Consider the following 144,179-nt stretch of genomic DNA (forward strand, 5'->3'; position numbering starts at 1 on the left):
CCGCGACTGCGACTCTTCAACACGGCTAGGAGGAGACTTCAAAAAGCCCCCGGGTACGGACTTTTCCACACGGGTGGGGGATCACAAGACGCCGCCGGGGTACGGAGTTAGGAAAAAATGACAACAAAAAGTTTGAATCAAGTGTAACGCACTTAACAAAGAGTTTTGAAAAACCAAAAAGGAGCATTTTTTTAAAAGGCCATTTGGGAGGAAGCTATTTTTATGCAAAGTGAGTTTTTTTAATTCATTTTTAGCCAGTTTAGGTTTTAAAATTGTAAATTTGGGTTTGCTAATTTTAAGGTCTTTTTATTTGTGAAATGAAGTAAATTTAAAGGGGTAGCACTTTTTTCCTTTGATGTATGCTAATATTGAAGTTAATTTTAAAGGGGTTATTTTTTCCTTACACAGTTGAGGTTTTTTTTTTGTTTTTTAAACCCTTTAGAAAAATTTAGACTTGCTGAATATTCACAAGTTTTTAATGTAAATTAACTCAAAAATTACTACGCGTGACATTAAAAAAATGTCAGACAAAAGACGAGCCCTGCCGAAAAAATACACATACATGCCCCCTGAGTTACAGACAGATTTAAGGGGAAGTGGAAAGAATACAAAGGGTGAAAAAACCCCAAACTCAACAGGAAAGGGGAAAAAAAATGAAGAAGAAAGGCTAAAAAAGGTTCAGGTCGGTACAAAATCATCCAGGGAAAAATGGAAGTTATGCAAGAATCGGCAAAAGGATATTGACGTGCGGCCTTGAGGAAGAAAAGGAATGTTGAGAATATAAAAGGAAATGTTCTGATTAAGGCCTTTTTGAAGAGTACGTCGAATGAAATCCTGACCCCAAGTCTGCGACGCGAGTTGACCTTGCCTACGTTTTTCGGGAATTCATCATTAAAAGGGGCAGAAAAAAATTTTAAAGGGAAAAATGAGATGGGAGGGAACCTTTGGCCTGTTCGGTTTTGATTTGTAAAACAGGTTCCTATCAAAGCCCCCCCTTTGTCATTAAAAAGTATTTCTACTGCTCTAGATCAACAGTAAAAAGAAAGGAGGCTGCAGTGAACTGCTGAAACCCCAAGGGAAGTTTTGCAGTTTTGGAGAAAAAGAAAGGGAAGAGACGAACTTCAAAGGTAGAGAGAAGGTAAAAGTTTGGGCAAAATTTTGAATCCAAAACCTAGCGAAAAAAGGCGATGCAAGAAAAAGGTAGAAAACTTGAAGCCTGGAAGAAAAAAAAAAGAATCTGCAAGGGCTCGTTTAAAAGGTGTACGACAAGTCGAAGAAAAAGCTTTGACCAATGACTTCTGCATAAAGGGTTTGAACCGAGGAAATTCAATTTTCAACCCTCTTTTTCGCATTTTTCCTCAACCACTGCCAGAAAGACACAACCCCTCCACGCCAAAAGCCCCCCTTCTTTCCTCAAACATGGTAAAACCCAAAGGCCCGTTCTCAAAGCCCGTTTTTGAACCCCAACCCCTCCAATTAAGTCAATGTCACAAAACAGAAAGCTCTGATTAGTCAACAGCTAGCGAACCCATTTTTCCAATAACCCCCACACCAGACCCTGCAGATTCATGGAGCCTTGAAATTCAAAGAGGGGCCCCTACCTTTGAGACATAATAGCGGAAAAAAATTTCCAAAAAAATAAAAAAATGTTTTCCCAAGAAAGTACTAGGGGGTGCGTATGAAAGGTAAAGGATTTTTCCTCCTGGGTAGGTGCAGCATTGACCCCCCTGGCGCTTTTGGAAAAAGTTTGGAGACCCATAAAAGGGGGAAGTCCTTCAGAGAAAAGCTGCTGGAGGGCCAAAAAAAAACCCCAAAGAAGGTTGTGAGCAAAGGTTTTGCAGACTTTCCAGGATGCAAAGCGCAACCCGACATCAAGTCCTGGAGTTTTTAAAACCATGCAGGGGTAAAAAAATTCGGAATTTCCCGGATTGGCGGTATCCATTTGGAAAATCGCAAAGCCATGGAAGCCAGACAAACAACTTCTGGTACCCCCCTTCAAATATTTGTGACTTCATCGAAGGAAGCCGATCCGTTGTGACCCTATTTCGTCAATACAAGCTCAAGAGATGGAAACAGAAAAACAAAGAGTCGCAAAGTAAAACCCATTCAAGAAAAAACATTCAAAAACAAAACCACAGAGAAACACCATGCGTTCTTCTGAAAAAGAACGGGAAAACGCCCTCGCAAAATGCGGGAAAGTTTATGAAAGGACATTTCAAAAATCGTTTTAAATTGGTGCAAGGAAAAACTTTTTTTTGGTGTTGGGGACGGCCTTACCAAAAAGTGGTTAAAAAGGAAATGGAAATTCAGAAGAGCTAAACCCTGTTGCACGCGAAAATTTAAAGCAAAGGTAAAACCCTCTAAGTAGAGACGAAACTCAAAGGAGGGGAACAGTGCTAAGAAATAGCGAAACAGAATAAACCCGGTCGTACAAAAAGGCCTAAAACCAAAAGCCCCCTTTTTGTCCAGTGGGTTTTCATCCATTAAACACCCGGATCAAGAAGTTTAGTTACGCGCCCTTAGACACGCAGAGCGAAAAAACCTTTCTAGACGAAGGGCCTGAGTCAACACAAAAAAAGGAAAGTGTCAGCTTGCGTCTGTCCCGATGTCTTCAAGAACAGTCATACCTGCCATAAATGACAAGTTACAAGTGAGAGGGGTGCAACTTAGAGAAAAAGGGTCCCCCTGCACCACTTTTACCAAGAGTTTATTCCTGCAGGGGGGATCGCTATTCACACTGAAACAGCTCAAAATTTCCCCACGAAGGAATTAGCGGACAAAAAATTCCCCCACCAATGGACTGTGGGAAATAGGTTGTGTAGGCTAAATTGCACAAACCTTTTCCAAAAGAGATTCGTGTGGTGAAGAAAAAATTCCATAGCCAGAGAACGATCTCGGCGGAGCATTGTGGGGTTTGAATCCAGCAAGTGACTACAGGAGCAATAGGACTCAGTCACGAAAACATAGGCGCAAGTGCACCGCGTGCAAAAAACCGTGGGATGAAGAAAAAAGTACATTTGTCTGTAAACCCCAGCAAAAGATCAATCAACAGACAATCAAGGGCCTTTAATGACTTTCCCGATCACATACAGATGATAACCCCGTTTTCAGGGAAAACTTCCTTTGAAGGGAAAGAAGGCATAAGGCGAAAGGGAAAACGGCCCTTTTTGAGCTCCCGTTCCTTTTAAGAAACAAAAACCCAAATTTCCGCAATAAAAATGTGCGGTCATAGGATTCTTAAAAGGGACGAGGGAAAAATAAACGTAATGAGGGTTTTGTCGTTTTTGAACGACATTTTAAAAAGAGGAGGCGGGAGGGTCCCCCAAAACCCAAACTCAAAAAACCAAACCGTGGTACTTCACACCACGGAGTTTACCCCCCCACCCAAAACCAGGGAAGATTTGTGTGGTTTTCGACTGTTCGCCGTACCCAAAAAATTCCCTAAACGATACTCTGAGGGCCCGCTGACTAACAAATTGGGTTTGGGTTTATGGCGTTAGAAAAAGGTCCAGTTTCCATAAGTGTGAGTGAGAAATGTTTCACCAGTTAATTTTCAAAAAAGGAACATCAAGACTACTACGGTTTTCTGGGGGGGGCAAAAGGGGACGGACTCCAATCCGTCAGGTACGAAGAGAGGCACCGTTTGGGGCAGGTCTTCCCTGGTGTCCAACTCGGACTTAAATCTGCACGCAGGGGTGGAAAATCGCGAAGAGTCCATTAAGTTCATCCAGAAAGTTTTTCGCGATGATGGCCTAAAAAAGTGGGGGTTGGGCTCTGCGAAGCAAACCCGGTGGAGGAGTCAAAAGCCTTTTCAGAAAAAAGGGAAACCCGGTAAAGTTTGTGTAATGAAAAAAAGTTTGCGCAATACCCCCAGAACGTGCCCCAAACCCAAAAATCTAGAATGGACTAGGGGGTTTTAATTGAGCGAGCACCGGAGTTCAGTGGTGCGTTTAAGCTGATAAATTCCCAAATTTTGGGTCATAGTCAAAAAACCGACAAAGGGGGGGGTTCTCGCTACGTCGCCTCAGTCTATGCCCCTTGGGGTTTTTGGTCCTTTATACAGGGCAAAAAGATCCTTCAAAATTTTTGCAGAGACAAAAGGCGGGGGTGAAGATCTCCAAACCCCATTTTTCCCGAGGGGTCATGGCCCGGATTGCTCACCTGAGCTCTAAAAATTCCAAGAAGCTAATTTATCCAGCTTTGGCAAGGTTAAGCAATATGAGGCCACCTTCAGATGCAAGCTCAAAGGGGGTATGGTGCATGCTCATATCTTCGAGCCCCTAAGGAAAAGGAAAATTAGTGTTCATCGTTGTGGGGAAGGCAAGAGTAGCCCCCACCAAGCAAAAAAACATCCCCAAGGGCTTTAATTTTGTAGCGTGACTTCGGGCCCAAAAGGGACCTCGCCAAAAGGGGGGCTGAGATGAAAACCCCGCAAGGGTTACTGGACAGACCCAAGGGGGTCCCGGGTATGTGAAACGACGCCCAAAAGATTTCACACTTTTGTAGCAAACCGGTCCACGTAAAACAAGCCAAATCCTGAACAAAGGGACAGTCAGTTTTGAAAATAACCCCCGCGACGGCCCAAGAGGAGGGCAGTTTAGCTGAAGAGTTAAGGCTGAAGGACCCCAATTTTTTTTGGAGAAAGTTTCCCGTGAAAGGGAAAGGGGGGGGAAGTAGAAGCAACTTGCAAAAACCCCCGTAACACAGTAGGACGGAAGAAAAAAGTCAATAGCAAACACTTCAATAAGTTTTTCGATGGTCAAGGCGTGAGAGCTGTCGCCAGGTCCGAGATTTGTCAGGATTTAAAGGGGCTTCAGCAAGAACAAAAAGAAGAACCAGTCTTGAAGAAAAAAAAAGCGGAAATCTTTATTATCGGCTGGTGCAAAAAGAAAAAATTTTCCCAAGACCTTCACAAAATCAAAAACCAGAAAGTATCCCCCCTGAACAAGCGCAAAAGTTGACAATTAAAAAACCCTTTTTGGGGAAAAAAAAGCTAGGGGGGGGAGGACGGGCTTCCAATAGCTTAATAGACATAAAACATCCGCAAACTTTCCCAAAAAAATTTCAATGTGTGCACTGCTTGTCAAACATCATCACGACGGTTTGCACAAAGGAAAAGGGGAGAATGACGAGTGCGTGCAAAAAGGAATAGGATCGGGTGTGGAAAAGTTTCACACATTAAAGTGTGGCAAAGTGGGGGATCAGAGAACTACAGAATTTCAACAAATGGAGACTGCCAGAAGAGAGAAAGAGACTACCCCTTACTTATGTGGTCTTTACTGTTTCGGCCCCCTTTTTGTAAAAAAAGGGGAAAGGATTTAACGATAGGATTTTTGTTTACCGCTTTGTTCTAGAGCGTAATATTGAGACACTGGGGATTGAAAAGAAGCCTTTAAAAGCACTTCGAACACTTGTGGGTAAGAGGCCTGTACGCCAATTTAGATTGTAGGGGAAAAATTCGTGGGTGCCCAAAAGGTTTTTTGAGTTTTTAAGGAGATGGATCAAAAACGCAACAGAATCGGTTGTGAATTGGATGAACGTCCCCTCAGCAAGTAATGGGGGAGTGTGGGAGCGCCAAAAAACAAAAATCCGAAGCTTCGCTACCATGCTCGAAAGTCCGAAGCAGACTTTTACCCACAACTAAGGACATTCCTTTTCGAAAAAGGCCATTATAAAAAGCAGGCACAAGTGGAACATCTTAAGTCCTTCCGGTCCCGACCCCCATCCCAACCACTAAACCATGAAAACATCAAACATCCCCCCCGCCGGGACAGTTTAGCAAAAAAGACCTATATCTATGTAAAAGGTGGAAAAGAGTGCAGTTCCTAGCCAATGAATTCTGGCGAAGATGGAAACAGGAATACCTGCTAAACCTACAACAACGCCAGAAATGGCAAAGAACATCACGAAACTCACAAGTAGATGACATTGTGATTCTACAAGATGACAGCTCACCAAGAAACGAGTGGAAGCTTGCCAGGGTTGTGGAAACTTACCCCAGTGCAGACGGCTTGGTGCGAAAGTTAAAGCTGCTTATCAGTGACACTACATTTGAAAAGGGAAAACCACACACTAGATCAGTTTACCTTGAAAGACCTATCCACAAGGTAGTTACCTTACTAGAGGCTAACTAAAGTCACATACATATAGTCACATGTATTCAGACTGAAACATTTTTGATTATTTTCATAATTTTGGAAGAGGAAATCCCACGTTTTAAGTTAATAAGTGATTTGGTGGGAGTGTAAGTGCTGTTGAAACATGTGATGTTTTATAATGCATTATTAATGCACAACTCATAGTAAATTTAATTTATGTTTATGGTTTCATGCACTTAATAAATAAGAAATGTCTTTAATGTAAAAGTACTGTAGAGGTAATAGTAATAGATTTGGTCTATTGTGTGTGTCAGGATGTCTCAATCATGACTTGGCTGGGGGGGTGTGTGTGGTTGATTGTGTTTTGTTTCTCTCTGGTAATTGGGTAGGGCAGGCTCACTCTCCTGACTGATTAGCACACCTGATTCATATCAGCTCTCTCTGTGTGGCTTTATATAGACCTGCAGTTCTCCTCAGTCTTTGCCGGATTGTTACGTCGTATTCATGTGGAGAGGTCGTTGTTTTTTTTGTTACTTTACCTGCCTGCTTCTACTGCCTGATGTCTAGCCTGCCACCCAGTTGTATTACTGGTCCTGACTACACTGCAATAAACTTGGTAAAAATACCTTCCGTCATTGTCTGCTTCTGGGTCCTGTTGAACCATATCTGACAGTACAATCCGGCCAAGTATGGACCCAGCGGACTTAGACGCAGTCAAACATGCAGTGTCAGTGCAAGAATACACTCTCGGACAACACAGTCAGTCTCTCAGGGAGATTATGGATGGGCTGCGACAACTTACCGCTGACGTCACGGGGCTGCGTACTCAGCTATCCGCTACTGCAGCAACACCACCGGATCCCACACTGCCGGATCCCACGCCACCCGTCACACTGCCAGGTCGGGAACCGTGGGTTCCCACGCCGGAACGGTATGAGGGAGTTTTGGGACATTGTCGATCATTTTTGATGCAGTGTGATTTGGTTTTTGAACAACAGCCCCGCACCTACGTCTTGGACAGATCCAGGATTGCTTTTGTTATTGGGCTGTTGAAAGGGGATGCTCTTCAGTGGGCCTCCGCTGTATGGGAGAAGCAGTCCACTCCTACCTCGTCCTACGCCACCTTCTGCTCTGAGCTATGCAAGGTTTTCGACCATCCGGCAAGTGGTCCTGACTCTTCCACGAGGTTGCTTTCTCTTCGCCAGGGGCTCCGGAGTGTAGCTGAGTTCGCCGTGGAGTTCCGCACGCTGGCCGAGGGGAGCGGCTGGAACGCGGTGGCTCTCCAAGCGGCTTTTTCCAGGGGTCTGAGTGAGGTCATAAAAGATGAATTAATCTCTTATCCCGAACCCGTGGATTTGGATGCACTAGTCTCTATCTCTATTCGTATTGACAATCGCCTGCGGGAGCGGAGGAGGTCTCGTAACCCGCGACAAGGGAGTGACGTCAACCCGCACCGACGCTTCCGTTTTCCGGAGACTGCTCGCCCAGGGACCACCAACTCTGACTACCGCCGTGCTTCTCCTTCTAGAGAGGAGCCTATGCAGCTTGGTCGCCAGCGTCTGGACCCAGTGGAGCGCCAGCGCCGCATCTCTAATCAGTGTTGTCTGTATTGTGGCCAGTTTGGACACTTCCTGGTATCCTGCCCCGACAATCCTTCAAACAGGCAAGCTCGCTAGATGGGAGGAGAATCCTAGCGAGTAGAGCAGCTATCCCTCTATCTCCTCGTCCACGCACCCAACTTCACGCCACCCTCACTTACCAAGGTCAGTCTAGTAGCCTGTTAGCACTTATTGATTCTGGAGCAGATGAGAGTTTTCTTGATGAAGTGTTAGCAGAGCAGTTAAAGATCCCCACTGTACTACTGGATAAGCCTATTGACGCTAATGCCCTTGATGGTAGGTTATTGGCCCGAGTGGTTGCCCGCACTTGCCCAGTTAGGTTACAATTATCAGGTAACCACATCGAACAAATAAGTTTTTTGTTATTAGTTCTCCCTTGTGCCATAGTCCTGGGCCATCCCTGGTTGGTTCACCATAACCTAACATTGACTGGTCCACCTCGAGGATCATTAGTTGGAGTACTGCGTGTCATGCAAGCTGTTTAACCTCTGCCACACCCCAGTCCGTTTCCAGTCAGGTGACGGGCACTGTAGAACCAGACTTATCTAATGTTCCTCTTGATTATCATGACCTTCAGTTGGTCTTCAGCAAACAACAAGCCCTCTCTTTACCGCCTCACCGCCCTACGACTGCTCTATTGAGTTATGCCTGGTTCTCCGTTCCCGGGGAGTCGCCTCTACAACCTATCCAAGCCTGAACGCATGACTATGGAGACCTACATCAAGGAGTCGCTAGCAGCTGGCGTTATTCGTCCTCCTCATCCCCACTGGAGCAGGTTTCTTCTTTGTGGGGAAAAAAGATGGCACCCTCAGGCCCTGCATTGATTTCAGAGGCTCAATAAACATTACGGTAAAGAACAAGTACCCATGCCTCTCATGACCTCTGCTTTTGACTCTCTACAGGGATCGGTCATTTCTCTAAGCTGGACCTACGCAATGCCTATCACCTGGTTCGCATTAAGAGGGAGACGAATGGAAGACTGCCTTTAATACGCCACTTGGACACTTTGAGTATCTGGTGATGCCGTTTGGGCTTACCAACGCCCCTGCGGTCTTCCAGAGCATGGTTAATGATATCCTCAGGGACATGCTCAACAGATTTGTGTTCGTGTATCTTGATGATATTTGATCTTTCCAGGGATTCAGCGGAGCACATCCACCACGTTCGTCAGGTGCTACAACGCCTTTTGAGAATCGTCTTTACGTAAAGGCCGAGAAGTGTGAATTCCATACACCTACTATCACGTTTTGGGCAATATAATCTCTCAAGGTGAGATAAGGATGGATCCATGCAAGGTGAAAGCAGTGGTAGAGTGGCCTGAACCAGGGAACAGGAAGCAGTTGCAGAGGTTTTTGGGATTTGCTAACTTTTACCGGAGGTTTATTCGCAATTACAGCCGAGTAGCTGCCCCCCTGACGTGTCTCACCTCTACCTCTCGAACCTTCCAGTGGTCGCCTACGGCTAGTGAGGCTTTTTCAGACTTAAAGAAGTGGTTCACTACAGCGCCCATTCTGGTCCAGCCTGACTCCACTAAACAGTTGTTGTTGAAGTTGATGCTTCTGACGTCGGCGTTGGTGCTGTTCTGTCTCAGCGGCTGCTGATGACAAGATGCATCCTTGTGCTTTTTTTCCCCGTCGTCTCTCTCCCCCAGAAAGGAACTATGACGTGGGTGACCGGGAGCTGTTGGCAGTCAAACTGGCGCTGGAGGAGTGGAGGCACTGGTTGGAGGGGGCTGAGCATCCATTCGTGGTGTGGACCGACCACAAGAATTTAGAGTATATCCGTTCCGCCAAGCGACTGAATTCCGACAGGCCAGGTGGGCGTTGTTTTTTGGTCGTTTCCAGTTCACACTGACGTACAGACCTGGTTCGCGCAACGTCAAACCTGATGCGCTGTCTCGTGCATTCAGCAAGTGTGACTATGATTCTGCCACTCTGGACACCATGATTCCCAGCGCCTGTGTGGTCGGAGCGATCACCTGGAGGATTGAGGAGGAGGTCAGGGCTGCGCTACGTGAACACCCTGGTCCAGGTAACGGCCTCCGGGTTGTCTTTTGTGCCCTTTTTCCATGAGATCTGCGGTTTGCTATGGGCTCATTCATCTAGACTCACGGGCCATCCTGGAGTCTCTCGTTCTCTGGTGTTTCTTCGCAGAAGGTTCTGGTGGCCCACCATGGAGGCGGATACACGGACGTTTGTGGCTGCTTGCCTGTGTGTGCCCGGAACAAGGGGTCTAACAGGCCCGCCGCCGGTCTCCTGCGACCCCTATCCATCCTCGCCGTCCTTGGTCGCACCTGGCTTTGGATTTTGTGACTGGATTTCCTCCGTCTGAGGGTAAGACGACCATCCTCACGGGGCGACAGATTCAGCAAGTTTGTGCATCTAATCCCTCTTCCGAAATTACCTTCTGCCCAAAGGGGATGGCGGAGGTTCTTGTCCGGGAGGTGTTCCGGATTCACGGGCTTCCGTTGGATATTGTGTCTGACCGTGGTCCACAGTTCATCTCTGCGGTCTGGAAGGGGTTTTGCTCTGCTCTGGGGGCTTCTGTCAGTTTATCTTCCGGTTATCACCCTCAAACCAATGGCCAAGCTGAGCGTGCCAATCAGAAGATGGAGGCTACTCTTCGCTGCATGGTTTCCGATAATCCCACCAAATGGGCTTCTCAAGTTTCGTGGGTCGAGTACGCTCACAACACTCTGCCGACTGCTGCTACAGGTATGTCGCCGTTCCAGTGTCTTTATGGATATCAGCCTCCTCTGTTTCCTTCCCAGGAGAAGGACATTTCTGTTCCCTCAGTCCAGGCTCATGTCCGGCGGTGCCACCGGACGTGGCATCGGGCCCGCTCCAAGCTGTTGAGGTCCTCGGCTCAGTACCAGCACCAAGCCAATCGCCGTCGTATCCCTGCTCCCAAGTACTCTAAGGGGGATAAGGTATGGCTGTCCGCCAAGGACTTGCCTTTGAAGACTGTTTCTCGCAAGCTCTCTCCTAGGTTCCTCGGGCCTTTTGTGGTGGAGAGGATTATTAACCCTGTGGTGGTCCGGCTGAAGTTGCCCTGCTCCATGAGGGTGCACCCCTCCTTCCATGTGTCCCGCCTCAAGCCTGTTGCCCTCAGCCCGCTGCTCCCTCCGCCGCCTCCGGCTCCTCCGCCCCGGTTCGTCGATGGGGAGCGGGTGTACACAGTCCGCCGCCTGCTAGACTCCCGCCGTCGCGGCCGTGGTTCTCAATACCTGGTGGACTGGGAGGGGTACGGTCCGGAGGAGAGGTGCTGGGTTCCTCGCTCGCAGATCCTGGACGCTGCTCTGGTCAGGGACTTCCATCGTCGGTTCCCTGGGAAGCCCGGTGGACCGCCTGGAGGCGGCCGTCGGGGGGGGGGTACTGTCAGGATGTCTCAATCATGACTTGGCTGGGGGGGTGTGTGTGGTTGATTGTGTTTTGTTTCTCTCTGGTAATTGGGTAGGGCAGGCTCACTCTCCTGACTGATTAGCACACCTGATTCATATCAGCTCTCTCTGTGTGGCTTTATATAGACCTGCAGTTCTCCTCAGTCTTTGCCGGATTGTTACGTCGTATTCATGTGGAGAGGTCGTTGTTTTTTTTGTTACTTTACCTGCCTGCTTCTACTGCCTGATGTCTAGCCTGCCACCCAGTTGTATTACTGGTCCTGACTACACTGCAATAAACTTGGTAAAAATACCTTCCGTCATTGTCTGCTTCTGGGTCCTGTTGAACCATATCTGACAGTGTGTTTTGTTTACTCGGAACTTAAGTGTAGTTGTGGTTTCCGCTAAGACGGAATTTGTTGATGGACCTAGCAAAGTCTAGCTTTAGCGCATGTTACACTGCTCGGAAAAGTTAAGTTTGAGTTACATTGGTTAAGGCGAACTATAAGGCACTTTGAGGACTTACAGAACTCTTTTCAGGACAAGCAGCCAACGAGGTATTTTGTCTTACATGTGCACTTCTATATTTGCTGCAAGCGCAATTTGTACCTTTTGTTTAACTATGTAATGTTTAATTTATTTTACGCGCTTACTATGTTCATTCATATAGTTCTCACGGCGTGACGTGGATGCATTGCCCAAAAGGAAAGAAGCAAGCAATAAACGCCCGTTCAAAAAGAACCAACCTGTGTCTGTGTTGTCGTGAAGAGAGCTACAGTGATGCATATAAATAGTGTGGCTCAGTGGTAGAGCAGTTGCCTGCCAATTGGAAAGTTGGTGGTTCAATCAACCCTGGCCCTGCAGTCCCATGTCGAAGTGTCCTTGGGCAAGACACTGAACCCAGAGTTGCCCCCAATGCTGCCCATTGGAGTGTAAATGTGTGTGAGTGTTTATCTGATGAGCAGGTGGCACCTTGTGCGGCAGCATTGGCCACAGTGTATGAATGTGTGAATGGTGAATGGTTCCTGTACCATGAAAAAGCGCTTTGAGTAGTCGTTAAGACTAGAAAAGCGCTAAAAATATAAATAATATAAATTACAGCACATATGTTGGACTCTGAAATGTCAAAAGACTTTAGGTACTGACTTTTAAATCATACTACTTATTAGAAACAACCAAAGATTTAAAACATTGTACATGCACTAGACTGAGTGCTTACTGTGGCGCTCAGAACTTTAAAGCGTCCAACTTTGGGTGACTTTGGCCATATCCAGCCTGTCAGTGTGACTTGAAGAACCGAGAGGTTTGAGTGGAGTCGGAAGGAGTTTGGCAGGTTCTCTAATCCCAGTTTATCACCGAGTTACGACCAGCTGTCAGTGGAGTTTGGACTGACTGGGACATTTTGAAAATTACAAAACACATTCCACATCATATGACAATGTATGATAAATTACACTGTTTGGACTTAACAATTCATTGATGCTTGGCTGACAAAAAACACAGACCCTTCGATTCCGACCAGCTGCCCATTGCTACATGTCATTACCCCCCCTCCCCCCGCCCATGTTCTATTACAATAATTAGCCTATATTTAACAAGGATCTTTGTTTAATTTATTTGGTTAAGCCTCCTCATGTCGTTGCTGTGTAGGGCAGGTGAGTATTTGCCACAACATACTAACCCAGATCCCTGGCCTGCCGCTCCTTCTGGCCAAAAGTTGCGGTCCATGTTAGGAAACAGTAGGAGTCTGGATGAGTAGTTCCACTGAGCCGATGTGCTCAGCTGAAATGTCCAGAGTGCTGATGAAACTGGGGAGTTGCCATGGTTGGAACAGGTGGAGTTGAAGAAGGTTAACTGTATGAGTTACTTGAGATGAGATGTGGAGCTCTGCCCGATGGGCTAGATTACTATCAAACAGACTGGTGCCAGGAAGTAGCTTGACAGAGAAAATAAAAATATTGCAGTGAAAAGGTGCTACTGTATCAATTAACCAAACAACCAACATAGCCATCCATTTAGCCATGCCGTCGAGCAATTAAAATTAAATGAGATGTCTGTAGTCTTCTCCTCTTCCTGCAAGGCCAAATTATACAGATGTTTGGGATTGAATTGGTTTATATTGTAGAGGTGTTGATTTTAATGTGTCCCCTCTAGGTATAAGACTCTGGCAACATGGAGATGAAGATTAACTGACAATGTTAAGTATTAGTTCATGCATCATCTTAAATTGAGTAGCTTGAATCCCAGCAGTAGCCAGCCAAATGAACTGGGTGTTGCAGTTATCCACTTTGCTAGCTGGTGCTCGGGGACATCAGCTGGTAATCCCCTGACCATCTCTTCATCACTCTGACTTTACTACATTAGTTTGATGTCAGTCATTCATCTTTAACAACCGTTAGCGAAAATGACAGCAAGCGTACGGGTAATTCAGAGGTAGTGACCAAAAAGATTAAAGTCATTAAAACAATTGGCAGTGTGAGTTGTCCGTTTACCAGCCAAATACTGATATCATGAAACTTTTCATGGTTTAACAAAGCATTACTACAGATAAGTAAAGTTTAAGCTTAAGATCAAGAGCTGTCATTGTCAAGACAAAACCAAATCATTGAGAGATCCTGTGTTAGGGCAAACCCTGTTCATTGTCTTTCCATGCATAAAAGCAACCTTTCAGCACCTTCAAAATGCCTTGCTTACATTCTTTATTACTTAATAACAATTATTTATATTATTAATTGTATTTAATGTCAAATCAAAACAGAAGTTATCTCAGGACACAGATTGAGTAGGTGTGGACCACAATTTAATTTACAGAGACCTAGCAATTCCCCCAAAGAGTAACCATTTGGTGCGACTGTGGCCAGGTTTAACTCATAGATTCTGTGTAATATAGTTCTGTGTCACAATAGAAAATGGAGAAGTAATATATTATTCAGCTGCGCCGCATGGAAAATGGAGTTTTGTAATGGAGTCGGTAACCCACAGACTTAACATCTGACTTTATCTGGATTGCATTATCCATTCAGGATACAAAGGAGGTTTCTCCATCAGCAAAATAGACAGTTTTACTGTATAGCTTAGTGCTTCAGATTTTTTGTGATTTTACAGGTCTTGGCATGTCAGATGTTACCGAAGCCTATAAATGCAAGGCATTTCTCTGCTGCTCCGTACATTATTCATACAGTAGCTTCTCTTTTTAGTACACTTATCTTTTTTAGCACAACTGTGAGTTTACCGTTATCTTCTCATGTACATCAACATGTGACACTGGGGAGTTATTAGTTGATTGCATTAGTTTTCTATCATGAAACAACAACAAAAAAAACAACGAGGTATTTGTATTCGGATAAATACTTACATTTTTACACTTTTGGCTTAACATTCAAGTGTATATAAAAACTTCTTTGTTCACCGTTATTCCAACACCAGCCATTACATGTAGGACATCGCAGGAAAGAGTTATAGTTTTGACATTTGTGTTACTTCATGAAGGCCAATGAGTCAGATTGAAATATTTAATAGTCCTTTTTATGAACAGTGAATTGAATCCAATTCAACTTTGAAGAGCCACCGAATGAAAAATAGAAAGGTCAGGCTGGTGTGTTTCTCTGTTGAATGCAAGGATGTTACCCACAGTGACAAAAAACAGGCATTAATGGAGAAAAGGACAGGATCAGTCACTTTTCGTTTTTCAGCTTGACGACAGCTGCTCTTCACTGTAGCATGACTGATCAAGCCACTGCAGTGAATTAGAATTAGGTACTTTTGTGACTTTTAAAGCTTTATTGTGTAACGTTTTGATATTAATGAACGTCCATTACATTCAAGCCATTACCGAATGAGTTGCTACAAAGATAATCCAGCTCCACACAACTTTCTCTGTATGTCTCAGTATGGCTATACATATATATATAGATTGTGGCGTCTGAAGAAACTAGCGTGAAGCTAATTAACTCTTCTGAAGAGTCCATCATGTCCTCCTTGGCTACTAGCAACTGCGTGGAGGAGGGGTGGGTCACTTGAAATTCCTCATGAGGGCAACAGAAACTACGCACTAAATCTTTTACATAAAACTAATCAAGCACATAATTCTTCTATTATTATGCCCTGCTTTTTAAAACAGCCTTGAAATAACATTTAACTAATATCTTAATATTATCTCACTGAGGATTTAGCAAAATGATGTAGATAGCACCCAATTACAAACAGACCCATATTGATGCTATACTGTACAGTGTGCAAATGTTCACCTTTAGCGCTGAATTATTTACTTGTTCAATGTCTCTTTGATATCTTGTCCCCCTCTTGACATACCACTACAAAAGTATCAATTATGTTGCTGCAGCTATTGGCTCCCATCCCCAACCAACACTAGAAAGATATAGCACCGCCAATGTTAGGATCATCTAACCAATCTTTCACTGAAGAAAAAAGGTCAGAAATCAAGAAGTTCTATTGGAATCAATCTCTAGCCTGTTGTGCAGCCCAGGAGCTGCAGTTGCTGTGACGCTCAAATTCCATCAGTCTCCGGTGGAATGGAAAAAGGGCCACATGTTGTTAAAGAAATGGACTAAGACGGGGCTGTCAGCCGTCCTGAGGAGGGAGTCACTCTTCTTATTACCCAGGTAGGAGGGCTTGGCCCATCTGGCAGGAGACCTAACTTTTAGCCAACGCAGCTTTTCCACGTCCTCTCTGTGCTTTCTATCACAGTGACTGCTCCCTCTTTCTCCCTCTCCGTCCCTTCTCTCGTTCACTACTGTCTTTTTCCATCTCTACCATGGCAATTGATCTTCTTCTCTTGTCTATTTTCCCTGCAGCTGCCACTGCCCTACCATGAGGGCATGTTTAATTAGAACGCGTGATGAATGGTCTCCTGTACTGACTCAGAAAAGAAGCATACGGTCAGAAGTGAGACAGAGAGCTGCATAGGGAGATGGCAGAACATTCAGCAGAGAGGAAAGGATTTGAAATTATTTTAATACAAGCAGTGGATGTGTGATGTTTTTGAACACCCTTAATTTGATAGTTTTCAATGCTGAAAATCCTCAGAAACAGCTTTATTTTTTAAGATAATGTTTTCAGGTCATAGCAGTAGTAACACATACTTTAGTATACTATGTATAAAGCTTTCACATGCAGTACATTTGCAAGTAGATGGACTGTTCAACTGGAACGGCACAGGGTGTCTAGATGATTATCGATGTGTAGATGCTTATCAATCCACTCATCCAAAATGTTTCATTTTCTCTAACTGGGGGGCAGGGGGGGGGGGGGGGGTCCAGTCACATCTTAAAGACAACCAGTTTGAAAGAGAAGTGGAAAAGGCCATCTATGTCGATCCGGAACAACCAAACCAACCATCTGACTGTAATTGCTGTCAACGCAGCTGCAAGCTGTTTGACACACATTTCTATGGCAAGAAACAATACATGTTGACTGGTGGCATGCTGTGCCCAACTGGTTAGCTGTGTCACAGCGTCAAGTTTTTGTTGGGTGCTTTGATTTCTAACCATAGTGTCTTTTTTTAATGAGTCCCACATTTATTAATCTGGCTAATCTGGAGGCTAACACACTCTGCTTGCTCACATTTGAACCAGGGTCATCCAATCTGATTGCCTGCTGTTTCATCAAATAAATACATCCATGACAAAAGAACACAGTTTTACTTTTTTACAGAAAAGGTTCATTTTATTTTTGTAATTCATATGAGCCTTCATTATAAACACATTCTGTGGCGGGGTTTAAGAGTTTGTTCTATAGCCTATAATTCCACCCTTTCCATTTTTGGGAACTGATGCAAATATTTGTTAAAATAATAAACATGTAAGTGAAGACAACATTAACAATGAGCTCGACAGTTGAATTCTAAGTTCCTAGAGCCATGGTAAACATAGAAAGCCTATTCTCACAAATAGTAACACATCCGCTCATACTGTAGATCACCTAAAATGTTTGGTCTTTCCCACTTACTGTTTGACAGCTGGTAGTGTGAGAAAGGAAGCCAAAATCAACAGCAACAAAAATAAGCAATCATTTTACGCAGCTTTGCAAAGTGTTTTTAAATTGCTTCAATATTTAGGTTTAGATTTTCATGTAGCTGCGCAGCTGTCAACGGTCAGCTTTGTTTTGGGTACTGTCCGTACATTTCAACATTGCTGTTATTTGAGGTTAAAAAAGTTTTAAGTTTTACCTTGCTTCACCCTGTTACTGTATACACACACTCATTAGAGCCAATCAATCGCTCACTCTTGTATAGACACCCACATATAGACTACACCTCAAACGCTTTGCTTTGATTGCTAAGATATCAATAACAATCACCACTCATTACATCTTTTTGTTGAAATTAATGAAAGGTAGAGGACATGCACCAGGACTAACCATTCACCATCTTCCCCTCTGCATTTGACCAAACAATTTATTCCCTTTCAATCCAGGAACCCAACTTCAACTACGGTGAAGCAGTGTGACCCTTGACAATTCTACTGACACTGAAATAAAACTATCAGGTATGTTGTATATCATGCCAGGACCTGTGACCAAACTTGCGTAACACTTAATCTTGAAAAGTGGAGAAAAATGACTCAAAAATGATTTTAATTTGTTCTCTTCACCTTAATGCTTTACACACAACCTCTAAGATAGTAGAGTGGCTCCAGCCACATTTCGATCCAATGAATAATGATGACGTTTGTAAGCTTCAGATGATTGGAAAGTGTGGCGTCATGTCAGTGTCATGTAACAGCTGCTGATATCTAGAAGTAGTTTATCCCTCGTTATCTGCTCAAGGCATCTCATCCCCCATTCAACACATCTCTCAGTTTGCACAGTACGTGGCCACACTAATTCCGCTCGAACCAACATGCACACAGATCTGCACAAACCTCTCTCCTGGGGTGATTGAAAAAGGGTCAAGCCTGGGAGCATTAGAGAACAGGTCTGAAAGAGTAACATTCGCTCTAGCTGCCATGATACTTTGCCTCTCTCTGCATCTTCCAGTGCTATGGTTATGAAGGCAGGATGAGAGAAGGCCTTTTTTTCATCTCTCTCCCATCAGCAGTGTTGCCTCCAGCTTTTCCCGCTGCCATAAAGCCCGCCTCTGGGTTCCACTGCTAGGCTTGACTGCTGACTACTGATTTATTCACAATCTAAGCTGTTGCACCATTGAATTGCATTGATATGCAGTGTACTACAGCATGTGTGATATGGCATTTATTGGAAAATCAAAGCCTGGAGCAGCCATAGATTAGCTATGCACCTTTGACCTGAAAATTTGCTCATTATTCATCATAATATACAGCATATATACCCAGCCTTTCATCTTGGGACAATCTTAACATGTATTTAACAAAAATAATTGTGTCATGGTAAATACTTCATGTGATCTATTTAAAGTCTTTATATTCCTGAGGTATGTCAAGACTTGTATTTTCAGTTTTTACATACACACCCTAAGACATACATTTTCACACTGGGAGGTGTACATTTTTCTATAAATAAACTTTCATATGTACGTAGTTTTCTTCTATAATGCAACAAGGAAAAAGTTAAGAGGTGAAATCATGAAAGTGCCTAAATAAAGACATTTTGTCATACTGTCATGCATTTATCCATGCTGCATGATGCATAAAAATATGAGGTGGGACTGTCCAAAGTTGTGGTGCACCTGACAGCAGTATTGGCGGGTCAACCCAGCTTCCTTGGTTGTCCTACTCATTGACAGGGAGGTTATTTAGGATGCATTGCTGGAGTCTGACAGCTGTCTGCTCCCTGACACCTTTCAGCATGCTGCTCACCCAGAGGTACCTGGAGGTGCCAAGGATGTACACTGCACGTCTGTCTATCAGGGAACATGGAGCGGATGGAACAGGCACCAGGCCAGCATCAAAGGGAGCTGAAGTGATGGACGGACATACAGGTGTATGACAGAGGAGGTGTGCAAGGCTTCGTTGGCTGTTGTAATGTGACAACTTCACAGACCGGAATAAGGTGATTTTCACATTTCAAAGGCACACTACACAGAATTGTTTCAGTAGGATATAATAATTTTATAGTATGTATTGCAATGGTTAAGTTCAAAGTGACAGAATGTGATGATTTGGGGCGATGAGGATGTGACCCCGCTATTTGAAAAAATATGAATTGGTGGTCTTCGGGGATGTCAGTGGTGCTGAATAACATTTCAAATGAAATCAGGGTCCATTAATGCTCCTGGATATATGTAGTTGGTTAAGTTAATATACCTGTAATATATTGTATAAGTCCATTAGTGTCATATTTCATATATCTATGATGGGCCTTTTAATTCATGTAGCATGTGATGTCAAAAGTGCTGACTCATTTCCAGATTGGACATTAATAGCTTTTCATGGTGGATTACTAAATCTCATTTGATTTGATACGCTACATTGCCATACTTTTCCAAATGCAGTTGTGTAATATAGTATGTTCTGCATTGATGAACATGACAATGATGTCAATAAGACAGTAAAACCGCAAGTATGCCATTTCCTACATGTGCGTTGTATCACTGGAGCATTCGGGAGGTGTGAGTGAGCATCTACAAGTTGAGACCAGCCTGTCAAAGCTGTAACAACTTGTCTTACTTGTCACCAGCATTTGTTAGTGTGTTGTGGAGTGTATTGAAAGAAGTATGATTTTGCTGTTAAAAGACTGGCTTGCCTAAGCCCCCTTTAGATCATTTAAATGCTGCGGAAAGACATGTTGCTCGGGCATTCTATTAGTAATTGGTTGTTTTGAGGATTGAATGACGATGCGGCTGTGGAACACATCTGAGCCGTTTGTTGCTCAACTGTCCTAGCAGTCAGACTTTGTAGTACCAGAGCTTTAACAGTTGAGCTATCATTCTTACTCCTCCAGAGTGACATGTTCACTCAAAACAGAGACTCTTAAATTCGTAGCAGGTAAGGTAAATGGGTGAAAACAAACCAGAAAGCATTTGATAGACAGCGTTGTTCAGCCTATTTGTATGACATGCAAATTCAATATTAATCCAATTGAGTTAAAAACAAATTCTACCAACAAAATTACAAGCGAACACGCACAAATTCAACATGTTCCTTAGGCTTTTGTTGTTATTGAAAATAAGGGATCTTTTAATTTACAGATTACTATGAGCAATATTGTGCCTTCAGTAAGATATGGCTCTTTCTTGCCCAGGGAAGAAATATATTGCTGTTTGTTTATTCACTTATGTTTAGGTTAAGCTGACAATCCACCTGATGTGGCTGTGTGAACAATGGCTGCACTCTCTCAGGTGGAAGTAGATGCCCTCCTTCCTGTATGACTTCCACCTGTATGACTATGACAGAATGATCTTTTCTAACCTTTCCAGAATCAGAATCAGAATCAGCTTTATTCGCCAGGTATGAAGACACATACAAGGAATTTGACTTAGGTTGGAGCAAGTTATCATATGGCATGTGAACACTTTTTTAAGACAAATCCAACCAAACCCCTTAACTACAGTATAGAGGTAGGTCACATTGGGAATTGCCATTTGGGTAATTTTGAAAATGTCTGGCAAATAACTTGTTTGTCATTTACGTTTGAGGACATATGACCTATATATGTGTAGTATAGAGTATCTAGCTAATGATTCAAAGTTCTACAAACACCACTGTGTACAAATGTAAGTAAGTGCTGGCCCACTGCATGAGTTAGCAGTTAGAGCTAAAGTTAACTAGCAAGATTCACAGTTTTTTCTATACTTGTGAGTCCCAATTCCTTCATTGTTGTCTTTACTTTTGCAAAGAGACATTAATATATTACTTATTGGACCTGTGAACCATATAGCAATTAATAAATTGCAAACTGCAAAGTGGTGTAACTAGGTAAAACCTAACTATCCTTCAGTGTGAGAGTGAAGACTAAATGCTTTGTGAAGAGATTCTCATGAACTATTTTTAGCCCATAACAGTAAAGATTTTTATTCTGTTTTACTTAACTTGAAATGTAGCAAATTGCCAGTCAGCAAGGCCTCTCTAAAACTAACCTGGCTCTGAACAGGCTCAGCTTATATACATCTGATTTCGATTATGGCCTGTGAAACTTGGGCAGTGTTTTAAAGGGGGATTTGTGGGGCTCTAAGCAACTCATCACCCTGAGAAGGCCAATAATCCATGTTGTTTATCCAAAGAAGACTTTTGGCAAACCTCTCACAGGGTTGTAAAGCTAATGCAAGAGCTGGAGCATTATTCTGTAGGTTGATGTGTTTCATTCTTTTATTTTTTCCCCCCTATGGTGTATATAACACAATTATGCTAATCGGTGCACCTTTGGAAGCATACATTGTTGGCTCAACATGAGAGGAAGGAGAGAGCCTCTATTTCTGAGGCTGCCACATACATTATCCCTCAAAATTGAAAGCCCACTTTTGTTCACCCACACTCTGCCTAGATGCACATAACAAACTCCATTCATATACCGTAAAGTCATCTAAAAGCTTTACCATACATTGCGTAAAGACAAGAACCATAACTTAACCCTGTATTAATTATTTTAAATTGAAGATTTGATAAATTAACACATTGTGTGTATAATTGTTTTACTTTTAGTGAGGCTAGCAATGTAGTGTCATAATGTTATATTTGCTTTGGACAAGAAGTACTGAGTGAGGTGATCACACATGGATTTCCCCTGCATTATAGTATATTAGTCACTTTAAATAATACATAGTATCTGTATTGAAATTGTGATTTTAGACTTGGAATTAGGCCTAATTAGTATTAGATGCAAACTAAATTTAGTGCTATCCCTGGCAAAAACACACAATTACATTTACGTCCATTGCCAAGTCTGTTGTCCTGGTGCAAGCTGGGAGGCATCCCCACACACTATCTCTGGGATGCTGCGATATTTAGTATGTCAGCAAATTTCATTTGTTGGCTCCTAGGATCCTTGTGTGAGGGAGGAATAATATGTAGCCCTATAATGACATTCATTTATGAATATTCAAGTCAGTGAAAGTGCACATTTCCATACTTTTCCTGTCTTTTATACTTGAGTAAGAAACCTTCCTTAGTTCTTCGTTAGTCTGTTTATCTGCCAGTTCCTCTATGCTTGCTCAGTGCTTCTCAGCAGACATTAGTTTTGAGTGCAATCACTGCAATATTTAGAGTTTTGTTGAGGCCCTGGAGTGTATACGCTGTGCCAAGAAAATAAGCCAGGGGACAAAGTGGCATTAAATGTGCGAAGGTCAGCTTGTTAACCAAAGTAATTGGATTTTTCAACCCTCTCTAGTTGATGTGAGCCTTTAGCCTGCTGTTGCCGCACAATCTTTCCCTGACTCCAATTTTGGTATTGATTTGTCTTTCATTTGGATTCAGAGTGAAGACAACAGTGTCAGAAAGCACTCCGACATCTTGAATAATCAACATTTATTGAAGATTGATATGAAAAATCAAATAACATCTTTGTCAACCATGGAATTCAATCCTGGATCATTTTTGGTAACTGTACCAATATACATCATTACACAACTGAGTAATTCCTCAGTTGGTTTTACAAAAATATTAGATACTATAACATAAGTCATCATAAATGGAAGTGTATTTATGAAGATATCTTTCTTAACTTTTCACTTTTTTAAAGTTGACTGAAAGGCAGACTTAATCTGTTGCAGGCAGAAAGGAAAGTGATGGAATGGCTGGAAAGGAAATATCAATAATTCAAAATGCTGAAATGTGAAAAGTTATAGCCATGGCCTGCAACAGAGAGAGAAAGAGAGAGAGAGGAAGTCAATGTTGCTCTTGGCTGTTTTGAGCAACTTTAGATAATTACTCATCAACCAACTACACTGAGCTACAATAAAGACTTAAGAAATAACAGTTTGAACTTTGGGTCAAAAATGTGTCTGCTGTCATCATCATACTGTAATCTGAATTGGTATACATGTGTAAAGACCCATGTTGAAATTTAAAAAGAAAACCTTCTTTTGTTAATATCCATTTGTTATGTTGGGTAAACTGTTGGGTATGTTTTGAGGTGCATAAAGTACAGTTTGTTGTTGTCATTACATTAAAGACGGTTAGGCATAGCACAGGTATTTTTAACTGAAGACCGTGGTAAAATCATAAAGGGTGCATACCTCTTCCAATGCTGCATAGCTTACAGTAAATGTGTTATTCTAATACTACATTAATTTGGCTCTTGTCAAAATACTTCAATTTTTACCCACATACACACATTGGGAGACATTTGGGGTTCAGTGTCAACACTACAATGAATGGCTAATCAACTGAGCTACAGCCTCATGGAGCTGTATTAAAATGGTTAATGTTAATAAAACATTTAAACAGTTATTTTTCTCATACTGGCTGTGTAAATATACCTGTATTCCCCCACTTGTCTCTTTAATCCCCCCTCCCAAAAAGCCCAGGCTACTATTCTGATTGTCTTGTAAGAAAATGATGGTGCACATTTGCAAAGGTAGTTCTTAAGCCGCGGTGGAGGTACTCAGATGGGAGACGGTATATTCCTATGAGCCTGCATGTGACCTAACAAGGGGAGACAAATCTAAATGGATTGTTGAATCCTATATTTTGTGATTTAATCAACCCACAAAAAAAAAACTGACTGGGTTGCGTCATTTCACAGTTTGAGGGTTGGGGCCTTTGGGGCCCCGGAGGTCTTGGGAACCTCGGGCAGCTGCCCGCTTTGAACAATAGATAGAATAACAAGAATAAGATGAATAGTAATAGAAATCGGGCCTACCCAAACCACTACATTTTCAGAGATGTTACAATAATGTGCTTATGGAACTAGTTCTCTTTCAAAGTTCAGATAAGGCAATTAAACAATGACTGCCATCTAGGTTTGAAAGGCTCACTCAGATTGTGTGCGCATGTCTTTAAATAAAGGTGCATTTCCACAGTGCCTTAAAAAAAATCATCTCAGTTTATGTGAATTAAATAGGCCATGCCTACAAGAAACCACAAAGAAAAAGGAATTTAGTCTTTACTGCCTCACAGTTCAGGAGTTAAGGATCCCCAAATAATAAAGTGTTCTTGAGTCTTGTGATAATAAATCTCCCTAATGCATCTTGTACTGTTCTACTGCCTGCAGTAACATTATACGGCAAACTGCAGTTACATGTAACAAGTAGAAGAAAAATATAACTCTTGCTCTGCTGTTAGGATGAGAAAGAGGCTACGCCTTGGATGTGGATGTCATGATTTCAAAATTGCCATAGTGGGAATGTTGACATGTGTTTCCATTCTTTTAACAATAACATCTTTGTATTTTTGGCAGTTCCTATTTACTTAACTGTTGTGCAGTGAGATTAATACAATAAATGTAATCAAAGTCTTATTCTAACCCCACTCCCAGGCTCTAAACCTTCAAGCCCAAGCTCTCCTTCACAAACCTCTGTTAAACCCCAGGCTTTGACACAGTCGTCTGCAAATAAAAAAGAAGAAGCATCTGTCTGAGGCAAGCAAGAAATGGAAAGTTACAGAGAGAGGTTCAGAAACTGTAGTCTGCAAAGTTTGCAATGCTCTTTTTAACAATGTTCCAACTACAAAATAATTATATAAATGACCCTTACGTTACTATAAAGCCATGTGTGTGTTTGTGGTAGTTAATAATGTATTTGGTTAATCTGCCTAGAAATAAGTGACCTATTTTGCACGTTATATGGAAAACTAAAGCAAGTCTTACTAGAATTGTGACCACATCATGTATTCTAACATCAGTTTGTTAATGATAACGATAAAACAGTGCAACTGTTGGATGCTCTGCCGTCTTTGTAGGTAAATTGTTGCTTTTGAAGAGTGAAAATAGATTTCAGTTTAGAACATAAACTCTCGGTAGAACTATGTGCCTGAAAGAAAGTCTGGCTCACTCCCCACCGACAGACCTGTTCATTTTGGCCAATACAAGCCAAAACTTACTATACCCAATCCAACAAATCCAAGCAAAATGTATAAACACTTTAAATGTTTCTAATTCCAAAAAATCCTTTTTCAAAAAATTGTCAAATCAGGCCGATGCTAATTTGAAGAAATTATCACCTTCATAGTACAATTCAGAAACAACTGCATCAAAAACAAAACCTATTTTGGCCTCAACAAAGTAACTACCATGAATAATAGACATTGTGTGTCCCCAGAGGTCAGAATATTCTACTTTCAGTCCAGGCATCTATTTATACCCCAAAAAATAATTAAAGATTCATACAAACTCTTTAGAGAATGCTAGAAAAAGCTTACATTTTCAACCAAAAGAAATACTAACCCTTAAAGGTACTCTAAGCGGCGTCACCCATGTTTTCGGTTACATTTGTTGTCACATACAGCAAACATCTTCTCGCTATGCGCGAGCTGCCTGTCCCAAGAACACACTGTGAAAACGCGGTCTCTGTAGACACCCCAGGGTCTACAAACAGCAACAAAATCAAACTGTCTCCACCTGCACCACCAAGCATACACAAACAGTGTTCCAGCGTTCCAGGCAATAACCGACAAGAAGGACTTAGGGGTGGGGGTTGGGGGGGGTTAGTGCACGGAAGCACAGAAGGGAGGGGGAGGGGACGGGATGAGGAGGAGGGAGGGGCAAGCTAGTCTCGTTTTGTTTGTTGGTTCTCAGTGAGCACAATACAACTTTTTTCTGCCACATGGCATTGTTTTGTCATTGATTACATACCACTTTGCAACAAAGTTATACAGATACATATAGTGATATTGAATGATTTCAATAGATTGATCCAACACCAAAGATTAATTTGTACCTTAAAATAATGTTTCCAAAATTGTTTCAGTGGTTTATTAACTCGTTGGAATGAGACGTAAGAATAATGGTAACAGTTCCGCCAAAGAGGAACAGTGCTTTGGTGCCTACATTCAAGGTGCTGGTTGACAAGTAGCTAATGTTAATGACACCAATTCTTGGTGGGTAACAAAAGATTATGACACCGTTCAACATGCTCTTCTGTTTTTAGTATGATTGTTTTGACCACGGTTAACAACTCTGGGTTACCGCAAATTCATCAGTTACGTTAACTGTATAGATAGACGACTAATCTAATGGTAATTTAGCTAGCGAGCACACCCCTGTCTTCTGACTCAGTCTCCCGGCGCTGCGAGGCTTCAGTCGGGATGAGAGCTGACAACACATCCATTCCACAGTCAGCCCTCAGTCAGCTAGCAGCCATTCACTTTCACTACAACCCCTGCTGGGGGAGACAGCCACAGTCATAGATAGATAGATAGATAGATAGATAGATAGATAGATAGATAGATAGATAGATAGATAGATAGATAGATAGAAAATGTTTTGGAATTGTGATGCTACTATTGTGATTATCAAATAAAGGGCAGTCCCGTCTAGTACTCAGAGAACTCCTCCCTGCATTGCAGAGCCTTAAGCGGGCCAAACAGCTACAGCCCATGGTTCTGACTAGAAGAGAGGAGGAGGCACTTTGCCAAACGCACTCAGGCTGGTATAAAATGCTATGGATAGTATATAGTGATCTACAGGTCTTAGTGAAAAAGGAGTGTTTTTGGCAAGTTCACACTCCTTGCTGTAGAGGATTTTGTACATTTTGTTTCTTTAAATGCTTATTAGATGACAGGGTTAAAGCAGATAGTAGCACATGCACATAAATATAGTATTGAATAATACGTGTCATGCACCAAAGGGTGCCCAGCTCACATAGTCCTGACATGATCTAAATTGCAGAAGCATACTCAGGCAGGAGAAAAACGGAAAGTCAGCAAGCATTTGTACCCATATGTGTCAAAACATAGTATACAGCATTATGAGCTAAGTCAAACATCTTATACAGTATACTGTAAAGCATACTATTTCACAGCCAAAGGGAGAATGCCTGATCACAACTGAGCACAAACAGACCTTAATGCTTTGGTTGGGTCAAGGGTGACATATTGCTCTGGATGGTGAAATGTGCTTGCAGTTATGAGAATGAGAATATGTTCCCATAATTGGTTTGCTTGATAATTCCTCTGACCATTTGTATTACACTTAATCATTCAACTAGATGAAAAAATACTAACACTAAAGTTAATGTGTATCTTGCTAATAGGTAATTGTTTAAACAATTCCAGAATAAGATTTAAATTGGTAGATCAATCGTGTTAATGAACTTTTTATTGTTTTAACTGCATAGCTACTGCAGGTTTTGTGGTTATATAATGACCACCAAAAAGCAACAACTACAAGAACACTTATGTGCATGTACAAGGGCTGTATGTTACAGACATTGTAGTCTATATTATGACAAAATGAGGTGAAGTGAAGAGTAAGAAAGCATAGGCTAATATAAACACATTCTGAGAAAGGGCATATGGTCCAAAACTTTTAAATCAGTGTGTCCAATCTCTTATCAATTATTGCACTTGTTAGAAAACATATTTCACTAAAAGTGCATTTTGTTAAATAATTAATTTCTGTTTCGGTGGTGCTCTACTTTTTAGAAATAAAATTCCCATAATACTTGGGGGATGTAAACAGGACGTACAATGATGCTATGGATTTGGTGAGTTGGCTACAATTTGAACTTTTTTTGCCTTCTAACATTTGGGAAAAATGGCACAAACATATGCCGAATTACCTATTAGCAGGTATCGTTTGCAAGGAGTACACACATGTTCAGAAAACTTTCACTGGTTTACTTTTGTTCTGAAGAAAACTTAATGTGATGATTCTGAAGCCAGTTGGGGAGTTAAAAAGAATGTCTTGTTTCTATGATATCTAAACGGATTAATAGGTGATTATTTGCAATAGACATTGGAAATAATCTCTTGTCCACAGAAAGGGTAAGTTACAATGAATTTAAACATATGAGTATTATGTCTGTGTGTTTGGACTTGATTGACAAAATGAGGTTATGAGAGGGAGTGTGATTGTTGATGCAAATTGACGCAAATGGTTGCTAAGGGGTTTAAGCTGCTGACCTTGTTTGTGAGCTATCAGCCAAACCACAATAACTAACCTCCAGTTGTTTTTAGAACACCAGCATGCATTTGTCCCTTTCACATTTTTCCTCACAGTTTGAAAAGATCTGCTTCACAATATCAGGACTCTTTCCAGTCATTGTTTAATTCATTTTTTAGCCTAATGCTTCAGTCTACTACTATTGTGGCTTTTCACACGCTAATACTTTTCTCGCTCCTTTCACACATTATTTAGAAATGTGGATTTCGAAATACAGTAATTATGCCAAACAATAATGTGAATAATTAACCTGTTGTGAATTTAAACTATCCATATCTGAATTCTAACTACCCCTATAAAACAAAAACAAAACAGTGGGTTTGAGACCTTTAAGTAGTCTTCAAAGAAGAGATTGAATATTGTATTGCAATATGCATGCTCTAAATAAATTGCTCAATGCTCATGCCAATAACATGGAAGGGATTAGAAAACACTGCTGAAAAGGACGAAACGGCTTTGAAGCAAACGATCAATCAAATCAAAAAGAATCATCTAGGCTATGCTGTCCAGTTTTATTGCAAAGGAACTATGACTTATTATGTTTTATAGTAGTTTTCCCCCTATGGCATATAATATGTTGCATCTCTGTAGCCATGTCTTAAAAGTGTGGGAGATTTCGTCATGACACAGTGAACACTCCACAGCTGAAGAAATATTCCACAGCGCTTAACATAACACACTTGTCAGACTGTATACGATTGTGACACGCTCACAACAAACAATCCACGCATTGCATTTTGTTTGGTTTAGTGTCATTTTGATCTGACTCCCCCAAACGCCATCTGCATGCCGCCGCTTAATTAATGTCTTTATTCCTGTAGAGATTGTTTGCTTTAAATGCAGGGTCACAGCATGCATATCACACAAAGCTGGGTTTTATGAACAATGGAGGATAAGGGTAATATCAGCCTGTGTGGCATTTCATCTGTCATATATTGTTGGTGTCTATGACTTTTACAAGAATGGATACTGAGTTAAATTACAAGCAAATCTTATTGCAAATCTTAATAATCACAATCTCCAAGTAAGGAAAACAACAGGTATGGCGATGTTGCTCCTTGTTTATCATTTAGAGAGATGTTAGAGATCTTTTCCAGCCATTAGTCTTAAGTGTTAAACAGCTTCACAATAAGCTTTTTCAATTTAGGAGCATTATCTCTCACTCACAGAGGGGATGAATGTGTCAATTTCCACTGTTGAGTGTGCAGAGAGAGGATTATTATTTAGTTAAATATGGACTTAGCAACATTTTTATAGAAATACATTGTTTAACAGCTTAAAAGAAAAGCCGGGCTACAATAGGGAAAACTAACTAATGCGCTGTCAATTCACCTTATTTCCCCAAATAGGTACCCTGCTGAGTTTTCCTTTTAAACCACCATAGTTTTGTTTACACACCATATATACTGACAATTAATGTGTGGCATTTGCAGCCCTTTTAAATGTTTTGAACTGCATGTTTACATCAAGTTTTGATCTTATTTTCCTTTTTTATTGGTGCATTGCTACCTTTTAAGAGACCATTACTGCCACCAGCTGTTGATATGCATCAATGCCCTATGTAGTCAGCACATACTCAGTATCTCATCATCCCTGTGCAAGCTGAAACGACCAATGTTAATCTCTTCCTTCTCTCATTCCTTTGGTTAAGCATCAGTAAGAGGCCACATCAGTAAACACGAGTGCTTTGGTCAGTTTCACTGCAGTTTAATCACTACACTATCAGTCCCTAAAGTTATAGGGAAAACGTTTGGCTACAACATTAGTAGCAAATCCTGTCTATCTGTGTTTTGTTGGCGCACAAGTGTACACCCCCTCTAAAATGCCTTGTCTGAATAACCTTAGCATTGAATAGCATTTTGCTACTTTTACGGTTCACTGTTTTGTTAATTAATACTGGGATGATAGATGTCCATACATGTTCAGTCTGAACATGGCAAAAAAAGAGAAAAACATATGCATATATGAGATTAATTGCTTTTTTTAGGAAATAGACTTATTAAGAGAGGCTTTTAATCATTTTATATATTATATATGATATGAAGAGATCTTACTTGCTTCTCTCGTCAAATGTAAAGTAGGACAGACATTCATAAATTATGGAGAACAGATTTGAAAAGAAGACTCAAATGTGATTTAAATGATGCTTAAAATCAAAAGTAGTTTATATCTGTGCTGTCTCAGAAAGGCTTTCCACACAACACTTTAAATGCCATTCATAATGCACTTTATCTCTGAGCTCAGCCATAATAAACTACTGGCTTACCAACAGAGACATGGGATTAAATGTTTCAATCTAAATCCCAAAGGAGTTCTCACTCACAGGGGGTAAAAGATCCCCATGCCCATGGTTGACCATGTGAGGTTATTGGTAAAGTTGAGCTAAACAAACAAAAATGCAGATGCAACACTTGCAGGGAGACAACAGGAATTCATTTATGATCAGTACATCCTAGTAAATGTGTTTTGCTATGCATTGACTTGCAGCAGTTGGTCTTTTTGTTCCTTAATAAATTTAACATGATAGAAGTGGATGGAGAGAAAGAGGTGGATTGAAAGAGAAAATTTCACAACAGGCAGAAAAGCATCTTGAAGCTAATTGGCACAAATAATGAAGCTGAATGCAGCCATAGAACTTATGTGGAGGAGAGTGCACCCAGACAAGTAATTGTCACTTCTATAATGAACCCCAAAGGCACTAACCTTAGCATAAATTAACATGAGAACTGTGCAGAGAAAGAACAGAAAAAAATATAGAAATTATGTTAATATATTACAAATTTGTTTTGCCAATTATGCTATGTGGGGAACATCAAAGTGTACATGGAAACATTAGCACTTATGTTCCATGGCTGTCAGCTAAAAGTTAGTTTCCAAAAACCTAGAGGTCATCTCTTACTTCCAGATCAACTTTAAAAATAAATAGTTGCACACACAAACAAGCACAATGACTTCAAACAATTTGATACACAGTACGATGTTAAACATTTCCTTTCTCACTATTACTGGCATTTTAACAATTCTTCTATTAACATAATTAGGTATTTCCACTCACTTTATACAGTTCTATATTATAGTTTGTAAAGCCTAGTCATGTATTTATGTGTTTGCTTCCTACAAGTATTTCCTGCACTTACTGTATGGTGCATGATTTAGTGTCTTGTTAAAGAGAGCTAAAGATAGAATAATGCTTTTGCAGCGATAAGCATGCATGGCTATGCAAACCTACACAGAGAAGGTTGTTATGGGTAACCATAGGTTGCAAAGGCTCACAGAGGAGCAAGTTTACACAGAGGAAAGAGGAAGTCAGGAGATTATCAAAGTCAGTTGGGTTTACTCTATAGCCTACACAAGTTGTATGTTACACAGCTTGCAAGTACAAAAGAAACAGCCAATGTCTCCTTGAGTCTTCTTGATTTAACAGGCCAATCAGAACCAGTCAACAGAATAGAATTGTTGAAAACACTTACATATGAAAGCATAAAGCCTAAGTCAAACTGACCCACAAAAATCATCATATGGAAGTTTGGTGACTACTCCCATGTTCATTTTACACCTAAGGTGATCACCCAAAATGAGGAAAAGCTTTATTACATTTACTTTCAAATTTCGCTGCAACATTACTGATTTAGACTAACATATTACAATGGTTCTAGCTTCGTAACACTGGCTTCTAATTAAATTACACATTTTAATAAATTATAATAAAAAAAATTCCATTCCAATTACATTTAAGACACATTAAGTGACCAATAGTTTCTGCTAATTTGGTTACCAGGTTATGGAACGGTTTCTGGGGGCCAGGCTAACAACCAATATCAAGTATTTAAAATCTCATCTTAAGACATTTTTTTCCACAAAGGCAATTTGTTGATGCTTCTTTAGTTTTTTTTATATGCTACTGTTACATACAGTACTTATGTGCTTATGTTATGTAAATATAGGCTATTGTCACATACTGTAAACTTTCTTAGCATGTACTGTAGATTGCAAAAAACATCACTGACAAATGAAGAAGACTCAACTTATTGACTCTTGAACTGCATCCAAGCAAGAAGCAATTTCTGAAATGGAAATCTTATTCCTCATCCGTTACTTTAATTTTCCCTTTCTCTATTGGGCTCCATCTGTGGCTGTGAATGGGCTCCCAGTCTGTTCAATTGGAGCCATTGTGCTCATGTTTCCTGGTCACATCTGCCAAGCAAGCCTTGTCAGCTGCCACTCGGACCTATCCAATTAATTTCCTATTCGAAGGCAGAGGAATAGATGGAACGAAACACATATGGATTGACAGCCTGGATGGATCTAAAAATGAAACACGTTATAGACATTATAGTTGCATGAGAATGATTAGTTCCAACCACATTTGAAGGTGGAGACTATAATTCATCAATAAAATGGTAATTTAAGAGGCAAGTATTGAGAAGAGTAGATTCAAACTCTGTTCAAGCTCAATCTCTCCAACTCAGTGGCAGTCATATTATCACCCCTTACCCTACAGCATGTAACATATGGTGTAGTAGTAACTGACTGCTAGATAAGTAAATGTGGCTCATCCTAACCATAAATCTGGGGATTAGGCTTGGGTACATGCAAGGACCACCTCCTTGCATTGCCTCATCCCCAGATTTATGGAGGCCAAAGCACTCAGTCTCCAAGACACACATTCACTTTCACAGTCTTTGTCATCAATCACATTGCAACACCAAGGACATCCTGTTTTCTCTGACATCTGCCATTTGGCAAACTTAAATTGACTAACACAGCAAAAAGGTTTATTACTTTATACTGCTTTGTGTGTTCTTTGGTGGATATACTGAGGAATATGAAAACAAGACCATTGTGTTGGAATTTCATTTGTTATAGTATGTTAGCGACAGAATCCAACCAATCTTTGCGTTCATGATGCTCTTCTTCATTAGAGTGCCAAACAATCTTTGTATGAAAAGCCAAGCAGACACATCCAATGCACAATTTAATATTTTTCAAGGATGAATTTCCATCGTTAGGAAAGACAGCGCTCATTTGTTTTGATGCTATTCCAATGCCAGAATGGTAGCTATTACTGTCCGTTATGTTTCCCTTTCTACTAGTCATCACCTTACATTTGATTCTTCTCTTAAGACTTAAGATTAAATGTCCTAGTGATGTACTGTAAGTTCATTGACATTTACATTTATGTGGTATCCTATTGTACTGTGAAACATACAGTAGCTCAATTAGGAATTTAGAGCCATGAACACAAAAAACTAGCATATACAACAAAGTAACAGATGGATACACAGCTGGTGTAGTCTGGTTTAAGCAGTGTGGTTTGGTTTGTTTCCAATTAGCCAGGGACACGTTGGATTTAGCTTGCTTTTTGTTTTCTACCCATCGAAGATTTGGATGAATCTTTGACTTTTTTTCATGGTGGGCTCCCACAGCTCATAAAGGGAATACTGGGTTATCTGTACCAACACTGACGCTTCTGATGGGCCAGGACAGCTGGCGGGTGACATTTAAACAAAGGAAGGCAGATGAATTGAAAGATTGCTTGTGCAAATAGATATAAATATGTGATTCATCAAACAATGGAGTAAGTAATTTATGAATCACTCGCAGTGTGTGCTGCCGAGGTATTTTGTTGTTACTGTTGTTTCGGATTCACTCATTCTGTTTGGATTCACTAATATTTGCAGTCTTTTCCCAGAACGGCTTGTGTGTGCAACATGTGGGTAACGATATGTAGAAACCTTGTGTGCGTGCGTGTGTGTGCTTCTAGTGAAAACTGCTTGGCTCTATCATGTTTCCAGTTGGCAGGACTTAAAAATACTTTGGGACATGCAGGAGTTCATCAATAACCATTGGCCTCATTAAAAGTTAATTCATTCAGGGCTTGAGAACAGACACTATTTTTCCTGTTGCGATCATGGTGATGTAAGGAATCCTTTAAAATCATCCATTCACTGTTGCCTTGTCACTGAAAAATAGGTGTTTTAGCTCTGTTCTTTCAATGTGCATGTGTGCGTAAAAGAGAAAGAGAGACATTAATCAGGCAATAATGTTTTGCTTTCAGTTAAACTATCTAACAGGAAGCATCACGGCATTTGTGTGTGGTTTTAACATCAGCACTAAGAGAATAGTTTAAAATCTTTAGGCTTGGATGCATAGAGTTTTCTAAGTGTTAAAAACCTAAGGCAACTCATGTAAAATACCCAAAGGCTACATCATTTTCAGGTATCACGGCAATGAATAAAACATCAATAAATGTGATGATTATGAGGAAGGAATGATGTGCCTCTATGCTCAGTGAAGTTCACGCCTAATGATAAACAAGGACCTGGGTGGTCCAAAGAAAGTTTGATAGATGATATTTGATATTATAAAGTCTGCTTCTCTGGAAAGCTAGAATTCCCCATCATGCGGTAGATAGTGAGCTGGTTGGTCACTAATTTGCCATCAACCTCCCAGCAGCATACAAATTGCGCTACTACAAAACATACTTTGCACTGCACTCAAGAGTGCAAAATTAGAACGTTTTGCACGTTTTGTTGACTTAAATACGAGAATGTTTCTTTCTTTCTTTAGCTTTCAGAAAATACAATAAATGATATGTTAATCAATAATTTGAAAGATAACTAAATGATTTCCCTTCCCAGTTCTATTAGACTGGACACAGACTGGAGTGACAAATTAATTAAAGCAGGTTACTCTTCACACTGGATGAGTGTACTGAGTTGGTACACTTCTCTCTGTCCCATGAATATGACCCTTAATTAGATTTGGCTTTACTCTTCTGCCTATAACATTACATTGCTTTCTTGTGTATAATGTATTTCTTTTCATGTTTTTGCTGTCAAGAGGACCTAGTTGCTGTTCACCCCTTCCGCACCACCTGCACTATTGTGGCCTATGAAAGGGCCATGATCAGGCTGCCTCTTATAGCCTACAATTAAATAAATGCATGAGTCAGTGGTTGAATGACCACTATACAGTATGCCATCGTACACTACTTTTTTTTATACAAACCTGTTTTCTGTTCAGGAAGATGGTATAGCAAAACTGTCAACAAATGCAGGGTAACTCAATATACCAATACACTACTATATTGCTATGCTTGTCCATGGTGGATTTGGCTGATTGCTGGGATGAAAGCTGCACTTTCCATATTCTTTCTCATATGAGAAAGTGACACTCCAATCCTCTGATCTTGGCAGTTTTGAATTCAGACCATGATGCCTTCCCTCAGACCACAAGGGAAATTAATAAATGATTAAAGTCTAGTGGAGTCAAGGGAAAGAATGGTAAGGAGGGATAATGGTGTATTGCTGAATGATGCTGTCTCACTGCACTCAGGGTTTTGTCTCTATCTACTAGTGTGTGCTTAAGAGGAGGCAATGCCTTGAAGTTGTTTGGTTGACAGGTGTCCTAAGTGATAAACGGACCATTTTTGAGCAACATGATTACATTATAAATCTCTTAGGTCACATTTAAACCTTAAAATTGTAGAAAAATGTGAATGGTACTCTCTATCACAAAGCCAGCTGCACTGGTTAGTCTTTGGATTACCTGGCTTTTGTCAACTAAACTTTGATGACCTCATAAACAACATTGTGATGGTGGTTATCAACTGGGTCAGCCAACCTTAGGTCAACTAATTCAGCTGGGAGTCCACTTATATAAAAGAGGAATGATTCACTGGCCAAATGCATGCAACATCAGAACCTGTAGGTCCAATGCAACATTTTTAATATAAGGTATACAGTCATTTGAATTTTAATCCATGTGTGGGGAAAAACAAGCACTTCTTTGAAGGTAAATAGCTGAACAATTGCCCTATTAACTTACATAGTAGCTTAATGCTGTACTCCATTGTACAGATTGTACTCCATTAAAAGTACCTTACATTTGTATTGAAGTATGGCATATATTACTTTCCACGGCTGATACAATGCAGTGATATTTACGTGTAGCAAGCCTAAACATTTATTCATGTTAATTCATTACTACATGTTTCTATCTGTCAGCAGCTCGGGGACACTGCTGTCCGTGCTGACGTACCTGTTGGGACAGATGTTGTCACTACTGTCTCTGGTCCTGGCTCTGCCCACAGGAACAGTGACGGGAGAGCTCGCTTCAACACAGCAAAATAACTCCAGAAAATAATGTCCATCTCGCAAATGTTTCTGCACTGCAGTCACCTCAACCATCGAATACATTTTTTTTCCTGTGAAGAAATGTTTTGCGGTGTTGGACAATTCTTGAAAAACAAAACAACAACATGTGTTGTAACTTGTGTTAAAGTGCGTTGTAACTTGCGTTAAAGTGCGTTGTAACTTGCGTTACTGCGATTGAAATGGGTATAATGTTACCGAAATTGAATAGTAATGCAATATATTACAGGGTTACAGCAAAACTGTGTACCAGCCAGGTAGCCACAATCCTGATTATCTAATGCACCCCGCAGCCTTGATGGTCCAGCCTCTGATCCTGCCTGCTTGTCTTTGTTTGAGTACCACTTTCCTGTTGGACTTTTGCCTGTCTGCCTTTTCTCCTTGGACTTGTTTCCCTATCCTCACTGCCTACCTGCTGGTGATTGTAAGCCTGCCTAATGACTACATGTCATTTTGACCCTTTTCAACCTAACATGTGGGACTGCTTTCATAATCCAAATCTCACAGGATGCAATTCCAAAGTCTTCATTTTCAGAAAAGGGAAGCCCCGTCTGGTTTGTTTCTGAAAGGACAGATATGTCCAGGAATCAGGTTCCCACTCTTCACACTAGCCTATCTGGACTTAGTGACCTGGCTGATCTATTAGTGATCTTGTTTTAGTTGTGTAAAGATAGTTTTTTATTTTTTTACCAATCTTTTTTTTTCCAATGGAATGAGTGGTAGCACTGATAACTTGCTCAGCTCTCTCCTCATTCAGTGTTTGGGGGCCAGTGAGAGCCTTTTATCACATAGGAGGATCTTACACATGCTTTCTCAGCCATGCAAAGATCAATAATGCTATTTATCTGTCAGGCCAATCCATTAGCCACTGTTGCACTGAGGAAAGCCTTGTGCAGCATCAGGGATATTGTTCAAATCCTCAAAATAGATGCTGATGGCCAAAAGCCAAAGTTTACATTATAATTAGCCTTCCAATAAAGGTTGGACCAAAGTGTGTATTCTTAACTAACAAACCTTAATAAGTAGGGGTGGGAATCTCTGGGCACCTCACGATCAATTAGTGATGTATCTTGATGCAACAATTGTTTTTATGTGCATTTCCATGTATGATTTAAAAAAATATGCATATAAGTTTGAGTTTGTTAGATTTTGACATATGCACTATTTGTCAAACACAAGTTTTAACGAAATCTTTTGTCCACTGAGGTTTTTATTGTGTAGTCAACTTGCTTGGGAAAGTCACCTTCTCTCACAGTAATCTTCCATGTCAGAGGCTCAGTCATGTTCAAAGGTAGAGAATTGGCTTCTTAGAACATAAAACATGAGGTGGTCACACGTAATGTGATAAAGTAGATGAACAGCCTTTTTGTGTTTTGCCTAATTATTTTATGTATGTCTTATTAGATTATGTGTGTGTACTTATCAGAATCAAATCGTTCTAGAGAGAATCGTGATGCATCTAAGAATCGATTATTTTCCCCACCCCTATTAATAAGTAATGTATGCTACATCAGGTGTAAACATTGTTAGAAGTGTTCTTCTTAATTCAAATATGTACCCCTATTTTAACACGTTTAAACAATATTAAAGAGAGAGAAATTAAAGTTGGTTTAATGATTTGTTTATTTTGTATAAGGTTGTTTTAAAAGCTCAGCTGAAAATTATGACCTGGGCTCGGCGACTGAAGGAAAATACGATGTGACACCATAGGCGAGCTGTGCCTCACTTCAAAACAGCAGCAAGTCTTCTGGGAGGGCTGGGGCTTTGATGCGAAGGCCGGCACACTTCACAGCTAGAAAAGCCTTTTATCAGTCACTCAGGCTGCCTTTGAGAACGGGCATTTTGTGTAGACTCTTTTAGGCCTGAAACACACTGGAAGTTAGCATAAGGTACTATGCACTAGAATAGAATGCACACTAGTGCAGATACATTAAGGCCATTCACTGGATGCACCACCCTTGAGAGAATTTAATTTAGACCTGCTTTGAAACCTTCGCACTATGGGACCGGGTTCTGTGGCTAAATAAAGTGTTTTCCACAATTTCAATAGAAGGATAATTGATTAATAATAAACACAACAACTAGAAATCTAAAAAAGACTGGACTAGGTCTGCACGATATGTGGAAAATATCTAATTGTGATATTTTTGACTGATATTACGATTGTGATATGATTCACAATATTGGAGGGAAGGATACTTTATCAAATGTCATTCTCATTTTCATTGAAAGATTTGCGAGGATCTGTACCAAACAAAGATGTTTTCTTTAGACTGTAGGATACGATTTGTAGGCCGGGACATCTCTGCAGCACCACTTTATTTTAAGTTAATATTTTGACTTAACAAATTTTTGCCCCCCCATTTAATGCAAGTATATTGCACCTTGATAAGATTGGATTATAATAATTATATAATTGCGTATTTTGATAAAATTGGATTGATAAAATAATAATTGTAGTGACAGTTGTGATTGTATTTAGATATAAAGTCGAATAGATTAGTCCATTGGTAAAAAAAATCAATGTGAATTCTGACTTTATTCTCAGAATTCTGACTTTAATATATATATATATATATATATATATATATATATATATATATTTTTGCAGCCCTAGATTAAAAATTATCAGACTTGATTCAAACTAACATGACATGACATTTTGAATTGCTCCAGGATCACTTTCTCACCTGAAAACACTGCATTTTGTTAAAACACTCTGCCAAGCCAGTGGCACCTCTGCAGTGATGAGTGGTGGAAAGTGTTTTCCTTCATGCCAACCAGGTGTCCAAATCTCTGTGATTATGTGTAAAACACATGGATTGGATTTAACTCTGTAAAATTATGCCACATTGTAACACAAATAAGGGTACAGGAACCTGCACAGTGACATGTAGACAGGTCAACTACGTCCATTCTGAAGATCTTTTTCTACAGAGGAAAGATACAATCAAATTTTTTTCAAAAAAGAAGAAGAAAAACATCTCTAACATTCCCTCTGAATAATAAAAAGTATCATCATGCTAATTGATTCAACTACAAAGGTACCAGTGACACCGCTATGGACATGCAAATGTAACCAATCCCAGTTGTCTATCTGAATGCAAATTTTTTCATTACTACCACTTGCATATTGGCAGAAATTCATTTAAAAACAAATGTATTTAATGACACTGTGGAGAGGATCATCTTTCAGATTATGTTGACAATGTAAGTTTTCAAACTGGTGTGTTCAACATTTTACCTTCATCTCTGTGTGCAGCAGAACCATTCTACTTCTCCTGAACCATCATCTGTTGTCATGGAATTACCAAAGCTCCGGGAATTTAACTCAAGGTTATACTTGACAGAAAAAAAAGTTGGTCTTGAGTTATTTTTGGGGCCAACACTACAAAAAAGTAAGCTCTGATTTTTTATTTAAATCTTTAATTAAATTTAGCGAGTGTATAGAGATTGTGTACAAAGTGTATGCAAAGTGAACTTGGAGAAATTCTTAATTCATGAATTTGACATTGTAGTTATAGGTTTATAAATGAAACATAATGCAGAAAATAGTGTGGCTCACCCAGACACCTGACCTTGTTAAATTTGAATTGGAAAGGATTTTGGCTTTCAGTGACCTGGTGATCTCTTATTCATAAAGGAATGATTCAACCAGAGTTAAGGCTGTCCCTTTTAAGGCCTTTATAGCAGATGATAAACTTTGGATGAACTTCTTTCAATGTACGTTTATGTCTCAATGTCATTATGAAAATAGAGAATTTTTGGATTGCTGAGACCCAGTTGTGGTTCTACATTGAATTACACCCAGGGCAAGATCCCCTTTCGAGCGCCCCCTGTCCCCTCCCCCCAACAAAAAACAAACACACAAAATGGCAGAATTTTGTGGATTTACTAGTGTATATTTATTTAAAGTTCTGATAACTTATACTTTCATATTTTGTGCAGCATTGTGTTCATTGTCTTTTGAAAATGTTGGAGGTTGGGATTGTGCACCTTGAAAAGTGTTTCCAGTTGTAATTGTTATAGTTAAATAACTGGATTCTCTTGTGTGTATTTTCAAATGTTCTAATGAAGGATTTGTGCAATTGAGAAATTTAAATTTTCTCCATCACTTATGTTGAAAAATATATACAGTGTTATACATAATGTGCCAAAAATATATAATCGGATAGATAAAAAATTTAACAAGCGCAGAGAGCAACAATATAAAATATGAAGAATACTGTGCAAATAAAATATAGACTAAATATGTTAAATTGCACAAATCCTTCATCACACAAATGTGAAAACACACTAAAGAGAATTATTATTACACTATTGCACTAAGAACAGAAAACAAAAACTAAATCTAAAACCTGACCTTTCTGGCCTCCCTTGATGCAAAATCATCAATGATGTTATTGTATGAAATCTGCTCCCCTATTGAGTGATTCATATTGATAAAAAGGCCAGTGACTGGCCTTTTTATCAATATGAATGGACTTGACTTGATCAACTTTAAATTTGAAAAGCTCCTCGCTGCTCAAGTCACAGTGACTGGCAGAATAAGTGCAATCTGGGAGCAGTCCAAAAGTTGGTGTAGATCTCCGATGGATCCTTATCATGCATAAAACTGATAAGCTCATGGAGGCACATGGTCCCCCGTTCCCCCCCTTGTCCGGACCGTTCCATTTGGGAGACCAAACATAGGCACCGATTTATGTTTTGATTTATGTTTTTTTTTTAAGGGCACAAGCCAAAAGTAGTCAAAAAATGTTTGCATTTCAGACGGCCGACACAAACACACACGCCTATCAACTCAATAATAAGACTCAGACTCAGATCTTTAAACTCAGGATAGGATTGGAGATCAAAAGTTTAACTGACATAACCGCGATCAGCTTTGTGGGTGCTCAGTATTAGCGGAGCACCCAGGTTGTGCTTTTTAGGTTTTTGTGTGTTGCTTGCATAGTTTAAGACTTCATATGTAGACATTTGAAAAAAACATTTGTTCAAGTTGTGGTCCAAAAAGGTTTCGCTTTATTATAGTCCAAGACATTCTACACAGCACTATACTAGCTATGTTATCAAAACTAAATAACCATTTACTTTATTCAGACATTGTTTGGGCTTACCACCTTCTGGCAAGGAAAAGGGGGCAGTTTGTTGCCTTAAACAATTAGTAGTGACTGAAACACCTGTGTCATATCTGAGCAGGTAACTTTACATTATTCACAACAATTGATTAAAATAGGCCAAATTGACTTATTGTTGACTTACAACAACCTGGCACCATTTTATGGATGTGGCTGAGTACCTAGGAAGATGAAACCATGCTTTGCTGCAGAATAAATGATATTCCCTTTCAAAGAGCTTAAACACTACAGTTTCATACTTGGGATCTGATTATCTGCTATGCATGACAGTACAAGACTATTCTCTTTCAATTGTTTGAGTTAAACAAAAGTTTGAAATAATGATATTACATAAACATAAAATAGAATTCACTAGCTCTAAGCTCCACCCCTCTGAAGATGTCATTATGGTAGAATGGAATTCTTCTTAGTATATAACTACAGATTGTATTCCACACAGTCAATCATTCAAAGTCTTGGACTGAGTATGATTTGTCTTAGTGAAATGCACTGTCAGTTATCAGCTACAGTTAATTACTTTTCCACACCTGCCGATCTTCTACTGATATATATGTAGAAGAGTCACAAAAAGCAAACAAAGATATCAGCCATACAAGCCAGAAGAAATGGTTTTCCGCTCAGATGGGCAGGAGCAGAGATGGGCTCTAAGTGGGAGGGAGCATAAAATACTGACCTGGCCACAGGAAACGCAGAACTGAGACGTCAGCTTAATCATTAGAGGGAAAAAATACACTTCCTCTCCAAAATCAGGTGCGGGCTACCAACAGTGTCCTCGCTGACTCGAGGGAGATAGGAGAAAATAGTCTCAGGGGTAACTTTTTAGAGGAAAAACAACACTCTGAAGCTCAAAGAACAAGATACCGCAAGACAGTGGCCAGGCTGAAGTCCAAGCTTCAAGAGACTGAAGAGGACTTTGAGGAGGAGGTTAGGAAGCTGAAGATCAAGCAAAAGGAGAGACAGATCCCCAAAGTCACACAGCAGCACCAACAGACTGTGGACTAACTGAAACAGAGAAAGGAGAGCAACAACTAATCTAATGATAATTTAGCTAGCTAGCACACCCATGTATTCTGCCTCAGACTCTTAGCGCTGCAAGGCTTCAGTCGGGATAAGAGCAGCCCCGGGAAACATCCACAGTCAGCCCCCATCCAGCTAGCAACCATCCCGGTCAGCACTTATCTCCGCTGTTGAGGACGCTAACGACAGTTTACTGAACTGTCAGGAAACAGACCCAGGCACCCGAGTAAGAACAGCGGGCATTCGTACCGTTACACCTCCGTTACTGTTACCTGTTGGTTCATATCACTTTAATTATATTACTGCAAAATGGGATTTTCAATCAGACAAACTGACCAACACATATATGATAAAAGATCTATACTTGGCGCCTGTGTATCGATAAAGTATTGCCACTGAAAATGTTGCGATACTATGCTGTATTGATTTTTTTTCCCCCACCCCTAATGTCTTGAATCAAAAAAGGAAGAGAAGGAGAAGAGGTCGGTGAAGAGGAAGATGGAGGTGGATGATGATGAGGTTGGTGGCCCAAACAACACTGCAACAGGGTGTCCTAAATGTCCTTTTTCCTCTCCTTACTCTGCCACACCCTTCTCCACCCCCCCTTTCCCCTCTCTCATTTTTCAACCCTACCCCTTTTTCACGCTTCTACTCGATTCCGATACGATTCCGCATCAGATGATTTACGTCCAGCGTAGAAAGGAAAGACCAAAACACACCGCCGCTGAACGATGCGTCAAAACAGCCGTTGCTATTATTTTCTATGCACAAACCCCACTCCGGCGATGGCTAGGTTTCACCTCTGTATTAAACAGATGGGTAACAAATTAAAGGAGAAAGAAACAGCTTGAAGTTTCTTGGTATCATGATCAGCTTCAAAACGTTAGGGCGGCGCATACAAAACTCGAGGCCGCGTCATTTTGTTTGACGTGTGTTTGGGTCATAGTTTTGACAAATATGGATTTATTTCTTGTTAAATAAATGTTTTATACACATGTCTAATGTTTATTTTGTGACTTGCCTGAACCTGAGCGTTCACAATACCTTAAGAAACTAAGCATGATCGCCGCCATCTCCCCTCCGTCTTCGTCCCTATCAGTGGATCAAGTGACCCAACACGGTGGCCGCATACTGCTCATTTGAAAATACATATCAATTAAATACATTTTTAAATTTGGGTTCGTCTGAAATTTAATGACCTTTAACTCAAAAAACTAAGTTTTATTTTTGGGGAAAAAACGTTTTAGCGCAAAACCCTTACACCCTTTCCCAAACTTTACCTATAAAATTACCCCAATAGAAAAATGTCACCAGAAATCATTTACCACCCTTTGTTGAGAATTTACTATCTTATGAGCCTCAAAAATCATGTGAGAGTTTAAATTAAACCCCCGGGGTCCCCAAAAACACTTTTTGGCTTTTTTCCTGTTTTGCTTTGATGGGGAAGCACGAGTCGGTCTCTCATAGGGACCTCTGCAATCCCTGGTCTTGTCTATAGCAGGGAGCCAAACCCCTTTCTATCGGGGTCTATTTTAGGACATTTGGGAAGAGGATAAATCAAAGCCGGGTTTTTGGATAATTGTTGGTCCAACAAAAAACCCCGCAACTTCACCGGGTATTTAATTTAAATTTTAAAACGGTTTTCTTTAAAGTAAAAGTTTGGGTGATTTTTATTTTTTTCTGTTTTTACCCCTGTTGTCATCAAGGGGAATGCGGGGGTTTTTTTCCCCCCGAAAGGGGCTTTGGGGATAGAAAATTTTTTTCAGATGACCCCCTACTGCGGCCCCCCCCCGTTTTAGGGCATTTAGATTTTCCGGGGCACACCCGTTCCAAAAAATTTTGGGGTTTTTCTTTTTGAAAACTCCCTAAAAGGGGCTTTTGGGGTTTAATTGAAAGGGAAATTCCAAAAAAACGGGTGATTTAAAGGACCCGGACAAAATTGCCTGCTTTGGGCCGCCAAATTTTAAAAATATTCATTCCCCCCCTTTAAATTTTGGAAAATTTTTTAAATTTCCAAAAAAAAAAAGAGAAAAATAATTCCCGGCTACTGCAGGGCAACACAGATCTTTTGGTTTTTTGGAAAAATTTGTTGCAAGCCCGTGTATCAGAACATATTTTTTAAAAATGCAGATGGGCACTCTAAAAAGACCCGTTTAAAATTTATTATGTAAAAAAAATTCCCTTTGGACTGTAAAAATAAAAAAATAAGATTTTCCCCCCGAACCTTTGGGGGTGTCTGGAGATTTTCCTGTCCTCTGCCTTGCTGTGCTTCCTTCTTCCGCTGTGATTTAAGAGGATAAATCAAGTACATGAATGAGGTGAAATCCAACATCTTTGCCTTTTAAGACAAATTTCACAGTTCTAATTTCACTCAATGTTTTTTTTAAAACCCGCGTGAAAACAGAACCCGAAACCCCCGCACTTTGTCCTCGGGTCGGTCCCATTTGGGCAAACTATGTGACAAGGGGTTTCCCCAGGGAAATAATTTTACTGAATTTAAATTTTACTTTAAGGGAAAACCCTAATAAATTAAAATTTTAAACAGCTTTGAACAATACCAAATTTAATTTTTCTTTAAATGGATCCCCTAAATAACTTTAGGACTGGGGAAAAGATTCATTTAGTGTGGGGTAAAACCCCGGGCATTGGGATTTCGAACATTAGTTTAAACCAAAAAATTTTTTTTTTGCAGGTGGGAGGGGTGAAAAGGTTTTGCAAACTGTCCAGGGGCATACTCCGCATTGCCTTTGGCCCAAATGGGAAAAGTTTCCCTGTCCAACACCCTACAGTGCAGCTTGCACAAACAACAGACGTAAAGCCTGAGACAAATACCCAAATTTTTAAAAACCCGTTTTATTTTGGGTGCCCATATAGCACAAAAGTATGTTCACCCCCGTGGCCCAGCTTCAGCAAATTTAAAAGACACCCGGGGGTATGAAAAACAATAATTTAAATTTGGGGGCCTTTTTTTTTGGTTTTTTTGAAATTTTTAAAAAAGCTTTAATTAAATGAGTTAAAATGTGATATGGAAAGATTCGTACACAACTTTTGTCATCCTAGAATTTTAACGTGGTTACAAATAACTGCAATTTTGCAACCTGTACTTTAGGATGTCATGCTAAATTATCAGTTGCTTTCATATTCAGCGCCACAAAAAACAACTAGGGAATTGCATCCTTCTATTAACCAGTACTGTCACGGCACAGATGGTACTAGTCAAATGATTTGTTTTTAGATCTAGGGGATTTCATTTTCAATAAGCCATACTAGCTTTCAACCGGGAACAACACACACTGCATGCCTTCTGTTGTCGACCACAAGGAAGAAAGCGGGGCTTATTTGAACCTTGCTGAGCTTGACCTGTTCTTTGCAGTCACTCCGCTCAACCATCCATTTGCCTCATGGTTGGGGCCTGCCCACTCCAATCCTCTTCTAGTGTTGTCTAGTCGGACCACAACGAATGCAGCTTTATCACTCTACCAACAGTGATGAACCTAAACACGCACCTGTCCTGATACTTTAGGACTGCACTGCAATTCAGTCATAATGCACTTAAGTAATAATAATAGAAGCCCGTTATTGATAAGTAGCTATGATTAACTGAGTAAGATATGTGTTTGAGGGTTCTCTAAACTACAGAGAACCCCCCCTCATTTTACTCTATTAACCATTGGTATGTGTATTTTTAGTTCTGTACCCTTTTTTGTGCCAAAGTAACACTGTTCATTCATGACAACAGTCTAAGAACAATTGAAAGACTACATTTCTTAAGAGTGCAGTTATTTATCCACACCCTGACCCACCAGAATCTCTTTCTCTTGCACAAAAGAAGCCACCTTTCCTATAAAAGATTCAGACACAGTCACTTGATTTCTCCTGGTGTCTGTGAGGAGTTCTGGAGAAATGGCTTTGCTTTATGACCAGACATCTCTAATTGACAGCAGCACAGTCTGAATGCTCTGAAAATTCCTCAGATATGGAAGCCATTCAGCGCTGCTAATGAAGGTGTTGATCATTGTCAGCTTAATGGCACTCCATAAATGGACTGTATTTCCACCTGAATTGACAATGTTTTGGGGCTCTCTGAGTTATTATTTAAAAGTGAAAAAACACATGCATACTGTCATTTTAACTGAGGACTAACTTCCATAAATCACAGAACTACAAATGCCTGTGACTGTACAGACTTTGCAGTTTATTCAGGTCCAAGTAGAAACAAAAAAATATGAATGTGACAATAATAACCAAGTATATTAATCATGCCTTCATTAGGAAGATCAATTGATTTAAACCTCACTGGGCCGAGATGAAAAGTCCACAAACTGCATAATTTTTGCAATATTAAGTACCTAGAACTACCTGATTTTTAAAGGCCAATATACCTCTGAGTCTGCCTTCAGATCATCAAATTACTATATCAGTGATTTAGTTTATTTATAAATCTGCACCACAGGTGGGCAAAATACCTCAAGGCATTGCCATGAGGGTAGTGTTTGAGTCATTTTAAAAGATAAGCTTGTAACTGTCAACGAAAGATGCTCCCACTATTGAATTTGTACAGTATCAAAGTAACTTCAGTCATCGTTATTCAAAATACTGTACTGTATGCCTTTAAAACAGGAAGTAACAGCTGGTCCTTAGAATTAAAATTCAGTTTCTAGTTAAGCGTTACATAGTGTAATTATTGTTGTTGGCTAATCCATGGAGAAAATTAGTAGAAAACATCACAGATACTAAATGACTCAAAAAATGTTCCACCGTGAAAGCTCTGCACAAAAAAAATGCATTTTTTACGAAGATTTCCAGGGAGCTTTGTAACACATCTTAAATGGCAATGCCACGTCATGCCTACCATTATGCAGCGAAAGGAGGTTTTAGACATTATATTATTCCAAAGGTTTTTTTTTGTAAACTGTTGTACGAGACTGTGGTTATGGTAGGTTATGGGATGTTAAAGACACACATTGTGACTGAAATGTTGTGCAGACATTCAAATATCTCCTCATGATGAATGCTACAGGCTTTGGTGGGTCACTGACTTTTCTTGTAGTGGGATTGACGGTTGTTTATGAATGAAATATTTGATAACTATAGATTGCTATATACATTCAAGGTCAGTAGAAAAAACACTCTAATGACTTTGAGGATCCCCTGACTTTTCATCATCATCATCAGGGCAACATTTTTCCAATAGTTTGTTTTATGACAAAATGGCTGCAAAACTAATGATATTTCCATCAACCTCACCTGTACGTTATGCTAATGTAGTGAATGTAAGCATGATTTCATTTTAAACATTCAAGAGCTGGTTTTTGAGAAGGGAACAAACATTCTGTTGAAAACAGCACATAGACAATTATGATTGTGACAATGGTAAACATTATCTCTGCATGCTAGCATTGTCATTGTGTGTTACATTAGCATGCTAACCTTAGCATTTAACTGAAAGCCCCTGTCCCGATACAACCTCACAAAGCAACTTGCATTGGTGCAGACTGTTAGTCTTGTTATTCCTTAAGGGCAATTCACGTTCATTTTAATCATCTACATTTTTATTTTGTCGCTACATTTAATTTTATTTTCAATGTTGTTGCATGCCGTCATATCAACATATATGCTTCATACATAGCTACTATATCTGCTTAAACATTTGGCCAAAAAGTATCAGCATCACGGTTTCTGAGGAAAACAGAATATGGTTGGTTCAAAGATGCCACTCGGGAGCGTGCTATTCAACATGTTCAATCCTTTAGGCATTCAGAGTGAAGAGTTTCTGGGCATGAATATAAGTCAATTTGTTCTGGATATGAGATATTGTAAAGCCACCACTAGCCTGTAGCTACTTTTTATACCACTGTGTAAAATAGTTAATGAGTGAATAGCAGTGTGAAGGCAGGAGGGAGAGAGTAAATGAGTATATCGATGCCAGAGCATTAGGGAGGTTATGAATCAGTGAATGTGTCGCTCTGAATGATAAAGAAAAAAACATTTGATGGATTTAGGGTGGAATTGAGTAACTCGGAGTGCAAAGGAGACATTAAATGAGTGATTGAGTGAGTGAGTGAATAAGTGCGGAAGATAGACTGGGCAAATAAATGTACGTGAGAGACATAAGTTGAAATTAAGTCTGGCTGACTCATTGCCTAACCTCGATGGACCGCTGAATGACTCAGGCCACATGTAGGTCTCTATTTCTATTTCTGCCTCCTAGCTCCAGGATGAACATTGATTGGTTCAGTCTCATTTACAAGGAGTCAAACTAATTTTGTCAAAATATTTTTCTAAGTAAACTAAGAGTATGACAGCTACAAATAAGGTATAGCAGGGATTTGTGGGTAACGACAGTGTCCAGCTGTCCAGGCATGGCTGCCAATATCATTTTAATGCAACTGGAGCCACATAAATGACTGGGACAATAAAAGCTTATATGGATATAGGTGACAGAATACTTAATGATGGCAAAGCATCACCAGGAGAGATGGCCTTTTACTAGATTTGGCCAAGGGGGGAATTTATACAGAGCCATTAAATGGTATTTCAGGGTTGGAGGAAAAAGCAAGCATTTGGTATTGATTTAAAGTGGGAGAATGGTAGGGAATGTTAAGGGACATTTCTTTCTCTGTGATGTGCTATATATTGCTTTAACTAAACATTTTACATTGGCTGTTGCTGCAACAAAATGTTTCGTTTGAAACACATAACCCGATATCTTTGGCATGGGGGGCATTTAATTAGATACAAAATATATGTAGCTTGCATGTAATGTGAATGCACTTAAAGACATTACATTCCATTAAGGGTAGTTTGCTGAAACTTCTCAAGTGAGGTGAATGTGCTTGAATAAAGTCTTCTCTTCTTGCACACAATTATTACCTTTATTGCAGGCATAGCAAGAATGTGCCCCTAGCAGCAGAATTTTAAGTAGTATAAACCTTTTAATGTATTGATTTCACAAAAAAACATGAAATCCACAAATTGTCAAGTGTTGTACAACGTGACAGGTTACGTGTATGTTGACAGTAAAACGTAATTCAACCTACAAACATTACCAACTCCTGATGAGACTGGTTCGACTTGTTCCCACTCAGCTCTATTATGAGACTTCAAATATTAAACCCCTGTCCTCCACAGTCTCCTTGGAGACCAAAAAGGGAAGCAGTGTCAGCTGAACATTCATCATGATCAAAGTGAAACCTATGTATCCTTAGAATACCCTTTCTTTGAATCACAGCTTCAAGATTCCTTCTGTTCATCTGCACCCAATCCCACACTTTGTCCTATCTTACAGAGTGCAACCTCAGAGGCAAAGCACACAAGGCAATGATGGATGTCAATTGCAATTAACCCCAAAGAGCATCCAACACTTTACTTTCCCCTTTAATCTCTCTTCACAAGGAGATTTCAACAAGGCTTTCTCATACTAACTAACTGTCAGCCCCTTCTATATATATATATATATATACACTCTGTGTGTGTGTGTATGCACATATATATATATATATATATATATATATATATATAATATATATATATATATATATATATATATATATATATGTATATATTACACATCCTTCTGCGTCCTTGGTTTAGGAGATATTTGATCACTTCTTGGTTTGGTTAAGGTGGAGGCATAGCCACTAAATAGTAATGTGCCAGGTTGTACGGTGCAGCCTATGCAAAATAAAAGGTGGTATTCTCAAATATGGCACATTACTCCAAATAGCAAGGTTTAAACAGCTTCAGCAAAAGGTGCAACGGCAAGGACTTGAGACATTCAAAATACCAATGGTCTCACACAATCGGGCCATTCTAACTTTGGCTAAACAACTTGATTGTATCCACATATGTTACTACTGTGTAAGATTAAAAAAGCCCAATTGGATGTTTTTCCTCCTACAGGATTCATTATAAACGTACTGTAGCTGTCCATTTATAAACTGCATGAGTAATTAGTGAGAGATAGGGTGGGAGGGGACGGGGGATGCAAAGGGCTTCAGAATAAGAAAAAGAAAGCAGCTGGGGAGACTAAATGAAGTTTGGCTACATCTGCTGAGTTAAGAGGGGGCTAATGAGGAGCATCTGGCTGGCTGGTTGGCTAACAAAAGGTGGATATGCTAATTAAAGAGACTTTAGTTAAAGTACATCTTAAAATAACTAATTGTACTTTCACTAATTTCTGATTAAAGTTGCTAGACTTTGTAGGAGCCTACATTTATGTTGTTCCATCACAATCACAACAATGTTCCCTCTGTATTTAACCATTGGTTGGTTGCTCAAATGTTTCTTGGGGTGGTATATTTCTTTATTTCATGTGTAAGATGATATGGAGAAGACAACTGAATATCAGGGGTGGGAATCAACAGACGCCTCCCGATACGATATCATCACAATACGATATTATTGCGATTTAAACATATTGCAATATTCTACAACAAATTGTAATTTATAACCTTTTTTCCAACTTCTAATTTTTCCCAATTTCAAATGATGTCCCCAAAAGGAAACTTTGTCAACATCTCTTTTATCAAAAAATGTATATTTCTGACCAACTGACCAACACATATAATAAAAGATCGATACTTGCCGCCTGTGTTTCATACAGTATTGCCACTGAAAATATCGCAATCCTATGCTGTATCGATTTTTTAGACCAACCCTACTGAATATCAATGTCAGATCAGTAAAGCCGGCCAACATGAGGCTGAAAAATCTGAATTAATCAGAGACAGAAAAAACATCACGTATGTGTTTTTCATTGTTAGGAAGATAGAATTTCTTTGTGAGCTCAGCAGATGCAAACAAAAAAGACATAAAGACTAGAGGATGACACATTGCTTGAAATGATGAAGATAAACCCCGTCTCAATTGTCCAATAAATGAGGATTATGGTCCTGGGTCTAGCCACAGATGTGTGGATTTGTTTTGGTTACTAATAAAGGCTAGCCTATTGGCTGTAGCTTGTTGACTAGCTGAATAGGAAGCTAAATCACCGATTGGTTGGTTGGTTGGCTGGCTGGCTGGATAATTATTTAGGTAACTCTAACACTATGGTAAATAACCAACTATTTGGATTGCCAGATACAGGTCCTGTTTAGAAGGTTATTGTGCTTGCTGGTCACATGCTTGTTTGAGTGGTTTGCAGGCTGCAATGGTCCAAGCCAACATGGCTTTTTGGCTAGCTACCAGGAAGGTGGGGCTGGATGTTCAGTTGGCTGCCTATCCAGGATGATGGATTATGTGTTTAAATTCTGACTGAATAACTGTCTGGTTGACTGGCTGAAAGAGTGACGAGCTACTCTAGAGATTGTCTATTTGGCTCGCTGGTGAATCAGGCGACTTCACCGGGGATGAGAATGCGGTTTGTTTTAATAATTGCTTTGCTGGCTAATTATTACTCTGCAGTTTTACATAGAAAAAGCAGTGGTTGGAGTCCAAAGTAACAATACCAAAAGAGCTTTTGGTGTGATATGACACCAAAGGGTAATTAATGTAGTTTTTAACAATAATGTAATTACTCTCTTGCCAGTCAGCTTTTCTTCTTGTACTCTTTGAAGCACTCACTCCCCTTTGAGATATTTTCAATCATTAGACAGGGATTTCCCTGTCGGCACAGTTAACAGAAAAAGGTGTTACATTTTACTACCAAACCAGCTTTGCTGCTGCTGAATCATGCACAGATCCCCCAATAACCTCCTGAAATATAAAGATGGGAGCTAATCACAGCTAAATTAGACCTAGTTTTTTTTTAATGCACAAAAAAGATAAATGCATATCCTAGAGAGGTCAAATGATTAAATGATATGACCAAGACCTACAGCTTTGTGCTGCCCAATGCTTGAATAGCATAGTTAATGTTGGAAAAACATTGAATTAGAAAATTACCACAAGACCTTTTTATTTTTTTATGAAGTGTTATCACAAGGAATGTCCACATAAAATATTAGCACAGGCACATTTGAGTTAGAGTATTCAAACCTTTAAAAGCAACCATTTTAAAATGACTGACAGCCAACATTCCAGTTCTTTACTTTAAAGCCTTTAGTTTTAATTACTGAACTGGAAGTTTTTTTCTTCCAAATGACAAACAAAAAGGGTAGAAAAGCAATATATGTTATGTACATGCTAAAAAATGTTCTTGTAATGTAATGTCCTCTAATGTCTCAACTGATTCTGCTTAAAGTCCATAGGCCCATGGATAGTTTCAGTGAGGAGCATATCCTTTTGGGTTAATGTCAGAGATCTGCCGTTATTTTAAGAATGTACTCAGCATTTGAGAGAAAACACCAGCGATTTCCTTCTATAGCACTGACGTTACTTTTATTGTTACAGCAGTACAATGCCATTTAGGGTACTAACTTAATAATCTTTCATATTTTGTGCAAAATACCACAGGTTGTGCTTAAATATAACATACTAGGTGTGTTCTGTCAAGGACACTGAGCACTATCTGCATTGACACAGACACGATAATTCATATTGTCATTTTCACCTCTAAATTTACAAAGTAGTTCCCACCAACATTTGATTTAAAATAAATCATTAATCTAAAATCACAAGCTTTGCTATTAGTGTGAACTGGAAAAATGTTTAGGCCTGCTCAAACATATTCAGAGATGTGTGGCAAGTTAGAAAGAGTAAAACTAACATCTAAAGCTCTTTTTAAATGTCAATGTAGCTGACCACAAAGCTGCCGTTGTTATCATTAACCTGGTTGTTTAATTCATCACACCACTTTCCCATTATATAATTAAGTATATGATACTTGATTTGATTGATGTGCAGCAACCAGAAAACAAACATGTGAATGTGACCACACTCTGCTTACCTTTGATTTTGTTTTCCCTGCCTACTGTAGCTCTGTATTACCATGGGGACACTGCAAAGCTTGTGGGGAAACCGGGTGTCCTTAATCAATTGTTGTAGATGTAGTTTACATGTTCACAACAAAAAGGTAGAAGATATTTTGATTTGGATGAATGCCTGTGGGTATTATGCTTCACTAAGCACTGAACAAAAATATCGTAAATCAACTTAAATTGATGATAAAAATCCACTTGAGTGGGGTTGGATTGAAAGATTTAAAGAGATGTAAATGGATCTGTATCTTGAGATAATTGAGGGATTGAAAACACTCCAGAAGTTCTGATGGTGCATTTAGTCTTTTGGCCCTTATTTATACCAGCATGTCATCTTGACACAGAAATATTGGACATGTTCAGGGGGCTGAATGACAAATTGTTCTTTCTTTCTTGCTGATGATTACTATCAGCATGCATTATCTTTGCAAAGACTGTCCTTTACTAATGTGCAGCATTTGCTATTTAAATGAAATCTAACAGACCCAGAAAACATGTCTGGATGAATTTCTATGGTGCCATGAGAAACACTGTGTTCACGGCATACTGCATCATGTGTTGTCATGCACAAAACTCAACACCAGCTATAAATGTACCAAGTCCACAGTCTAAATGGATGTGTTGGTGTTTTCACATTGTCATCCCAGCCACAACCTCCTGGCAGTCTTACCAAAAACGGAATATTAAAAGCTTAAAGAAACACGCCAACTTGTTGGGTCTTTAGCTTATTCACTGTTACCCTCAGAGATATACAAGTTGGTACATACCCTTCGGATCTCTGTGCGTGCTGTTACTCTGTCTGACGCCCCCAGCATTAGATTAGCTTAGCAAAGATACTGGAGGTAACAGGCTCCAACTACCCTACTGCTCCCAAAAAGTGATAAAATAACGCCAAAATGTTCCACTTTACATGTTGTGATTTGTATAGTCACAAGGTGTAAAAATAACAAGGTCACACAAGACACAGCCATCTTCTAACGGCATACTACCTGGGAACTATATTCTCAGAAAGGCGAAGCACTGCTACTTGGGCGGAGTGATTACATCGACAGTTAAAGAAATAGTGATTAACGCACCGCAGTAACTTCCGTCAACAAAATCAATCTGAATAGCTAGCTAGTAGTGAACAACACTGGTAATCATGGCTGACTTTGACTTTGAGGATTTTTACTTGGTATCAAACTGAGATCCAGAAAATATGTATTTGTGAGCCAGAATACACAAACGAGGAGTTACAAATTTTGGAAGCTGATAAACAAAATGCCAAATAGACTGAGGTTGAGGGGAGAATCAAAACAAACACATACTGGTCACATTAGCAAGGTGAAGGCTACAGTATAGTCATGACCGTTAGCTCTAGCATTGCTCATTTTATTCTGGGGTGGAGAAGCGCATTTGTGACAGCACAGTCATTACAGGGGATAAACGTAGCCCGAGAACAACTGCAATAATAGTGACCACACTACTCATGTAATAGCATTACTAACGTTACCCCTGTTACAATAGTTAGTCCTCTGAAAACATAACGGAACACTTATCGTAGCTGCAGGGGATCCACTTTGTCTGTTCTGTACTAGTGATGAGATGGCCATATCCTTCAGCACACGTTTCTAAAAAATGTTCATAATAATCATCCTCAGTGAATTGTTCAGAGCAAACACAATGGTTCTTGAAGGTGGCTACAGGTGTATTTGGATTCATATCCAGAGCAAGTATAGCCACAGATTCAGCGGTCAGCGTTTTTGGTTGGAATTTTATAAAAAAATCATGGTATTACCTGGTCTCTCCTGTTAATTGTCGCAGTGAACACCCATGATTGTAAACTATGCTTTTACTATCTAGTAATTGTTGACTATTACTCTAACACTGAGCAAACTCCAGGCAAACTCTGCTCTGTGACTAGACTTCTCAGGTGCTGCAAGCAAATCACTCCGCCCAATCACAGATGCTTCGCCTTTCTGAGAATATAGTTACCAGTTAGTATATGGTTAAAAGATGGCTGTGTCTCATGTGACCTTGTTATTTGTACACCCTGTGACCATACAAATCACCACATGTAAATAGGAACATGTTGGCGTTATTTTGTCACTTTTTGGGAGCAGTAGGCTAGTTGGAGCTGGTTGCCTCCAGTATCTTTGCTACTTGTTGCAGAGCTTCTGCATTGAATTGTATGACATAATCCTGTATCCATCCCCTGACATTTAAAGCAGGATTTCAGAGATGACCGTGACAAAAGTTGAGTTTGTCCAAGATGACAAGCTTACTACTGTGTTATGAGATCTTACCACAATTTTGTCATGCAAAGCGTAACAGGGTTAAAATCAGCTTTCTCTGCCCTGCATACTCACACTCCATCCACACACCACAGGAGGAAAAGCCAAGTTTTCATGTCTTCCTCACAGGGATTCTCAATTCATCAATGGCCTTCAAGAGGAAATTGGCAGACTGTGGAATTGGTGAAAGCAGTCCCCTTTCCTTGCTGGCATATATTGAAAGAAGAAGTGTAATTGGTCATTTGAGAACTCAATTTTGTGTGCACATTAATTTGTTTGCAGCTGTCTCATTAAAAACTACTTTTGATGGTATTATTTTGAGGCAATAACTTCACTTGACAAAAAGATAAAGCATCTTCTCTCTGCAGGCACTGAAAGAACTTGCAAATATCCAAAGACATATTGCAGCTGATTCTAAAGTAACATGTGCTACATGTGCAACTTTAGCTTGGCTAAAATTTTTAAGAAGCTGGCATGTTAGGGGCTGGGCTGGTATTATATTAGCCTGGAAATCTAGACCCAAATCCCAAAGATTAAGGGTCTTGTCAATGAGTAATAAAAATGGCCCAACTCGAGGGGAGGCACCTAGCATGCATTTGAAAATCTCACTGCACGCAATTGGATAACAATACTACAATACACGGGTTGACATACATATGCTTAGCGACCAGCAGAGCTAATTGTTAGATTAAACTCTTGCCATCTCTCTTGTCCGGTCGCAAAACAGCAAAAACGTACCTTCTTGCAAAGGAACGATTCAAGCGCCCTCTTCTGTTCCTCTTTTAGATAAAAAAGCCAAGTCTAACTCATTTATTGTAGAGGCCAGAGTCATTTCAAACAACTGGTGTTCATCCGTTGCCATCTTGCATTGTTTACTAATGACTTTGAGGTTGCAGCGCTGTCATCATCTGATCAGCTCACCTCTGGCCCATATATATCAGATACACTGATGTGATTGGTGCAGCTCGGGTACAAGGGCATGGTTAATGAGCATCATTACTGAATGCCAGAGTGACTCAATGAGCAAATTCCAACACGGTCTCACTGCAGTTTGTAAAATGGTCACTTTTTTTTAATCCATAGATTTATCTACACAGACACGTTCATCTCGTCTTTTTCCTGCGGTGGGACACAATCCATTGGGGAAATGAAACGAGCCAGGTGGGAGACGGTAGTGGTCTCTGGGGGACACGCAACAGCGGGACGGTTTGGTTTAGGAATCAATGAACAGGGAAAGAACATGTCCCACACCAGGACTGGAGCCGCGGTCTCTGGGGGACACTACGATGGGGAAATTAAACGGCACACACTGGACACGACCACTAGTCTCTGGGGTGAAAGTCCTGTGTTGGGACGGTTGTGTTTAGGAAAAGAACAACAGGGAAATAAATCGTCACACATGGGACACAACCACGCTGTCAGGGGGGGGAAAGTCCTGGGTTGTTTGACCCATCCATCACCCCAACCAACCTCCCTGTGCGGATTTTTGGCTTTTCATACTACTCGTTACTGTAGTTGTGCTGTGGTCACGAAATATCCTTCCCATTGAAATGCATTAGTTTAAAATACTTCCTCACCGCCAAAAAAAAATACGTAAACGTGTCCATGTACACAAATCAATTGATTAAATAACGTGACAATTTCACAAACTGCCGTGAGACTGGGTTGGCAAGTTCAAATTGTGGTCTCGCGAGAACTCTGGATTTCCAGGGTAGTATTATAGCCTTGCTAGTATCAGAAGCCATTTACCTTTATTTTATGTTAAAGTTTTGTAGGTACCTTTTGTCCACAGTGATGAACAAGGAAGTACAATCAATCCGAGTCATATTCAGCCAAGAATAGGTTACATAGTCATACTTACCAACCACATATTTGTTAGTCAAGAAAAAAAGGATATTATAGTCCATATCACAACTATAGTGTTTAATTAATTTAAAGATGATGAAATAGAAATTAAAAACTAAACAAATGGAGTGAGGCGAGTCGTTGTTAATTATTGATTCAACGGGTTGTGTTGATTCTTTTTTAAGTGTGTTGTTGTGCACTCAGGGTCTGTTAAAAGGCTTCCTTGAAGGATAATTTTGTGCGTCTTCACTTAATACTCTCTGTGAAGATTCCCCACTACTGAAGCTTTGCAGATAAGAAGCTTCAGGAGCGGAAAATGACAATTGAAGAAAATTAATAACAATTGGATACCTGCTAAATAATGACACACTAAATAGATTTTCAGGACACACAAGGACAAAGGAGAAAAACATACAAACAAACACGAACCATGAAAAAGAAAATACAAAAATGTATGTAAGAGCATGGCATTTCCTTTAAGCTTTAGGCAAGTTTTGATAAAGGTTAACAATATACAAGTGGTGACTTGCATGTGATTACACTGAACATACACAGTACGGTCCACAGAATATTCAAACACATGCTTTGACCTTTTCCAGTCTTGTCTCCAGCCTTAATGAGACCACTGGTAGGCCTACATTTTGGAATCTCCTGGTTTGACTTGGCAGGCGGTGTAATCCCAATTGTTTCACCATGAGGATGGAACTTCTACACCCAAACCATAGGCTTGCTGCTTGTTGCAGTTTGTTGATAGGTACTGTATTTATGCATGTGGTGGAGTTGCTAGAATGTTTATTAGTGAGTCCTTTTCAAATAAACAATAATGAATAATTGATTGCATTTTCAAGTGACCCAACACTGCTGGCTAATGCTTAAATTATGATGGAAAACAAGGCATTCACACACCCCTCATTCACCCGCCAGCCGTTGCACCTGATATTATTCTCTAATTACTGCATGTAATAGAGAATATTATCAGTTCAAAACCAATCAGGACCCTTCAGTGATAGCCATGTGTCTGGACCAGGCCATGCTTAGCTATCCTTTTCACTCTTTGGTGGCAAAAGCAGCACCAGTTTCAGTTGAACTTCAGTCGCCTAGGAATAACCTCAGCTGGTCCTGAATGATCTACCACTGCTGATCCGGTTCATCACAATCTTGTGCTATTTTTGCAATCTATGGTAGCTTCGGTGTGTGCTGAGTCCCGACATCTAAATTAATCAAATGTCGGGCATTATGCACCATGTAGGCCACAAGAGGGCAGGGCACACTAACAAGTTTTGTTGAATTGTAGGGAAGTAAAGCAATTACTCCTTCATTATTAATCCAAACTGTTTTCTTGTACGCTACGTTTGGCTGATGACTTATTTTACTCACCGGATTGTATGGCATTGAATTGGAGCACTTTGCACCACAGGATTAAGATATACTGACAGGGGACAAATTGGGGGTAAAACCTGAATGACTGAGATAAAATAACAAACAAATACAGGTTCTGCTGTTGAGGGTTGAATGGTTTGATTAACACAAAAGATATAATAATTGTAAATTATGTCAGTTCCCAATCTAACCTAACACATAAATTAGACCGCGCTCTTCACCACTATCATTTGGAGAATATATGTTGAAGAGAATTGAAAATGTTCTGCAAGCTTGTGGGGACATTTTACTCAGGCACTCTCCTCTTCCTCCTTTGCTTCATCTCTTTTGTCTTGTTCTCTCTTATAGTACGCCTGTAACATATTTTGTGTTTTAATTCATGGAAGTGGATGGAAGATGGCATGCAAAAACACATTTCAAACCAATGCTGTTGGTATGGTGTGATGCTGTGTGTAGTACCTTAATCATAATACTGGAATTTTTTAACCCTCTTCTTATTGTAAATTGTTTGAGAGTGGTCACAAGTAAAAACATTAATCATTCTTGCATGGGACTTAAATGGCATTTTTTTGTTTTCATATAGGAAATAAAAAATTGGATGTGGATAGTAAAGATGCGTTTTTGTGTGAGGTTGAACATAGGCCTAATATTTTTTCCTATGCATATACGTATGCAGCAAAATAAATGTTGAGACTACAAGAAGGAAACTTTTATCTTTGGTGATCTTAGGACCTACAATGAATACATTATGGACTATAGAAGTTATAAGCGACACAATCAGATGTTACCCATTTGCAGGGAATTCTTACATGTGAGCTGAATATGAGGTTGTAATTCCACCATATTTTATGTGGTGACACACAAAAACACAAACACACACTCAGTTAAAGCTTTTGATTTTATATTTGCTTTGGTGATAACATTAGACAACTCACGCTTTGAGGATACTTATGTGTTTCCTTTATTTATTCATTTAATAAGGCTGCTGTTGTTTCTTCCTTGCATTATTGGGTCTCGCAAGCATGAATACCACTAGCTGCTCTGAACTCTTCCACCCGTAGGGGTCAATGCGAGCTACTGTATACAGCAGTGCATTGGAAGAAATGCAAAACGTTTTTCAGGTGTCACAGGAACTGGTACTTCAGAATGCTATATCCTGGGAAATGGCTGCTCACGCTCCAGTGTTTAACAAATTCAGAATGGTAAAGAGAGATGAGGGTGTCAGGACTTTCTCATTCTCATCTGCGTTACAGATTATCAGTCCAACCCTGTCTCACGGCAGTTTGTGAAATGGTCACGTTATTTTGATCTATTGATTTGTCAACAGGGACACGCTCCGCGGCCTCTGGGGGACGCAACAACAGGGAAATGAAACAAAACACACCGGCGACAACTGCCATTGGCCCCTACAGGTTGAAGACACTGGGCTGCTCTGGGGGATGCAACGGGGAAATACCAACCGCGGTAGACGGTGACAACAAAACCCACCGGGACAGGATAACACATTGTTAACGTAAGATCATGCATTAAGATGAGTTACGGATTCTTTTATGAAGCATAAAGTCAATAGAGGGCTGGACTTCGGGTTTCTGACAGTGTCTCTAAAGCACACAGTAGGATAATGTACAGCTATATGTTAGGAAAGAAGAATGGTTCATACTGTACTTGAAATATCTCAGTTACTATTAAATGTATTGCCATTAAATTTTATACAAACTTTCACGGTCCCCAGTTGATGAATCTTAATGACTGGTGATCCCCTGACCTTTCCCTAGTACTACTGTCGTTGAAAGTTTTGGTATTGAGTGAAATATATTGCAAACTATTGGATGGATTGCCATGACATTTGGTACAAATAATTAAGGTCCTGGAGGATGAATTATAATGACTTGGTTTTAACCATCCAAAAAAATGTGTTGTGTGTCCATTGAAATATAGCAAAAACTGCATGATGCATTAGCACAGAGTCTGGCACACACATTCAGCCTTGTCTCCTCTGCAATGCATTAGGGATTGGTCCTTTCGTTAAAGTTGAGTCATAACCCACATAAACAATGTCAAAACGCGAGTGCACTGAATGTAGATAAAGTGCAGGTTCGTAAGCCATACAAACAACAACTACAAATGAAATCTTCACAGTACAATTTCTGTACTTGCTTGATTTCAATGTACTTGTCTACACACAGTACACATGTATGCATCAACCATTCTAGATTCTGTAATACTTGTTTCCTTAGGATCAGCTTCAAAGCCATAGGTGAGTAAGTTTCAGTACCCTGAGTTGAGGTCAAAGCTGTACAGTCATATCAATATCACATAGTCATGGGCAAACAGTTTTAGTATTCCAGTAAAGACACCCCACGCTACTTATTGCCCCTCTGACTTGTGACAAACTTGGCAACACAGACAGGAAGAGGCCCATATCTTTTTTACCAGCCATGGTCAAAATTGCTCAGTGGGCAGAGACATCATCATTGTAACTCTGTGCAATGTGCTCTGCTTGATGCTTTTGCGTGCCCCCTAGGCTGTTCACAGTTGTGTTTTGTTTCATTTCATAACGTATGCCATTGCTGTGCAATTTTGTGTGATTTTTAAGGTTAGTGTTGTTTCAGGCTTAAAAACACAAAGACCAACGTTATTCTGTTCTATTATCTTTCATTGTTTGTCATTTCATCCCCAGCTCGTCCTCAACAGTGAGTCTTCTATGTTATCTATTTATATCTGGTTGATACAAGCCTGCGATTGTAAGAACCAATCACCTTTTTTATTCTTTTTATTTCCATGAACTCAATGTAATAGATTCTGAGTGACTGGTTACTGGAACTAATTAGAATTTGATATTATTAAGATATATTTTGGACATGCAAAACAAAATTACAGGGGTTAGTGTCTCACCCAGTATGTGGTGGCATTGTTTATTACAGAAGGAAATCTTCCATCACTGTAAAACTTGAAACCTCTCAGTGCTTGCTTTCAATGAGAAATAACGTTATCCTTTCCCCTGTGATGTTCTCAGTAAACCTTCCCCACACGTCTGGGTTTTTCTCACTGCTGGTGTGAAGTCATTGATTCTGAGATGCTGGACCAATTTTGCCCCCTACTGACACATTTTAAATATGCTTTGTCCTGCACTTTGCCTTTTATGAACTACAATCCTGCCTTGGAATTCAAAATCAATAATGCCTCTTGATTTCAAATTTAGCCAAGAGTTAAGATTTATTTTTTACTTGGTTTATAGCTACAATGCTTATAATCACAGTCAATAAATCTAGTGTCATTTGGTGTGCTACCAATCTGAATGACTTTGAGCTGGAGGTGCAAAGAAGGGCACCCTGGAGATTTATCAGAAAGCTGGTCATGAGGAGAACCGAGGCCGATAATTTACACTGGGCCTTGTCGGTCAAAAACATAATTTTCACTTTTAAAGTAAAGTACACAAGGATCTTGTACAGCAGTTTATCTATAGCATTTTGGCTGTTAGCAGTTCATAAGTATTACACATAAACTGCCAATGTTACTTACTTCATTGTGTCCAGTGTTTAACTGTGACAGCATATTAATGACAGTATCCTGGTTCTGCTGTTTGGTTTTCATGAGTTCAGCCATGATGATACTTATGTAGCACCAGATCCATGAAGAGCAAGACAACAGGGATACATCATGTGCTAACAACCATGACAGAGAAGATGACTCTGCCAAAACCTGGTCTGGACAACGATCTATCTTTTCTACCAGCTTTGTCAAGAGTCACTACATTCTTTTTAGTGATATTAGCCTCTGTAGTGGATACTTTATATGTGATTCAGAATTATGAGGATACAAATACAGTATCAGTTTATTTGGGTGTCTCAGTGGCACATTGTGGAGGTGGGCTTCCCTGTAAAGTTCTGCTTGAGGGCAATGTGGCAATAACAAGTGCTTGACTCCACCATGCTGAAACAAAAAAATGTGAGTGACTATACACTTTTGGTTTAAATAAAGGGAAGCATGTCAACACATATCCCTCCAGCTATCATCTGACAGCGGCAGTCATGTTTCACTCTATGACAAAAACCCTGATAAAGAAGACAACCAGGAGGAGATAAGCAAGGAAGCTGAAAATACATATGCACTCTCCAATTTCACATATTTATTTTTTAAGAAAGGCAATTGTGACTGCTTTAACCCCTGTTGCCATGTCAATCATGCATAAAACAAATCTGTTGAAATGACACATAGGTCTGAAAGATAAAACGTTGTTAAAAAGGTAGAATTAGAAAAAGTACTTATCATCTTAAGCTCTTCATAACCCAGTGTTAAGGCAAAAAATATGTAAATGTGATGTAAAATTTGCCAGCAGTGCTGAGGTGGTGGTAATAATAGGAATTTTGGAGAAATGCCTTTCAGTGAATGATAATAGTGGTACTGTGGTAGATAATAGTGGTTTGCCTTCCGACATGCTGCTACAATAGTCTTATTAGATATTCTTTTTCCTTCAGGGTCGGTGCCATGAGTGTTTTTCTAATTGACCCCTTTGCTTTTCCATCAATAACATCTCCCCATTGCTCCTTCCCTCCTCCTCATCTGCCGCCTTTAGCTGTCAGGCAGCGATAAGAGTCACCTCTCACCCTCCTCTCCTTCAGATTGACAGGCTGACATACCATCTCTAAGGTCAGCTAGGTTAATTGGTTTGTGCACATTTTAGATGGACCATTAGGCCTCACAACTGCTAAACTAAAAACATTGCTCTCTCGCTCTCTCCCTTGTTTGAGAGTGGCTGAAAGAGGCAGCAATAATGGTCCAGCCAGAAGTAATATCGGCCAGTGCAATCTGTGGCTCACATTTGTTGCATGTGGCTGTTTGGTCTTTTGATCCTTTTTTTATTTCCTGGTCTAACAGAGGATATAGTGTTGTGGATGGGGAGTTGGGTGTGAGTGGCTGTGAATTAAAGTAACTCTGGATTTATACTTGATGCAAGGAGTGAGTTTGGATTTATGCTTTTGGTACCTGCTACTTCCCTCAATTTGGTTTTCCACGGCAGATTGTACCCCTTCAGTGTAGGCAGGATTCTTACACTGGCATCATCCTAATCCAACACAAACAGTGTGTTCTCTCACTGGATCCTTTCATCTGCAACCAAACAGAGGAATATCTGTACTTCACAATTGATTACTGCATGGTTTTGCAGGAAGTCTTGTGTCGCACAAGTGACGATCTCTGACCAATCAGTGGCCTATGGTGTTTTGACTCCACCTTTTAGTATCAGCTCAGCTTTTTACCAAAAAAAGATACTGTCAACAACCTTTGCCAATGGAAAACCAAAAAGGAGAGGTTCCAAGCGAGTCGAGCCGTGCCGTTTACCTTGCACAGCAGCTCGATTCTTGCAATATCACAAGATTACACATGAATGGCTTTAAGTAATGTGTTTGTGTCTGAACTACCTCCTTGCCACACCAATCAGCCTCCTGTGAGGAACTACTGGCAGCTATGGGTGTGGTTTATGGGTGTGTGATAGCCACGGTTGTTAATTTAAAACAACAATGGCAAACATGTTAGACAGATGGTTCATGCAATCACCTGCCAGGTATTTTTTTAAAGTGCTTGCTCTTTTCCAAACAGTTTCCAATGACAGCTTCTGCGATGGTTTGGTTAAGAAACCATCTGGCACATCAGGTAACCATGCTGTGAAAATGTTGTGGCGCAAGATTTTACCCAATATAGTGCCCCAACAACCGGGATGTATTGTTACCATGCTTTAAGTATATCATCCACAGAGAATGTTTATGTTTGATATGTGATATGGAGTGATGGGGGCTTTGCTCATACTTAACCGGAGTTACATCCGTCTAGCGCTTATCTTTTTTGACTCACGGTATTAGACTGCTGTGATTGCAGCTAGCAAAAGGTCTTCTGTGGAAACGACTTTGTTAGTTGTTGTGTTTAATTAAAAAGGAGCAGATTCTTAAGGCGTTCTTCCATTTAGTCTTGAAACATTTAATTGCAAGGAGGATTGTGGGAAAGGTGCACTGTGCCTTCTTCGGTGTGTGTAGCATACTTTTCTGTACGTTGTCATCTGGACCAATGTTTTGCACTTTTGTTTGGCTCTTTAAATGACAAAATATTGATCACCAAAAACTGTAACAATTACCATTTGCATCAGAAACTTGTCTGAGTAAACACAGGCATACTAACAAATCACATGGTGAACTGCATACATACACACACCAGCCACTTATTAGGTACACCTGTCCAACTGCTGTTAACACTTAATTTCTAAGCAGCCAATCACATGGCGGCAACTCAGTGCATTTAGGCATGTAGACATGGTCAAGAGAATCTCCTGCAGTTCAAACCGAGCATCAGTATGGGGAAGAAAGGTGATTTGAGTGACTTTGAGCGTGGCATGATTGTTGGTGCCAGAAGGGCTGGTCTGAGTATTTCAGAAACTGCTAATCTACTGGGATTTTCACGCACAACCATCTCTAGGGTTTACAGAGAATGGTCCGAAAAAGAAAAAAACATCCAGTGAGCGGCAGTTCTGTGGGCGGAAATGCTTGTTGATGCCAGAGGTCAGAGGAGAATGGCCAGACTGGTTCGAGCTGATAGAAGGGCAACAGTGACTCAAATAACCACCGTTACAACCAAGGTGGGCAGAAGAGCATCTCTGAATGCACAGTACGTCGAACTTTGAGGCAGATGGGCTACAGCAGCAGAAGACCACATCGGGTGCCACTCCTTTCAGCTAAGAACAGGAAACTGAGACTACAATTTGCACAAGCTCATCGAAATTGGACAATAGAAGATTGGAAAAAACGTTGCCTGGTCTGATGAGTCTCGATTTCTGCTGCGACAGTCGGATGGTAGGGTCAGAATTTGGCGTCTGCAACATGAAAGCATGGATCCATCCTGCCTTGTATCAACGGTTCAGGCTGGTGGTGGTGGTGTCATGGTGTGGGGAATATTTTCTTGGCACTCTTTGGGCCCCTTGGTACCAATTGAGCATCGTTGCAACGCCACAGCCTACCTGAGTATTGTTGCTGACCATGTCCATCCCTTTATGACCATAATGTACCCAACTTCTGATGGCTACTTTCAGCAGGATAATGCGCCATGTCATAAGCTGGAATAATCACAGACTGGTTTCTTGAACATGACAATGAGTTCGCTGTACTCAAATGGCCTCCACAGTCACCAGATCTCAATCCAATAGAGCATCTTTGGGATGTGGTGGAACGGGAGATTCGCATCATGGATGTGCAGCGGACGACAATCTGCGGCAACTGTGTGATGCCATCATGTCAATATGGACCAAACTCCCTGAGGAATGCTTCCAGCACCTTGTTGAATCTATGCCACGAAGAATTGAGGCAGTTTTGAAGCAAAAGGGGTCCAACCCGTTACTGCATGGGGTACTAATAAAGTGGCCGGTGAGTGTACATGTAGCTACAGCGGCTACATGCGCAGGCTCTGCAGGCCTATCTTAAGCAAACTAAATGGAAATTCCTTTTTTCATACAACCTCAATCTCATCATCAGCAGTTACTATGGCGAGTACAGTGTTATCAAAATTGACAAAAACAATAGATAAAAATACAAAAGAAAGTTGTAATAATACCAGAGTGTTTCTTTAAGTAAATTTTAAGCTGAAAAAGGAGTTAAATGAGTCACTCGCATCCAAAATGTAGAGACTACTGCTCAGGCATTCCCTCTGGCAAACACAGCCAACCCAGTGATGGTTGTTATCTTTGACAGGCTGCCACTGACCAGTGGTTCCCTATCATTAGCTGTTTGAGTCGTGCCTGGTGGCCATGAAGAAACACCTCTTTCTGTGTGGCGTATAGGCTGAACGGGACTTACAACCTAATCTGTTGCCTTACACATAGCAGATAAATGGAGCAGGACAGATACTGCTGCTGCGCCTTCACGTTCAACTTGTGAGTCAGCTAATTGATCAAACTGACTAGTCAACAATGTATTCTGGTTCTAAGATGTTGATGTGTCCAATCCAGGGGCCCGTGTCACTGCTGTGGCATCACTAATTTATTACGTTAATAGTTTTACAGGGGTATGCCGCTGATACATGCAGGTGTGCCCGTGTATATCCACCTAGCTCTCAGTTCCACATCAAAGACTAATAATACTGCACTCCACCCCCCCAGCCTTGCCTCCCCCCTGGTCATCCACCTCAGCCCGTTAGGGAGCTGCAACCTGTAATTGGGTGTGTGGAGCCTGAGAGGCCATGTAGTGGATGGCTCAGCGGAGACTGCAAGAGTCAATTACCAGCGCTGACAGTGCCGTGGAGAGAAAGGTACAGCAGACACACTGTAGTGATCTGTCTGAGCAAGATAATGGAGACAGGTGGTATGTACTAATGTGAGACCAACATGCATTTCTCACCTCACGGTACCAGTGACAGCTGTGGCACATTTCTTACTTATGAACAGGGGTTAAGCACAAGGCACAGAAAAAGTTAGAGTCTGTAATTTAGGCAATTTCTGTCAGTGAATACAATTAGTCCATAACATTGACTAACATAGAGTACTGATGTAAATTTGCTCATTCTTGCTTAGTCTTTTTCCCCTCATCACATGACAGTTTTTCAGTGTTTTACAGAGAAAACAGGTAAATATTTCATAGAGTCATGTGTCAGCCATGTCTCAGTGCTGGTGCTCACTTGGCTTTAAAAATGTATTACTGTGTCAATGATTTAACAATGGCAATATTTTTAATCAAAGACGATCCCAGGAGCCACTGGTTCATTTTGCCCTATCACATCTGACAGAATTTGATTCACGATGTCATCATTCTCCATATGCTCAGACAGGGATGGGAATTTAGAGCTTGGCTTTCGCTGGTCACTCATCTTCATGTCTCTCTTCAATTTGCTTCTTTTTTGGGACTGTGTTGCAGTCTATCTGCAAGCATTCATCAAGGTATCATGGTCTTATTTTCCCTTTCCACTTTTTGTTATTCTTATATTGATGCATGCTGCTGGACTACATGTATGTACAGTATGTGATATTACATTCATTTGACTGTGAAGATAGTTTAGAAAAATCTTCCATCAGCCTTTTTTTCAGACAATGCAGAGCTTTTCACTTCAGTAAATGTTCAGTGGACATCCAACTACTTATCTGGTTCAAAACTAGAAAAATGCTCCATGGGACCATAGCTCTATTTTTTTGTCACTAACAACAAAAAACACTTAAATTGTGCAATATAATCATGCATTTATTTTGTATGGGCTTTGTTTTTTGTGCACGACAGGTCATTGTGTCCTGTTCTGTTTTATATTTGATGCTGTTCACGTTACAAAGCACTAAGAGACAAAACACATATTGTTGTAATTTTGAAATGACTGGTGGTCCTCTGTTGTACAAAGAATACAGGTTTCTTTTTAAAATCACTTCTTACGTGACTATAATGCAACTATAATGCACTTCAGCAGCACTTGGTACGCAGCATTGTGCTTCTTTCAGGTAGATTAATTGTCAGGTACAGAACCGTCTTTTAGCAACTGCTGACCGTTCTGTCATGTGAGCCTTCATACTCTGCTCAAGACAGTCCCTCCAATTGCTTAGGACAACTAGGTGAACGGAACAGCTGTCTGTTTTTACTGATCACTGACATGGTCGCAGTTAGCAGCTGCATAAGGATGTGCAGTGAAACCTATTTAGCCTGTAGAGTCAACAAGTTCTCAATCTCATCAGTAAATAAAAAGTCTCTTTAGCTTCATGTTTAGACTCGGTTGGTAGGGACTCTTGGCTTCATCTTTTGACGCTGAGGGTCAGGACTCGGGAATCAGCTATGCTCGTATCCTATTTTGAGCCCACGAAAATACTCCTGGCATGTCCCGATCATGTGACTGACCCCCCAAAAAAATCCTGTTGTGCAAGATCCCGAGAGAAAGACTACTGGATCCCGTACCGCTCCTGTTTTGTTCCTTATGTTGTCTAAGCAAGTTCTCAGTTGCCCCTCCCCACGTTTTTTTTATTTTTATTCCAACGTATTTGAGTCTGGAGAGAGACTGATTAGTATCTTACCTTCTATCCGTTGTCTCCGCTGTTGCTGATTTTTAAAATAATATACTGCATCGTTGTTGTTTGCACACCTTTTTCCATGTCTTCTTCCATCCATGTCATGAATGGACTCAACTGGATCCGACTAAAACCTAACTGGTATTAAGATACACACTTTTAAACAGTCGGATATCACATCACTTAGTTTCCCCAGGTGGCGTAGCAACAACGCAGGAGTTTCAGTTTTGACGGGTAAACCTGACAGGAATTCAGACAATCCAAAGATAGGCAAGGTGATCTATTACTGCATTTTGCAGCTCTGTTAACCACACACACAGGTCTAATATAGCCTTAACTTCCCCTTGTCTCTATGATTCAACAATGACACTGTGTGGTTTCATATTTATTATTATTATTATTTTTTTTTTAAACAAAATGTCTCACAAATCTTCCGGCTCCGTCCTACTCCCGTTGATTTAAATGCTCTATCCGTCCCTATCACATTACCGACAGTGAGATTTCCTACTAAACCGCTGGACTCCCGTGGGAATCAGGATGTACTTTAAACTGACATGTGGCAAGGGAAGAGAAGGGGACACTTAGATTTAGGAAAAGATTGTGGGTGAGGTTCACAAATTGTGCATTTCAGTGAGACGCGGGACAAGAACGGGACACAAACCCAGGTCTCTTGTGTGAAAGTCCTGTATTGTTTTACCCATCAAGCAGCCCAACCAACCTCATTACGTGGATTTTAATTCTTTCATAATACACATTACCGTTGTCGCTTTTAATACTACGTCATCTAACAACGCCGTGGCCGAGCTACTGCTCTGCCCTTTTTTGTCTGGTACAGACGCCAAAGGGTGACTTTTGCGTTGGTATTCTACATTTAGTGCCACTGACATGTTTTAAAGGGGGCTCTATGCAGTTTGTGCCATTTCTTTGCTTTTTGCTCGTATGTTTCTCTATAGAGCCCCCTCTACAGCTTTGGAATAGATATTTGACAGCTCCTATGTTTACTTGTGTGTGACTCCTTGCTCGGTCAGTCTGCCGCTACCTCTTTCTCTGTTCATCCGACAATGCTTTTCTAGCTTTCCGCTTCTTTTTTGGCAGCTCATCCATGACAAAAGTATGAATAATTCCATTGCTACCTTGTTAGCCGGTTCCTGAATGGGCGTATGTGTGTAGTGCCGTGAAGCAATTCAAAACACTTCCTGACGCTGAGTCCGGCGACTTGCCGGCTGAAAGTTGCAAGGTTTTTTTTCCGCTCACAGGCGGTAGGGGGGAGCGAGACGACCACCATTCAACTCTAAAAAAGTCATATTACCATTCCAATGACTCTGAAGCTTTTCAGTTAAGGTAAATTAAACTAAAAAAACTGCATAGTTCTCCTTTAATGGTGGCTTTAAAAGTCATATCTGGCAGGTTAGTTCTTCATATTAACAAACATTTTGAACTATATACCAAGCTGTGTTGCAAATGATCTAATGTTGAAAAGGTACTTGGCCCTTTGTGGCTGCTATTGCTCACAAATAATAGTGTATTTGACTGTTTGAGAACATGAGATGTCTTACATATGTTTCTATCATTACCTGATGAACTTGGAGTCCTGGCATCATGCAGTCAGCAACTATATTGGTTTTGATGAGAAGTCTAAGCATGGGGATCTTTTTTTGCATGCTGTAACAAACAATCAGGGTCCATAGAGGGGTGAATACTGATTTAGTTTTCATAATGAGATGCAGCAGTTTTAGTTATAGTATGGCCTGACAGGCTTAGTTTAACAAATTATGATATTATTTGACAATTCTTCTAAAATGCTAATTTTAAACAAAGTGAATCTACTTTCTAGCTAAACTGCAGTGTGCGTGTAAATGTTTGCCATGGTATTCACAAGTCTGTGGGTTTTGTTAGTGTGAAACAGTGTATGGTTAGAATTGTGGCGGCGATTTAAATAGCTGCGGCCCTGAGACTCTATCTAAACTGCATTTTGTTGCATTGTACCTGTACATGTGTAATGACAATAAAGTTGAATCTAATCTAATCTAATCTAATAGGTGGGGAGTAAACAACTCTGAGGTCTTCACACACAATGACTAAGTGCTGAGACCCTCCTAATACCTGTCCTGACCATAGTGGGGGTTTCATGCCTAACCTACATTTCACTTTATGCGGCACTGAAACTATACGTCATAAAAAAGTAGAGCTATTTTTATTCTTTGGATAAAAAAAAGGCTTTTTGAACGAAGTGATGGGATCAGATTAGCATTGTGCAGTCCAGGAATTATCTCCCCAGCATGAAGATTAAAGGAATGTAATAAAAAGATTACCTGCACCTAGATTTCTTGAAACCATTAATGAGATTATCTGCACATAAATCTGTATTTCTTAGCTAATCCGTTAGAGCACAGCAGCCAGGTGCAGCACAGCACAGAAAAAAATCAATCTTAAAGCTGCACACAGCAAAATGTCTCATCATCATTTTGATATATTTAGATATAAAGCCCTCTAAACAGGCTAAGGTAAGTGTGGCATCACACGGTATGACAACTCAAACTGTATTTAAACAGATAGCTCCTAAAAGAGCAAAAGCGAGAGGGCCTTAAAATAATATTTTGTCAAAAACATTTCAATTAGGGATCATCATCAACTAGTGCAATGTTCCCTTTTAACAAAGACAGTTTTTGGAACCTTTTATTTAGTCGCTAGTTTTTTAAATATAGATATATGATATGATGCTGTTTTCTTTGCACGCAGTTACCACTTCCACTTATCTATACAGCTGAGGATATTATACATTTAAAAAAAAAAAGATTATATTGATTCACTTCTGTTTCTCGCTCTGGAAACTACCCCCTACCTTCCTCAACACACACACACGCTTTAGTGCCTGCAGACCACAAAGGACTTTTGTGTCAAGTGCTGTTTTTTGATTTTAAGATAAAATTGGTATGCTGCAAACCCATTGTGGGTATGCAGGGGGAGTCGAGAGAACGTGAGAAGGTTTCACTTGTCATAACAGTATCTCCCAGTTCTGTACTAGGAAAAAAGTAATTTACTATATGGGAAATGGTGGTCCACCGATTGTAAACACCTTTTTACAAAATTTCCAGCATGGTTTCTGTGGTTATTGAATGCGTAAGTGTAAGTGTGATTTCTCTAAGCGCAGAAATATAGATATGTTATCAGCTTTTGTAAACCTGAGCCTAACGCCTACACTGAGCAAAGTTGTGACTGTGTTGGAATTGGCATTTGCATTACACGTGACAACTCAAAGAATACATATTTAGCCTATTTCAAGTTGTTCCCCATTAGTTTGACAAAAGAATGTCAATGGGCTTTTATTAATTGTTATTTAACGGGTTTTTATATAGCACTTTTCTATTCTTAACGACTACTCAAAGCGCTTTTAAAATAGAACAGGAACCATTCCTACACATCAAAGACACTTTGACATGGGACTGAAAGGCCAGGGATCTAACTCACAACCTTCTGGTTCAACCACTGAGCCACAGTAGAATACAAGCAAGACATTTGTTAGATCCAGTTGCTTTAGTAATATTGTAAATTTAAAGGATACAAAAACAGATGAACTCACAAATGTTTTTTTTCTTCAAAAAATGTCGTTGACCAGTTTTAAAACTTTAAATGAATCCTTAGATGATATCACATTCATGTATTCCCCTTTCAAATTGCCACAATGTCTTTTATATTTTAAACCCAGAAAGGTTTAACTGCTTTATCTGCAGCCATATTCAGATGGGAAACCATTTCTATCTATCTATAGAGATGCAAATTACCATTATCTGTCTATGTCCTCAGAGGCTTCACACCAGATGTATTTTAAAGTGAGTCAACAGTTATGATTGCATGAGAGTGAGATGCCTGAATAAATGCATTCAGATATGTTGTCGAACTTGAATATACTGATGTAACATATTTTAGGTAGCGGCGTGACTGATCCCTGATCCCATATAGCACCATCATTACAGTAGGTCAAATTTGAAACCAATACTTTATGATTTTTATGACCAAACATTTGCAAAACTATCCATCATTCCAGCACTTTGTGTTTGATGAGTCAAATGAGCAACTGTTAGCTTGCTAATGTGGTAAACTAAAATGGTTGTCATGCTAAACACAATGCCTACTAAACATCAACATGTTAACATTTTACAGTCAAGTACATGTACAGCCTCACAGAGCCATTAGCATGGCTGTAGACCCTTATACTTTACCTTTGCGAGGACACTGATAAATTATGAATCAATTCAATAATTGTTTAAAAACTGTGCAGGTACTTTTTTGTTAATCATGGCTTATATACTAGTTGAGGTCATAGTTTAGCAGGGCTTTGAATTAACTGTTTTGATCACCAGCCAACAGTGCTAGTAGATTTTTCAAGTTACCAGCCAATCCGATTTTCCATTAGCCTAATTTTTACTGATTTCAACAGATTTTAACTAACTTTACTACTTAATTTCAGCGCCTTTGGTTTGTCTTCCGTCATTCTGTTCGTCTTTTCCGTTTCAGCTTAGCTCGTATTCGATACCACACACGTTATGCGCGTAGCCAATGGTATTGCGACGCTTCACAACGAAGTGATCATGGAAAATATAGGATTAGGTCTACAAGCAGTGTTGTCAGATAAGGATTATGTTTTTAAGCCAAACACACACGAAACCGCCTAACTTTCTTGGCAGTTAACAGACCAATCTGGCGACACTGACTTGTCTTATCATTTCTGCAGCCTGCTGATTTAAACAGACGCACAGTTGTTGCTTCATTAATCACCAGCTAAATTGGCTAGTAACTTTAATGTTATGTTACCCGCCAAAGTTAATTTTTACCCACATTTGGTGGGTTGGCAGGTGTCAATTTAAAGCCCTGGTTATCAATAATTTGGAGGTGAACCAAATGTTAGGAAAATGCCTTGTCTTAAGGTGTATAAGAAAAGCTGATTAAAACTACGCACGACGTGTCCTTACTGTGTTCTAAAGGCACAATCTGTGATAATTTTTACCCCTCAAATAACGGCCATAGTTACAAATATAGAAAAATAAGTTATTGCATTTCACTAAATTATAATAATTGGTCATGCTCTTGTTTTTTTTTGTTTTTTCAAATCGGACTGATGTAAACAACCCCAGTATCTACAGTATATCGCATATACACTGTCAATAACATTCCATAATACTTTTACAAAACAATGGAATGTTATTCCCTTGGTAATTCCCTCATTTAAATAATCCATTGATCTCATTTAGCCCCACAAGCCAGTGAAGCACTTTACGGGTCGTTTTGTCACATATGAGGTGTGACAAATCAGATTTTAAATTCTAGTGTAATGACATCGCTTATCTCATGTCCTTGAGCGACTGTTGCTAACTTGTGCGTGCCAAATCTCAAACCTTTTGAAGTACATTTCCCTTCACTTCTGGGAGCCGGAACTGTTAACATTGTTGAAGCAAAATTATGTCAAACACTGAAACAAAGTAAAAGTGTCTTTTTTATTGACATGTTAGATTGGTCTGTTGTTTACCTAGCTAAAATGGAATAAATGTATTTTGTGCAATTCAAATCAAACAATCTTTGAATGCATTTTTGATAACACAAAACCATGGATTTATACATTTAAGTCTTCTCCAACCATGGTGACAGGGATTGCAGCACTCGGTCTTAAACTACTACAGAACTCTGATACAGTGGAAGGTACTGTAATAGTAGAGTGCCATGCTGCTGAAGGACCATTACAGCCCATGCTATCTGAGGTGTAAAAGCAGTGATCAAAAGAAATGAAATTGTCAAACTGTCATCTGAGTGCGCAGATCTGTGGAACAAAGTATAGTAATGTACACTGCTAGAGCTGCCTGACAGAGAGGTGATAGGATACTCTGCCATGGCCAGACTCCAAGGTCCCGACGACAAACAAAAGGACCATTTTGGAAGTTGTCACGACAAGGTGGTGTGTGTGTGTGCGTGTGCGTGGTGCGTGTGTCTGCCGGCTTCCTCTTCATGGTAATATGGTTTGTTTGCCATCTAAGCCTCTTGCTGGATCAGCTGAGCCCTTGTGGGGCACTGAAATCATCATTATAAATCCCGGGTAAACAGTGAGCATCAAAATGCCATAACAAATCCAAAGAATTATTGAGGTGGTACTACGAGGCCATGTGAGTCTGATGAAGTACAGAGTCAGGTGAGATGTCATATCCTCAAAACCCCGTTCTCTAATCTGTAATGCATTGTTCCACAAGGTCAAGGATAACTGAGTGTGTGTGTGTGTGTGTGTGTGTGTCTGTGTGTGTGTGTGTGTGTGTGTGTGTGCGTGCGCATACGTGCGTATGTGTGTGCCGGGAGGACCTCTTGCACAGCACAAAACAGACGCCCACACACACAACACAAATTGACACATTTTGGTACGTGTACGCACACACAGCAACAAACAGCCTAAATGTAGGGCGACGAGAGTACTGTGGAGAGGGGTGTGGAGTACTCTTTGCAGGCAGATGTGCTCTCTGAATGTCTTCAAAGTCTCTCTATTTCCTTGGTTGCTGTTCTGTAATTTCAGAGTTCAGGGTGTACAGACACGGAGAAAATAAATTAACCAGTCCATTGACCTTACTTTGTCTGCATCCAACTTTAAAATGAATGGCACTCAATGAAAAATGAATCAGAGTGCACCAAATTGATGTCAAAGAAGTACCAGATTTGCATTGCAGAAGTTGCAGGAGGTGGACAAGTGCAGTACAAATTGAAAAAGAAATGTGAAAATAATCATGTGAAGAACTGTCTGAGCCTCACATTACCTTCCTTTCTGACTTTAGACTTGAGGGCTCATAATGTAAAAAGTGAGATTTTTGTATTATAAAGCAGGTTGAGGGGCTATAAATACTGTAAAAGTATCAAAACGCTCAATCCACAGAAAAAATGCACACAGCCCATATTTAGAAACTGTGCCTTTAAACAAGCTGTCTGGCTTCTGTAATGTTGTGATGTCACAACTATACTATGTTTAGGTATAGTGCCAATACAGTGCTGTTACAGTTATTCCCTGGCTGCAATGACCGTGGAAAGAAACTGAGAGTGCAGATGCAGACGACCCGGAAACACTCACCAAACAGAGCAGACTGTGTTTTTTTGGGAGGGGGGCTTAAAGTGACAGGTGCTAAAATGGATTGTTTCTGACAGGGTAAATACAGGTACATGTAAACATGGTCTAGTAGAAACACAACTACAGTAGGAACCTGTAAATTTGCAAAATGTGGAACCTTTAAATGCAAAGCAAAACAGTGTAGCAAGTCATTTCCTGTTCATTTTAACTTTGGACATCCCCACCACGTCCCATACAATTTCAATTTGTCAACTGAATGTGAACATGTCATCAGGATGGTTTATGTGTTAAATAAACAAATGGACATTATCATAAATAACTATCCTGCTTGTCTGTGAACAGTCATTTAAAGCTGTATTTAAATAACTAAACAAGCATTTATACAACATATTAATATCCATTAAACTGACTATTGGGGTTGCTTCCATTGGCATTGTGGATGCGTTGCAAATGAATGTGTTCATAGAGATGTTGAAAAACCTGACCCAGGTATTGAATTCCAGTTGAATCAGATGCAATATAAACATAAATCACAATCAGCCTCTGTATACAGTCTACAGTGTGCAGTGTGTTGCTAAAATAACAGATGTAGCTGAGTTGTTATTGTACTGCAGCGGTCTGTTGAGCACTCTACTTTATATCGACCTCTTGTTTTCAGTTAATAGATTCAGTAAAAACCCTGGTGGGGCTTTGAGAGGTGTTGGTGTTATATGGGGTTGAGTGGCTGTCGGTGACTGGGAACAGTTAGTCATTCATGCAGGTGTTGCTATTGGGACTAAGCCCCTAATGGAGGACCCAGTGATTGTCTGTGAGTAAAAGCAATGTATTCTTGCCCTGCATATGTCCTGATCCTTTTGTCCAAGCCTTTAACATACAGTGGCTTGAGAAATTTTACACACCCATGCTAAAGTTGATTTAAAAATAATAATAAAATAAAAAAAATAATAATAATAATACATAGAGATAGGCATGGTGTTATTTCAGTTAGCATAATAGCTGGTTGGATTTGCATTGAGAGATGATCTTATGGAAAGTTCCCCATGCCAAGCTCTATGTATGGTTAAGGGTATGTGATGATGGGGTGCTATTTTAATTCCATCTATGGGAATTTAACATAGAGGTGTGTATACTTGTGTCCCCTGTATTTTAAGGAAGAGCGTTTGTTTATTTAAAATGTATTGTTCATTCATAAAGAAAATTGGTGTCCTTAAAAGGTTTTTGAAATTTTTTGAATTAAGGCATCAAGTTCAATTTCCAAAAGATGTTTTTTTAATTCCTCTTTTTATTTGAACTTTAGCCTGGGTGAGTAAACGTTCTCAAGCCACTGTACATATATTGTCATCGCCAGTATTTATTGTAATGTAGTGAGAATTGCACTAGCTGCTGTTGCATATATGCTGCATAGTTTGCCATTGTTTCTTGTACAATGGAAATTCACACAGTAAACAGTACATATTGTTTTGGAATTTGGATTGTGAGACTAACAGAGATAGGTATGAAAAAGGTCGATGGTAGGATAAAAACATCCTGTTGTTAGATCCCGCTGTGAAAAAAAACACCTGTAATGCAGGTGTGTATTTGGAAAATGGAGAGAGCACTCAGAGGCAACATTAAAGTTTTTATATATATATATATATATATATATACACACACACAGTATTACTAAGATCTGGCATAAGGAAACTGCAACACTGGCAAACCTTTCACAACCCATGTTAACTCGTACAGAGATAAGACAGAGAAAATTAGGTAATTTTTCAGTTTCCTGCAAAGTGACTTGTATGAGTGTAACAATACTATACATAACCAATGGTTGTTATGAGCTGTTGGAACAAATAAATAACCAATATTGCTGTATTTCTCGTAACTACAGCCTCCAATGTTTAGTAAATCTTCCCAAGGTTTTAAGCTTTAAATTGACAAAGTTTACGTCCACAACCTGGATACAAACTGCCTCAGGTCAGGTGGTGGTCTAGCATAGGAGTTAAAGGGTTGGTCCGAATGGTGGATGGGGCAAACAACACAGGACTTTCGCCCCGGAAGACCGGGGATCGTGTCCCGCATGTTGCGGTTCCTTTCCGCGTTATTTTCTTCTAACCACAACTGAACCGTCCCATTGTTGTGACGGTCCATCCCGTTGTTGTCAACGGTGTGTTGCGTTTCATTTCCCCCTTAGTGTCATGGCAGTTTGTGAAATTATCATGTTAAAAAATCGTGACCTGTACACCTTATAACTGAGAAAATCGTGACCTGTAAACTTAATAACTGAGAAAATTGTAACCTGTACACCAATCAATGACTAGTAACGTGTTTATGAAACGTGACCATTTCCCAAACTGGCGTGAGACCGTGTTAGGCCTGCCTCACAGTCAAAGTTTCACACCTGTATGAACTGACAGTAAGTAACAAGGAGCAATTATGGATAGCTGTCTAAAATAACCACCTACTGCAATGCTGTGGCATTCATGTTTACATTATATGTGCATAATGTTAGCTACAACATTGCTTACCTGTAAAAATATTAATATAATTCACATTTTAATGCTCTCCTTTAAAGTACTGCACCAATATTTATGCATTCACAGAGCGGTGTGGGTAGTTTCGGAGGCCTGGGTGATTAGACCAATCACAACAACAACAAAAACAGAACTGGATTGGCTATTCCTTTTTATAGATTATCAAAAGTCATTGAGTAAAGAGAAGAGAAGACAAGCCAGCCTTAATCAACAACAATATCACTGGTTGCAAAGAAATACCAGAATAACATATTAGGTGTAGGCAGCTTAAATAACCACCCACCCTCCACACGCACACACATACACACACATGCACACACACACACACACACACACACACACACACACACACACACACACACACACACACACACACACACCACCCACCCCCCCCCCCCTTTGATTCCTTTTTAGTTATCAGATTTGTAGCACATGCACGCTGTTAACATGCTGGGTGCTTTCCCATCCAAAAAGATAATCGTTTGAGCTATGAGGCTTTACACTACGGCCATTATAATACTCTCAAACCAGCTTCTGATGTAGACAGGATGCAAAATGTGACCACAGCTGTGGTGTTGAAATCATGGTACTGCTAAGCACTAAGATAATATTTTTAAAGGGTGTCCATACTTTAAAAATCTTGTCTTATCTTAAACTGCTTTCAGCATAATATGTTCCAAAATCATCTGAGGGGAGTTCATGTGCTTGTGTTTTTGTTTGAATGCTTTACATCACATCTTGAGTGTACTTGTGAGTTGTATTACAGCAGTCAGGATAAGATCTTTTTAGTCCTGCACAGTTGAATGGTCTTTTGTCTACAATATTTGATAGACCACTAGTGCCCTCTGTCAGCCTTAACCAGGATATCACATATTTCTTGTTATTTTCATTGGCTTATTTGGCTCTTTTGTGTTTAAGCAGAGATGTTGTTTTAGTCTTTATGGGAGTTGCATTTTATTTTAAATTTACTGAAATTAAAACTTATTTATTTGTGTGTTTTGTTTTGCTGTGTTTTTTTTTTTTCAATTGTAGATATGAAGATATGACAAGTTACCACAGAGTCGTGCAATAACCAAACCCGTGGGTGTGAAGGCAGTGGGCTTATTTTTAGGTAAAATGGTCCTGAGGCAGCTATTAAGTGTTTGTTCTTGTGTGTGAAACTGAAAAGTGATTGTGGGAAAGGAACCCAGCACCCTCCCTCAGACATGGTGATGATATCTTCACCTACTTTAGACCACCACACAGACATTTTCCAGTCTGGGTTTTGTCTGTGTGACTCTCATTTTAGAGCAAGACAAGTTCATAATACTAAACTTATCATCTCGAAACTTCTCCAATCCAATCCAAATGTATTTTTAAAGCACATTTAAAAACAACAACAGTTGACCAAAGTGATGTACAATCATAAAAAAAACTAAAACGTAGAAAGAACACATTGAACACACAAACAACAAAAGAAAACCGTTTAACAGCAAAATGACAATAATAAAGCAAGGCAACTATTCTAGTGTTTTACAAACCTGAGAATAAACACGTGTTCCTTTTGTCTTCGGGTCAAATTTGACCCATTTTCAACAAGTGTCTATATCACACGTTTGGGTTTTCTTTCAACCAAATTGTCAAAAAAATAACGTGGATGGTTCTCTACAACGCTCTCACAAGTTAAGTAAAGGCTCAGTTCACTACTTTCATTGAATTTGGGTGTTTTATTAAATGTTATAATATTTGAACATTAAAAAAAAGTTTCCAAAATTTCGGAAAAAGCTTTAGAAACGCTGCGAAAAAAATCTACAAAAACATCAATAAAGCGCTGCAAAAGATCTACAGAAACATCGTAAAAAGTGACAACAAATGTTCAAAAAAAAAAAACGTCGAGCAAAGGCCAGGAAAAGTGACAAATGTTGAAAAAGAACAACTCAAATTTTACCCAAAAAAACAAAAGTTGCATGGTCAACAGGAAGACAGCACAGGGTTAAGACCGGATTCGAAAACAGGCAGTATAGGGGACAGCCTAATATGTAGAGGCAACTTATTCCAGGGTTTGGGGCCTAACTTCTGACTTAAACAAAAGAGTTGGGTTGGGAACAAATCCCCGTATGGACCCAAAAAGTTGGGAGCGTGGATTGGTGTCTGGAGAGATGCCAGTTCACCTCCTGGGCACTGCTAGGTGCCCTTGAGCAAGGCACCATACCCCCCCGACCGCTCAGGGCGCTGGTTCAGCTGGCAGCCCACTCACTCTGACATCTCTCCATGTACAGTGCATGTGTGTGTATTTCAGGCCTGTGTGTGAGTACTAACAAAAAGTGTGTACACAGAGTGTAGTGCAGTAATTTCCCCATTGGGGACTAATAAACAAAATTATCTTATCTTACACAGTGTTGCTGTACAGTAACTACAGCTTGAACTTCCGCATACGGACACAAAGAGCATAGAAGTGCATCGAGAGACCCCTCTCTCTCTTTCTCAATCTCAGACCGAACTCGGATTAAACTGTAAAACAAGGCAGTGCTAATTAAATATAAAACAATATTTTGTTACTGCATTGCCTATTTCTGTCCTAAAGTGTTATTATTTATACCATTATGCCATTTAACTGTTATACCAGATTGTTTGTTACCTCACCGCTGCAATTCTGTGTCAATAGGAACAATCTTGACAAGCTCACTTTATGTCACTCACCAGCGGGAGCGTTTATTGGCTGGCTTTATTGGTTGTTTATTGGCGACGCAGTGCATGCTGGTAGTTGTTCTGGTTTTCTTCAGTGAAAGGGAATATCACCGCTTCTTTTCTCGGTTTTTTTCTGGTCATGTAAAATTGTTTGTGCCATTCTACTAAATAGAACTCCCAGTTTTATGAAAAGACCCTCTTTTCAGCAGTAAAGTCCTTTTTAAAATAATAGTAAGTCCCTTTCATGTGATTTTAGGGTGAAGGATTCATTACACTGTGTGAATTATTTACTTGTAAACAGCCTCCAATTCCTTCTCCCAAGTAACATATTGCTTCTCCATTGCAACATTCTGATAACTAGCAGAACTCTGACAGCTAATATCAGGGAAGCCAATTAAACCAACTAAAAAAGTGTGCATGTTTCTCTACATGGTGGCAGATATGTTTTAGATTAGATTAGATTAGATTATACTTTATTCATACCCACGACGGGGACATTTTGTTGTCACAGCAGCAGCATTTTTTCAATAACAGCAAAAAACAAAAACACACAAACAAGTAAGCACACAAGAAATACAGGCAAACAATAGATAATGATAATATGGTAGACTGAGTAAGCAAAATGGCGTCAAATAAAGGTAATTTAAAGTGCGGTTGCCATGATACAAGAAACAATATTGCAGTGTACGCGACGTTAAAATTAAATTGAATGTGTAATTAGAGTAATAAAGCAAGAGTTGGTAGCATAATTTAAATTATATTAACCTGTGACCATAAATATTGAAAGTAAGTACTTGTAATACAATAATATAAATACCTATATCAAATACCGAATTTAGAGTTTCAAGTTGGGTTAGTAAAAGTTCCTTAAAAATGAAAGGGTTGATCACAAAATCATGTTTAGCATGGTTGTTAACTTATTAGTGTGAACTCATGTTGAACTCATGCTACAATTAGAGAAAATTAGCAAAATGTAAAAGCTGTTTTCAGTGAGTATAAGTGGTGTGTGTTTGGGTGTGAGAAAGTGAGAGAGGGAGCATAAAGAGAGCTTTAAACGCTTACTTTGCCTTACAGTAAAACAAAAAACAGTTTTATCTGCAAGTCTAAATCATATGAAAAAAATGTGAAATAGCCAGCATTTTGGTTTTATTTTGCAAAGTAAAACTTTGCTTTAACAATAATCAACTGATGCAGTCCCGTTTTTACCACAGGATGGAGCTGCAGTAAAAGAAAGGTGATCTGCAGCATTTTGTCCTAGTTGACATCACACTACATTGGAAAAATGAACAAGAAACAATAATGAGATTTTACTGTTTAGGTGAAACAGACCCTGTAGAAATGCAATGCTAATTGAATTGATACTCTTTCCTCTGTCAACCATAAGGCCTAATGTTAACAATGACTCTGCTACTTCTAGTGACACAGCACTTCTGCACTGCTTCTATTAGTTCTGCTTCTGCTTTTACTATTACTACTACTATTCTCTTTTTACAGTTGTACTGCTACAAATGACAAAGCCTCTGCTATAACAATACTTCCACCAACTACTATAACTGTGATATCACTACTACAGTACCTGCACTGCTAGTGTAAAAGGACAGGTGACAGCCACATAATCCACTAAATTAATTTATGAATATTTGAGTGTAGAGATTATCCCAAAAGGAACATTTTCGACCACTGTGATGCTCTATAGATGGATAGTTTCCAAGTTCCCTGTAGAAACAACAAAGCCGCAACATAACTAAGCGTGGCATTCATGTTTGCACTAACCGCAACAGATATAACTTGAGGTCATATGATGAGTATTTGAAATAGAATAATATAATGCTTTTTTCCCTACAAACAACAGAGTAGAACATATTTTATTGTTATTATTGGAGCTTTGTCTGTTATTGGGCAATGAATATGCAGGGGAGTATGAAAAAAAAAAATTCAAAGTGTGTTTTGTATTTATAGCCCACCAGAGAGTGAAAGGTCACATGATGCTCATTTTTCATACAGTATGCTTTCTTAACTGTTGCACTGTGATCTTGGTGATGTGAAAAACCTGCTCTGTTCCTTTTCTATGTGGCTTCTTTATGTGCTTCTTACAGAGAAAGATTATGGATATTTGTTTTTGGACTATTTTGCATTACTGCAGTGGGCTCCCAACCAATTTGGCTTGAGACCCTTTACAAAAACACACCATGTAAATGGGGCTTTTGGAGGGGGCCTGACCACAAGTTTGAGTACCACTAGACTAAACTACCCATGAAGTATTTCAAAACTAGCTCCACTGCATACAGCTACAATCCAACAGTAAAATACTCCTTAAGCATTGATGCATCGACATAAAGTAAACAATCACGTAATATAAAGTAATACTGTACAGTAGGATTTTGAATGAAGAACTATTATTTGCAATAGTGTATGTTTTACTTTGTTGAATTTGTACTTTTTACTGTTGCTCCTTTACTCTGTTAACAACATAAATCCTTGGACGGACTACTACTACCACACACATTACTACTACTACTACTACACATACATTGTATGCCTAATTTTGGAAATCGGAATATTATATTACCATAGTTTGTTTTCAATCAAACTTTGAAAAAGAAATATACCACAAACCCAGATTTGTGTGAATACTGACTGTAAAACTAACTGAATTGATACACCCCTGTCTAGTGCTCCTCCTGCTGTTACTGCATTAGTAGTCTCACATTGTCAGATCTCCACAGCGCTGTGAAATAAGCTCTGACTACCACTTGCCCTATCCACGACCCTCCACTTACGGGATTGCTCCGGTGCCCTTGGAAATTCTGGCCTGTTTGGCCTGTTGACCGTTACGTTCTGCTTCCTTTGTGTTGTAATTTTGAACTCTGGTCAATTTATGAGGACTATACTTAACTTCTCCTCAGATTTCTACAGGGTAAATCCAGACAGCTAGCTAGACTATCTGTCCAATCTGAGTTTTCTGTTGCATGACTAAAACAACCTTTGCGTGTACACATGTTCCACCAAAGCAAGTTGCTTCCCAAAGGTTTTTTGCAGTGGCAACTTTGCTCTGTCCGGCCGCTCAAGATGATTGTGATTGGTTTAAAGACATGCCAATAAACCAGAGCATGTTTTGTTCCCATTTCAGAATGCTATGTGGACTAGCCATACCCTTCTAGGCAGCGCTGTGGAGGAAGGTCTGGCAATGCGAGACTACTACAGACACATTCTGGGATAGTGGAAAAAGCGCTCTGGTGAGTTTGCATTTCTTTAAACCAATCACAATCATCTTGGGCGGCGCCAGGTGCCGTACGGAGCCACGGTACTCCAAATGCAGTGATGGTGGCTCTGCAAAATAGTTTTGGGAAGGTAAATGTTTTGGTAGAACATTCGCACCCCACAAAATACAATATCAAACAAGGTTAACTGTTCACACAGTACAGAAACATGAGCTATTTAAATTACCTTGATGCATGGTCAAATGTATGTGTCCTTCGTCCAGAGCCAACCTGCCAATCCGTCCCAACACATCCCAGTTAGAGAGTGAATGCTGTAAGCATATTCTTTGTACATCTTTACAATAATCCCCGAAAAAACTAAGCAGGCTTGCTTTATCGCACAATCCAAATTTTCTTCAAAACTTGCAATTTTCAGCGTGTAGCTTGCCATCTTGAAGGTTGTTGTTTCCTTTAGCAAAGGGACTTTGAGAACAACAACACATAGAGCGGATGTCTGCGCGTGAGCCATACTCTGGATGTCAGGCTTTATCCTGGTACTTCCATTGATCCAGACTACTAGTACATTACTAACCAGCATACACTTCAGCTAGTACTACTCCAACTATCCTCTTACATCTAAGAACTGTGACTGTCTCACCCAGACTCAAACAGGAATTGCCTCTGATTCAACTGAACAAAAGGGGGGGGGGGGGGGGGGGGGGGAGATGCGTTTGCATTAGTTGCAAATAAATCCTATTTTGTTAATCTTTCAGAAAGTTAATTTCAGCCAAACTTCTGAGTAAAAGCCCTTCTCTGCACTGGCCCCACAGGTAGAAGGAACTCCCCACAAGTCAGGACAGTAGTACCACTTTATATTTACACAATTATGTGGGTGGGTGTACTGCTTTGGTGTGCATGTGTCACCTGTGCTGTCTTTGAGGTTTCTGATTGCAGTGGGTCGGCCAACCAAATCTGGAGCACCTGGGCCCACTGCTCCATTAGACATGCAGTAAGCCCCATTGGTCAGCATGAAACACTGTCCTTTGCCTACACTACATTATTCACACACATTCATATTTAAACCACTGAGGTCCCTGACCACCAGAACTCACATCGTCATTTGCCTCTTGGACTATAATAGCCTAAGTCATTCGTGTTTCCTGGCATGTGCTTGTCGTGGGCCTTTATGTTATTTTTTTTGTTGCTTGGCACCAGTGCACATAGTGCACATAACACACTGTTCTGAAATTTACAGCAGCATTAATTTACTATAGCCAGAATGACAACTACCCTAAAACATGTAATGTTGGGAATGAATCCCTTACATGATGAAACTAAATTTAAGTAGGCATGACTTTACATGACTCTTTTTATAGGGTCTTGTCAGATGTGGACGAATCTAAATATGTCAGACCTGGCTCAAAATTGAGGTGCATTCGAAAGTGCAGATTGTGTCTGACTGAAGAGACTGCTGTTACACTTATTTAGTTAGAATACTCTGCTAATATTACAATTAGGCCATTTAGTTCACATTCATTATTTATTATATAAAACCATACTGCTGAAGAGCATCATCATTATTGTCATCATCTAACAATTACAGACTCAGAGTCCTACCGATAGCCTACATCAGCAGGGCGGATGTTAGCCTCTTTTGCTGGCATAGATTGTTCACCAGAGGTTTATTTTCCTTGTATTAATCAGTATATGATATATCTTGGTTTTAGAAATTAAAGGCTCCTTCTTATACTTAAAATGCTAATATCGTAGTCTATTGTCCTAACATTATCATTTTTTGGTAACTGCTGATATTGGCTTCAAAAATACAGTATAAGTCAGGCTCTTTTCATAACAATATGATGATACTCTGCCACGTTTTATTGGCTTCAAGATATGTAAAAAAAAAAGTATATAATAATAATACTAATAATAATAATAAGGAATATGGTCGCATTATATGTCCTTGAATGGCCTACACTGTAATCCCTAGAAATACTTTAAGAGTATGACCGTTATGCTTTCGTCGCCACAGGACTGCTGCCTCAGAAATAAGAAGCCCCTTTGTAACCTAATCGATTGGCGAACAGAGAGGCAGACCGGGTCCACACTCTGTGATCGGTTGTCAGACCAACTTCCCAGAATAGCAACTCGGGCGGGTTGTCTGCCGCTCGCTCTCGAGATGGAGGAGGAAGTCAGTGGTGGATTTAACAACTGTTGCTTTTGCTGCTGCTGCGGAACCAAACTACCTTTCAGTCCGCGCTGCATGGCGCATGTCGGGCAACAATGAAGTCTATTCCAAACCGACACATTCAGTCGGGAGCAATGTGCAAATTCGTGGGATTATATAAACTCCTACGTGTTTAAGGTAAATAAAAAAATAGAGAGAGCGAGAGCAACATAAGCGCATGCATCTGTTTGCTTTAGCATAACTAACCATTTATTGTGTTGCTGCTTTCATCCATTCAATTACAATTCGACTATCAGTAGGCTACATAGACGCTTCAGAGCTGCTGGAGGCATATGTCTGCGGCAAATGCAGACAATTGGAGCGTCTGCCTGATGAATGGAAAGCCAGACGGGGTGTGCTGTAGACTGCGGTGGTCGGGTAACCTGTTGAATCGCAGCTGTCACTCAGCTCCCAAAGCCATGCAGGCGACTCAGCCAGCAACACAATCACTTAACACGAGAAACACGGCGCGTTGTGACAATAGCTAACTACCAAAACTGGCTTCACGGTGTCTGCAACGGATGGGTTAGCTTATTTCCAGAGATGTCAGGCTAATGTTTTCCTGCAAGGTAAATGCACCCAATTGTCCTCATCTGCTTAAACTGTCTGTAGCCTAGGCTACATCTGCAAAATGCAGCTCTCCCACCTTTTTGCTGCTAAAATAAATGTTAATTCGGCTACCTAAAGTCACAGCTAGACAGTAGAAGCAGTATCCTAGTGTGAAATTTAAAATAGCCGCCTTATTTTAATATCTGAAATTTTTGTCATTTTGTTGGTTGAAATGCCACTTGAAGGTACAGTAGTGTGGACGTGCAGTTTATTTGTCTCTACGTCTCATTATTCCCATTTCCTGCAGTCGCAGTTAAAACGCATGTCAGGCGCTGCATGTCCGACCTTGAGTCACATCTTCACAGTATAGCTTTTCAACACTGCCTACCCACGGATTTCCAGTCACTTGGCGGTTGAATATAGCTTGGCTGCTCCCTGTCGCTATGGCTAATTCCTTAGGAACCGGTGGATCCAGTTTGATCTATTCCTCTCTTTCTTTCTTTCCCTTCACCAACTTGTTGAGTCTTCCCCCCACGGTGTTCCTTCTGTAAAAAAAAAAAAAAGTGCGCTGTTGCACGGCTCAGTTGTTATTTGTGCGACTTCTTCTGACCAAATGCCGCAAGTTTGAATCAAGTTGAGTGTAGAGCTCGTTGGGACTGTGTCGGTCGCTTTTAAAGTGGAAAACTCGACGGGACGCGCAGAAGAGGCTTTGTCACCTGTAGGCTCTCCTCCTCAATTTATCTCTGCTTTTCTGAACCTGCTCAGAGTATTTATCACATGCTCGTTTCATAGGACTGTTATTGAAAAATGCACATTTAAAAAGGGGGTTTCATACATTTGGGAGAGATCGGTGGACGAAATAGGTAACTTTAACTTTTTTTTCTTTTTAAAGGGAGGTGGAGACAACAACCACCCCCTCCCACCGTCCTTGTCTGAAATTATCAACTCATTTGGCACAGGGGAGACACTTGAAGGTAATTATATGAATCCACCTTTTTCTCTGTATAGGCTTTTGCATGCTACTTTATTGTTTTGCTTTCACGTTTCACTTTAACTTAATGGGTGTAAAAGAAGAAACCAACTTTCTGTGACAGAATGGTCGAACCTTCCTCCATGTAGCTACAGGGGGAGACTAAATTAAGAGCTCCAATGAGGAAATTGTTCCTGGCTCTGAGTCAGATTATCATTATTTTTGTTGTAGATTAAAACATAAAATAGTTCCAGACAATGAAACCGATTTAAGAGGCAATATGCATTGGGCCTTTTAGGCTAAAAGAAAAATGCAATGACACCTTTTGAGTTTTGTTTTTCTTCTTTTAATGGAAGGGTTAAGCTTTTTTGTAGATGGAAGCTTTTTTTGTGGATGTTCTTCAAGGAAGCCAGCTGTGATTATGCTGTGACATAATACATAGTTGCTGTGTGATCTGACTCAGTATTTGAATAGGTATTAATAAACTTTATTTAAATTATTTTTGATGCGATGCTATTCCAAATTATAATAATCATAACACATGCTTTATATGTGTTGCTCCCACACAACAACAACAATGGGCCGAGGGATAAAGAATGACCCCTATTTGATTTTGCTATTCATAAAAATTAGAATCAACATGCTAGTAACTTCTAACATATTTATGACTTCCTCAAAGATCGACATGCCCATAAATGCTTAGACATCAAGGTGTGTGTTATAGTATATCAGTTTAATGCATTGTGTTTTATTTTAAGTGAATGCTAGTCATTCTATTAATTGCTTCTTGGTTTTTAAACCAGTTTTGCACAAAAGGTCACACACCTGATAAGATATACAAACTGTAAATGTGTAAAATGCAAAAATTGGAGAGACTATGCCAGCTTTAATTTAACTTGTACAAGAACAGTGTAATAGAGAACTAAAACATGGCTGTTCACACATTTAAAATTGTGCTTAGGGTAGCTTGCTAAATATACGCAACTACTTCTCTAATTAGAAAACTGCACAGACCAGTCTTTGCTGTAATGCACCTCTGCTCACTGTAATCCATGCACATGAAGAGGCTTAACAGCCTTGCAATTGGGGTATTAATATAATTTTAAACTTTTTTATAGTTTACAGGTTTGTGATAAAAAATAAATCTAAAGATAAGTTAATGTTTCTTGCTATTATGTTGATACAGAGCTCAGGCTGCACAGCTTTTCAAATGCACAATTTGGTTTACAAATAATAATAAGACAAGAAATGCATAAGGTAAAAATCTCTATGTTACAATAATGGAAATGTTGCAGTAATATTTATTTGTATTCTCTGCAGCACTCCCAAAGAACTTGAAATGGAGGCTCCTGATGGTTACTGTGCTAGTAAGTCCTCATATCACTTACACACTACACACTGACACTCGCTTACCCATACTTTACATCCGAGGTCAGAGTTTATGCAGTATATTGAAATGTGTGTCTGTGTTCTGTTGTACCAATAATGGGGTAATGACTACGACAGTTGCATCTCTGTGTTTTTGTGGTTTTGACGTTATTAGCTTATTTTGACTTGGACACATCTCTTCCAACTTTTAGATGCAATGATGATTAAAAAAACAACAACAACAATAACATTGTTTCAATCACAACATCATAAACATTTCAAGGGATTTTCCCTTAGTGCAGGCTTTTTCCTGTTCACCCCTTTAAGGTAGAGAAAACGATTGCATGTGACATCCTGTTGAATGCAGCAGATATTGGATACATACTTTGTGGTGCTCCATTGCCCTTTGCTGGTTTCCTTTGGGCAGGTCTCTTAAATACATCTCTATCTCTTCCCTGCCCCCCCCCCCCCCCTTGTATTTTGCTCTGGTGTGCAGATCTTAAATCAGGTAGCTTGCTGTTTGTTTATGACATCAGTGGGGATTTTAGGTCTCCATTGGGGGTTTGTGCTTATAGGAACACTTGGCAGGCGGGGTATGGGTGGTGGCGGAAGAAAACATGGAGGCTCTTTCTCTCCCTGTCCGCCTGCGGGACGCTTCTGAAATGATATGTTTGGAACAAATAATAGTCTGTTCCGTTAGCATGAAACTGCAGAAAACATGCGTGTTTGTGGAATGAAAGTTGCATCCTTTTTACCCCCATGTGTTTTACTGTATGCTCAGTACATTAGCAAGGCACTGTTGACTATGAGAGAGTATTTTAGTCGAACAGCGTACCTGTTGTTACACTCATCACATCATATTCTTGCACATAGACCACCATACTCTCCCACTTACAGTATGTGCTAACATACTATTCTACTCACCATCATAGAACACATGAATGTACTCTCTTATCAAAGTGTATTATATTGTATTTAGCCACCACATTATATGTTAAAAAGAAAAATAGTAAATGCGGTATGTGTTAAAAAGAATAGTATATGTCAAAGATGATGATGATGATGTCAAAGTGTTTTCAAACTGAATAATGAAAGAACATTTTAGAGTTGACACAAGTGCATATAAAGGCAATCTGCCCTGGGAGGCACAAATTGAGCCAAAGATGCATCTGCGCGAGCTGAAAATTGTTACGCTTGATTGGGTGATTTATTTAGTTTGAGACTGACAGGGCATTGAGTTCAATAGGCTGCAGTAACTGAAAACTGATGACCAATGTCATTTTAGTTTATTACAGCAAGGTTGAAACGTCTTTCTTATTGATAGGATCAATAGGTTCCAAAAGCTCTGTGACAAAAATCTGTTCAGTAAATGACAACTTTTTACAATCCAAAAACTCAGTGGAGACAATTTTTCATAACTGTAACTAAGCTTTAGTGTTTGCCTAATTACACATGTACTAATAAAACAGAAGGAGGCTTTATCTTTTATCTTTTATCTAGCTATATACATATTTAGAGAAAGATTACTGCTATTCGTATTCATGTATTGATTATGTCTATAATATTTAAGAAAGAATAACAGTATCTGTGACTCAGAGTAGTAGTATGAGACATAAAGCAGACAGTGTATATAATTGTATGTGATTGACAATATTTGTGGTTTCAATTCCAATTGGCTCACATTGAACATACTCAAAAGGCAGCGAGACAAAGGTAACATTTCTGAAAAACCAGAGAAACCTTGCTATTGCACTGACAAAACATGGTGTTCCTATATGCACCGTGGCTGGATTTCAATGCAGCCCAAACATTGACAGCAGTACCGCTGAGCTCGATGGTGTTGTTAGCCCCCAACGTTGACTTTCAGGCAGCACTGTGACCCGGCTTCATAGTACCTAATCCTAGTGCCTGTAAAGTAGCGCTGCTTGGAAGGCAACGTTGGGGGCTTAAAACACCCAACACCTACCACTGAGCAGGTACAATTTTTGTTTTCATTAAAGTCGTTCAATAATCAGAAATCAAAAATGTAAGATGCCTTCCTGTTTAATCAATTAATGTTCCTTTCAGGCATTTATTTTAATATAAAATACTCTTCTCACACTATTATTTGTGACCACTTGCACTGTCATTGTCTTTCTCTCTTTCAAGTTATCATACTCACAGACAGTTTCACCTTTCTGCACACAACACACTTCACACCATCATAATTTATTACAGATGCAATCATTCTATCACATAGATTACATCACTTTATTCATGTGCACACTGTCATTCGGTTTCATATGTACTGTACATACTGATAGTAATTCACAACACAATAGTATACTATAATGTAATAACAAAATAAACAATGTATTAAAAAATGTAACAAATTCAGTCATTTCAAAAGTTCATTGCTATCAGAGTAAAGTAACTTGATATCTGACAACCCGTAAATAATAGTCTTCACAATTTAGTCGTTTACGATTATGCTAGTTTGACATAACTACAAAACAAAGCATACTTAACTCCCTTGACTTCAGAAGGTCCCAATTTAAGAGCTTTTAAGTTGATAACCTTAAACGATATTTGAAATGCCAAAAGGGTTAATTGCATATTCCAGTTTCTCTTTATCAAACATTTAATGTGTGATGTACAAAGGCAATGGCAGCCAACAGAAAATTAAAAACTATTAAAAATAGCAGCATGAGTTCACTTCATACCCGACAAACATTTTAATATTGAAAGATTTCAGTCTAGAAGAGTTTCAGTTGAAACAAATCACATTTCCTTGAATAATTTGAGGGGAAACACGTGGTCCAGAATCATCGAAACAACAACAAAACACTTCTCCTATGCCTTCAGATCTAAAATCTTAATTACAGTACTCATTTTCTTGTTGGTCTTATTTCACAAATTCCACTTCCGCGTACAGTATGTGTAGAAAGGTGTTGCTTTCAATCTTTCATCTGTCTTTGGCCAAAGATAAATAGTGATCTTCAGAGAAGGACTGTAACAAAATACATTTACTCAAGTGTTGTACTTAACTACTTATTCGAGGTACTTGTACTTTATTTCCACTTTCCATTTTATCCAACGTCCTACTTCGACTACACCTCAAAGGGAAATGTTGTAATTTTTACTCCACTAGATTTGTCTGACTGCTTTAGATAATAGTTACATTTTAGACTGTAATGTTTCATACCCTTCTTGTCCAGCTAAAACCACGTATCTCCAAATTTGGGGATTTAGAATTTTTATATTTCAGATTAACTGAACAATTAAGTCTTTTTCTGAGCAGTAGTAGTTCTATAGCAGTAAAATGCAACATACACATTGATGCATCAGTAATATCAATCCAAAGATATCATATATAATATATGAATACATAAAAGTAGAACATGAACAGCAACCATTTTACTGCACAATGACATTCAATTTTTTATATATATATTTATATTATATATATATATATATATATATATATAATATATATATATTTATGTATACACATAGTGCTGATAATACTGACATACTTTTACTTAAGTAGGGTTTTAAAAGCAGGACTTGTACTTAGCGTAGTCTTTTCTCAGTTTAATATCAAAACATCAGCCAAGAGAGTACATAAAAAAGATTGCAACCAAATCTTTAGATTTTTGTTTAACCAGCTGTTAACTTTGCTGGTGACTTGTTAGTTCAGCCAGGGAAGAAGAACAGCATTGTTAACAATGTAAGTATTATTTATAAGGTAATGTGAGTGAGAGAGTATGATTGTGAATATGAGGGGTAGTAATAGGTTGTGCGGTGTGTAATTATGATAAAGTGTGTGTGTGAGAGTAAGTATGGTTTTTGACCTAAAGATCAGTTATCTACAGTATCAGGTTCCCCACCTGTCTAGGTCACCCCCACCACAAATGGAACGCACCAGTGCACTCTACGGCTTGGCAATTAACATAACTTTATTCAAAAGTTAAATTAATCATTATCTACCTCCATTACAATAACTTGCAGTTTTCATATGAATGAATGCTCTCATTTGTCTATCTGTATATTGTCTATATGTATATTTTGTGTGTGTGTGTTTGCTTGCGTGCGCGTGCCCGTGCCTGTGCGTGCGGGGCACCTTGCAAATATTTGTCTTAATTGGTTCAGGGTTTGACAGGAAAATACCAGGTCCCATTCAATGTGTATCCAGCAAGCCAGAGTGAAAGGTCTCGTCACTCTGGAAAAAAATCATATTCAGCTCCTCAACACAGCTGGCTTGCTATTGAGCCATTTTCTTTGTTATTTTTATTAATTTCTTTCATCACAAGTAATAACTAAGTTTCATTTAGGTTTGGTGTTATTGCATTCTGTTCCTGAATCTAGATACCATTTATAAATCATTGTGCTCTCTTTTGACTAACTTGTGGGACCTGAAATTGCATTGACCCTTGTTAGATTCCTAAGAAGATGACTGTACTTTAGAAGCTACGCATTCTTTTGGCATTAATGGTGAAGTCAGCAAATGCTACACCTACAAGTTTCATGTGTACACATTTGTTCCTATCTATTTGCCAGCATTTAAATTTATCCCAATTTGGTGTGTTACTCAAAATAACTTTCCATCCGGCAAGTCTCGACTGTTTGATATTCTGATCTTACTGTTCATACAGGATTGACTCAGCAAACACGAGGCACCGACGCAAACATCAATCCATGCTATCTAGCGTGTGGTTTAAAACATTGTTAACCTTATTCATGTTCATAACAAATAAGCCATATTTTCCAAACATTAAAGGTTTGTGGTCCCCTTTTAAATAGGCATGGACATGCATCTTCGTCGCTAGCTGTGTATTTGGTCATCATGAGCCCAGACGGACATAATATAAGGTTCACCGCTTCCTTTGATTGCAAAGGATTTACTAAAGACTTGACCGTTGATGACAAAAGTATTTTAATTGACATCCTTCTTTATTAATTAAAAAAGACATCATAATGAAAGCATCATAAACCGTCGTACATTGAGCTTTTTAATAAATTGCTTGGGCAGCAATTTACATTGACCCTTTTACAATAACACTGTTAAAATCTTCTTAGTCTTATTTTAGTTCTTATTTTAGCATGTGAACCCAGGCAGCTCAATGCTATTAGTTTAGGCTTGAGGCAGCCTAGTCACAGTGCTGCTTGGAAGCTGTCAGCATCTGCTACAGTAATGGAAAATCCTTCATGACAAATCTGGGCCACTACTGTCTCCAGGACAGCATTGCCAAAGGAGAGCCAGCGTCGGTCACCTGAGATTTCTTCCAAACCCAACCTGTGCAATCCGAGCCCAGGCCCAGGGATTGAGTCATAGACAACGTCTCCCAGTATGCCCCACTCAGTGTGGCTGCCACTACAATGGAACAATACCATAGAGGAGGTTGTCAAACTAAGAGGAGCTGTCACAGCAAGAGCACATCTGACAGATTTCTTTTTCATGAATGATCGATCATTGCAGACATGTTCAGCACTGACAAATTGTAACAAGGCCTTTCTTGTAGCGGTTTCAGATGTAGCACATAGGATGTTCCTTTAATTTGAACTGAAACTGCGGCGATTGCAACATCAACTTTAAAAGCATGAGTCTTTATAATGGATACTTTCCAGTTTTTCACAGTCAATTTGCTGGAGGAAAAACTTTAATTGTGCTGGAGGTGAGTGATTGCTCACTTTGGTTCCTAAGGGATCTGACACCTGGGTCAGCAGGGGTGTTTGCCTGTTGCCACTGTATTGTTCTAGTGACCCTGACGGGGCCGTTGTGTAAGGGGATAAGGGATTGGTTTGCTCTCCCTCAAACCACACAGGACACAGGACACAGGGATATCCATAGCCTGGGTTCTGTACAGACTGCTGAGAGGATGCAATCTGATCCACATTTGCTGGACATTAGAATCCCATAGGTACATTAAGACAGTTTAGTTAGTTGCCTTGTGCATTCTGCATGGTGACCTCCATAGTGACCATTCAGGTTAGGCTTTAAAGGAATCTGATAGTAAGATGAAATGTATCATATTTACTGTATAGCATGTAGATTGTTTGTTTAGCAAGACATTTTGTCTACATTTTATCTGAATAAAAGTGAATAGACTCGGTTTTTTTCTTCAGGTTAGGTGTTCAGTGTATAATCACAATCAGTAAGAATCACATCCTCTTAAAAATGATCTTTAAAATTATTTTTAGGAGCTCTTTTTTTTTCCACGTTGTCATCTTTTTTATTTTTCTCTCCAACCTCGTCTTTGCTTTTACAACCCTAATCATTATATAGTTGAACATGAAATATCAAAAACCTCAAAGCTGTTTTTTCACATAACACATACATATTATGCATTGTATTGTATTTGTTGTATAGCACAATATAGATTGCTGCATTTCTGCTTGTCTCCCAGGTAACGGCCAATGCTCTCCCGGTAAGGAGAACTCGAGAATGTTGGCGGATACATCATCACCTGATGGACAGGTTCCTCAGGGTCCTAATTCCCCCAGTGGTGAGTGCTCAGTCAATAGATACTCATGTTCTGCGGTCTGCCAAGAACAACCACAGTACACACACACTGTTTCTCCTTTAAACAGACATGTTCTTACTTGATCAGTTTATTTTGATCATTGTATTTTAGTTTGTTTTAATTGACCTCAACCCCTTCACGATAAAAGCCTTCCTGGGTAGGAAGGGTTACTGTATTTTCCATGAACCGATGGAAGGCCTTTATTTTTGAAACAGAGGATGTGGTTAGTTTGGATTTGTTGAACCAGAAAATGATCTTGGCAAATATGATCTGATTAGAAAACAGGTGCTCCTGATGGATAGGCTAATGCCTTGCATGGCGTGCCACAATTTGTGTGTGAATGAGGGGCAAACTACAAAGCATAAAATTAATATAAAATGCACTCCAAACAACAAACTCAAAAACAAAGAGAAACAGAAATAAAGTCTCAAACAAGTAAAAAAAAGAAGACAAGGATGGATCACTTGTTAGAGTGAGTGGAGAAGTACAGTAGTTTCTATAGTGAGAGCTGTTGTGCAAAAATGTTATATCACACTTGTGCCACAGTATATTGCCATTACCCATGATTGTTGCTTGATCCTTTAAGTCTACCGGATGCCTCAGATTAGCTATAGCAATGTCACTATGAAGCAACAAAGTGAAGCGGAAACCAAATGAGACGAGGCAGTCCAGGGAGAAAAAGAGAAGCTTGTTTCCCACAAGTTTGGAGATACTGGGAGGCAAGCTGGGCCATTGTTTTCACAGGGAGATACTCTTCACCAATAAGAGCTGTTATCATTCTGGAAGTTGCCTAACATGATTTGCTATTTGAGGTTTTGTTACAAAAGAAGGGCTGCATCATATCATCTGTTGAATATAAGCATGAAGTGTTTTCAAATGCCAGTGCCAGACTCTTAAACTTGCAAGCTTAAACATAGGTTGTGTAGCAATTATCTTGGCATTTTGCACTGTCTGGTAATATAAGGTAGACGAATAGAATTACACCCTTTGGGACATATGGCTTCTTCATGAGGATGTGTGGCTTTCAGTAAACCCCTCAATCAATTGTGATTTTTTTTCCCCCGTGATTTTCTCTGGATTATAGGAAACACAGATAATTTGCAGACTACTGTATCTGGTTTAGGGGTTGAATCATGCCGTAATTGCATCTCAATGATTTTCATCACTGCTTTTGCCATAGCAACCGTTTCAAGTTTATACTCATCTGACCACTCTATGCATTCCACTCTGCCACAATGAAGAGACAGATGTTAAGATGCAAGGAGCTGAATAGCAAGGACATTCAGGTCTGCTCCGTGTTGCCAGGATACAGCTGTCGAATGCAAGACTCGATCGCGATGTTGGTATTGGGATAAGTGTTTCTTCTGTACAAACTGTGGCATTGGTATCAGTTTGAAGAATGCAATTGCTTTGCGGATATTTTTTCTCTATAGCCCATAAAAAGGAAACTTTACCTGAATATCTAAATGTCTTTGACAAGCCTCCAAAGCTTGAGAGGACAGTTCATGGATGCAGTCAGATGGGAGGCTTTAGTAAAACAATTCATTCTCACACTGATTATTGCCGCAGTAAATCCCAAAACAGGATAATCAGGTTCCGTAAATTCTGCTTGGATTATGTCCAAACGTTTTTCTTTTTCTTTTCAGCACTATGACTGAAGTCCCTTTCAGAAACATTTTAAACCATTAACATGATAAAAATTTATTTTTGGTTTAAGACTCATTACCATAAGATTCTTGGAAATCCTTTGTCACAGCTATAGTGGGCACAAAGTCAAGTCTACCATAAGGGATCGACTTAAGTCAAGTTTTACTATATGGCCCAGAATCACAGGTTTGTCTCAGAGTGCTCTACAGTATGTTAAAAAAAGCATACTTCAAACAAAAAAAAATATTTTTTATATTGTTGCGTATGACAGATGTTTCAAGACTAAATGAGCCAAGCACAATAAACTGTAAATTTGACATACTGAATTTTGCTTGGTCACATTATGTCTTTTGTAAAACAATCAGTTTGATTGATAGCATTTAGAGTGTTAATGTCTGAAAATATGGCACATTCCAAGACAAAGGAACTGTTTCCTTTCCCTCAGAAGACAAAATGAAGCTGCTTTGTGGCACGTTTAGAGTGCTGTGTTAGGCAAATGAGGCAATTCTTGGTCAAGCATTGGCTCATCTATCTTAAACTGTCATCTCATGTGGTCTGCACAGAATAAAAAAGACTTATCTTACCCTACCTAGCAATGTTTCAGCTTTGTTGCCGGAAACAAGCTCAAGAATTAAGTTGAATATTTTTCAAACAGATTTTCCGTTGAATGAGGTTTTAGGTGGCTTGAGGTGAATAAAACTTGGTGTAGCTGTGACTGTTTTGTATTTCTGGCTTCTGGATATATTTTTTTTGTAGTATTACTAGTTGCTGATGTACGGAGCCCCGAAAGTGACATGGAGGGAAAAAAAAAAAAACGTACTGGGGAAAAACACTAAACTCGAGATCTCGAGTCTGAAAGTCGAGATCTCAAGCATGAAATAATGTGAAGTGTTATTATGAACGTTGTCATTGACTGTTGATGTCAATTACTGCAAGCTCTGTATTGTTTGTTGGATATTCAAACTCAAGATCTGGAGTTTAGTGTTTGGCCCCAGTACATGTTTTTTTTTCTTCTTTTTTTTCATCGTTTTTGTTGTTGTTTTTTTCTTCTTTTTTTGTTTTTTTCCACCATGTCACCTCCGGGGCTCCGTACTGGTGACTTACAAGTAGAAACTGCAGGTGATGAATAGTTTTCCACCACAGCCACCCACACACATAATTGTACAATATTCTGCCCTCGTCATCTAGCCGGTCTCCCATTGCTAGTCAGGTGTTCTAAGCTACAGGGCCTCTGACACTCCCTTTTCTCCCCAAGGACAGCCAGGAACCAGACCAGCCTGTTTCTCTTTCTCTCTCTTGGCAATGTGTCAGTCCATCCTTATGGTGTCCACAAGTTGAGTTGCTAAGTTGTTAGGATGCGTCCTCCACATGCCTATTTAATGATATGTAATTTTGCACAGCTATCACTCATAAGTCACCCAATGTCCTTTGCAGATCAACCCATTTTACTTCCAGTCAATCCAGTCCACCCTGAGACCAGCACAGTCATCTCAATCCTTTACAGTTTTACTGAAGTCTATAGAGGCTACTTACTCTAACCTCAACTTTAACCACAAGCTGCACCCTTGGGATGTAGACCCCTTCTCTTCTAACCTAACCTAGTTCAATCCATCCTTTGCAAATAAACACAGACCATTTCAGTGTAATCTGTTCATTCTTAACTAAGTCATGCAACCCAGGGCCAACCTAGGCCACATAGTTGCTGAATGGTTGCTATGTGGTTCATGGTTGCTGTAGAGCATTGTGGTAGAAGTGCCGGTATGGCACCTTCATAAAAGCTGCTTCATCTAAATTTGACATTGTAACCTGCGAAGCCTAGGATTATTATTGTTTTTATTTTACAGAACTGACAATTAAGCAAGAGGAAGAAACTGCGGAGGAGTCTGACAACAGAAGCCTAGGACTTGGTGAAATAGGCCAAACTGGGAAGGAAGTAGCATTGGAGGAATCCATGACTGGCAGCCCAAGCAATTTACAGGATGGATTATCTGAGCCAAACATGACAGTTGATGCAGGAAGTCGACAACCAAATGGTATCAGTACATTTCCATATGCCATTAAAGCGTGAAATGATATAAAAAAAAGCTGCCTTATACATCTTTGGGCTTTGACAATCAACAAAGGGATTTTTCCTTTTCTAATCACTAAAATCAGGGCAGTATGCACGTTTCCCCATCTTTAGAGTGAGTCAGAAACCTTGTTTTTCTTGACATTGGGTGTGGATTGCTTTCTGTTTATTTAGTTTTTGTTTAAGGACAATAGCTTAGACTTGGAATTATTATGAGGGAAAAATATCCTTGGAATCCCCCGCAACCTGTTCTGACACCATAACTGCTCTGGTTGTCACAGCATTAGGATCATGTTTCTTGTTTCCAAGTTGCTGTAGATCAAAAGATTTTCCATTAGAACAGCAGACAATAGTTGTAAGTCCATGTAAAATCAGAAGTATGTACTGAACTGTATCATTCCACATGATATAAAGTTTACCATACACTGCCAGTAAGATTGACACACGCAAACTACATTTGTTTCCCTGGAAAACGTTGCATTTACTGTGGAAAATGTAGACAAGTAATAACAGTAGCAGTACCTTTTTTTCCTGTGAGAATTGCATATACATAGGTCTTAATCTCCATATGTCTTTAGATGGATATTCACAGTATACCCATTTCACCTGATGTGGATGTATTTTGAATAAAGGATGAGGAGAAGATGCAAGTTCAATTAAATCTAGTTTTAGTTTGAGTTATTTCAGTTTTGGTTTAATTAGTAACATTAGTTTAATCTAATTTAAAGCAGTCTAACAGAAGTGAATTTTGATGTCTTTATAGAGGTTCAGCATAGGGCAGTTCACTTACTCCAATACTTTACGTAAGTGCAAGTTATTTCTTATTAGTGCATTGTGGTTCCTGCAAACAGGGAGACAAAGTCAGCTGTCAGTTACAAAAACAGAAAAGGTAATTTAGTTTAGTTAGATACAAAAAATAACTTGCAAGGTTGCTTATACTTTCTAAAAGCATCTTCCTTGTGGTATTGACTTCCTGTGCCTGTCTCTATCAGGTGACAGGCCGTTCCAGTGTAACCAGTGTGGCGTCTCATTCACCCAGAAGGGAAACCTGCTGCGACACATCAAGCTGCACACAGGCGAAAAACCCTTCAAATGCCCCTTCTGCAGCTACGCCTGCCGGCGGCGCGATGCCCTCAGTGGGCATTTGCGCACTCATGCTGGTAAGAATCCTCCTCACTCTCTTCTCTTCACTTTTTACTCATCCACTTTGCCCAGAAGAAAATTAATTTATTTCATCAGAAGTACTTCAGAGATCTGCGGGGGGAAAATAACAACCCATAATGCTTTTAAAGCTGGGATAGACTTTCTTTATTTTAAGACACAATACATTTTATTTAGGCCCACACATACACTTAGAATGTAATAGATCCCTGTGTGTTTCGACCTAATGCCAGTATATGGCAAGTGCAATTCTTCCATTATTTAAAAAAAAACTCATAAATATTTTCCAGAGATATTTTTTTTTATTCTACAGCTGTGTGTGACTGAGTATCACATATAAGAATGAGCAGAACTACAGTAGCCATACATGCTGGTTGGCGACTCTCTGTCTCGTATTGTTGCTGGATAGACATATTGGTGTCTTTTTAATGTGCATGCTATAGACAGCGCTGTGAGTGCTTTGTGGTTAGGTACCAAGGACATGCTGTTCCTTAGTTGCTTTGCTCGCTAAGGAGGAAGCTATCGGCCTGCTTAGAAACATATGGGGAGTGCTGGCTGTCTCTTAACTGTAACCCACTTTCCTATCAGAGAGGATATGCTCTCCCCTCTTTCGCACCAAATCAAGGTCAGACAATGCCGTCATATCTGCCTATGATGCCCCCACAAAGGGTTACTCATACGCTGTTCTCTTATAAGATAGATGCGATATGCGTTTGGGTGTGTGTCCGTGTGTTTGCATACAAGTTTTGTGTGTGCATGTCTGTAATCTCTGTCCCAGTTGTTACTCAGATGTTTCTTTTTGGCATTTATTTAATCTCTCCACATCTATTTTTTTACTACTCTCACTTCCATTAATTTTCAGCTGAATTCCTTTTTCACATCCCCCAAACTCTTTTAGGATAGGATAAAGGATAATGCAGTTTACGCTTTAGAGGCAATGAATTTCATATTTTCTAAGGCAGGAGATTGAAATTCAAGCAAGTTCCCATTTATTAGCCAAATTAAATCAGTCAAGTAAGTCTGAATGCACAGTGTGGACCATTTGCATGAATAAGAATAGCGTCTGAAAGGTGGATTCTTCAGGTCCATCCAACATCTGCGCAAGGTCGTGTGTGGGTGGTTATATAAATATAAAGAAGTAATGAAGTCTACAGTATTGAGTGTGTGTCTGTGTGGATGTGTGAATGTGAGCCACTAAGAACATGGGAGTAAATACTGCCTACTTTACTGTTTTAAATTTTGGACATCAGCATAGGAAATGATTTTCATAATGACGTTTTATTTAGAAGTTACTCTTTCAATACTCAGAATAATCATTACTGCAATCACCTTATAGGTACACTTACCCACACTTTAATAATATTGGAACCTTTTGTCATTAGCTACCTTTTTTTGTATCTGTTCATACTCATTACAATTCATTCCACATTAGTCACTTTGAACCCTACGTGTAGTTTCGAGTTCTGCAGATCCAATGTAATTTATAGACCACAAGATTACTGAATGACAGATAAAGCATTAAACCTATTATTATTCCAAATGATTCAGTAAAAAGAAAAGTGCCTGCTGATGCAAGATTGGCCCTGACTAGTTCAGTAACAAGTGGATTTTATTTCCCTCACACAAATCATCAAGAAGTATGCCATGGAAGAACATTTAACATTTACAGCTAAAGGAATATTTATTTCTGAGTAACTTGTATTCTTATTGAACATATTGTAGCGTTTGTACAACGCAGTGGCGCTCTTTACGCACAGAGAAGTATAGGTGCTCTCACTGTGTGTGTGCGTGTGTGTGCGTGTGTGTGTGCATGTGTCAGCCTCAGACTGAAACATTTTTGGTTTCTCTGTTCTCACAGTGACAAGAGCACTGGATCATTATCTTCTTCTAGTAATAGCGGTCACAATTATCTCAGTGAGTCTTACTACATCACATACTGTAGCTTATGATGGTGTCTGGGTCACATCGGTATGCTTATGTGGCCTGCAGTTTACTCAGTCTCTATATGAGTCATTACATTAGTTTTAAGAATAATCAACCACCACACACAGACCTATATCCTCAGCAGTGTTTGCATCGTAGGATTTTCACTTTAGTAAACTATTTTCGATTAAACTTTTACCTCAATAGGGATAAATCTCATGTAGTTCCATCGCACGAAGGTAGTAACACTGGTGACGTGACAAATATTGGCCTATATTTAGGCTGCCTTGTAAACTCATAACATAATGCCTTTATTATTATTTTTATGCATTAAATATTTCACTAATCCATTGATCCGTTGATTAAGTGATACAGAAAGTTGGATGGATAAAAGGGTACATGGGCTGATGGCTTCACCAAGATAGATAGGATATGTCTTCATCTTTCCACTTGTCTAGTTAGGAAGAAATGGAATAAAATAGAAATGGCACAATGAATCACACTCCACCTCCATAGCAGTTTAACATTGGAGTTAGTTTCCTACCACCACCATGGGATGCATGATCAACTCTGCTGTGGGAGTTAGCTGTATATTTCAGAGACCAAAGTGTTTTAAAATGGTTCAACTCTCTCTTTGTCGCCCACAACTTGTCTTTCTGTCTGACAACAGTTGTGTGGAATCCTCACACTAGTAGTGGAACATCCATGATCTCAGAGGCTTGCTTTTGGTTTGTTTGTACTCTGACACAGTATTTACTACTACGCACTGCCTGAGCACTGCAGCAGGTTGCATTATCTCATTGGACGCTACCCACTCTCTCTCTCTAAAGCAGTGAATGAAATTAATATACTCTCCCTCGAATGTCTTCACTTTTAGTTGGCAAACCACATAAGTGTAACTACTGTGGGCGAAGCTACAAACAGCGCACTTCCCTGGAGGAACATAAAGAGCGCTGCCATAGTTACCTGCAGAGTATCGGCTTGGATCCCAACACCAGCACTGGCCCTTACACAGGTAAATTGTTTTACTAAAACTGAAACCATGGAAATTAAGGTGGCCTAATGTGTAATGGAAAAAGTACTACAATACAAAGAAAAAAGAAAAGAAAAGCTAGATCTCACAGGAGATCATCAGTATTAACACTATGACGTTTACTTATGAATTATTCATTTGTTGGAGTTATTCCAATTTGTCCAGTATGGAAAGAATCTCTTTAAAAGAGAAGTGAAATTTAAAAACCTGATATGAAGCACATATTACTACTATACCTATTTCTTTGTCATTTACTCAATTTATTTTCTTCCTGTTTGTATTAATTTCTTCACAAATTTGTACAACTTTTGTAATTGTTGCATAATTACTTGACTGCTTTTTTAGTTAATTAATTAAATCATTTATTATCTTAAGAAAACTGAGCTACACAAACAGCATTTCCTATGGCATTAGGAAGGTTTATGGGTGAAGGTAAACTGAGGTTATGGTTCAAAAAAATGTATAAGAAAAATTCTGATTTACTTTTTGTTTCCACATCCCAAAAAAAGTTATCTGTTCAATTTAGAAATGTTACTTTTCAGTGTTTAGGAATCCATCTCATTAGACACACACATATATATATATATATATATATATATATATATACATATATATATATATATATATATATTCTTGCCCTTTCTAACCCCCTTTCTTTCTCAACCTGTCAAGGTGAGGTCCCTCAAGAGCCGAGGCCCATGGCAGAGCCCAACAACATGGCTACTTTTGATCGGCCGCCTGTTATTGAAAGGCTTCACAGCAACGTGGGCAAGAGGAAGAGCACCACTCCTCAGAAATTTGTGGGTGGGTATCTTAAACATTATCAGACTTTCTTTTCTTAAGTTAGTGTGGAATGTCCATGAGGACCACCCTGATGCACAGTATTACATAATGTTATTACATTTCAACTCCTCCACTTGCTTTCAATGAGGTTAACATGGAGGTTGTGGTCGAAAATGATTTGTTGTGTTCTGCACTGATGAATTACCATGCAAATCATGTGAAAGAAATGTATTTGTACAAGCAGACAGCAAGTCATTTCTACTTACCAATTACTGTGAATGTGTCTGACAATGCATTAGTTGAATTAGCATCATGTCAAACCATTTGCTACTGATTTCCCTTTCCAGTCTTACATCATACGATATTATATAATATCACGCAATAGCCCTGTCCTACTTATAAGCACAGATTTTTTTTCTGAATTTGGTTTTATTTGCCACACTTTAAGAAAAAGTGATTGAGCAAGCTAGAGCAAGCGGTTTACTTAGAGGCAAGGAAATGTTTTTCACTCTGTGGTTAGATACACCTGTAACTTTGCCATTGCTCTTATCGAGAGAAAACAGCTCACCGCATCCCTGTTATTGAGGGGTTAAACAGTGCAGTAGCAGATGGATGGGGCTTTCCACCTCATTAGACACACACACAGAGAATATCAGGTACAAAATATGAAAAACAAACCCTGACATATCAGCAAGATAATATGTTTGACTGAATAGAAACGACATTTTGTGAAATCAAACCATGTTTATATTTGTGCACATTATTTTTCTCCATAGTGGCTAAAAGCAAGAATGTTGCACTCCACTTAAGCTATTTCATTTATTGTTATCATGTTTTGTGTCTTACATTTTAAATTGGCATAATGTTTTTAAATTAATTAATTCAAGACAGTCATAGTGCCACTCTATTTCATGCAGGAGAAAAGATGGTACGCTACAGGTACCCTGAACTAGGATATGAGATGGGCCTAAAGTATGAGAAGCAACATGAACTGATGTCGGCCCACATGATGGATCAGGCCATCAGCAATGCCATAACATACCTAGGATCGGACACTCTTCGGCCCATGCTGCACCATCCAGGCCCTCCTATCTCTATGGCTGAAGGTGTGCCCATGGTCACCCCCCTCTTCCACCATGTCCTGCCTTTGGGCCAACGAACAGAGCGTCCAGGAAACTGTGACACGCTGCCACCACAGCCACCTCAGCCCCATGACTTCCCCAGCCATCCCACCACAAATGGCCCCACTGCTTTAACCAGGCAGGGCAAACTCCTCCAGCCAGGGCAAGAAGAATCTCCCAGCAACAGTGGAGTTGATTCTGCTGACTCAGCTCGCAGCAGCCCTCACGAGAGGCCTGGCTACCACGGGAACAACCCCACTCCCAGCCTCAAGTCTCGAGCCAGTCCAGCAGTGGTTTATTCAGGTGAGCGGGTGACAGAAGCATCACCCAGAAGTTTGCCAGGCATGAGGACTGGAGTAATGCGAGTGGCCACAGAGAGGCCTGTTAACCATGAAGGGGTGCGGGTGTTCGGACGAGAGGGCCAAGAGTTGCGAGCCTTCCAGTGCGAGCATTGTCGTGTACTCTTCCTGGACCATGTCATGTACACCATCCACATGGGTTGCCACGGATACAGAGAGCCATTAGAGTGCAACATCTGTGGTCACCGCAGCAAAGACCGCTATGAGTTCTCCTCTCACATAGTCCGTGGTGAACACACCTTCCAGTAAGAAGATGGGTAGGAATTAAGGGAAAGGAGCAATAGCCCCATATTCGTTCTTAGACTGCACAGTTCAACGGCACTGTGGACAAGTGTAGCACAACCATAGCATAGACTTCTTTTTAAGCCACTTATTGTGAATCTGAACAATCAAATGAAGGTATGGGCCAAAGACACATTTTCTACATATTTAAGATTATCAAGATCATATATACATCAGATTCATTTTACAAGAAGGATGGTAAGTTTTTTCTTTTCTCTCAAAATGTTCATGATTTGTATAACAGAGCAGCTGTCAGACAACGTTGACTAGTTTTCCATTTTAGTCTTATTTGTAAAATGTCTTTTGTTGTGCTTGTCCTGTCATGCTTTTGCATATTTTCACTATCAAGAAGTAATGAACACATAGAAATGCAGTTCAACCTGAAAGAATGAAAACAGAGTTAAAGTCTTCAGGTTGTCTCTAATTCAATTAAATAAAAATACTAGCATTTATGAATTGTTTCATGTGCATAATAGCAGTATGGCATTGAACTGGCTTATTTACTGTGGGATATCACACAGTATCTGTGCAGTTTTCTTTTTCTTTCTTTTTTATGATGTTGCCATGGGCCGTCATAAATGTCTGTTTTTTGTCTGTTTTTCCTATGAACAATGGTGGGATACACATAATATTATGGTCAACTGGTGCTGTGTGTTCCAGCTGCAAGCAACTTGGTGTCCTTTTGGACTTTACTGCCGATGGTGTGGTTGTTTGTGGTTGTATCTATCTGCAGCTGTAGAAATTTGACCAGTCATGCCATCATCTTCAGTATTTAGTTCTGCTTTAGTATTGCCATGTATAACTGCATAATTTAAATGAATTAAAATAGATAGGTTAACACCAAGATTGTAGTAATTAAAAATAAACAATTAGAAAGTACTGCCTTTGACTCTACCCCTAATAATAGATAAAACAACAAATGGCCTACAATTTCTGAGACTTTTTTATTCTTTTAGTCCTGTATATAAGTTAAGATAACTTAGAGGATTTAAATACAATCTGTGCAAATGTATATATATCACAATTTGTACATAAATTGTGGTAATCATACTGTAAATGCACAAATGTAAATACAAGTAACATACAGTACATTCAATGCATTTTAAATCATTCATGTCCATATTAATACATACTACTGTAAAGTTTGTGAGGTTAAAGCCTAAATGTAAGCCAAAGTTATGTCGTAAAGCTAATGCTAACAGGGCTACATAGCTAGCTGGTAGCAGAAAACTAACTCTTTACAGTCGCTTTGTAAAATTCAGCTGTTATAGCGATAGTTAAAACACTTTGACTGACATATTGCATAAAAGGGCTGTTTTTTCATTGTCTTTGATTCACTTGAGTAATGGGCCAGCTATGCTAGCAAAACAATTCTAGCTGTGCTATTTAGCTAACTGAGGTTATATTTACTATCACCACCCAATAGTTTTACATTCATCTGCACAAGAAGCATTTCCAATTCAACTTAAATATAATGCATTTGGAGCTCAGTAATTTAATAAAATGATAAAATACACTCAACTTTATTTATATAGTCAATGCAAATAATTATACACTTAAAAGTGTCATCTGGCCTACATTTGTAAATCTTATATATTTGTCTCATGAAACTACATTTGTTGCTTGTATTGACACTTATTTATCTCCATGGTTATCAGCCTCTGTTTAGTTTTGCATTTACAAGGTAGAATTATTAATTGATCATGAAGAAAAATCACAGTGAAAGGAACACACAAGTACAGGAAGTACACAATGCGTATCCTGATTATATGTGTCAGCCTTGTGCCCCAAAAAAGTTCAATAACCATGTTTTTATCATCTGCCAAGGTAATGTATTCTTCACCAAAATAACCATTTAACCAAATATATTATGTATTTGTTTCACTGGCTGCTCCTTTATAAAATGATTATCCCATGGTGACTTGTGGCTTAGGTGTTGCTTGCAGTTTGAGCATTCAGTTGGATTTCTAAACTAGTATCATGGTTTGTTTGAAACTTGCAATGGATACCAAAGGCATAAAGGAGTCTAAAGATACTGCATGGGCTGCTCTTCTCTTGTGTACCTCACTTTATGTTTTTGCTCAACTTTTTGATCCAACCTACTTTGTGTTTTAGTTTGGATGGCTGTGTACAGTATGTAAACGTTAGTGTCTTTTTTCAGTGCATTGGTACGGGGTCAGGTAGGGTATGCATTATTTGAGCTGTTTTCCAGCATGGAAATACATGCTTATTTGTCTAGTTCAATGCCATCTTTTAATTATATTTGTGTGTCATGACAAATATAGGGAAACATCACAAACTCACCACAAAACTCTGCTTTGTCCTTTGCAGATTTGTGTAGCGCTGCTTTATTTGCAGTTGAAAGCCTACATTTAACTGCATCATGGGAATTGAGGGAATTCTCGATGTGTATGGTGGCCATTTTTCATTTTTAATTCTTGCCATGATGTCGCTACATTCATGTATGATCTTATACAGAGTGCATCAAGAACAAGACAGCATGTGCAAGGGGAAAGCAAGTGTGGTTAACACTTAGTGATGAAGGCACTTCCAAGGCACTCAGAACTGTAGCATTCCTCATTCCTAGCTCATGTATGCAAAATGTAAATAGCAACTAAGAGATTAGCCACTTTCCACCTCCAAATCTCTTGTCCATCACCTACAGTGTGTTGAACGATAACAGATTATTTATTAGTAAGGCTAGCTGCGGCTCTTTCATTAATGTCTTTGAACAGATAAGACTGTGCTTTGTACAGTTGGCCCTGCACTTTACGTTCATACCCTGACTATAGACAGCATTGTAGTTTTGTTTTGTTTTACATTAAAGTGTAGGTAAAGGGGAAACAATCATTGGCAGAACACAGGTTAGTCGTTTCTCTGAAAGAACCACTTTGGAGATGCACATTGCAAAGGAAGTTGTATGCTGTCCAAGTTTATGATTGTTGTAACATCACTCACAAGAAATTTGGCATTGCTAGTTTTACAGTTTAAGTTTTGCTCATTATTATGAACAGTTGATTGTTCTCTAAGGTTAAACTCAGTGATTTATTCTGCTATGTCCAATGTCTATTTGTGATCAAAAGGCAGCTTTTTCTCTGTTTACATGTTGCTTCTCTTATGCGCAACTAGTGCCCAGCTAGCATAAAAACCTACTGTCTGGAAATTAATGGCACTGGGAATTGTTTACACCTCGCAGCTGTGAAATTGACTCTATGTATTCCTCTATTATATCTGTCCTGTATATATTTGTTACCTGAAGCCTTATCTGTTAAGACAGGGGTCCTCCTAAAACAACACATCTTTTAAAGAACTCTATGATCAAATGTAAATTTATGCTACCCTGATTTTTCATCCGTAATCCTCTTTCAAAGGAATACAAATAGACAGACCAGAACTTTATTAACTTCAACTGGGCATAATATATGATGTTCAAATGAAATGTTATTTCCTCCAGGTTATATTTGGTAAGACTTTGAACGCAGAAGTATTTTTTCTTTTTCTCATGCTAATGTAATAAGGACAGCCTTACACATTCTTTAAATGAAGCAGCCATATGAACAAAAACAATACAGAGAAAGGTCTTCTGTCAGCCCTCGTTGTGAGTGAGGAGTTTACTTGAATATCAAAATCATTGCTATTGATTCTGATTGCGGGGATGTTTTTGTAAATTTTGAAAATGCATATGCTAAATGTCTATTTTTCTGCTGAAATGTTAATGCAAATAGTTTTGTGAACTTTTGTGTGTTTTTTTTAATTTTAAAAATGTTTACAAAGATGTAAAATATATGGTACAGGTGAATTGTATTTTATAAGAAATAATATATGAAAGGTGTATATTTTGGCACTGAATATTGAGATTATCCAAAAACGTGCCGATTGATCATCTCTGATATTGACAACAACTTTCTGATGTGAGGGCTCTCAGGTATTTGCGTAGGTTTTGTATTTTTATGTCCTAAAATATGTGATTTTATTTATCAAAAAAGATGCACAGTAATTGAAATAGTTTGGTAATTCTCATGATTTAAATCAGTCCAACACTGAGTGTGGTGAAGGAAGTTAGATGATTGATCAGCCCTGTTTACAACATCAATGACATAACATGAAGACACACTGCTGTGAAGGATACAATGTATATTTTTAAGGCATGGGGTTCCCTCTATTAAAGACATGATTTTACTGCCTTGCCTGTTTTGTGCATTTTGAAACAGGAAGTTAAGCAGATTGTTATATAGTTTTCTTCAAAATGTGCAAACTGTATCCTTACATGCAATTAAAAGATTTTATTGTGACTAAAAAATACAGTTCTTGAATCTTGTGAAAACATGCAGAGTTTTAAAACAGAAAAGTTGTCTGGAGAACTGATTTTACCACTTCTGTTTGGCAAAACTATTCTGCCACTGTTTGGATTTGAACTCTTCTTGTTGTAACTGTGACTTTGACCATATTCACCGGGGAGAAAAGTAGCACCAGTAGTTATCCCAGTGGTTTTGCGCTGTAAAGTCAAAGTCCACAGACAAGAATCAACTGTGGACTCCTGGAATATTTGTTTGAGATTCCGTCCCACTGTTTTTATTTGTATGACATGCTTTTATCAGGAAATGTTTCTTCATTAGCCCAATCTACAGTAGGTCATAGTAACTTGGATAGTTTACTGCCACGCAGCACCACAGTCCGTCTTTCTTCTGTTTAGCTTGATGACAGACTTATTCATAATCACCAACTGCTTCATACAGTATTCTAAAACTGTCATACGGTATGTAAAATCTATTTGAGGGTGAATTTCCATTTAAACCTTAATAGGCCAATTTCCTTGCCATTAGTCATGAAATTAGGAATTAAGGAAAAAGATAATCCGATTGAGACAGTTAAACACTGACTGTAAAGCACTGGGGTTACACCGGCAATGAAAGAGTTGGTAGTGATGTTTATTGTGTTTGAGGCATTGGTTGCTGTATCATTCATTGCCTTAAAATGAAAATACATAATTAAAAAATCAATTTCTGATAAAGTGACAAGCAAATCAGAGAATCAGAGCTGATTGCAAAATACATTGTTCTGTCCATAAAATCTTTACATAAAGAATCATTTCTGTGACTTTAATGACTGTAGTGTTTGTTCTTCTCCAGTCTTTGTCTATGAGCAGGTGGGCGCTAGACCTTGTTGAAGCCTCTAAATGTCAGAACAGTCTTTTTCACCCCCTTACTTCTTTAATCTGTGTATTGCACACACACATTCAAACAGCAAAAACACACAAAATCAAAGCTGCCTGAAGGCGGTAGCAAAACTGAAAAGTGTAAAGCCTCAACAGACCCCAAACTGTATATTTTCATCTTCAGATTCCTATTTACCTGCCTGTCAGTTGATTGTTTGTTCCCATCTAGATCGTATCTCTGTCTGACTCATACTTTCAACACAGGTGTGATACACCTGCCCTCACGTTTTCTTTTGACATAAATACTTTTTTTCTCAGGCATTACACGTATTTAGGAAAACATTAATTTGTTAAACAAAGAAAAAAAAAGATAACTGCATTAATTTTGAACCGTTATTGATGTTCTTTAATCTAAATGTTTAGTCTTGAGTTAAGGGAGAATGTAATTGAAGTTTGTTGGGACAACAATTGTTAATAATTAATGTTTTTTTGTATGGAGGCCAGACCTTGCTCTTTGGGGGACAGTCAACCATTAGAGTAATGCACGTTCTTTCTCTTGCTGAGGGCCAAACCGCCACTTCATAAAAAAATCCTAAATGTCAAATGCAGCTTGTGGTTCAGATGAGGATGTTATGTGCTGTAATGAACCATATTAAAGAATGGCGAAGGAAAGTCTGTGCTAAAGAAATGATTGTTGTATGAAACAAAAGCACTTTGAAATAAGTAAGCAGATGGCTATTAGTAATTCATTGTTTAAGTGTTAAGTGCAAAGGAAAAGCTGATCTATTGTTTTCTACAATAATAATTTCTTATGTGCTTTAGGTCTGGGGTCTGACATCTGGAAATTAACTGTTGACCTAATGTCATGGTTTTGACCCCTCGGTAAAAGTAATGGCACATGAACCAGCTGGAACCACCTACTAACAGTGGCCAGAACAGGATGCAAACGGCATGAAAGGTTTAAATTAGTAAGTAGTTAGAAGAAGTCTTAACATTCCTACAGAAGTGTAGGATTTATTTAATGCTGGATGCACTAATTGTTACAGCACTTAAACTCACTTGTTATATTCTCCTCAGGACAGATCGTGGACTGCTTCGTGGCTCTTGTTACAAGACTTTCTCTGTCCACTGTTCCACTGCCTGTGACACTTCTTGTGCAGATCCTGTTAGCTGTCTGGAGGTGTCAGAAGCATTGGAAACTACTGCATCCACACCTATGTACAGACACACTTTACCCACTCAGATTAACACCAAAACACACCTCATAGAGGTGCTGGAGTCTGACAAGCATTCAGCCAGTACACCATGTCAAAGAAAATATAATGTGACAAATATGACTATATAGAAGTAGGCCTATATACAATGTAATTTCTATGGAACAGAGAAAAGCATTAATTTCCTTACTTGTAGTGAGTAATATACCAACACATACTAATAGTAAATGATTGCTAAGTTTAAAATCACCCCTTGGATTGTCACTGTCATTTTTAAGAATCATGTGGCTTTTGTCTAAGCTACAAGTGGTGCAGCCTGTCCTCTGGGTTTCAGGTTACAGTGCAGGGAGCAGTTCCAGATCTTTTTCAGCCCAGTAAGAATCCACAGCAAGGTTGTGCAATCGCCACGGTGACAAGTCCTATTCCTGTTTTTCCTGCCAGGTAGTGGTGGATGTTTGGACTGGCCCTTAAAACTTCACACACACCAGCAAAGACATGCGCGTGCACACACACACACACACACACACACACACACACACATGCAAACACGCAACAACCCACACTGACACACACACGCCCAGTTTGTTTCTGTTACACACCCGTATTTTAGAAGTTAGTGTGGCTAGTTGGAGCAGTGCAGCAATGTGGTATCACATGCTGTAGCTTTGTTAAGTTTCGCTGCTTGGGTTTGATCATGTAATGTGAGAAACTGGGAAATGAATAATGCAATTCCGTTACAGATTAGTGTAATGTCAGTGTTGAAACATTCGAGGTGAAACAGGGGAGAGAGTGGTGCTAAGCATGAGAATCTGTGGGGAATACTGAAAACTGGCATGAGTAGTTTTCTTACTACAATCTACCCACTTTAATGATTTAGAGTACGATGTTCTGTGGATTATTGTTGTCAGTGGAATATCCTTAAAACCTTTTCAATTCATGCAAATTAACAGATGGAATCCCACAAAGTTGCTAAACAAATTACATCTATGTCTGCAGGTAAGCTGGAACTCAAGCTATGTTTGAGGCCAAGTTTATGACACCCTGTGCAAAGGCCTCCAAAGTGTAATGTTAGGCTGGTTTGCGGTCAGGGCGCTTAAAAGAGCGAGGTCGCAATGGGGAGGAAGTAGGACTGTGGGGGAACTTCCACTTTCCTTCCTTTGCTTGCCCGCGTTATGCAGCCATGTCTAGAGGGGAGGAACTGTGGGGTGAACAACATGCACAAAGAGATAGACAAAGCGGGGAGAGGCATTTAAGAATAAAACAATGGTTTGCCTCTGCATGTGACCCTAGAAAAAGGAAGTCAGGGGAAGAGCAAAACAGTTTAAGAGAGAGCCAGGGCAAGTGGGGAAAGTAACCAAGAAAGGACATCAGCACACACATCAGATGCTTCATGGTAAGTCAGGCTGAGAGAGTGGGAAAGAGACAGAGAGAGGAACAATAATTGAGAAACTGAGAGAGACAGAGATAGAGGGATGAATGCATCAGACACAGGATGATAGAGAACGTGACAGAAAGAGAGAAAGTGGGGTTTTGTAGGGCAGTGCACACCTGCTGATCAACTTGAACTGTCAAAATATACTGGGAAGCAAGATACAGTTTGAGGGCTGTCAGGAGGCAAACAACCACAAGCTTATTGTAAGGAACCTGATGTTGGGATGTGGGGATACAGGCACTGGTGGTTTGACATAAGTGGATACACAGCTGCAGTGTGCTGAACTGAAAACAGGAAATAAATGTGAAGACAAAACCTGTTTGTTTTTTCACATAGACAAATAAAGAGAAGGAAGTTTCATACATTTCAAACAATACGCCAAATCTGAATGTCTGAGGTTGACTGAGAAGCATGCATGATCAGTGTCATTTCCAAAAATAAATTAGCTTGGACTGTATTTTTTTTTCATAATTTTCAGTATGACTGTGACAAAGCTGCTATTCCTCTGCAGAGTATGTTATCAGTTTTTCGGGGGTGGGAAAATGGTTTGACTGAGGGAGTCATGTTTAAAATGATCACTAGTGATTCAAAGGGCAGCCACACATACTGTAAACCAAAGTGCAAAAGTAAATGTCAGCCCTTTATGTTATCCCATTTGCATCACATTCAGTGCTGAATGTGGGCTGGGGAGACACTGCGTTCTGGGCCCTACCTGTCACTTTCTGTACTTTATCATCAATCAACATCCCAGCAAATTACATTCATTCTACCACCATAACACCTTCAGCTGTCTTTATAGTACATTACCTTTTGTGATGACAGAACCATAACACTCAAATTGAAATGCATTTTTGATTCACAGCTTTTTTTTTTTCTTCTACTTTGTAGTTTTACCTTGCGTACATTATCAACACAGTGGGTCACACTCACAGTTGTTTCTGTACAAGGAGGCTGACGAGTCGCCGTCTGTGGGTCTGAAAGGTTTGGCATTACTGTATTTCTCAGAAGAGGCCAGTACTGTTACTCAAACTGAAGTGTTGTCACTGCTGGTAATCCTGCAATCATGATGTAAATGATTTCTCAAATGAAAGGTGGGGCTATCAAAAGAAACACTTAAGTTCTATGTCATGGGAAAACTGGCTACTTAGAGAATAGTTGTAGTAGTTTGCAAAACAACAGTAATTAAATAATTTAACAGAAATAAAGAAGTTGCTGTGGATTAATCGTCATTTATTTAGTGGTGAAACTACTTGCTAGACTCTCCCAATCTGTTATTCACACATTCAGCTCATTCAGCTTGCAACTCAGGGAAAACGGAGAAAGAAAGTCAAGAATATAGCAGTTGGTGCAAGTACTTTTGGCACACATCTCACCTTTTTTTTCCAAATGTCAGCACGTTTCTTGTGGTTGCAGGCTCTTAGGTCAAGAGAGCAGAGGAGAAGACTCAGATGGAAAAACTGACACACTTCTAACCATTGTTGAGGCCTTACCTGTCTGGGCCTCTTTCACAAATGTTGTCCATAATGTCTGAGTTATTAGAAAACCACCAGAGGACCCACTTTAAAAGGTAATTGTGCAAAGGTACTGTATCTTCCTGCTTACCAAAACTCTCTAGCATTATTAACTGCAATATCCCTCGTTCTTTATACAAATAAATTCTACATTCCTTTCACCGTTATTGTATTTATTAATTCACCGATTGTCATCCTTCAGTGAGGTGAACCAACGTCAGTGCACCTTCGATGCATGCATTGCTCTCGTTATCACCCATTTTCTGAGACCGAAATGAACATTCTCTCGCAGATGATACGACAACATTGCTAGGGCTTAGAGAAACTGAACCGTAACAGAACAAAAGGAACATGTAAATGTACATCTCTTTTCTCAAGTTAAAAATTATCTTTAATTATGGTAATCACTGTGACAGATCATTTAAAAGGCATTATGTCAAGTCAACCAACATTAACTATGTTTTAGCTCTGCATCGGCTTCATGAGATTCATGTGTAGAATTTCCCAAGTGAGGCTATGATATTATGCTGGAAAATCCACCTGAAACCCCTTTATGAATGTCATATATTGCTATCTTTCTGGACAAACTGGTTTAAAAATCAGGCCAATGCTTATTCCTCATTTGTTTTTATTGGAGAATGTTATGTTCCTGTTTAAGTCAATTTAAACTCGGCACAAACTTGTGACTTGTATGCAGCGCTGAGTTGTTCTCAAAGTTATGTTGGGACTTTGAAATAGGTTCAATTGGGAAAGTCACAATCCAAAACAAGACAAATAGCCTAAATGTGACAGGAGTTCACCTCCAGGCACTTTGATCAATCTTTTCTGCTGTTTGGTTCTTTGAAAGGAGAGCATGGACTGTTTCATTTCATGCTGAGTGATTTTACAAGAACATAAGATACTACAAGGCCTATATATTTATGGAACTATTGCACTTGAGCAGCCATGTATTTATCCACTGTACAGTAAGTTTAAGCACCTCCTAAAAACTTTGGTTTCTGTAGAAACAGGAAAAGGAAACCCTATTAGTTCAAGCCGTGAGGGTTTATTAATGCTGCTGTACATTTGTAATGGAAATTACCCTTGCAGTTGTCTTTTTTGCAAAAACTAAATCTCACTTTTAGGATTTGTGTTACTACAGTGAGAAAGAAAACTTTGACTTTACATACTGTATACTGTCTTTATGAATGTTTTTTTCCAGATCTTTCAGGATCTGGCTTTGTGTCAGTTGCAACTCTATTTGTGTCTTGTTCTCCTTCAATCCACCCACCGATACAAGAAGCACACTTTAAGAGACATGCACAAACACATTCAAAACTTATAGCAATGTTTAATCTCTCTCCCCCCCCTTTTCGCACTAACTGTGCTATTTGAGGTCCTTTTTCTACTCAACTTCAGGCCCTTTCTCATACTGCCATCCAGTGGTGAGTTGTTGCAATCAAACATAAGACACATTAAAACAGCATGCCGTCTCTCTGGTTCTTGAATATACACAAGATTATATTTAGTATTGTTGTTTGTGATATATCATGTAAAACAGTTGTTTTAGTTCTAATCTTTTCCGTTATATATTGTCTGTCTGTCCTCTACAACAGCTATGGAGACACCCCTCCCACCTCCACTGCAGTGATTATTGCACTTCCCTCTCAATCCTATAGATGGCAGCAGTGTACAGAAAACCCCCACCTCTCTCCACTGATCACCTCCCATTCCTATCAACTCAATGGTGCAGTAGCAAAGCCAAATCCAGACAGCCATTAATAACTTGAGAAAAGTCCTCTCTCTGCTTCATCCTCATGTCTCACTTCATTTGATCTCATTTGAACTTCTGACTGGCCAGTAATTTGCAATGTAAACTATTCCTATCGCAACACCTTCACAACAGCACAACGAATTTTCATCACAGAGAGTGTGTGAGAGAGAGAGAGGAGAGAGAGAGAGAGTGTGTGTGGTGTGTGTGTGTGTGTGTGACCGAGAGAGAGAGAGAGAGTGTGTGTGTGTGTGAGAGAGAGAGAGACAGAGAAGTGTGTGTGTGTGTGTGAGAGAGAAGAGAAGAAGAGAGGAGAGAGTGTGTGTGTGTGTGTGTGTGAGAGAGAGAGAGAGAGAAAGAGAGTGTGTGTGTGTGTGTGTGTGTGACCGAGAGAGAGAGTGTGGGCATGATGCTGAAGATATGTTAACACTGTAGAAAAGCTACTAGTTTACAAAGGAACATAATTGTCAAAACAAGAATACATATGTCCACACAACATGGTTGCACAGAAGCACCCTAAACTTTTATTCTTGTAATAATCCAATTTAAAACCTTCTGAAAGCAAAGCAGCAATGTAAAAAAGAAAATAAAAGAAATACATGATCCATACAGTCACACCGCTGCGTAAAGAGCACAGACTGCATCTGAGCTACAGAGACATTAGTGCTGCAGGCATTGGTATGACTGATAATAATGTTTAATGCCTGGTGTCACTTCAGTGAATCAACAAACATATGAACTCTTGCCCTGCAGTTTCTTTCACAGAAAAAAAACAGACACATCACCCCACCCTGAAACTGATCTGGTGGTTTTGGGATTTTGAGCAATTCCATCACAACCCACAGCAAAATTAGCCCGCTCCACTCAGTGGACAGCGAGCATTCGTCAGCAGACTCCGCAGTGAGATGCAACTCGATGGCAGTCAACGTTTCCCCTAATGGGAAACAATTACACACTCAGTGGCTTATTCAGTGACTTCTGATGAGACTCATTCACTGAGGAAATGGCCACGTAATCATGTGTGTGTAATGGGCTAACGCTGCTTATTGCTCACTGAGACAGACTCGTGCAGAGCCAGTCAGAGTTTCAGTTGACTCTTTAGCCACCATATGAGTTTGATGAGAGGACAAATGTGAATGGAAATAGATGTAAGTGTACAACATGCACAGCAAAATAAATCACCTATTGCAGTCACTTTAAATGTGTCCACACTAACAAGTCTCCCATGAAGCTAAATCGTTCCAGTTCCTTCCTCTTTCTCAGGAGAGTAACTTTGTGAATAGATTACACTGGAGAAAAGGTACTTTTTTGTGATTTACCCAGCTAGTCCACTGCACTAATGTAAACTCTCAAACACCAAAATGACTCTTTCAAGTAGGTTTTCGGGTTATTGTTTTTAGCTTTGATGATAGATTCTGTCACAAAAAAAACTACTACAGCCATCTTAAAACTAGAACTTACACTAGTAGAAGCTATTGCTCTTAAGTTTGAGTAATCTTTCAGTCTTCAGTAGTTTGAATGAATGAAGATTTTGAGGTGTTTGTATTTTAGTAGTATATCATTGCTGTCAGGGCAAAGTCTAATCTTACAATTTAGAATTCTTTGTGGCATATAAATCTACAGGATACTGAATAGATTTTTTTAACACAAGCTGCAAAGAGCATTCTTTTTCTTTCAAAAAAACTCCCTATGGAGAAATTGTGCATAAGATTATAGTGACAGTGGAGCGATAAGCCAAGCAAAACGCCTGTCAATGGTTATCTCAAAAGTTATCCAAAACTGATATTGACATGTATTTCACTGCATGAGGATTTCATGTCTGAATCCACGCAACAAGTCTAATGCCATGTAATCCCTAGTGCAATTAATCACAACATTGTGGATGCTGATAACAAAGTTATCTATCATTAGCAGCAACAGTTTGAGATAATTAAATTTACAGCGAGTAAAAACACTTTCCATCTTCATGGCACCACATCCACTGATCTGCATTTTGAATTTGTCTATGATGAAATAATCTTCTGTGAATCATAAAGGTTCCAGCTTCCTTATTTAAAGAACATTACACACATGGGATTTCTTGAAATAAAATGATTTTTCTAATATATTTATATTTAGTGCATGCTTGCAGGCATTTTGATATGGATTTAGCATTCCTTTGCTGTGTAAAAGGACTGATATACTATGACATGTTGTGAGTCCTTTAGCTCTTTGGTTACCTTCTTCAGACTACTTCAGCATTATCTAGTCAATAAACAATTTTGTTTTGACAATAACAAATGTCTCAAAGTGTTTGCAGCCCTGGCATCGAAGAAATGGAAGTATATATGAAAGATGTATTAATCTTCTTTCTCCCTTATTGTTTTGGAAAGATAGGAGCACTCTGAAGCATGAAAAAAGACCTGTGGTGCTATCTGCAATCAATCAAACAGTCTTTTGTATAGATGTGTTTGACTGAAGTGTTTCTTTGCTCAAAAAGAGGCAGTTTAGTATTGAGTGCTGGCTTTTATGGGTTTGCTGTTGAGACTTAATTTGATCTAAATTTGCACTCCTAACCTTCTATTTGAAGAACATTGTACCATCTGCAGAAGCAGACAGAGGTCAGTGCAATGGTGGTATTTAACCACATATGAGTACATACAGTACTTTTCATTTTCACCAGAGCCATGTAATGGAATGTCTTCTGTGTTTGAGTCTCATTTAAAAAAAAGTGAAGAAACCGTGAACAAAAAGTCTAAAGACTAACTAGCAAATCATCGACACCGGACATGCATTTCAATCCTAAACTTCCTTCATCTCTGCAACATGTGGCTGGGACAGTTTATCATACTGAAGGTTTATCTAAGTGTGGGGGAGAAGTGCTGTGCTGTAGGGAGAGATTGCCTTTACTTGCTCGGCACCAACAGAGCAAAACAATGTGCTGCATGATAAAAAATTGCTTCATAACTCTCACAATGTGTGTCTGGCATCATTATGAGGCACAATAGCCTCTGGAGGGCCCGGGCTTTTATTGGCGTGCCTCTTGCAGCAGCAAAGTCTCATCCATTAAACAAATCAGGGGGTTATGTATTAGATTAGCTGTACAGCAGGCACCGGGGAACGCCTAGAAGAACACATGAAACCTCGTCTCATTCCCTCTCATAATCCCTTGGAATAAATTACCTAATTGACAGCATTAGGGTGATACTGTCAGAAGGTGCCTCTTAAAGCGTAATGCATAATGAAAATACACAACGTTGCTAAATTGCATTTTTGGTATTAAAAATGATAAACGGCAGCCATTTGGGGCATATTTAGAATGAGCGTTCCCTCATAGCAAGCTGCCAGATCTCATTTTTCCATATTTCTTAATAAATTTGTGGTGTCAGTGATATTAAAAGCCCATTTCTGCTGAGGAATATTTAATAAAGCTTCTGTGTGATAGGAAGCCAATGTCACACAGAGAGTCAGGAAACTAGTTGGTGGCAGCTTGGATCGCCCACCCCCCACTGTGTCACTCCGCTGGTTTTATGACCTATAAGGTGAGAAATGGACTGCCCCCCACTGGTGAAGGGTCAATACTGCAGCGGTGGTTCAAGAAGTGCCCCTCACAGTTCAGTGCACTATTCATTCTGCAACCAAGCTGAAAACAACACAGCCTTTTGACTTTCTCCAAAGTGAAAACTGTCTGCATCCCATTTTCTTAAAGTGTTGGATACACTTGACTCAGGGACGTTTAGCTCACTGTTTCAGGTTTAGAAAAAAGCACCAGGCCAAGCAGTGGGTGTGTGTGGGGGGTGAGCAAGTGGTAGGCCTCCCTATAAGAAGCAAACACAAGCCTTGAATGATTTATGGCGAGCGGTGGCCTGCCTATACCTATAAGAAGGGTGTTTATGGACTTGAGTAGATGATTGCTGAGAATCTATTTTGATTTGCTTCCTCCAGTCATAGCAACCACTTTCAGAAGAGCAAAAATATCATACTTTTGTCGTCTAAAAGACCCCATACTTGATATACTGGCTTGTAGTTGATTGTACCTGTTGTGGTGCTTACATATCAAATTTAATATCATATAGTATACCAGTTTTAGCTTAAACAGGTGGCTTAATTGTTCAAATATAACGATAATATTAATTTATTTTACACTTGCCCAAGAAGGCTAAATACAGTTGAACTCTGTGTGTGTGCGTGTGTGTGTGTGCGTGTGTGTGTGTGTGTGTGTGTGTGTGTGTGTGTGTGTGTGTGTGTGTGTGTGTGTGTGTGTGTGTGTGTGTGTGTGTGTGTGAGAGAACATGGGGTGGGGGGAGGGGGGCAGTAAGAGTGCATGATTTCCGTTCCAGATGTTTGGGCATATTGTTAACTCCAGGAGGCGTTCACCCTTCTCCTAAAGTGTGAAAGTAGGCAGCAGCTGGTTCAGAAAGTTATAACCTTTTATTACATTGTTTCCTATGCTCCCATTATCTTAGGTATTTTGCTGTCTTTGCAAAGTCACTGCTTTCAAACTATTACAAATAGCTCAGTGAGCACAATAATATCACTATCTAAACGTTCTATTTGACTTTGATTTGTGTCATTTACACTGAGCCACCCCTTGAGGAAATGATTAGCCTGGATATGGAGAGATATTGCCTTCGACAGTAATGTACTCTGATAACTAAGGAAAAATTGAAATCTATGCTTAAGATGCACAATGAAAAAAAGCCTCAGTCGAAATCTCTTTCTTTGTTACCTGATCATGTTGATTTACAAAATGAAGCAACTTTAGATAGGAGGAATAAACATGTAGAGGCACAGGATTAACAGCAAACCGATTAATGATTAATTCACTATAAATGTGATAATAATATAATGAAATTTAATTTAGAACTGGCCATCATTCTCACTAAACTTAAAGTACAGTTCTCAAAGTTCAGTGCAGTGACGTATTAAATTCACAACATCTCCACTATGAGACTTTATCAAATCTGGATCAAATCTTTAAAAGCGCATGGGAAAGCTACCTTTAGGTGATATTCAGCTCTATTTCACCCATTACACCTATAAATCCTCCTCGCAGGCAGCATTCATCTCTGCTGTGCTCCGTGTGACAGGTGCAACGGAGCCGACGCACTAATTCATGGGGTTTTGGCGACTTGTCTCAACCAATGACAGCGCGTATGGAGTTGTTGCTGGTGGGGTTTAGAGTGATTGTCGTGCTCCCGTGCCAATCACAGAGTAAGTAGGAGGAGTTCAGGGACTCGGAGGTGTGTCTGAAGAATACGAGTCTACAGCTGCATACTGTATCCAAGTCGGGGAGTAATGGCATGAGTACTGCTTTATACTGTTTAGACAAGCTTTACAGTGCGCGCGTTGGTAACTAACATTTGACTCTTTCTGCTTTCACATCAGTCACTACTTAGGCCTACAGGCACAGAGAGGCGAGGCGGAACACTCTCGGAGAAACTGTAAACTTAGTCAAAAGCGACCAAAGTCCCCAAACTCACAGGTTGAAAAGGCTTCAAACGCAAACGATTCATCCTTTCTGGCTGTTTCAAGGAAGCATACGCTGCTGGACATGTGAATTTACAGGAGATACTTGCCAAGCACAACAATGAAACCAACGATTGTCCTGTGTTGCTTCGGCTTTCTCCTGACTTGCCTCTTGTTCGGGTCGAGCTCTTCACAATCAGGTGAGTGGACGCCATCCGTTTGCTCCCCGGTGCGCAATTTTCTGTGGAGCTGCTCGATGCGCACTGAGCGCAGTGGCATAACTTATAACATACTTTTCCATCACTGTTGTTCTTTTCATGCATGCATCAATTGTATTTGGGCTTGAAAGAAAAACATCCGCACCTCCTGTTGTTATTTTCACCATCATTTAGCATCTTAATTTTGAAGAAACGTCTAAGTCACAGCGTCCATATTCACCTGAAAAGGGGCTGACGCACAGAGCGCTGTGATGCTGAAACACAGTGCTGTTTTGAGCAGATGGCTGGTTGTAGCAGGACATAGCTGATGCGATAAGATGATTGAATCCATGCCAGTGACTTGCTCTGTCTTCCTTTTGCACAGAGCGGCACTGTTGAAATTAGAGGGAAAGGAGAGCATTATTGTCCATCGCACGTGTCCTTTAGACACAGTGTGAACCAACACAGAGAAGTGACAGCCTCGCTTTACAACAGTCTACTGTGCTCTTGTCTTCCCTCCTGTGGCTATACAGACTGTCTAATGAACGAATGTGTTTCAAAAGTTCCTTCTTATCTTTGTTCTTTCTTCCTATTCCGACTGGTTTATCCCTCAATAACAAGGATAGCAGGAAGCTGTAACCCCAGCGTCATGTTTTTTTTGTTTAATGAAATTATACAAGAGTTGCCATTCCAAATGCATTTGTTCAACTACTTTACGTTTAAGTCTTGCAGCCAGGGACTGGTTTGAAATAGTCTACCGTTTTATTTGGTACTGATCTGTGTAACTCTGTGTAACAGTGGTGAACATTCATCCATATGCATTCTGTAATCAGGGTAAAGCCAAGCGGATTACCGTGAAATTACATTATTTCTCATTTTATAGTGAGTCCCCTCAGGGATCCTGTGGACCACATGTACTTTGACAATCAGCGTTGTAGCGCATAGGAGTTTCACAATGTGGCAGTACCGTTTGTACAGCGCAGCGGCGCTCTTTACGCACAGGGAAGTGTGGTGTGTGTGTGTGTGTGTGTGTGTGTGTGTGTGTGTGTGTGTGTGTGTGTGTGTGTGTGTGTGTGTGTGTGTGTGTGTGTGTGTGTGTGTGTGTGTGTGTGTGTGTGTGTGTGTGTGTGTGTGGCTTGTAAATAACAAGCCAATTAGGCAAAAACTACCACCATCCTCATGCATAGTCACCTTCAATCCAAAAAAATCGAAATGAGACTTGAGTAAGGGCTTCCCATAATTCACACATGTTCCCTATATCCAATATTCCATATGCATTTCCTTTCTCTGCTTTTAGTGATGGTCTATCGCGTGCGAGCGTGCAACTATTTTGTCCATCAGGAGTGGCTGTTTGTTGTGACTGATGACTGGGAAATTTGATTAAACCGTAAATAACGGATACACATGAATGAAAATCGTATCGATTCGTAGTGGACCCCCCATTTCCACAGGATGCGTATCGGCTCCGCAGCGTGTTGGCTCCGTGCTCCGCCGGCCGTCAATACCCACCAGGTTCGGATTTGCTGCGGAACGGCTGCGTCCATGACTGACAGCTGAAGTCTAGAGGACCCACGAGATCTCGCAAATTTATGTAGAATAGAACCACAAAAAACACAACAGTTTGTTTCCATCCAGAGGATTAGAGTGGAAACAACAATGTGCTGTTTTTTCAAGGTGTAGGGAAATATGATCCAACGTGAGCACGGTCTATTTTATTTTGAAAATGAACCGGATATTTTATTCGTTTCTGTGCTGGACTTCCTGTTCCGTGTGCTGAATTGCTGCGGAGATCTCCGGCGTAAACCAGTCTGCAGTTGGATTGAGATAATTGTACTTATAACTATTCTGTTTCACATCATTTTTTCTTGTTCTTTTTTTGTTTTTATGAGTTGAACGTTCTATCCCATTGCGAATTTTCTTGCTGTTTAAACATCTTGCACTAAGTAAAACTGTTTTCCAACAATCTCAGTCCTATTAGCGCAGCTTGTATACATAAAGAAAGAAAGAAAGAAAGCAAGAAAGAAAGAAAGAAAAAAAACTCTGAATGAGACATTTTTTTCAATGTAGGCCTGCTAATTTAATTTTATAACTAGTGAAAGCTCAGAGCTTAACGCAGGCCCACCACTGTGCCATGAGATCCGGGTCCAGCCTTAAAGGGAAAAAGGGAGTGATTTAATTAAAAGGTTGGATGCTGTTTAGAGAGAAACAAAAGAGAGATGCGTGTGCTCTTGTCATTTCACGCAAAGAACATTGCCACGTGTTTCAATGATGAAGACATTGTCAGCTTAATTATTCCTGAATTATATTCCAGTTGCATCCTGTTCCAAAAACAGAATGTAGTGTTTGTTTCACTTAAAGGAACGTTGGAGAAACGTTGATCCCTGTCTCGAGGTGACTCCACTTTGTGCAAAGGAAATGCTGTTTTTGGATTTGTGGGTAATTTTGGTCGGTTCAGAAAACATATTGTTGTAATTTTTCACAAAGTCTATTGAAAAAAAGTTATAATAACTATCTTATTGTCAACGATGTTTTACAGAGCGTAACAAGGTGTATAATATGGAACGATATAAAACCAATGTGTTTTTTTTTTCATAACAAAAATAAAAAATAAAGGTTGATCCCATCCCCTGGTCGAGCTCCAAAATCTTGTAAAATGTGTATAGAAGTTAGAGGAACACAAAAGTGAGTCGGAGATAAATGTAGGAAAAGTTTTTTTTACACAAAATGGGCGAACTCGCGGGTTAAATTCTGTCTGTTTGAGGAAAGGCAGTGAATGGTAAAGAGATGAAATGTGTGCGCGCTAATGCGTGTGTTCGCGTGTACGTGTGCGCGCGAACGAGTTGTCTGCGTGTGTTGGAATCGCTTTTGTATGGAGAATGCTAAAGACTGCACTTGCACCAGATCTTTCTCATGAGGTTATTTGATAGGCTACTTGCTTACATCGGCCAGAGGGTAAATTGTAATTTCCCCATTGGGGATCAATGAACAGTATAAATTATTAAAATTATTAATAAATAAAATGAGTCTTGTTTAAAATCTTTAATATTTCAAATAGCCCAATTTAAGCAACAATGAATATCAGAGAGCCTTTTCTAGACCCGGATTAAAGTGTTTTTCCCAGCCCATGTGAGAGTACCGTGTAATCCTTAAATTGAACGCAAAACCACCTAAACTGAAGTAAATAAGTTTTCACATGACAGCAGCACACATGTCTATAAGATGCAAATTTGTGACATGGGTCCCTGCACTGTGCCCTGCTCTTCATTTGACTGCAGCTATACACTGGAGCTGGAGGACAGATGTGGGGAATGCATACAGCTGCCGATTCCGAAACTCAGGGCCACATTCCAAAAACTTTATTTATGTTGATGAAAATTCCTTTTTTTTTGAGCAGGAGTGCAGGCAGTTATCCGTGTGTGTGTGTGTGTGTGTGTGTGTGTGTGTGTGTGTGTGTGTACAATTACCATATATCTCAGCAGTAGTTTGATTGTTAAGGATTCTCCTCAAAAGGCCTTCTAAAATCCTAAAAATGATACTACTGCCTCTTTGATTTGTATAGTGGCACCCACTATTTACTGGACTAAAAGTGCAGTTCTATTGTGTGGCTGATGTGTGAGTATATCAAAATGTCCGAGGGGTCAAGTGAGGCACAGAGAGAGAGACTCATCTCAACCTGTGAGGATTTCCTTCTTATTCTTGTGTTTTTGCACTCTCACCATGCTGCAGACCTGTACATCATTCTTTTTGTATAGAGAAGGAATGGTGTCACATTTAGCGTCCCGCACGGCTCCGCTTGGTCACAAAAGCCCTCTTACAGTCATATCTTTGCCCGCTGTCGTCTGATAAAGGAGCTTTGACCCTCCACCACCACCAGGCTTTTTATTCGAAGAATGGCAGTCTTTGATTAGGTGGTGATCCACTTCCATTTGTTGGAAAAAGGAATGTGAACCTCTGTGCTTTCATCCCCTCTGTCTCTGAGAGAGATGAGGTGCAATTTAAGGCCATCAATCTACTATATGAACAATAATCTGTTCATGAACTGTCTTGCTTTCACAAGTAGTCAGGGTGTGTTTTCAGATGTAGACGATCACATTATTGTACTTTTTTGCGACTTTTCGTTAATCTGTCCATTCAGTGTCCTAGTGTCCATACCTTGTCAAGTGTTACTGATAGCCAAAAGAAAAATCATCCAGAAGACATTTGCTGCAGAAAATAAATTCTAACCATTTTTATTGTGTTTCTCTCTCCTGGTGATTTCTCCCTGCAGCCAGATAACGAATAAAAAACCTTCTGTTTGTGTAATCTAGACTGTAATTTCATTGTGAGAGGAGTGGAAACCATTAAGTTTCCTATAAATCTCTGCACTTCTCAACAAACAAACTGCTTTTGAACCGCTGGCATCAATAATACATGTGTAGCACCCACAATGCAGCCCAAGAATCCCTAATGAAAAATCCTTCTAATATCCAACAGGGAGGGAAAGTGTTGTGTGTAGTGGCCTACTCGATAGTGATTCAATGACCTTATAGTCTGTAAAGTTTTTTTTTTTTATCTACTGTGATATTTCTCCAATATTCTTTAATTACCACCACAGGGACTTATGTCTTTTATTTGGATCATAATCTTATAAACGGTGTAAAATTACCACAGATTTGTTTGTTTAGGATGATGGAGGGAGTTGTATAGTTATTATTTCTTTCTGAAGACACAGCTGCAGACATTGTTTTCCAGTTCTGACTTGTTGATGGGCTTATAACCAGTCAGGCTGTCTGCAGCCAGCAGAAATGATTGGATCATATCCTATGTGACCTTTATCAGTGCTGCACCCTCATTTATCACCTGCAGTTAAAAATGCACCGTGCATGTGCATGTGTTTTGCTATGCATCACTGTCGGCTCAGCTAATAAATGTCCCTTTTGTGAAGGGTGTCATAACTGGATTGGAGCATCGCAAATGTGTGTACATGTTTGGTTTTGCCAGTTGTTTATCACATGTGTATTTTTAAATTCATGGTTTACAAGTTATTAGATTACAGTAGATTTGACAGGTTTTGTTAAACAGATTGCTTTGTTTGTCACTCCCCTGGTTTTTCTGCTTTTTATGGTTTCTGTATTTTCTTTCTGTAAATGGAGCGAGCTTTGAAATTTTGTGCGAGAAAATGAAAGGGAATGGAACAAATGAGAGACAAGCAAATACAAATACCGATATGCTCTGTGCAACACAGTGACAAAAGTCCTTCATTAACAAGGTAGTGCAATAAAAACTCATATACACAAACACCAAGCGAGCTCCTGCTTGATATCTTTGACCATGTAAAGTACCATGGCTAGTTTAGACAGATTGGGGACTTGAGTTTCAGTAGCGGGGAAATCAATGGACTCTGTTTTAATAATTTTTGGCAAATGTGCATTTAGGGCCACCATGAGGTGCTTTCAGCATGAAAAGCAATACAATTCTCAGGGCTTCTGCTACCATTCAGAATTGTTGAGTGTGTTGAAATGGGATCGACACAAACAACAGACCAAGAAAAGAGACTAAATTATGCGGTGTCATGTACAGTTACATAATTAGAGATAGTGTTACAGTTTCACAGTTACAGATACATAAGTTATTGGCGCCAAAGGGAAAGTCTGTTTATGGAAATGTTAAAAAAAAATAGCAGGCTCTTGTTACTCAGCAAGCAAGCAAGTGAAACATTGACCAAAATCTTAATCTGAGTTCCACCCAACTTTGCTTCCAAAAAAATGGAAACTAAGTTTAGCTAAACATAATGCTACAGTATTATACAGTTAAATAATACACTGACAATAGGGAAACATTTTTTTTAGCAAGATATCAAACAAACAATTGTTTCAATATGTAATATTTTAAACTGACAGATTGTATGTGAAATTTGCACAATGTTGTTTAAAAGGAGTCTTTGAGAGACTCCCACGCACTTACACAAATACTCATACTACCTTTACCCTGGGCCATCACTCTGAAACATTAGGCAAATGTGTGATATCCAGGCCCTTGAAAACCCTCGCTCCTATGTTGACTAGACATTGTAGATGTCGGGAGTCTGAACGCATCATGTACGTCTGTCAGTTTGTGAGACTTTTGATCCCCTTTGTTGCTGCTGCTCCTCTTCTCACAATGAGCCCGTCTATCCTCCGCCTCCTCCTGGAGTGCTGCAGAAGGCTGTCACGCACTCAATTCGTTGACAACCACATCTTGAGGGTTAAAAATGTGGTGACAAAGGGTCTGGGAAACACGCGCACATGCTGCATGTGTGTTGGTGTGTGCGTGTATCATGTCTGTCAGTGTTTGCTTTTACGGCTGCATGGTTGGAGGGATAGAGGGTGACTGACAGACTAACCAGAGACTCTCTCTCGCTCTCTCTCTCTCTGTCTCTCTGCTCCAGTGTTTGCTTGCTCCTCTTCCTCCACCCACCCTCTGCCTTCATCTGTGGCTTTGTAAGCCTCCACATAATGTGGGAGCATTAAAATGACAATGGAAATTATGGCTAATCTTTGTTAAGACACACTCATTACCGCCACGTTTCAAAATGAGAGTCCAATGATAAGAGTTCCTCTGCCATGTTTTTTCTCGCGCTCTGAAGCGACAGCCTGACATATTGGAGTGATGTGTTTTATTCTCACTTTTTTGTGTAATTTTTCTATTCTCGCTCAAAGTTAATAATGGTGGCGAACATATGAAAGGATGATAATAGGCTGACAACTTGGGCATGAAAGACTAGCTCCACCTTCAAACGAGCTTTTCATGCAGTTCCGCATGTGGGTGTGCGTTAAAGTGCTGGTTTCTCTTGACTCTCTCCCTCTCTGTCTCTTTCCTCTTTTAGTAATCCCCTTATAAAATATTCATAGCTAATCTGCATTTACAATGTAATTACAGACAGGCTTTTGAGTGATATTGGATATGGCCGCCGGAACACACGCTTCACGCAAAATCTTGATTCGGTGATTTGTGTGCCTGAATAAATACGAAACAGGCTTGGGGTGTGTCATGTGGGGTTCAGGTTCAAAGGAATTGTTTAACAAGTTCAAACAAACTTTCATAAAGTAGTCAATGCAATTGTAGCAAGAGTTGACATTTTTTCATGTCAAGAAGAAACACTATTGTTTTAAGTTATAAGTATGTATTTATAGGGGCCTTGCATCTGAAAGGAGGTACTGGTCACTGTCTATGATGTTGCTGTTATGATAGCTCCAGCAAAATGTACAATGTCAGCCCCCATTGCTCCAACCCTGTTCCTATATTTTTGGTGCTGCTGGCCTTTGTTTAGTGCTATTGGTGCGGTGTGCCCTGTATGCTCTTCTTCAGGTCGATTTTTCACTTGTGTTAGAGGAGAGGGGGGCGGCGTCCTTTTAAATGAAGCACTTGGCGTTTGTGACCTGTAATAAATGAGTTTGCAGTCATGGCAGCTGTAAGGAGACATCTGGGAGAGGGAGAGAGAGAGAGAGAGAGGGAAAGAGGTAGAGACTTTGCAGAAAAACAGTTTATCTATGCAAGGATGAAAAATGGCTGCACCAATCCTGCTGAAAAAATAATAATCCTATTGTGAAATGTTAGCAGTTTACTAAAATGTGAAGAAGAATGCCAAAACAGAAAGGTTATACGGTAGATATTCTTACTTATCTACCTTATTATTTACTTTTCATTAGGAATAATAATAAATGTATCACCTTTAAAGACCAGAGCAGAAAAATGTAAGTGCAGTGTCGCACATAATAAGTCTCTGTCTGAATATTAGGCAAAGTGTTATTTTTCATCAGGGATGAGGATAATCAGATGCTGCAGTAAAGAAAAGAAGAACGTCTTTGTAAGTTATTATGGAATATTGATTTTGTTCCTATACAGGGATCTCCCTTGGTGGAATAATCATTGAGTTGTTAATATTGATTAGCAACATTTTCTAAGCCAATGTTATGGTCATTAATGCCCCTACATAAGTCAAAGATACTCTCATCCATAGCTACAGAATGCATCCTCTTGTGTGCTTGTTTTTTCAGGTTTTTAACAACAATAAAGTAATGACAGATGTGGGAATATTTATACGTTTAGATTTAAAAGTAGCATGAACTACATTTAGCTTTTATGTAAATAGATTTTTCATAAATTTTACTTCAACATTAAAGGAAATGTTCGGTACTGCTCCTAGCCTACAGTGGGTGTTGCTGGTGTGAAGCAGCAGTCACCTTGCAGCAGAGCGGAAATAGTGCAGCTCTCTTTCCCTGGATGTGAAGGTACATAAAGCACAGGATGAGAGGAGCAGGAAAGGCAATTGACCTTGGCTGCTTTTAGGGGCTGGCTATATAGTCGTCCGGATAGATGCTACGGTTCTGCAGCTTGGCAGAGAGAGGGAGAGGAAGCAAAGGGACAATGCTGAGTATGACATTTATTGTTCACAGTGTAGAAAAGAATGCAGATTTTTCTTGAATTAGTGGACAATGCAATTGTAAAACATAAACCATTGGGTAAAAAAACATCCCGGAAACATCTTCTCTTTGGTCACATCTCTACTAAAGTAAATGAGACTGTCTTCAATATATGTGTCAGTCTGTCATCAGACAAACAGTATTATAGAACTGTAATGGCCTGGTATACACCGTGTATGTGTGTGTGGTTGTATGTGTCAAAGGGATGGGATAGGTGGACAGGATGGGAGTGTATATCAAATGTGAGAGGAGTTGACTAAGTGCAACCCAGGTCCAAAGTCAACCCTGCCATTTCGCCCTGCTGTGCTAGACTGTTTACCTGAGACAAGGGTGCTTTATCTGAGCCAGTCACAACTGCACATGTAAACACACAGGGGGAAACACTGTATATCATGCTGTTTCCATTCACGCTGCCTTTGTGCCAAAACCTCTCTCCCACAGAGAGACATTATCCCCCGATGGCAAGGTGAATGGGGTGCTGATGTAAGATTATTTGTAGCAGCCAGGGTAAGACAGAAAAAACAAAAAGGATGGGAGGCGGAAAATTCTCCTAATTTTAGCCAGAGAAGGGCAGGCAGACAGCAGTGTACATGGGAGGAGAGGTGTCTTTTGGCGGGGATGGGACAAGGGTGAGTGTCTCGGGAGTCTTGGTTAAAGTGGTCGCTATCACAAGGTTTGGACGGACAATTAATCAGCAGCGGCCAGAGGGGGAGCTGGGACTCTGACAGAGACACTTCATTCTGCACAGGATACACACACACACACACACCCCGTGTGTGTGCGCGCGCACACACACACACACACACACACACACACACACACACACACACACACACACACACACACACACACACACACACACACACACACACACCACACTGACAGGCTCACCCATAGCTTCTTCTCACCTCATTCTTTTTTGCTTCTGTTCTTATGGCTTATCTTATGTCTTCCTTGTCCTTTCCTCTGTCACTTACCTTCGTATGCTCCTGTTTTTCTTTCTTTTTCTTATGTCCCCCGTCTTCTCTGCTCCCCTTGACTTTCTTCTCATCTATTTCTTTTGGTCTCTCTCACCTCTCCTCTCCTTGTCCTTCTCCTCTACTCAGACGTGTTTAGGGTTTGTGAACCTCTTGGTTAGAATGAGTTGAGAATCTCTCTTTTGACCTGACAGCTGCCTCCAAACTCTGTAAGAGTTTGAGTTTCTCGCGGCTATGGTGGGAGACAGGGAGGTTGGGAGAAAGGATAAATAAGGTGAGTGAGGGTGGACTGGTGGCTATACTTCACCCTAACCGCCCCTTCATCCTTCCTTGCGCTCATTTCTCCATTTCTGCCTTTCCACTCCCTCTCTCTCCCCCATGGCTGGCGCTGAGTGATTGATGGATTCAGGTTTGACATGGCCTGGTTCACCCGAGGGCGCTAGCAAGGACACTGGTGAGATTTAGCCGAATGCTGGGGGGAGACAGACAGGGAAAGTAAAAGACAAAAAGGAAAGAGGGTCTACTCGCCATCATGGCTTGCCAGAGTGAGGAAGCTTTTCCTCAAACAGTGCACCTGTTCTCCATTTTCTATTACATCACACTGTAATAAAATAATATGATTGTAACTGAATGTGCACTAAAGGTAATGAGTTTCAATCATAAACCTTATCGCTAATTGAAAAATGACGAGTTTTCCTTATGGAATTTATTGCACATTGACACTGCTCAATGTTTAATGCTAAACACCAATGCATTTTGCATTAATGATAGGGAATTTAAATGGTTTTAAAAGATTGCAGAATTTCCTTGGCGCATACAATGTAAGTCTTAAAGGGGATTAAGGCATTTAAAATCTGAATTTATAGATTCCAATCATACTGTTACATTTACACTCTTAATACTGCTGTACACAAAAAGCAGTGCTCATGAAATAGATAATCAAGTATATTGCTCATTTTATGTTGCATTGGTTGGAGATGAATGACAGTATAATGCAAGTTGTTCTTCATCTTCAACCTCTACCTCTTCTCTTTTAAACAATAACATATGAGCTGTAGCTATTGTTGTGTTTATTGATCAGACATAGGCAATGTCGGATCATTAATCTACCCAGAGTGCAGTTAGTCCAGTGTATGTCTCCGAGAATAATCGAGCGGAGGTTGTGCGCTGCCTTCCCCTCCAGGGGGGTCCTGGTCCTCCCCAGTAAGCAAACACCCACTTGACATAGAGCCAAGCAAAGGGGAACAAGGCCCGCACTGTCTCCCTGCTCCAAGTGCTTTGTCCTGGAGGAGGCTCCCGCCGTGGCTCCAGGCTCCTAAACCCACGTGATACGCCTCGAGATGAGGCAAGCACTTGTCTCATGAACATTGTCTGTCACCAGGATTCAACAAGTCAGACCTGGGTAAAATAGATCTGAATACAAGAAGCAAATCTCAGATGAGTTTTTTTTTGTCTGAAGTTCCAAATTCATGCAGCATTTTTTTTTTTTTTTTAATTTATAGAGGAAAAAGCTGAAAACAGATGGAACCCACAGAGCACAGTGGTACCCACCACTGCAGAAACCCTTGGTTGTTTTTAGCAAAAATGACCAAAATCATATCATAGGCAAATTAATTAATTCAAGTTTAAAAGAGCAGTTTGGTGGACAAAATGATGGAACATGAAAAACATTGTGGAGCTGTCTTTATTTGTAATGTTCAACAATGATCTTAGTGCATGTGTATTCTTTTCAGTGAGCCCGTTTGGGCAAGCACAGTTTTTTCTTTTGTTTGTTTTGTAGCCATTGTTCCTGCAAAAAGCAATCGTTAAGCTGCCTCAGTCTGATTTGACAACTCATGTATTTATTCAGGTGTCGTTTTAATTATTCCTATGCTGGTAATTGTATATCCATGAAAACATGTGTGCACCTTTTTTTTGTAAAAATATCCAGTAGGATATCTTCCACATAACAGATCAGTCAATATCCAGAAAGGTGTCAACCACAGTGCTTGTTGGATGGTACGTCTGTGTATGAAACTGCCTCCGTCCACTTATTCAATGTCAGAATGTCAGAAATCAACAATTTATCAGTCTCTCTAAAGCTGAAAGTGTATAAGTGTGTAGCATTAAAGCAGAGTTTTAAATGAACAACAAACTGTGACCAGATCATATCTCATAAATATTACCTATTAATCAGGCTAACTGCATATTTTACACTCCTGTACTGAGACATAAAAAAGAAAGTGCCCTGTAAAAGGACATAATGACATCTAAGAAATACACTATCACCGAAAAAGTGTGAGGCAACACAAAGGTTGCATTCTAACTTTACTCCCACAGTTCCTGAAAGCATCTAAAATACCAAGCTGGCATTTTCAGTTTTACACACTCTGGAGACCATTAAGAACACCCCAGTTTTCAAGTGAGAAAAACTCAACTTTATGTGGAAAGAAGGCCAAAATGTAGAGAAGAAGAAGATGCCTTTTCAAATTTAGCTGGCTCAGTGTGGATGTATTCTGAGGTTCTTAAAGGGTAACTACCATTTTATTCAACCTGGACCCTATTTTCCTGGTTTTGTGTCTAAATGACTGATGGGATTAGCAGTCTTTGAAATTGGTTCAGTATTAAGCAGTCGACAAGCTACAATGTAAGTTAATAGGGCAATTGTCCTGCTCGTATTTACATTCACAAAAGTGCTTGTTTTGCCACTGACAGGCTCATTCAAATCAGACTCAGATTAGGTCCACCTTTCCGTTAAAGAGTATGATCCTTTTTTTAAACACAAAAACATCTGCGAAATTGTGTTTGCTAAACCCACCAGACTCCATGTAAATAAACTATATTTTTAATATTGTTAAATACATACAAAGCTGTTTTGGGTCATTTTTCCAGTTTTCCAACCATCACAACTCTGGTTTTGGATGAAAGAAACTTACTGAAATTTACTGATTTACATGTGATAATATGTTGGCTCTATATATGCCAAAAGTATCACTTTTTTAAATGGAGTCTGGTGGGTTTAACGCTAGCGACTTCAGATATGTTTTTGGTTGAACAAACAGAAAGGTCTCAAAGAGGTTTTGAAGGTCTATCTCTGAAGGGAACCTTTCCATAATGCTGTCAGAACATTAATCTGAGCCTGTTAGTGACAAAACGAGCACTTTTGTGAAGGTAAATATAAGCTGGACAATTGCCCTATTAACTTACATTTTAGCTTGTGTTGCCGATGCCAACTGCTAGTGATCTTGCTTGGTTCTGGATGTCAAAGATTGTTGTTCCCATCAGTCACTTAGAGAAAAAAACATAGGAACATAGAGTCCAGGTTGAAAAAAAACGGTAGTTACCCTTTAAGGCGTTATGCAACAAAGTACAAAACTCCTTGAGGGATGTAATCCTGCTTCTGCACCGTACCTGCCTGCCTCAAGTATTCCCAATAGATAGGCAGCTTCATTCTCTCAGCGCTGGCAATATCTCCCAATCTCTCTGAATGCATGCCGATGAGTATACGTATAGTGTGTGCATCACAGCTGTCTCATAGCTGTGTCTGGCTATCTGAGCAGCAAACACAACAACAACAACAACAACAGGTATATTCTGATCCCCCTCTCATTGCCGCCTACCCCACTTATTTGCTCTCTGTCTGGTTTGGCAGCAATGTGAAGTCAATAGGATGAATAAAACATACCTGAATCAGAGCCCTCTACCCTGGGAAATGTCAAAGTGTCAGTATAGTTTAATGGGAAAACATAGGACCGGTCCCAAGGGTCGGACAGTTTATTCCAGAGTGCCAACGACACTGTAGCCACTCCAACTGGTTTCTTTGTAGATCACAAATAGGAAAAACTCCAAAAGCAACTGTTGAATTTATGTATTTTATGAATGACCAAGATAAATGACGTGTTTTTAATTTAGTAGTTATATTTTTTGTAGAAATCTTTGCTGTAATTATTGATCATGTTTCAGAGAAACGCACTAATTAGTCTCTAATGTCAGTAAGCAAAATATTTTTTTCTCGCTTAGTTAGAGATCCAGTTTCCACTGGGGCTTGTGTGAAAACTTGTGTGCACCTATGACACCGCTTTTGGGTAAAAACATCCTCTAAATTGCTTATGTGCATTTCATTGAACTGGTCTGTCACTAAAAATGTATCATTTAACAAGCATTACTCCGCATAATACACAAAACTTGTCTCTGCCTTTTAGTTGTGGTCACTAATGCCTACAGCTAATTATCTTTAAAATTAGGGCTGAGGTCTAGGTTCAATTAGGCCTAGACATGAGGAGGTTTGAAGCTCAACACCAACTCCAGCAACTTCAGCTGCCAAACCTCATCAGCCTAATGGAGACTCAAACATTGAGGGCCCTCAGGGCCCTGCCTGACTTTCTGCCACACACACACACACACACACACACCACACACACACACACACACACACACACACACACACACACACACACACACCACTAATAATGAAGACATGATAAAGTTAGTGTGAGGCAAATTATGTATAAATGTGTGTGTAGCAAAGAAGGAAGAATTTTTAATTGCATCATTTAAATTATTTTTTAGGTATAATGCTCCTAGCTTCTCTGTGTTTGTTGTTATTACTCATACTCAACAAACAGTCCAACTTCCAGTCCAACCTGTTTCAACAGCCAATAAACTCTATGTAGCTTACACATGTAAATATTGATTTGACATTATCAAAACTGCTGAATGGTCTATGGTTGTCCTCAAACTTGGCTTAATGCAGCACATATCTCTCCTTATTCAGCAAATGTTTTATTGGTCTGCTGGTTCTTAGTAGCCATCTGGTGTAAAGGTAGGCTGTCCGCCCTCTGAAAAAATCCTCTTGGATGAAAACAGGAGGCTGTAGCCAACCAGAGCACAGATCTCTCTCTTCCATGCCAGTGCCTGTTTCTTACCTCTATTCCCCTGCCATCTCCTTCTTCTGTTGAAATCCCAACTCTGCTGTTAACACTGGAAGTATTGAAGTATTGAGCAGGGAAATTGTGTGTGTAGGTTGCCTTTTATACTTTAATGCTATACTGACCACAGTGTTTTCATTCTTTGGAGTCATATGCACATGGCTTTGAAAACCAGGGTTCTCAAAAACACACAACATAGACATAGTGTATATGTTTCTGTGCACACACATATAAACCACCGACTACACATGTACGTCACGCACATTACATACAGGTTACGTGTGATTTGGCCCCAGACATCAGATCAGCTGCCAGGAGGGCAAGGTCCATAGGATGTATTGTCATTTCTACTCTTCCCACCCACCATCTGCCCAGAATTTTCCTAACTGACTTACTTACTTACTTACTGTTATTGAAACAAGCATTTATTAGGCCCATCTGAACATGCCATCAGTAGGAGAGAGAGGGAGACATTGATACAAAGTTCAGAAGTGTGGTTAACACTGAGGTTAGCTGTTAGCCTAGAGAGCTGTGCGTAACAGACAAACATGATGCAATACAGGAAGAAAAATGAATACTGGAAGAGATAATTCAAAACAGTTTTCTAAAACCACATCATGATAATGAATGCAGCAGATACGAAATGTGTAAAAGAGAGAGGAATACATAATTGAGGAGAAAAAACCTAGAGAAGAAGCATAGCGAAACATTTGATATTGTAAGTGAGAAAACATAGATTGGCATGCATTTGGCTTTAAGTTAAGCTTTTACAATCTAAACTTCAAGCATTTTCAAATGGTGTTTAAAAGTTTACCATTCACACTGAAAAAGCCAAAACAGTAACACTAGTCCACACATTTCTGATGCTCTGCATGGCTGGTTACAGTGTGGCTATCAAGAACAAATCATAAACACAAAACAACCAAAAACTAAGATATAACCACAGTCATATATGGTATTCTTTAGTACTGTGTAATATTTATTTTCAGTTGTGGTCAGTTTTTGCAAATAGTTGATGGAAGGCAAGAGATTTATTTCGGAACTATATTTAGTTCCTTCTTGACAAACATCCATTATGCTGAAAGGTTAAGTAGTAACCAGTAGCATCATTAAATGTAGCATCAGAAACTGTTACTGTAATTTTCTTTAAAATCCTCAAGTTTGGAATTGATAATTAAAAATGAGGAAATAAAGCTTCTGGCAACAAAATCAGGATGCGCTGAGAATAAATGAGAGGAGGAGAGTTAATAAAAATTCAGACAACTGAATTTAAATTGTACTTTACTAAAATGATTAGGTCAGTCAGTCCTTCCAACCTGCCCATTCTAGTAGTAGTTGATTTAAAATAGATACAAATAAAAGGATGTTTCCAAGCCTTGGCATAGTACAGCATTGCTCAAATACTTCTCTTGTCCGTCTGTTTACCTGTCCTTTTATTCTTGAGATACAGACAGGCAGGCAGCAAATGGATAAAGAAAGACTGAGCAAAAATTGGCAGTGGGTGTTTGTTCTGTGGGGCATGTTGGCCTCCTCTCCGCACTGACAGCCAGTCTGTCTCAGAGGATTGAGTGACGGAGAGGGGCAGCGAAGCCGGCAGAACGCTAATGGGTGCGATGCTAATGAGCTCCGAGCCAATAAACAAGCTCTCCCTTCCCCTCCACTCACCTCTGATCTCCTCTCTTGTTTGTTTAACTCCCTCACAGGTAAAATGAGGTGAATTCAGCCACGTTGACAGAAACTAACGGGCTTGAACAGCAATGGATGGAGCTTGTTACATTTAGTTTTAAGATTTTATTTCTTTTTGTACAGTCAGTTATTTTTTTTGACTGATGTTGAGCATAACCTTTTACTATATTTCAAATCTATCCTTTAAATACAGGACAAACAGGTTTTTCATTGATGTAAAAAGATAAACGACATTTAACAGCATTTTAAATGTAAAAACAAATATTACATTGTACATGTATTTGAGTGCATTTTAAAAGCACTCAAACAAACTGGGTTTTACACAAATACTACTGCTTGAGAACATTGTACGGTTTTTACACAAGTAAGACATTTTGGTATATTTCACACCTGGAGAAATAACACAAAATGGACTTAAAAATAACCATCTTACCCTCACCCCATTGATGCTTATGGACGCTTTTCTGTGCTTTTTACTGTGCTTTCTCTTTAACAACCTGTGATGGCTCACGCTTTTGTCCGCTTTTTCCTACCCTGGAGAAATGTCACTTGGGCCGGCATCGTCCGTCAAACTGGCATCTGTGACAGAGCACTCGGCTAAAAGGCCATGCTCCGATTGGCATGGGATCCCCTGGCTGTGCTGTGTCTTCTCTCCTCTCCTCTGCTCTTTGAATTATTAGCATTCTCAAAATCTGGAAAGATATCGACTCCCTCCAACATTCCCAACCACGTTTTGTTTTCTATACTGTCCTCTTTTGTTGGAGCCTGAGTGTTGCTTCAGTCTCTCAGAGGAGTTTTGCATACGTATATATGAAATCGGTCAATTTCCTGCACCTTTGTAGTTTGGACACCACAAAATACAACCGCTGCACAGTATACACAATCTTTTTTTTTTTTTTTTTTTTACCGTTTCATGCTTGTTGTTTCAAAGAAAACATCCTTTCTAATGTAACTAACGATCGATTTGCTGATTAAGTGCAGCTGGAATTCTCTCAGCGGGCTAACACCAGTATTAATTGCTCATCTTGCTTTATCTGGTGCCTTTAGCTAATCACAATTCAATTTGATGAGAATGAAAAGTGACCATGGGCTGTTTATAGTCGAGGGAGTCCTCTCTTGGGTTTCTTTTCTTTTTTTGCCCGTGATTAAAATTGATTACTTGCAGAAACCAATAAAGCTGAGTTCCTTTGTGACTCTGGATGCAGGTTAAGGCCACTTGTATTCTTTAGGATTGTCTTTTAATTAAGTGTAAACCAATTTGTTTGGCCCGCTACTAAATGCAGTTTAAATGTTGCTGTAGTTTCCTCAATTAAGTATTTATCTATTAACTATATTTAGTAACACAAATGCAGCAGCATGTTGTGTTTCTATACTAATGCACCACATTTTGAGCCTTGCTCACATAAAAAAAAAAAAAAGCTCACAAAAAATGTTGAAGATGGCTTCGGACGATATCCAGCTGCCCTCCTTTTGAGTGTATTGACTCTCGTCAGTGAGATAGAGATGTGTCAGTTGCTTTTGGGGCAGGCTGCTGCAGTGACATGCCCACCGATTGTGCTCAATTCTGTCTCTTCCCCTCATACATATGGAGCAGGGACGACGCTGATGGCCAGAACTGGCACAGGCCACAGAGGGCAGCTTCACATTTGATCTACTGTATGTGTGTGTGTCCAAGTGCTTATGCATACGTGTGCTTTTGTGTTGTATTTTAACGGATATGTGTGTTTGCGGTCAGAAGAAGTGTCCCAAGGCTAAGGGTAGATGAATTCCTGTTGCTTTGTGCGAGCAGCCCAAGTTCTCTAAAAGGAACTGTGAAATCAACTTGACCAGACAAACACTGGAGCTATTTGTGGTTTTGCCAAAAATGCCTGCACAGCACACCTCCCAGGCTTCTTTAATTAAAATAATTTTAAAATGTGTGTGAAATCCGGTAGGGATGCTATCTGAATCTTTAAGGATAAAAAAATCCACGCCTATTAGCAGAGTGCTAAAAATATTAAAGGGGACATTTGAAACAGTGAATTTTCTTTGGATTCTCAAAGGATTATACTGAATGAGTATCCTTAGAACTTTCTAACTGAAGCTAAATGCCTTTATCTGATTTCTCATGCTGTAATTGTGCTCATTTTGGATGGTTTGCGAAGCTTATGGCGTAATTGTGCAATGTGTGAGGCGGCAGAGCCAGCAAATTGGTGGGCAATGAAGATGCTTTGCCGGATGTGTCCTTCTGATTATGTCAGTGAATGTTATGCTTGTGTCGCTGAACTGAACTAGCTCACACAGTACATTCATCTGTTTGTGCATGTACAGATGTGTTTGTGCAGACCGATGCAAACTGAGGCCTCTGTGGTAATCTGTGCTTAAGAAGGCTTTATGCTTTTACACCTGTTTGGAGCATGATACAGTATTTCTTTGCAGATGTCTTGTACTTTGTGTGTGTTTGCTGGTGATGTAGCTAATGTATAAATCTGGCATGCCAGGTTATTTTTTTTCTCTTTGCATGCCCTTTTAACCATACTAACCCAACATAATCAAAGTTCACAGAGGGACATACAAGGGGGTAAAAAAAGATGACAATTTTCTTCCTTTTTATGCCATTTTATTTTGTTTCTCCTTGTGCATACGAATGTACACACACATGGGCAGGGGCACACTTGAAGGTGGAAGCAAAACGTTTAACTTTGTAAGTTGGGCTCCTAATTAGCAGAATTAGTGGTAGATCAAAGAGGACAATTAGGGGGGTTGAGGTAGCGAGGGCTCATTAGCATCACAACACATGGACATGGCCATGAAAAAGAGAGCGGCAGAAGGAGTCTCATTACGGAGCACCACTGTGCTAATGTCGGGCCACATGCAGGCAGATTGGCCGTCAGGAGAGATAGAGAACAACCGGAGCTCTAACACACACAAACACACACACACACAACACACACACACACACACACATACACACTGACAAGGATAGTCACACACACATGTAAGTAGGCATGGATGCACCCACACCTATGGTTGGGCACAGATAAAAGAAATCATTCCCTCATGTACACACGTACACACACGTCACACACACGTTCAGATTTACAGCTTGCAATGTTTCTTGGCACAAAGGAAAACAAAAGCTAGTCCCTGCCTGCTCTCATCCAATTTCGGCTTAATTAAGAGGGGAATTAACTTTGATCTGCCGCAGTGTAGAAGGGGCTTGGTAGCCTAGCCTGTAGAAGAGAAAAAAAAAAAAAAAAAAAAAAAAAAAAAAAGCCCAAGCACATAAGTATTCTTCAGCCTCAGCCTCAAAGTCAGACCCAGATTGTTTCCATTCATTCCACACTGTTTGAAGTCAATACAGATAAGAACAGGAAAGATTCTATTAGGACTACCTGAGCCTTCCTCGTTAGCTAGATCTAACAAACTCCTGGCAGCGAGCCACTGTGTGTGGCTCTCCACACTAATGGCATAAGCAAAAGAAAAGATCAAAGGTTTTGGGGTGGCCTTCTATTTTAGTCACTGGTTCATAGTCCTTGGTCCAGTGACATGGGTTAATGATGCACTGCTGTAAAAGAGGCCACCATAGATTTTCTTTGCCTCTAAACCTAAAAGGTAATGTTGACAGTACCATTGGGCCTAATGTCATATTCAATTAGAATCACAAAAATACAGTTTTAATATATGCCAAGATTTATGTAATTAAACTATCAAATGTATACTGTAAATTGTAAATTGTATCTTTTTTTTTTTTTAGGAAATGTGTGATATGTGTATTAAAGGCCAGTTAAGTGACAGACCCAGACAGAGTGATTGATACAAGATTGTTACATATATGTAACAAATGAGTAGTGTTATTTAAATTATGGACATAGTAAATGTTCTGAAATGACCACACATGGACAATTTGTTGAAAATGTGAAATAGGCGTTACATGTAAAATATTTTCTCACAGTCTGACTAGTTGCACTCACTTTACAATCTATTTAGCTCTCTAACTCAGCAGACACTCCCTAACAACAAGGACCACAACCTTTTCCTTTCAATGCTCGGTGGACCTCATCCACATCACATGCATTCCCCAGAAGAACACCAGCAGAGAGCGGCAGTAACAGTGCCTCTTTCCATCTCCCTCGCTGCGTTTCTTTCCTGTTGAGGTGTTGAAAAGCTTCCTCTTCCTGCTGCCATCTCCCTCTGTGTCCCTGCATCTCAGGGGATTGCTGGATCTTTCTATCAGCACAGCCCTCCGGGCCACAGAAGGGCGGGATTGAGTTGTGTGTCTGTGTGTGTGTGTCTGTGTGTGTCTGTGTGTGTGGCTCTGACTGACAGTACTGATAATCACTGTAATAGGTGCAGGGTGAGGAAAGTGGGAGGTATGAAGCTGTTTCCCAAATTACCAGCAAACTCCACTCAGGTACATACTGTTTCCAGTAAGCGAGGGACAGGAAGGACTGAGGGAAGGAGGTAGGAAGGATAACAGGGGGGAATTGCTTACTGAGGGCTAGCAAGATAAATCTCATTCATCTTCTTCTAGTCTGACTGTCAACTTTCTGCTCTGGAGGAACACACGGTAACTAAACTCCAGTCCGGTGACAAAGTTAGGAGAGCCATTTAAATGCTCCACATGCATTCATTCATTTACCTGACAGTTTTGACCCGTTTTGTACATTTTGTATGTTTTCATCCTTTCTTTTGGATTGCTTTCTTAGCGAGGTTGAGCTTAAATGGCTTGATATAGGTTTTGTCTATCAAGGTGTAGACTTGCCATAGCTTCACATTAACAAGTTAATTTTATTTTGGAAAATCAAATACAAATAAAATCCACATTCAAAAGACAAGAACACAAGTTTACTAAACAGGGCGGTCAACCGATTAACATATTAAATTGCTATAAATCAATTAATAATGCTAAAATTAGTGGCTTTAAAAGGAATTTGCATTAACTCGTTATCACGTTCATTTTGACAGCCCTTGAAACCAGTAAACACAATTTACTCTACATCTGGGAACAAAAGAAGCCTTTATGAAAACATTAGGAGTCACATACAGTATATGGAAACATGCTTTGCTAAATATTTTGTCTAAATTATAATCATGGTCAATCGGATGGAGTTCCAAATTTTACACTTCACATACAACTTATGGGACTCTGCATTATTCATTCATTCATTTATAATTTATAAATAAATGAATCATGTTTTGATGTATTTATAATTATGCAGTAATGCAATGTGTCTCATTCTGTAAGTGACAGAGACAGAC

The 144,179-nt window shown here is 39.6% G+C and overlaps 1 protein-coding gene and 3 long non-coding RNA genes across 7 annotated transcripts; all 4 read left to right on the forward strand.

Moving 5' to 3' along the window:
- The first annotated feature begins 56,673 nt into the window (after window positions 1–56,673).
- On the forward strand, window positions 56,674–73,209 carry LOC116698173 (uncharacterized). The gene is made up of 3 exons (XR_004334144.1): window positions 56,674–56,684; window positions 61,017–61,021; window positions 73,075–73,209. It is a non-coding gene; the product is annotated as an uncharacterized LOC116698173 (long non-coding RNA).
- A 120-nt stretch (window positions 73,210–73,329) lies between these two features.
- Window positions 73,330–75,778, forward strand: LOC116698169 (uncharacterized). Its single transcript, XR_004334139.1, has 3 exons — window positions 73,330–73,622; window positions 74,445–74,455; window positions 75,766–75,778. It is a non-coding gene; the product is annotated as an uncharacterized LOC116698169 (long non-coding RNA).
- A 10,584-nt stretch (window positions 75,779–86,362) lies between these two features.
- Window positions 86,363–110,399, forward strand: ikzf2 (IKAROS family zinc finger 2). Of its 3 annotated transcripts, none has more exons than XM_032529962.1 (9): window positions 86,363–86,591; window positions 87,895–87,976; window positions 89,293–89,339; window positions 95,727–95,825; window positions 99,335–99,523; window positions 100,551–100,718; window positions 103,520–103,657; window positions 104,348–104,479; window positions 105,376–106,187. In XM_032529962.1, exons 3-9 carry the CDS (start codon window positions 89,312–89,314, stop codon window positions 106,185–106,187), a joined length of 1,566 nt encoding a protein of 521 aa, XP_032385853.1. In that variant the 5' UTR covers window positions 86,363–86,591; window positions 87,895–87,976; window positions 89,293–89,311. The 3 variants fall into 3 exon arrangements, with proteins under 3 accessions (XP_032385853.1, XP_032385854.1, XP_032385852.1); XM_032529963.1 differs by lacking the exon at window positions 86,363–86,591 and adding an exon at window positions 86,756–87,022; XM_032529961.1 differs by lacking the exon at window positions 86,363–86,591 and adding an exon at window positions 87,360–87,720 and having other exon boundaries at window positions 105,376–110,399.
- Window positions 110,400–113,726: 3,327 nt separating this feature from the next.
- On the forward strand, window positions 113,727–117,452 carry LOC116698172 (uncharacterized). 2 transcript variants are annotated; one of them, XR_004334143.1, is made up of 5 exons: window positions 113,727–113,982; window positions 114,910–115,002; window positions 115,435–115,588; window positions 116,908–116,956; window positions 117,128–117,452. It is a non-coding gene; the product is annotated as an uncharacterized LOC116698172 (long non-coding RNA). The 2 variants fall into 2 exon arrangements; XR_004334142.1 differs by lacking the exons at window positions 116,908–116,956; window positions 117,128–117,452 and having other exon boundaries at window positions 115,435–115,873.
- Window positions 117,453–144,179: the final 26,727 nt, after the last annotated feature.

Source organism: Etheostoma spectabile, chromosome 11 (genome assembly GCF_008692095.1).
Source record: "Etheostoma spectabile isolate EspeVRDwgs_2016 chromosome 11, UIUC_Espe_1.0, whole genome shotgun sequence".
Lineage (NCBI taxonomy): Eukaryota > Metazoa > Chordata > Actinopteri > Perciformes > Percidae > Etheostoma > Etheostoma spectabile.

Excerpts from the sequence above, each read along its gene's own strand:
- ikzf2 (XM_032529962.1), top strand. The coding sequence starts at position 89,312 with ATGGAGGCTCCTGATGGTTACTGTGCTA. Across the intron at positions 89,340-95,726 it reads TCCTGATGGTTACTGTGCTA|GTAACGGCCAATGCTCTCCC; the intron begins GTAAGTCCTCAT and ends CTTGTCTCCCAG. Across the intron at positions 100,719-103,519 it reads GCATTTGCGCACTCATGCTG|TTGGCAAACCACATAAGTGT; the intron begins GTAAGAATCCTC and ends CTTCACTTTTAG.